General features: G+C 32.6%; 4 protein-coding genes, 2 long non-coding RNA genes and 1 pseudogene across 15 annotated transcripts; 2 read left to right on the top strand and 5 right to left on the bottom strand.

Moving 5' to 3' along the window:
• Positions 1-16,581: 16,581 nt before the first annotated feature.
• On the bottom strand, positions 16,582-21,117 carry LOC130799563 (uncharacterized). 2 transcript variants are annotated; one of them, XM_057662695.1, is made up of 5 exons: positions 20,902-21,116; positions 19,662-19,818; positions 19,371-19,572; positions 18,015-18,130; positions 16,582-16,883 (listed from the first exon to the last, which is right to left on the bottom strand). In XM_057662695.1, the coding sequence occupies exons 1-5, from the start codon at positions 20,919-20,921 to the stop codon at positions 16,878-16,880; spliced, it is 501 nt and encodes a 166-aa protein (XP_057518678.1). In that variant the 5' UTR covers positions 20,922-21,116; the 3' UTR covers positions 16,582-16,877. The 2 variants fall into 2 exon arrangements, with proteins under 2 accessions (XP_057518678.1, XP_057518677.1); XM_057662694.1 differs by lacking the exon at positions 16,582-16,883 and having other exon boundaries at positions 17,802-18,130; positions 20,902-21,117.
• Positions 21,118-29,019: 7,902 nt separating this feature from the next.
• Positions 29,020-61,780, bottom strand: LOC130799564 (uncharacterized). 7 transcript variants are annotated; one of them, XR_009039305.1, is made up of 4 exons: positions 44,066-44,145; positions 39,529-39,635; positions 30,051-30,091; positions 29,020-29,871 (listed from the first exon to the last, which is right to left on the bottom strand). XR_009039305.1 is itself a non-coding variant. In XM_057662696.1 (3 exons), the coding sequence occupies exons 2-3, from the start codon at positions 44,129-44,131 to the stop codon at positions 42,304-42,306; spliced, it is 1,173 nt and encodes a 390-aa protein (XP_057518679.1). In that variant the 5' UTR covers positions 44,132-44,142; positions 61,662-61,780; the 3' UTR covers positions 39,647-42,303. The 7 variants fall into 7 exon arrangements, 1 of the variants encoding a protein (XP_057518679.1); XR_009039301.1 differs by having other exon boundaries at positions 29,025-29,871; positions 30,051-30,129; XR_009039303.1 differs by lacking the exon at positions 30,051-30,091 and having other exon boundaries at positions 29,027-29,871.
• Positions 46,384-46,477, bottom strand: LOC130800567 (small nucleolar RNA R71; annotated as a pseudogene).
• A 19,243-nt stretch (positions 61,781-81,023) lies between the features above and the next one.
• On the bottom strand, positions 81,024-82,997 carry LOC130799565 (uncharacterized). Its single transcript, XM_057662697.1, has 3 exons — positions 82,747-82,997; positions 82,472-82,654; positions 81,024-82,384 (listed from the first exon to the last, which is right to left on the bottom strand). Exons 2-3 carry the CDS (start codon positions 82,617-82,619, stop codon positions 82,110-82,112), a joined length of 423 nt encoding a protein of 140 aa, XP_057518680.1. The 5' UTR covers positions 82,620-82,654; positions 82,747-82,997; the 3' UTR covers positions 81,024-82,109.
• A 2,794-nt stretch (positions 82,998-85,791) lies between these two features.
• On the bottom strand, positions 85,792-90,333 carry LOC130799566 (uncharacterized). Of its 2 annotated transcripts, XM_057662699.1 has the most exons (5): positions 90,118-90,333; positions 88,878-89,034; positions 88,587-88,788; positions 87,233-87,348; positions 85,792-86,093 (listed from the first exon to the last, which is right to left on the bottom strand). In XM_057662699.1, exons 1-5 carry the CDS (start codon positions 90,135-90,137, stop codon positions 86,088-86,090), a joined length of 501 nt encoding a protein of 166 aa, XP_057518682.1. In that variant the 5' UTR covers positions 90,138-90,333; the 3' UTR covers positions 85,792-86,087. The 2 variants fall into 2 exon arrangements, with proteins under 2 accessions (XP_057518682.1, XP_057518681.1); XM_057662698.1 differs by lacking the exon at positions 85,792-86,093 and having other exon boundaries at positions 87,020-87,348.
• A 2,104-nt stretch (positions 90,334-92,437) lies between these two features.
• Positions 92,438-95,855, top strand: LOC130799568 (uncharacterized). The gene is made up of 3 exons (XR_009039306.1): positions 92,438-92,585; positions 92,700-92,796; positions 93,029-95,855. It is a non-coding gene; the product is annotated as an uncharacterized LOC130799568 (long non-coding RNA).
• Positions 95,856-99,839: 3,984 nt separating this feature from the next.
• On the top strand, positions 99,840-101,951 carry LOC130799569 (uncharacterized). 2 transcript variants are annotated; one of them, XR_009039308.1, is made up of 4 exons: positions 99,840-100,090; positions 100,586-100,707; positions 100,925-101,491; positions 101,590-101,951. It is a non-coding gene; the product is annotated as an uncharacterized LOC130799569 (long non-coding RNA). The 2 variants fall into 2 exon arrangements; XR_009039307.1 differs by having other exon boundaries at positions 99,844-100,090; positions 100,925-101,951.
• Positions 101,952-112,752: the final 10,801 nt, after the last annotated feature.

Consider the following 112,752-nt stretch of genomic DNA (forward strand, 5'->3'; position numbering starts at 1 on the left):
GCTCCATGTTTTCAGTTTGCTCTGTTCTGTTCATTACCTCACCGTCATTCACCTTTCCTCACCTTCCCTCTATGAATCCTCCATACTTAGCTCTATGAGAATAGGTAGTTGAGTATGTTTTAGGAAGCTTTTGTTGCTCAAGAGAGAACATAAGTATTTACGATACGTTCTTCTCCATAACAAAACATCCATGACCTTAGGTTGAAATTTAGTAAACACTACTTTGGTGAAAAAGCCTAGCCTATGCCTCTTTAGCTTATTGATCACATTATCCTCGCTTTAGTGCATTACATCCTTATTTACTTTTATTCTTAGTTTTCATTAAGTGTTTTTAATTGCTTACTAATAATACGTATATCATGATATGATATGATGACTTTATAAATATATAAACATGCAATTTTTTAACATTGAAATATTATTATTTAGACAATTAGAAACCTCAGTTATACGGTCTAATTTTAATAAACTTAATAGTTGTATAAAAACAAATGTTGAAAATCATTTGATATACTGAAATTACTAATAAATTCCATGGAATTATGGTTTGTTTTTTGGTTTATGACTCAATGCAGTAACGTTTAGGTTTAACTTGAGTTACCGATTGTATGTCAATCAAAAAATTGATCACAATTCGACATCAATTTTTCTTTTTTAGTTATCATCCAATCCAAATGCATACAAGTTGTGATCATGTAAGGATCGGTCAACTAATAAAAAATCGAGACATTTTTAAAATGGATAACTTTTGGTTTTGGTTAGTATTTTCACATCGATCACATTTGAATAGCTATAGTTAGTGAAGCCACGGTCCGGGTTGGGCCAATTCTGTTTTGGTTCCATCTGGAACTTGATTAGAACGTTTTCGGTTCCGGTTCCGGGCTATTCCAAATGGTTTCTTAGCGGTTCATGAGGCGGTTCCAACTCCCGGGTCAGGCGGGCCGGACCATCAATTCTATTTTTATTTTTCCTTTAAATATAATAGAAAAATACTATAATAATGCGGACGCACCTTTGTTGATTACTTGATTATTAGCGAAATTCATTGCTTGTCATCGTTATTAAAATATTTACTAAAAAGAAGGACAAAAAAATAAATTAATAAGAAAAGATAAAGATGATTAATAAAAAAAAGGGAGAAAATGGACTTGAACCTAGTATCCCAAAGGAATACTAAGCTGCCTACGTATCCCGAAGCAATCAAAGCCCACGTAGTTCTTTGTCATACCTTTTATTTGTAGTTGTTAAATCTTGATTGATCGTTGTCCGATATTCATGATTCTTTTCGTCTTCGTCATCATCATCTTGTTGGTTAGATGCTTCCGCTGATTCTCCTCCCGACGATGATGCAGATGTATCCATCATCGTCCATGGATCATCATCGCCTTGATAATCATCGTTTTTGAGTTCTTGTGTTCGAACCTCTACTTGATCCCAATTTTTCTTGCAAACACATATTTAAATAGTATGTGGAGAAAGACGAGATCTCTTTTCATCTAGAACTCTTATACCTGCACTAAAAGCAGACTCCAACACAATAGTAGAAGCAGGAATTGCAAGGATATCCTTTGCGGTTCTTGATAATATGGGGAATTTTATTGATTTTTATTTCCACCAAATATTATGACTACCTTGTTCAATTTCAAAGTGATTTTAAGATAATTATCTAGTTCTAAATATGAAACGGTGGATGTGGAAGAAGATGGTCCTACAAAACTATCATCTTGGCTTATTATGTTAACTATTATGAGATTATAATAAGTGGGACGTGCCGAGACGCTAGCACGCCTAAACATATCGTGACTTGGGTTATATTTACTAGAATAGTGATCATAAAGATCTGCTAAAAGCTTTTTACGATTTCCAACATAATTATATACATCACTAGGCGGGCGCTCTAATGATTGGTAGTAAAATCCGTACACTCAATACACAGTTGTGTTATAACCTGACGATAAACAATAGCCTTTTTTTTAATAAATCATGGGTTAAGCCCCAACGTGTAGGAGTATCTAATGACCAATATACTCCTTTTTAGTGATAATGGTCACATAATTTTTTATATCTTCTCTTTACCTGTCCTAATCTAAACCATTTCACTATGTCTCTAATGGGATCTAATAAATCACTTAGTTTTTTAATACCTGCTTGGCAAGATAAGTTAAAAATATGAGCACAACAACGTACGTGTAATAATCTACCACCAAGGATAAAACTAAAAGCAAGTTTGTTACACAAAAGTTCAATGCATTTAATATTGGCGGTTGCATTATTGGTAGAACAACAAAATATCTTACTTAACAAGTTCCATTCTTTACATATCTCTATTAATCTATATTTTATGTTATCACCAGTATGTCTTTTGGGCATTAATTCAAAAGCAATTATTCTTTTTTGAATAAACCAATTATGATCTATCCAGTGTGTTGTCACACACATATAAGGTTCCAAATGTGGCGGAGTAGACCAAATATCGGTTGTTATGCTAACCCTACCATTAAAAGATTTAAACATTTCTACTAATTCATAACGCTTTGATTCATATAATTTTATTGTGCGTTGTTTAAGAGTGTTCCTAGGGATTACTTATATTGTGGTTGCAAACTTTTTCTAGTGTAATATTTGCATGTCTTACTTTCACAATGGTTAAATGGCAACTCATCACAAATTACATATTTAGAATATTCATCAATCATTTCATTACGATTATATTTAAAAGGCATGCCTCCGCCGGGAATGTCCACGGTCCACTGTCGGCTTTCACTTGTGGTCACGCTGCCGCTTGCTACATGAATTTCTTTTGTGATTCCATGCTTCTTTGCCAAATGTTTGTTGAAAGATCCCGTACTACCACCTAACACATATTCACAAAACACAATAAATGAATTTTTAATACATTCTTGATTTACAAAGTATAACTATCATGCATAAAAACTTAAAAAGTATCTAACTTTGTTGAAATCGTATGAAACTAAGAGTTTTACCCCTTGACTTTCAAAAATTTGACAAGTGCGCACAAAAAAACATCCGGATTGTCGGTTGATTGCTTTGTAAAATACGACCACACATGTGAAAAAGTTCTACCACTAAGAGTTGCGTTGCCGGAAAAGGTTGTCTTACTGGTTCATCTTCATCTAAATTTCAACATAAAGACATACTCAAATATCACAATATATAAATAAATAATAATTTAAAATTTAATCAATTTTAAGAATAAAATTATAAAACTCACCGATACTTTGGAAATTGACTAGTTTACCACGAGCTTGTTTTTGTTGTTGTTGTTGTTGTTGTTGTTGTTGTTGTTGTACTTCTAGTGATCTCGTTGATGATTGTCGAGATCTAAGTATCCCAATAGGGGTTGTTAGTTCCTCCTCTTCTTCTTCTTTTTTAACTACTACTAAGTACAAATAAATTTAAATAGATCATGTGAAAACCAAGTAAAGTGGTGAAAACTAAAAATAGGTATACATGAAATGTTAAATGATGTACATATTTCAGTGGCATTATTGTAAACAATTGAACATTTTCTAAAAGGTGTACATATTCAGATGACATTTCTGTAAATAATATGAACATTTTTCCTTCAAAAAAATATGTACGCCCTATAAGATAGTATGTACACATATTGCCACAATATGTACATCTCAGTCTGATTTTTAGTTTTCACCACTTTAGTGGTTTTCATCTGATCCTGCCCCTATATATATATATATATATATTAATATATATATATATATATATATATATATATATATATATATATATATATATATATGTATATATATATATATATATGTATATATATATATATATGTATATATATATATATATATGTATATATATATATATATATATGTATATATATATATATGTATATATATATATATATATGTATATACATATATATATATATGTATATATATATGTATATATATATATGTGTATATATATATATATATATGTATATATATATATATATATGTATATATATATATATATGTATATATATATATATATATATATATATATATATATATATATATATATATATATATATATATATATATATATGTATATATATGTATATATATATATATATATATATATATATATATATATATATATATATATATATATATATATATATATATATATAAATCTTTTTTATCCGATTTTTTTTTTCAAAAATTAAACCGGTTTAGTCTTATGATAGCTTTTGTAATTTCCTTTTTCATTTTTTCATCTTCTGCATTTTCTCTCTTTGGGTTTCTCTCATTGACATTCTTGTGAATTTTCATCTTAAATTTGTTTCTCCTATAAGGGGAGGGGTTGTTATTAGGAAAGTATTAGGTTGGTTTTTTTTGTTTTACTTTAAAATTTGACTTTTTATATTTTTATTGTATTTTTTCTTTATTTTTAAAAGTATTAACCTATAATAGCAAGTTAACATTCGAGCAACAACATTTTTTATCAAGTGACTCAAAAGTTGAGATTATTAAAGAATGAAAATTAATCAAAAGTTAGGAATATCGGGGAAAATAAGTAAAATATTAAATTATTTAGGGTAATTTTTTCTTCCATAAAAAGTTAAAAATAAAAAAAGTAATATAATAAGTCTATTCAATAATATTATTATTGAAGAGAATAAGTGTAAACCATAATTACACGTACTTGTTTTTGCTTATATTTCATTTTATTAAAAATAATAGTACATTTCTTCACTCTCCTAACCTTTGCTCTCATGAAACTCTAAAAGACTAAAAACCTAGAAACTTATCTTCCCTTTGTCTTCACAACCCATCCGGACCACCATGTCACCATTGATCGCTTGTTGCACCGTTCTGCATAACTTGAGGTTCTAAGTTATAACAATGGTTGCCTATTTCCTTTGCATGTGATGTGCATGTCTGTCTCTCACATAAATCCTCACTCTAAACCTTAGAAGCGACAAGTTCGAGCGCCATCCCCTTCTCTACCTATTTCTTCTATCCCTTCGTTCAAATCATTCAAGTGTTCTTTTGCTATTCCTTATACAAATAAATTTTTCGACAAAAATACTTGCTTAATTGGTCACTATTTTCCTTCTAAATCTTCTCCTATAACCTCTGTGCCAAAGTTTCTGGGTCTTGCTTTTTCAGATCCAAAGTTTTTGGGTCTTGCTTCTTCAGATGAAGTTTCTCAGACTGAAGAATTTTAGACCCCTGAGATCTAGGTACAACCTTCTCCATTCGTTTAATTTCTGTTGTATATTATTTTTTTAGTATTGTTCTAAGATTGTTGGAAATTATATACTTTTATGATTGAAAATATCATGTAGAAATTCATATGGGTTCATGAATGTGATGAATTTTGAATCTTTTCGCCAGATTATGCCCAATATTAAATTGAATTTATGTACTTATTCCTTTCAACTTTCTTTTGTTTTCTAAATTTTTATTTCTCTTTCTAGACTCTTTTTCTCATTTTTACTTCTACGCTATTATGTGCACACCATTCACTTCACTATTTTTGCTCAAAAGTGCGCCATACATACATAGCTCTAATCTCAATTCTCCTTCTTCTAGTGTCCCCATTATTTCTTTAATTATATGGATTTTTTGGGCCATAACAGCAGGTACTTAGGGGATTTTATTTTTAATGCTCTTTAATAAAAATTGTTAAGAATTCATTATTATGTATTTATGATAAATGTTAGGGTTTAAAGGAAACCCTTATTTTCAGTTACTCGATTGAACGAAGATATGAAAATCTTTTTTTTTATGTCAGAATATTTTAAAATCCAGCAGTAAACAATTGATATTATGGCAGATTTTTTATATATGTATATTGTAATCAATTGAGAATACTAATTGCCATTTATATTGCATTATGATGTACTAGAATTAATTTTTTTTATGTAATCTTTTACTACATCAAAAATTATTAACAAATGTGTTATCATGTAATATATGTAATTTTAGGAATAATGTATTTTTATATTTTATATTTTATTTATATGCAATTTTTCTTAATTGATTAGTATATTATTTTGAATTGTCACTTCATTAATTGTTAATATATTATATTGTTCTGAATTTTGAATTGTCATCATATTATATTACTTTAAAGTGTCACATCATATCATATGATATCTTGACACTTACTATTAATTTTCAGAAATAAATTTTATCATTCTAGTAGAGTTTAGGCGGGAAATTACTTAATTTATAGAGTGACACGTGATATAGTCTGCTTCTTTTTTAGTAGATTTTATTAACCTACTTAAAGGTTTTAGAATGATTGAACACACTCTAAGGGGTTTTTTTGTTTGATCGCTCACAAACAAGAAGAGAATAAACTCACTTTTTTCATAAATCACAAATCTATATTTTATTAGTAGAATAATGGGATATTTATACTTGAACATGCTCAAGCGTAAATAAATCATATTTGGGCATCAATTTCATAGTAGAAAATGGGACAGTAGTTAAGTAGTGCATGGAAATGAAGATAAAATTCCCTAGTAGCTAGATTATAGGTTGTCGGATTTCTCATCAGATTCAGAGATGAGATGATAAATCATATTTGGGCTCATCTTACAACCAAGCTCGATCTTCATACCTGACAATAATATAGTCATACATAAATACTAAACAAAAATTCCCGACTTTTAAAACCTAGTAAAGCGAAATGCAGATAAAATGTCAAGTTAAATTGATATTGAAAGCTACACCCGACACCACGACACCACTATCATTTACAGAGTGGTTGGAATTTCCCAAAAAAACTACATTCAAAAAAAGAAAAATATTAAAAAAGCATTCAATAAAAAATAGTTGAAAAAGACATCTCACAAGAAAACATCATTAAAAACTTCAATAATACAATATTTGAGAGATTTCAGTAGTGTGTAAGAGTTAATCTAATTTCATGTTTTCACATTCTAAGTTTTGTTTGATTTGAGATTGAATATGGTTGGAATTAGGAAATGAAAAATGCATTGAATTTGTCTGATGTGACCGGAAAGTACTGATTTTACTCTAAAAGATACTCCTTACTTTTTTGCTATCTTCCTTTTGATTCGGCCTTTATTCTTAATTCCTTATATCTGTAAAAAATGGCTTAAGAGATTCATTCTATTTGTTTAGAAGAAAATAAACACCACAAATGCAATAGCTCCCTTTTCTTCCGGCTATGACTTTCCTTTCACCTTTCACTTAACATTGCTCTTTTTCGATGTCTTTTCGGTTATTGATTTGTTGCAATGGATTGCTTAATCTTTGACTTCTGGTTGTTGATGATGCTATTACTTGATATAATGTAGACATTGAATAAGCTTGCTCATTTATACATTATATCAACTAAAATTTTGTGTTTCTATTTACTTGATATATTGCAGACACTGAACTATTAATCCTCCCAAACACCTTGATATATTTGCTCATTTATTCGAATCCTTGTTTAGACTAATTGTAGAATCACAATTAGTTTTTTTCGTTTTTATATGTATGTCCTCATTTGATGCACTGGAACTGATTTATGAAATGCTTTAGTGAATCAACTTGTTCAGTTATACTCTCTAATAAGTAATAACAAAAAAGTCGCAGCAAAAATATACTAGATTGGAGAACTAAATTTTCAATATGTGTGCTGCAAAACTTACGTGTCTGCATGCATCTATGCAGTTTTACACATTTGTGTTAGTGGATGCAAATGTGGTGTGCATTGTAGTTATATATGGGTCGATACACGGCTGATTTGGGGCTTTGAAGGTGATATTGTGGTCTACATTAAAGGGAAAATTTAAAATAATTAAGCAATTTTAACAAAAAAATAAAAAATAAGCTTCGGGTAAACTTAATTCCAAAAATAAGCGATTTCATGTCTGAGCCTAAGGTCAAGTATGTTCGCAGTTACTAACAGCGAACAAAAAAATTGGTCAAAAAAAGTCAAAATTATTTGTTCGCAGTTAATAACTGCGAACAAAAGAGAGATAATGTCAGAACATTAAAATAGACAAAAAATGTGAAAATTGGTTGTAATTAAGAACAAACATGATTTTCAATTTTTTTGTCCTGTCTAATATGACATTGTCTCTCGTTTGTTCACAGTTTTTAACTGCAAACAAACAATTTTGATTTTTTTTGACCAATTTTTTTTCGTTGTTAGTAACTGCGAACATACCTAACTTTAGGCTCGGACATGGGGATGCTAATTTTTACCAAGTTTACTCAAAGCTCATTTTTGACTGAAAATTCAAGATTTAGTTTCGGATAATCATTTGTTTTTTTGGATGAAAAGTCAAATATATATGTGTATTTCGAATCATTTTGTTAGTTTTTGGATGAATTGATTTTTGCAAAACCAAAATGATATCTTTTTTTATTAAAATGCAATGTACTCTCTTAATACTTTCAACCTTATGACATTTTTGGAAAGATGAGTGATCAGGAATTTACGTCCTTCAATAGTTATACCGCAAGTGCATGACGTAGCTTAATACGGCGGCAAGTACGGGTCGAATCCACTGGGAGTGGCTGTTAAGTCAATAGTTTCTCGATCGATTAGCATGTTCAAAAGCGTATAAATCGATGTTTGGTGGTAGAAATAATTAAAGCAAGCAATTAAAAATACTTAATGAAAATGAAGCATAAAAGTAAATAAGAATGCAATGAACTAAATCAAGGATAGAATGATTAATAAGCTAAGGAGGCGTAGGCTAGACTTTCTCACCAAAATAGTGTTTACAAAACTTTAACCTAAGGTTATGGATGTCTTGTTATGGAGAAGAACGTATCGTAAATACTAATGTTCTCTCTCGGGCAACAAAAGCTTCCTAAAACATACTCAACTACTTATTCTCATGGAAATAAGTATAATTTATGACATGAAGTACACCTTCAACATTTCCAATTAAAGCATCTACCTATTCTCATGGAGATGACTTAATTTTTAAGCATAGATTATCGTTAAAACTCGACTCTCGCCCTCAATTCAACGACATTACACATGATAGAAAAATCCATCTTAAACCATAAACAACACAACCAAGCCAAAGGTAAAGAAAGCAATTAAACTACCTACATGGTGATAATGCCTAGCCTAAGCCAAAATAAACTACTCACTCATACTCATACTGAGATTGTAAATTGCAAAGAAGTTAAGAACCATAGATGAATGAATTAAACTAGAGTACTTCTACAAAGATGAATGCAATATAAGTTGAAGAACTACAAGCATGAATATATGAAGCTAAAGGCAATTAATCCAAGATAACTAGGTGACATGAATTGAAAACAATAATAAGCAAAAGATAGAAATTGCTCTTTTAGGTTCAATCTAAAGATGAACAAGATGATTGTTGATGATTCAAAGTATGTGCTTGATTTGTGCTCGATTTGATGAGTTTTACCTGAAATGTAACAAAACACCAAAACACCAAAACACCAAACCAAGCGTAAAATCCTAAATAAAACAAGCATAGTTGTATCAAATTCCAACATAATCTAACTAAACAATCGGAATAAAATATGAATAAAATATAGCTAACAAATGAGTTTTTGACAATAATTCTTTGCAAGAGGTTTTTTGGAGAAAGTCTTATATGGAAGAGGTCCACGCCATTTTAGTATGTACCAACCGTAAAAAATACAAAAATAGATTCTCATGAATTTTAGATTGTTGCACACTAAAATAGTGTGAACCAAACGGCAGACCCAAGAATTATGTTTTTGGGTTGAGCTTAATGTCATCCAACTTATTTATAAACTAATCAAGTTAATCTTGTAGGCATAAAGATATGCTTAACTTGAATCATAGAAGGAAAAAACAAATCCTAAGTAATATAAAAGTATTTAAGATGAATACTTAGTTGAAAACACTAGCATTTACAAAGTGGTTTAAATTTCCAAAAGAAACAGCAGTCAAAGACAGCATAATATTAAAAAAGTATTCAATAAAAATTAGTTGAAAACAAGACATTTCGGAAGAAAACATCATTGAAAACTTCAACAATGCTTCACATTAGAAGACGAAAAAAGAAAATGACTATTAGGAAATTTGGTATGAGAAATGAAAACGTAATGACATAAAAAAAGAGAGATAAGCATCTCTTTTCCCAAAACCTAGATGTGAAATTCCATCCAGAACTCACCTCTCAACTGCCACATACCACTAACAAGAATTGAACAAACAAATTTCCACTCTTTTCTTCTTTAACTTCTCTTCCACACTAAGGGTACATGGTGTCTACATTAAGGGTGGTAACTGGGCGATTTTCAATGCTCCCTCCACTACTAGTAGGGTGATGAAAAAGCTTTGCTCCCTTAAAGACACTTTGAAAGACTACATTTTTTCAAGATTCCTACTCCATTAAGCTAGTGTATTTGGAAGCCTTCAAGACCTTTCACAAAGTTCGTTGGAGATTCGTGGAGTGGAATAGAATGTCTATCCCACGACACTAATTGTGTTTGGCTTATGGCTTTAGGAAAGCTTAAAACCAAGGATAAACTCCTTGCGATGGGTGTATTCAATGATGATCTTTGTCCTTTGTGTGCAACAACTAAGGAAACGGTTCGTCACCTTTTTTTCGATTGCCCCTTTAGTAGGAAATGCCTTGATGGTCTAAAGGCATGGGTGGGTTTTCGTTTCAAACACATTGCCGCAATGGACTTCCGCAAACGGAAACTTAAGAAAAAAACAACAGCAGGCCATGTGCTCTATCTAGGCATGGCCACGGTCCGGGTTGGTCCGGTTCCGTTCCGGTTCCATCCGGTTCCGATTCCACCCGGTTCCGGTTCCATTTGGAACCTGTCGCGAACGGTTCCGATTTCGGTTCCGGTTCTGGTTCCGAGCGGTTCCAAACGGTTCCTTGGCGGTTCATGAGGCGGTTCCGGCGGTTCCAACTCACGGGACGGGCGGGTCGGACCATCGGTTCCATTTTTATTTTTTCTTTAAATATTTATATAATAAAAAAATATTATAATATTGCGGACGTACCTTTGATGATTACTTGATTATTAGCGAAATTCATTGCATGTCAAGTTGTCATCGTTATTGAAATATTTACTAAAAAGAATGAAAAAAATAAATTAATAACAAACGAATCAATGATAATGTCGATAAAGATGATTAATAAAAAAAAAGGGAGAAAATGGACTTGAACCTAGTACCCAAAGGAATACTAAGCTGCCTACGTATCCCGAAGGAATCAAAGCCCACGTAGTTCTTTGTCATACCTTTTATTTATAGTTGTTGAATGTTGATTTATCGTTGTCGGATTGATCCTATTCGTCTTCGTCATCATCATGTGGTTGGTTAGATGCTTCCGCTGACTCTCCTCCTGACGATGATGCAGATGTATTTATCATCATCCATGGATCATCATCGTCGTCTTGATCATCATCATTCCTTAGTCCTTGTGTTCGAATCTCCGCTTGATCCCAATCTTTCTTGCAAACACATATTTGAATACTCTGTGGAGCAAGACGAGATCTCTTTTCGTCCAAAACTCTTCTACCTGTACTAAAAGCAGACTACGACGCAGTTGTTGACGCGGGAATTGCAAGGTCATCCTTTGCAATTGTCGATAAAATGGGAAATTTTACAGATTTTTCTTTCCACCACTCTAAAATATTATAGCTACCTTGGTCTATTTCAAAGTGGTGTTTAAGATAACTATCTAGTTCTAAATATGAGGTCGAGGAAGAAGATGATCCTACAAAACTATCATCTTGACTCATTATATTAGCTATTACCGAATTATAGTAAGAGGGACGTGCCGAAACGCTAGCACGCCTAGACGTATCGTGTTTTGGGTTATATACACTAGCGTAATAATCATAGAGTTCTGCTAAATATTTTTTACATGTTCCTACATAATTATGTACATCAGTAGGCGGGCGATCTAACGATTGGTAGTAAAATCCTATTACTTTAGTAAGGACCTCAGTTTTAAAACATGGGTCCAAAATGGTTGCGATTCCATAAATATAAGGAAATTCGGTAAAATATGCCTTCCATTTTTCCATCATATCTGCAAGAATCGGCTTCAAATATGGGTTAGTATCATCATGCGTATATTTAAGGAGATGATAAAAAATAGTAATACACTCACTTATTACTAAGTGAACGTTCGGTTCATAAACATATGAAAAAATCTTAGTCGCGTGGTCATACGCTTCTAATATGTTATGTACACCTATAGCTAATTCCCAAGTGTCATCAGCTATGTAACTATCTGTACACTCACTATATAGTTGTGTTATAACTGGACGATAAGCAATCGCCTTTCTTAATAAATCGTTGGTTGAGCCCCAACGTGTAGGAGTATCTAATGACCAATACACTTTTTTAAGTTGATATTGGTCACATAATTGTTTATATCGTCTCTTTATCTTTTCAATCCTAAGCCACTTCACTATATCCCTAATTGGTTCTAATAAATTGCTTAATTGTTTTATGTCAGCTTGGCAAGATAAGTTAACTATATGCGCACAACAATGTATGTGTAATAAGCTACCCCCAAGGATAAAACTAAATGCAGGTTCGTTATACAAAAGTTCTAGACATTTAATGTTCGCGGTTGCAATATCAGTTGAACAACAAAATATCTTATCTAATAAGTTCCATTCTCTACATATCTCTACTAATCTATATTTTATGTTTTCACCGGTATGTCTTTCTGGCATTGTCTCAAAAGCAATTATTCTTTTTTGAATAATCCAATTTTGATCTATCCAATGTGCTGTTACACACATATAAGATTCTAAATGTGGGGGACCAGACCAAATTTCAGTTGTTATGCTAACCCTACCATTAAAAGATTTAAACATTTCAACTAATTCATAGCGCATTGATTCATATAATTTAATTGTGCGTCTTTTAAGAGTGCTCCTAGGGATTGCTCTATATTGTGGTTGCAAAGTTTTTTTAGCGTAACGCTCGTGTGCCCTACTTTCACCGTGGTTAAAAGGCAATTCATCACAAATTACATACCTAGAAAATTCATCAATCATATCATTACGATTATATCTAAAAGGCATACCTGTGCTGGGAATGTCCCACTGTGTCTGTCGGCTTTCAGTTCCACTTGTGGTCCCGCTGCCGCTTGCTGCATGAGTTTCTTTTGTGATTCCATGCTTCTTTGCCAAATGTTTGTTAAAAGATCCCGTACCACCACCTAACACGTATTCACAAAACACAATAAATAAATTTTTATAAAATATGAATATATAATGTATGTATAAAAAACTTAAAAAGTATTTACCTCTGGCGAAATTGTATGAAACTAAGGGCTTTACTCTTTGACTTTCACAAATTTGACAAGTGCATAAGAAAATATCTGGATTCTCGGTTGGTTCTTTTGTGAAATACGACCACACATGTGAAACAGCTCTACCACTAGGAGGTGGCATTGCCGGAAAAGGTTGTCTTACTGGTTCATCTTCATCTAAATAAATAATTTAAAATTATAAAACTATAATTAAATAAATAAATAATTTTAAATTTAATTAATTTGAAGAATAAAATTATAAAACTAACCGATAGTTTGGAAATTGACTCGTTTACCACGAGCTTGTCTTTGTTGTTGTTGTTCTCCTTGTTCTTCATGTGATCTTGTTGATGACTGTCGAGATATATGTATCCCAATAGGGGTCGTTGGTTCCTCTTCTTGTTCTTCTTCTTCATCAATTTGTATTTCTCTTTCCACTTCTTCTGCATAATTATGTAATTCTGGGTCGTACCCTTCTGGATAATTTGGTTCATAATTATAATTACTAATGGAAGGTGTTGTTGATACCGACGGAGTAGAAGTGGCCTTTCTTTTGGAGGAGCTAGCACCTCCCAATGATTTTGCCACTTTAGTAACTTTTTTTGAGGCTTTTTTCAAAGATGAAGACATGATTGATAATATTGAAATAATAATAGAATTAAGAAATAAATAAATAATTAATAGACTAATTATGTAATTAACTAAATTAAGAAATAATTAAAAGACTAATTATGTAATTAAGAGAATAATTGCGTAATTAAAGAATTAAGTAGAGAGAGTAAGTAGAGAGAGTAGGAGAAGAGATGAGTTGTGAATGAAAATGATTGAAAGTGATGAGTATTTATAGGGGAAAATGCAACGGCTCTCTAACGGCTAGTTTTGGCGGTTCCGGTTCCATGGAACCGTTGAGCCGGTTCAACCGGACCGGTCCCGGTTCCGGTTCCATGGAACCGTTGGACCGGTTCAACCGGACCGGTTCCGGTTCCAAACCGCGGTTTTTTAGGTCCGGTTCATGAAGTATTTTTCCGGCGGTTTCATGGTTCCGGCTCACGGTTCCGCGGTTCGGGGCGGTTCGGAACCTGCCGCAAACGGTTCCGGTTCCAAGCGGTTCGGGACCGGTTCGGTTCCGGGTAACCCGCCCCGTGGCCATGCCTAGCTCTATCTATGCTTGCTCAGTCTATGCTATTTGGAGGAGTAGAAACACTGCTGTTTGGGAACATATGGTGCCTCATCCAAGTCACATTGTTATTCAGATTCAAAAAGAGGTTGGTCTTCGTTTTCAATCCATTGACTATCACTGTGCTGATTCTGAGGTTTGATTTGGGTTGTTTCTTGCACTGATGAAGGAGGCAGAGATATTCTGTTCATTGTGATTATGTGGTTCCTGATTTGCTGGTCCGATGCATTGCTGATTCTGTGCAGCACCACAAGCATTGTTTTCTGAGGTTGTTTTGGGCTGTTCTTGCAATGTTGAAGGAGGCAGAGACATTTTGCTCATTCTGCTTCATGGTGCTTGCTTGAGTTTGGTGCAGCTGCTGCTGTTTTTTTTTTTTTTTTTTTTTTGTTTCATTTTGATACTTTTTTATGCAAATGAAGAGTGGGACGAGGAAACCCTTCATAGAAGGTGGGCCTCGTTTCCACACTAATGTAAATAAGAAAGGCTGAATTTTCCCTGCCTTGATGTATTTTGGTTTTTTCTGGTGAATGAAAAAGTTTTTTATTTGCCAATAAGAAAGTTTTTTCAGATATGTTTTTACTCTACATCCATTATCACTTTTTTCAAGTATGCTTTCTTTTTCTAGTCTTAGGGTAGTGGAATTGGGCTTTTCGATCTCGGTATCAATTTATGTGTTGTTTCATGAAGCTTAGAGTTTGATCTTTTTATTTGCTTTCGTACTTTTGATTTGTTTGTTGTTTTGGGTTTGGGTTAGTCCTAAATTTTGTGTTTCATAATTTATTTTCCTAGGTTTTGATTCAAGATCTTTAAATTTGGGTTGATTTTGAACTGTCAAATTTGTCTTCTGGGCAAAATTGTTATTTTTTTTACAATTTTCATCAATTGTGGACTGATAAATGGACTTCATTAGCTGCTTGTTGACACAAATAAAAAAAGTTTTAGTGCAGGTTCGACACAGGTTTTGGAATTTGGATTTCAGTCTTTTTTTATTATTGATCTTTTAATTTCTATATTTAATCTTCTTTTAATTTCGATTTTATTGTATTTTCAGATGCCATTACTGGGTTTTGCACTAGGAAGTACATCGATGGTGAAGAATTTAGAGGACTATATATGAGAGCAATGCTTAATTCGATAATCAACCCTAGGTCAAGCCTTTAAACGTTGATGTTCTTTTTCCTTTCATTTAGATGCTTAATTTAATGAAATGGGGGTTTCTAATTTCAAACCCTAGAATTTATTGGCATTTACTTGATTTTTTCTTACCTTTTTTTTTTTTGATAATTACTGCTATTATTATGATGGGTTGTTTTCCATTTTATCAATGATTCAATTTAGTGCTAATAGCCACAATTGATTTCTTACCTTCTACTTAGTTGCTAATTTTGGATGAATCTTGGTGCCATTTCAAAACAGCGGCAAATTCTTATGAAACGTTTTGATTGATTTGTGTTTTACTTTTTGCTTGATTTGTGTTTTTAGCATCAATTATGATGTGGGTGTTATTAAAGATTGAAACTTTTTGAATAATACAGGCAAAATTATGTTTTTAGCATGAGTTTTTTATTTGTCTACTTCACTTTCATTTTATGCAGGAACTTGTATAAAAAAAAAAAAGCAATTTCATCAACCCAAGGCCTTATTCATATTGTTTAACAAAGTACTTGTGTGAGGTATTTTGGGGCTATGAAGGTGATGTTTTGGCCTGCATAAAGGATTTTCAGGAACTGAATTAGAAATCCATTTTGTTTTTGTTTTATTTTTGAACGAAAATTTAGGATATAAATTAGGATTTTCGTCTACTTTTGACTGAAAAATCAAGAATTAGTTTTGGATTATCGTTTGGTTTTTGGATGAAAAGTCAAATATATATATGTATTTGGAATCATTTTGTTAGTTTTTGGATGAAATGGTTTTCGCAAAACCATAATGATATCTTTATTTTTGATTAAAATGAAATATACTCTCTTAATACTTTCAACCTTATGACATTTTTTTGGATAGATTTGAGTTTTTAATGATAATTCTTTGCAATAGGTTTTTGTGGAGAAGGTCTTATATGAAATTAATCCACACTATTTTAATATGTAACAAACATAAAAAATACAAAAATAGATTTTTGTTAATTTTAGATTGGTACACACTGTAATAGGGTAAATCAAATCCATACGAGAATTAAGTTTTTAGGTCGAGCTTAATGTCATCCAACTTATTTATAAACTAATCAAGTTAATCTTGTTAGGCCAAAACACTCCCGACTACTTGAAGTAATCAAGTCACACATCCACTAGCATATTTGTAAAACAGATTATTACAAGCCTAGATAACAATAGAGATGTGATAGTCATCACAGACTAGTAGATTGTTGGTAGGAAGGTCTCTTATCAGATTCAGAGATGGGATGATAAACTATATTTGGGCACATCTTACAGCCAAACTCGGTCTTCATACCTGACAATAGAATAGTCATACGTAAATACTTAACAAAAATTCCCAACATTTTAAAACCTAATAAAGCGAAATGCAGATAAAATGTCAAGTTAAATTGACATTAAGAGGTCACCCAATATCTAGCATTTACAAAGTGGTTTGAATTTCCAAAAGAAACAACAGTCAAAAAAAGCATAATATTAAAAAGTATTCAATATAAATTAGTTGAAAACAAGACATCTTGGAAGAAAACATCATTAAAAACTTCAACAATGCTTCCAAATTGAAGACGAAAAAAGAAAATGAATAATAGGGAGTTTGGTAAAGGAATGAAAACGTAATGGCATTAAAAAAAAGAGGGATAAGCATCGCAATTTTTCCAAAAATGTGAAATTCCGTCCAAAATCACTTCTCAACTATCACATAACACTAACAAGAATTGAACAAACAAATTTCCACTCTTTTCTTTTGTAAATTCTCTCCCACAAATTCATCTTTAAATTTCTGTTATATAACTTAATTCTTTGAATTTCAATTTTTTACAAGTTAATTCTTTGGTCAAATTTGACCCTTTCTAAACCAGACAGAGAAGAAAGAAGTTGAATTTGATCTTCAATTAGTAAAAATAGAAAAAGGATGTATATAAATATATATATATATATATATATATATATATATATATATATATATATATATATATATATATACCAACAATGGCAATGATAATGTATTTTCGTCTACCTTTGACTGAAAAATCAAGATTTAGTTTTGGATTATCGTTTGGTTTTTGGATGAAAAGTCAAATATATATATATATATATATATATATATATATATATATGTATTTTGAATCATTTTGTTAGTTTTTGGATGAAACGGTTTTCGCAAAACCATAATGATATCTTTTTTTTTTAATTAAAATGTAATGTACTCTCTTAATACTTTCAACCTTATGACATTTTTTGTATAGATTTGAGTTTTTAATGATAATTCTTTGCAATAGGTTTTTGTGGAGAAAGTCTTATATGAAATTAATCCACACTATTTTAGTATGTAACAAACACAAAAAATACACAAATAGATTTTTGTTAATTTTAGATTGGTGCACACTATAATAGGGTATCCATACGAGAATTAAGTTTTTGGGTCGACCTTATCTTGTAGGCACAGACTAGTAGATTGTTGGTAGGAGGGTCCCTTATCAGATTCAGAGATGGGATGATAAACTATATTTGGGCACATCTTACAGCCAAGCTCGGTCTTCATACCTGACAATAGAATAGTCATACGTAAATACTTAACAAAAATTCCCAACATTTAAAACCTAATAAAGCGAAATGCAGATAAAATGTCTAAGTTAAATTGACATTAAGAGGTCACCCAATATCTAGCATTTACAAAGTGGTTTGAATTTCCAAAAGAAACAACAGTCAAAGAAAGCATAATATTAAAAAAGTATTCAATAAAAATTAGTTGAAAACAAGACATCTCAAAAGAAAACATCATTAAAAACTTCAACAATGCTTCCAAATTGAAGACGAAAAAAGAAAATGAATATTAGGGAGTTTGGTATGAGGAATGAAAACGTAATGGCATTAAAAAAAAGGGATAAGCATAGCATTTTTTCCCAAAACCTAGATGTGAAATTCCGTCCAAAACTCACCTCTCAACTGCCACATACCACTAACAAGAATTGAACAAACAAATTTCCACTCTTTTCTTTTGTAAATTCTCTCCCACAAATTCATCTTTAAATTTCCGTTATATAACTTAATTCTTTGAATTTCAATTTTTTACAACTTAATTCGTTGATCAAATTTGACCCTTTCTAAACCAGACAGAGAAGAAAGACGTTGAATTTGATCTTCAATTAGTAAAAATAGAATAAGGATATATATATATATATATATATATATATATATATATATATATATATATATATATATATATATACCAACAATGGCAATGATAATGTGCGTTGTGTTTGCAATCTTTGTTGATTGGAGAATTGAAATATTGTTTTGCTAGTACGTTTGTTGTTGGGTTGTATCATGTATGAGAGAGAAACTGATCAGAAAGTTATATTTGAGTAAATATTGTGGGTAAAAGAAACTCGTTTCCCCTCGTAACTGAGGGTAGTTGTGACTCTACAAAAAGGGAATCGGTTGATTAAAATATAAAAAACTACTAAATAAATTTAATCAAGAAACGCAACAATTAAAGTAATTGCAATTATTATCAGAGCTATTTAATATAAGACGTTAAAAAAAAGCTGATTAAATTTCAACTGGAAATATAAAAACAAATGAATAGAATTCTACTCGTGGCAAGGAAGCATGAGCAGTCCATGATAAACAATTTTAATGAGGAATAGTGATAACATATGCTACTTTCCCTATAGAAAATCAATTTGGCATCAATTTTAATTGTAGAAAAATGGGACAATAGTTAAGTAGTAGTGCATGAAAATGAAGCTAAAATTCAATAAAGTGGTTTATGAGTTCTGACCATGCAATATAGAATACTTAGATGCATTTATTTGGCCATTGATATCTCCGCGAATCTCGGCATAGAATAACTTGGTGGAATAATCACCAGCAACAAAGGGATATTTGTGGGGCTTGGCAGTAAAGTTGCAGTGAACAAAAAGATCAAATTCAAGTGTTGATTTAACAAGAGCAACACAATCAACAAGCTCATAGTCAGTGGACTGCAAATCATCAAATCAATAATATCAATATGAACTATTAAGATTAGTAAATGAAATCAATATGAATGAATGAATGAAATAATACTTACATTTTCAGAATTAAATTGATCCAAAATCTTGTTAGCAAAAGGGGTAAGGAAGTTTGCACGGTATTTTGGATTCAAACAGATATTACAACCTATGGGCGATGCAGGATCATAGGAAGAATAACTCATCAGAGACGGGTTCAACTTATACCCACCGTAGCTGCAATTCAACCGAATTCCCAATCGTTAATTCAAATACACTAAATTAAAACAAAACAAAGCAAAACAAAACAAAAATTAGGCTTAGTAACAGAATAATACAATAATATATAATTATTAATTAATTGACAAAAGTTAGGATTATGAAAATATTGCGATTAGGTTACCAATATTGGATTAAGAAAATGTATGTATGTCAAAAACGACGGTGGGTTGAATGAGAAAAATTATTTATTATTCAAGAAAATACTAACAATCAAATTGTAAGGTTGAGAATGTAAAGTGAGTAATCAAGAATGAATTTTGCATAATTACCTTGCCATGAGTCTGAGTCAGATTTTTTTTTGTAAATAACCCTAATTCTTCAACTAAAACCAATAACCTCTATTATATCATATTATATTATGCTTGACACAATTTTTTTTCTTGTAAAATTCTATGAGTCAGAGTCATTTACACCAATTCTTCAACTAAAACTGATAACCTCTATTGTATTATACTTGACACAATTTTTTTCTTGTAAAATTCTAAGAGTGAGAGATTCATGAGTCAGTCATTTTTGTAGATAACCCCAATCCTTCAACTAAAACCGATAATTTCTATTATATTATGCTTGACACAATTTTTTTTCTTGCAAAATTGTAAGAGAGTGAGAGATTGAAAGAGAGAAGGAGATAAAGTTTTTTTTTCAAAAGTGAGAGGCACAGGAGGATTAAATCCTGACTTTTATTTATCTGATGGCCACCCTTTATTTTCATATGGTACAAAAACCCACAATAATAACAAAAGCCCGTGAATGAATTAAATTTAACCATCGTTGAATCCATAGCAAAAACATAATTAAAAAAAAAAAAAAAAAAAACCTAGAAATGAAATCTAAAAAAACGAAAATCTAACATCCAAAATCCATCCTCAAACACGAAACAGAAAAAGAAAATCAAGCATAAAAGTAAATTTAGACGAAATTGAAACGAAAATAAACACTAAAATCAACATGAAAATAAAGGAAATCTAAGGAAAATCCAACAAACCAAGATACATAAACACTAAAAAACAAAAAGATAAAACTAAAAGTAAATTCAACCTGCTATCTTCGTATTCCATGGCGGTGGGAATAACACAGATGATGAACCTTTTGGAATATTTTGTAGATGAAGGCACCAGATTTGAAAGAGAATGAGAGAGAGCAGAGGCGTGTTTCTGTTGTTGAGTTAGGGTTTACTTTACATGAGATTTGAGGATTAGAGGCAATGAATGAAAAACATAAGAATGACAAAATGGGGCGTGTAGGCGTGCAGTAGGAATTTGGGGGTTATTTTTGTTTTCCGAGGCTTTTTATTTTATTTATTTTTTTATTGTGGTTTGGGCTTTAGTTAAATTCGGTGTTTTTTGAAAATTTGAAATTAATAAGTAAATTATCAAAAAAAGATTTTTCAACTTATTTCTAAATATAAGCGTCTAATTCCCAAACCAGTGGTATGGGTTCTGTTCACACTTATTAACTGCGAACAAAGGGATTGATGCAAATTTTTTGACCAAATTTCCTGTTCGCTTAGTTGATTTTTTTTGACCAGTTTGCCTTTGTTCGCAGTTATCAACTGCAAACAGAACCAAACCTGAACTTCGGGCTGACGGCGCTTACATTTAGAAATAAGTTGAAAAATAGCTTAATGTATTGCTGTTTTTTGATACTTTTACATATCAAATTTCAAATTTTCTGTGTTTGGTGTTTTAGTTCATCAAAATCCAAAACTAACTCCAAATTGAACACTGAAATCTATTACAGCTGGCCTTGGACGAGACAGCCTAATAATGAGACCGTTAATTTGGGTCGGCCCAATTCGCGTTTGTAAAAATCTCACATGCTTTCTCTCATTGTTCTCATTTTCTGGACATTTTTCAATTTTGATCTTAAAAATATAAAATATCAATTTTGATCTTAAAGTTATCAATTTTCAAAATTGATACTTATAAGATCAAAATTGATAAATGCTCAAAAAATGAAAATGTTGTTAGACCCAAATTGACGGTCTCATAATAAAACTGTCTCGTCCAAGTTTTTGTGAATATATTATCTATTATTTATCTATCTACACAAATTCTTACTTGAGACCGTCTCTACAAGAGACGTCTCAAGTTTGGGCAGCCCATTTTTTATTTTAAAAAAATAATAATTAAACTTTCTAAACACGCGTGTATAGTTGGGTATATAATGATCCGTGTTTGAGGTTATAACATTATATAATTGGGTATATAATAGTTTGTGTTTGGGGTTATAGTATTATATATTTGGGTATATAATGATCTGTATTTGGGGTTATAACATCATATAGTTGGGTATATAATGGTTTGTGTTTGAAATCATAACATTATATATTTGGGTATATAATGGTCTGTGTTTGGGGTTATAGTATTATGCATATGGGGTCTTAGTATTATGTATTTAGGTTTATAATGGTTTGTGTTTGGAGTTATAGTATTATATATTTGGGTATATAATGATCTGTGTTTGGGGGTTATAACATTATATATTTGGGTATATAATGGTTTATGTTTGGATTTATAACCTCATTATATGGATATATAATGGTCTGTGTTTGGGGTTATAGTATTATATATTTGGGGGTCTTAAAATTAAGTAGTTGGGTATATAATAGTCTATTTTTGGGATATAGTATTTTTATAACACCAAATATATTATGTTATAACTCGAAATACATGTTTTTATAACCCCATATATATTATGTTATAGCCTCAAATATATATTGTTACAACTCTAAATATATTATGTTATAACCACAAATATATGTTGTTATAACCTCAAATATATGTTTTTATAACCCCATAAATATTACGTTATAACCTTAGATATATATATATATATATATATATATATATATATATATATATATATATATATATATATATATATATATATATATATATATATATATATATATATATATATATATATATATATATATATATATATATATATATATATATATATATATATATATATATATATATATATATATATATATATATATACATATATATATATATATATAACTCTAAATATATTATGTTATAACCCCAAATAAATTATGTTATAACCCCAAATATATGTTGTTATAACACCAAATATATTATGCTATAACCCCAAATAAATGTTATAATCCCAAATATATTATGTGACTTTTCACATTCCATACACACGCACGCTTTTGTTTTTTGATTTCAGCAACAATTTTTTTTTTTTTATAAAAATTAACATAAATTAGATTTGGGCTGAGCTCTTGAAAACTGTCTTTCCTAAAGATAGTCTCTCGAGAGACCAATTCATCTATCTATCCATAACGTATAAAATGTGAACAACACTTTGACACTATTCACATTTACAAAATGAATAGTACTTTTGCCATGTCAGCTGCCATCTCAGCCTTTTAGTCGCCGCAGTTATTAGGTTTTGTCTGATTTAACTCTTTTTCCTTCTGCTTCATGAATTCCTTGGTTTTGTCATTCTTCTCGATATTTCCTCTGCAATTTTCACTCTTCATCCACCCTTGCTCCTCCTACACTTATCTGCTTTTCTTATTGCTTCTTGGTGATGGCTTTTCCTCTTCGTCAATTCATTCTGTGTTTCTCTTTCTTCTCGCCATTTCTACCCTAATTAGTCAATTCTTTCATTTTACCCTTTGCATTCCTTTCTTTTTTGCAGATCAATACAAGACGAATGTTTGAAGCGGAAAAATCGTCCTTCAAAGAGCAACTTCAAGCGATTTTTAGGAGCGATGAAGTGAAGATGGTTCAATTTTGTAAGAGATCTAGATGTTCTAAGATGTATTTTTGTTTTAGGGTTTTGTGTTTTCAGCAAGCTTCATCTTCTCCATTGCTTTTGATCTTATTCCCATATACGAATTTCTAAATTTTAGGTTTAATTTGGCTAATTTTTACATATCAAATTCGCTTTCGAATTTTGTACTTTTTTGACATATTTATGTCTCTCAACCCTGACTTTCTAATTCCATTCATTTCAACTTCAAAAAGTGCAGGCAGTTGAAGATGGAGATGAGCATTTTCAAGTTCGGTTGATTGATTTAGTTTATTAATCTTTCAAAGTTTTGATCTTTTCTAAATTTTGAAGCTGAAATTTTGTTTTTTGGGGATGGAAATTTTGAGTAGAATTTGTGGTTCATTTTTACAGGTTTCCCGTCTTAAATTTAAGGTTCAGGGTCTATTTTGTTGAATTTTCTTGCTATTTCATGTTGGGTTTTCGGTTTTATTTGTTTTAGTTTTGTGGTATTTTCTATTTGATTTTGGTATTGTTCTGTGTTCATTTGTTTTAATTGAATTTACAGAGTTTTCTTTCCAACTCTACTGATTATTATGGTAAATTTATGTCCTAATAAGTCTTCTAATGGCTTTGATGCTAACTATAGACTAATTATACATCTATGTGTTTTCAATCTCGATCTGCCATCAAATTATGAGAAGCTTTACATCTTTATTGTCGGCTAATCCACGAGTAATATAATTACTCTTCAAATTACATAAATTGATATGGGTTTAGTTCATCTTTCTTAAATTTGAAGAGTAATATTGGTTCATCTTTCTTAAATTTGGAGTAATTTATGTCATGAAGGAAAACTATGTCATTCTAATTTATTTTTAACTTTGGTTTTTGAAACAAAAGATTTAGTTCATCTTTCTTAAATTTGAAGAGTAATATGGGTTTATCTTTCTTAATTTTGGAGTAATTTGTGCCATGAAGGAAAACTATGTCATTCAATTATGGTTGATTTAGGTTGAGAGCTTTGGTTCATTTCTTTTATATTAATACATTGTTTTGATATGTTTTTTAGTGTTTCTTCAAAACTAACTCAATGATTTAGGTTAATTTTTGTGTATTATTGAATTTTCTTAGGGGTTTGATGTAAAAAACAAGTCAATTTTTTGTTTTTATCTTACATACACATTGCTTTTGGATAACCGGAGGAAACTTTTGGAACGATTAAAGAATAGTTAATAGCCATTGCACCAACATTGTAGAAGTTGTGTAAACAAAAGGAGCAGAGGTTGAAAGACTTCTCTGATAGGGCGATGATTTTTAGAATTTAAATTTATCTTTTTAAATTTTGTTTAATTTATTGGTATTTATTTTGTCTTTTTGTGATGATTTACAAATTACGGTGATTGATTAGGAATTTTTGCAATTATAAGACTAACATTTCAGAAGTTACATGATTATAGGCAATCAGTTGTTTGCAATATCCAACAATATTAGCGGACAATGATAACTTTATAAAACAAATATACTTCATTTGTATGAAATATCACCAAATGAGATTAGAACGTCAAGTATCGTTCCTCTATTATTGGTCCACAAGCACCAATTGGATCACCACGTATGCTAGTACGAAATAAGAAATACTAACACTCTTATTTCTTTTAAGGTGGAGAAAGGTAGAGAGAAATGGCACACAAGCTTATGAAAATGATGAGCAAAGTGCATCTATTTATACACAAATGCAACACCTCTTCACATACCCATTTGATGGTTACATATAACATTTACATGTAATAATCAAAATGAATTAATTTTGTGTTTTAATTCCCAATTAAAACATATCATCAATTCATACTAATAACTCCTACATTAAAAAGTCCAAAGAGCATCTTATGCAATTGGTACTGTTTTATCCAATCGGTAACTTATATGGGTGACCTCATAGGACCCGATTATAATAGCAGTATACTAATCTAATTAATATACAGATCAAAGTTGGTTTCTAGCAAAACACTGGGACCACCTAATATAATCAAATGTATTAATCTCCATATTATATTCTATTTATATTTTAGTAGTTACACTTGATTATTAGGACACTTAATTCCTTCAAAGGTACTCGACTATTTGATTCTTTTTCAATTTTTGTCATTTCCTTTTGATGTTGGTATTTGTTGATTTTTATGCTTATCAGATTATCTATTTAGGTTATTTAATTGGCAATGTAATTGAATGTAGGGAAAGAAAAATTTGAAAAGAGGATACGAACTATACATAATGGTATAATGCCCTTAATAGCTCTCCACAGTGCCCTTAACTCATAGTTCTTATTATTTAATCATGGTTTGGCTAAGGTAAGCCATATTTTAGCTTGTGATGGGTGTTTTGAAAAGTTTAGTTGTGTTAATAGTGTTTGAATTTGTATAGTACAAAAGAGAAAGAAGAAAAATGAGGCTAACCTTTGAATAGAGGAATAATCGATAACGAGTTCTTCTTAAAATAGAAGTTTATTAACCTTTTCTTCTTAAGTAGATTGAAATTAAACATAAAATTTTAGTAGAACTTTTTTTGGGCAAATTTTAATAGTTCTTTGATCAGGTGTTAATAGTTCTTATATGCCTTAGTCTCCTTCTATCACTACTACTTTATTTCCTTAATTACTACTTCCTCCGGATTCTAATAGTTGCTACAGTTCCTATAGCAACAACTGTTCATCAACTGATCTTATTTGATATGTATTTCTCCATGTATAATGTAAAACATAGTCATGTGGGATCTTGTTTGATTCGTCTTAATGCATATTTTCATAATATTAACTTTTTAGAATTTTTTATCATATTAAATTGAAGATATCAAAGATTAAAATCGTCCATCGAATAGCGTAAAAAACAGAAGTGTGACAACTATTAAAAACCAGATGAAGTATTTTATTAGCTGTATCTTCATCTCTATTCACCTTCATTTTTTCCTATTTGATGCATAACTCTATCTAAGCATGGCCTCAACATGAATGTTACTCAATTTTTAAATTTGGCCATTCTTTCCACCTTCGTGATAGATGACTTTTGAATGAAATTGCAAAGCTAAGTGACTAACCTATATTGGTTATTTATCAATTAAAAATGCATTTGGTCACTATTGAATGAATGATTATATTATAAGTTATTTGTTTCAATTAAAACAAATTTTGCTTCCTTTTTTGGGGTTATGATTGAATTAGGGTTGTTTCATGAGATGCTTAGATCAACAAAGAAGGGAACCTCACGGTCAACTTGGAAGTTAGTTGTTGGATTTCTGTTGGTGTTGGTGTTGCCTTTTCTTTTTCACTGTTAAAAGTGTTTTCTGAAGAAAGAAAATGTGCTCAATTATGCTGAAATGAATAATTACGTCAACTTTATTTCTGCAACATATAACCATTTTTAATTGGGTAGAGTTGTAATTATCTTTAATCTTCCTTTAATCATATATTTGATGATATAATTTCACTTTTGTCTCTTTTATTATTTCATTTCCAAAGTTACCGTATCTTGGATTCAGTCAGTTTACAATAAATATAGTATCAGAGCGGTACGATTCCGACTATTCCGATGAATTTCATTACAAACATAAAGATGCTTGAGGTTGAAGGTAGAGACATGCAATCAGTGCTTGACTTGTTCAAAGGTACATGGAAGATAGTTTGTTGTTCCATAGAGTGAAAGTTGATAGCAAGAACCATATTTCATGCATCTACTGGCATTATTCTATCATGCTTGAAGATTTTAAGTTATTTGGTGATTTTGTTTATAACTGACACAACACATAGAACCAACAAGTACAATTGACAAATGCTACAAGACATGGAACCAACAAGTCTATCTTTCGGGATAAACAATCATTGACATACGATAATGTTTGGTTGTGAGTTCATAACAAACGAAAAGTAAGACACCTTTGTAATTGTATGACATCTTGATACCTATAAAAAATCAATGTGTGGCAAGTAACCAAATAATAGTAGTATCCTTTTATTTTAATAAATGCATACTACTATTATTACAAAATACTATCTTAACAAATCAAGTTATGAAATTGACTAATATTTTAATAGTAGTATGCTTTTATTTTTATTCTTTTTGATTTTTGTGTTGGATACAATAATCAATTAATCATTTTACATTACTAGTTGTTCCTGGGCGTGCTTTTAGATTAAAAAAATTGTACTATTAATAGTTTAATGAAAGTTATTATGTAAAAAAAGTTATAATAGATAATTTTATGAAAAAGGTATTGCACTAAATTGAATACAATTAGTTGACAATGTTCAATCTCATATAATACTACCAATAATAACCTTTTTTATTGTAATATATATTAAAATTCATTTTATTTAGCATACAATAGTGTAATAATTGAAAATTTGTTAAGCTATATAATTATCGTTTCATATAAATGCTAAAACTGAACGTAAGTATAATTATTTCATATATACATGCACAATTTGGTTGATTCATATCTGGACCCTTTTTGTCTAAGTAAAAAAAGTATAACTATATTGGTTTTAACTATTTGACTTATTTTAACTGTTTGACTTATCGGTTCTATCCACTATAATGAATAGGGTATAGATATATGACCCCTTCGTAGAAGTAAATGAGGACTGAGTGGCTGCTACTTCACTGGTGGCGAACGGTCTTCTAGTTTCTTTGTTTCATGCTATGCTCGAAACAACTTTGTAAGAGGTAGTTTTTGTTTGTTCAACTTCAGATGAAACAAGGTTTAAGCTTCCTGTGACATTTTCTCTCCCCCCTGCTTCGAGGAAGAAAAAGGCTAGCTGTTTTGTATTCACAAAGGGTGTTCAGATGCATTTTATGGAGCTGCCAGACAACATTAAAGGCTCGTTTGTGAAAAGAGCAAGGCATTAATAGGATGATGTAGAGTGCCCTAGAGGTAGGAAGTATTTCTTTTGCTTTAATTAATTTGCGTACTTGCTTTTGTGGGAAAGGTTTAAATTCTTTTATGATATGTCTATTTAGTCAGATATTCTTATTTGTTAGCTTTTTAATTGATACACTTTCCATTTTTGGTGATTTTATTTATTTAATACAGTTTTATAAATTTAATCAAAGTAATTAACCGTAATTAATACAATCCTATACTAATGACGTTTTAAAATTTAGTCAAAGTAATTAACCGTAATTAAATTGAATTTATAATAGGAAGATTCTTATTTGTTAGCTTTTTAATAGTGTAGGTAAGTTAAACCCAAAATCATCTGATATATTAATCATCTGGTAAGTTAAATCCAATATATTATATGTTAATAAAATAATTAATTATATTTCATTATAGAATGTTAAAAAAAACTTTGGTGTATCACAAAGTTCGAAATTACATTTTCATTTTTGAGTAAAGCCTCTTATATATTTTTTTTCCGATGATTGAAAAGTTCTTGATTTTTCTATCACTTTGATTTTGACTTTATAAATAGATGATTTGTTTATTAGTTCATAAAAGCTAGATATTTTTGCATTATGCTAATAAATTTTTGTATCAAAATAAACAAGTCTTTTATTACAAATTCATCGGTACTTAAAGCTAAAACTGATTTACCATAGGTATTAGTTGTAAACAAAGGATTCACAAGCAAAAATAAATAAGTTGCACCGGTAACCAAAATAAATGAAGCTAGTCCAAGTAAATAACAGTGATTCGAAATATTGGCAAATCACCCTTATGTGGAAGAATTTGATACGGTGGTGCTTTTAGAATTTAAATTTATCCTTTTTAAACTTTATTTAATATATTGGCATTTATTTTGTGTTTTTATATTAATTTACAAATTACAGTGATTGATTAGGAATTTTTGTAATTATAAGACTAACATTTTAGAAGTTACATGATTATATATAAAAGGAATTAAATTATTAATTAGCAGGAGGATACAAGTTAAGATCTAGCAGCTCTAACTCTAATCATCTTCCATTAACAACTTAGGTCTTAATGCTCTATAACATCATGATCACCATCGATGTTATGAACAACATCAGTATTAAGATGGATGTTGGTGATCCTTAACGCATGTACATTTGAATGAGGGAGTCATTTGAATCAGGTACTCCCTCATCCAGGCTATAACTACCCGTCTTGTAACTTAACATAAGTCGATTACTACTGGAGGAAAAATAGCTGAATTTGCCTCCTGAAATTTGATTCTGTGCTATCGCAAAACAAATATATACCTCCTTTTCATATGCCAGTATTGAAAAATCAACAAATTTGTACCTACACCAAAAAAACTATTAAAAGTAAAAAATGCATCATAAAGAATTGCTCCAATTTTATGTTTAACCACAATATTCTATATCAAAATGGTGACAACCATCCTTAAAAATGGTGGAACCTTAATTCAAGAAACAACTATGAAAAAATCTGCAATAGATGAAGTAATAGAAACTTGCAACCTCCTGTATGGATCCAAACTGTATCACGTCTCACAACTCAACTGAAACAAGAAAAATTGTTTGCACAGCTATCATGGCTCTGGCAATAAAATATTTGACACTGTTAATGTCGAGACCTCAATTGAAATATAATATACACATGAATAGCACATTAGAAAGTAGCATTATTAACAATTGGATTATCTCCAATTACCACAAATTGAGGTTAGATTTTACTGATATCATTCATATTATTTCGGAGTAACAAAATTTGTAATACAAAAATACATGAGATAGTGCGTACCTGCAAGCCTCCTTAAGCATAGACATAAAAAAAAGAGAATATACATGAATTTTAGAATAGTTACAACAGAGATAGTCCTCAAATTGCTCAAACTCTAGATATCAAGGGTGCACTCAAAAGAAGTATACAGAGGGATACAGAAAAGAATCCTATTATACTAAAAAATTTAAGTTAAATGAAATCATGAATTAAATTTCAACCTGATCCAAGATCAAATACGTTATCTCATGAGCCGATTGCTTTAGTTCTTGAAGTACTTGGTTTTAATCCTTTTAAATCTGAATTTGTTACATGTCTAACTTGGGTTGAAGATTAAGTGAAGCTACATATATATTGGTTGGACGTCACTTTGATAGGTCCAAGTTTAGTTATGTTTTTTAAAGTCTTTTTACCACTTAAATCTGATTAATTAGCTACTGCATGCTTAGGGAACAACTTAAATCAGCCTAATGCATGCTTTGGAGGCTATTTAATGTTATTTTGTGAGTTCCAATGCTTGTTCCCCATGCTTGGACGTCCCACCTTAATTTCTCTTGCTTTTTAGCTTCCTTTTGCTGTTGTAACTCTATTTAAAGAGAGCTATTCATGAATGAAAGTTCAGACTTATTTTATGAATCAACCTTTGTGTTTTCTTCTTGCCTATCTTTGTGTTTGTCCAAGGTTAACAAGAGTTCTTTAATACTTTGAGTGTGTTCTTGAGTATTAAACTAGGGGAGATTGAGTTTGTCTTGTCTCTAGCCTAAATACTATTGTATTGAGTTTGTTCTTGTGCTTTGGTTGTCCTATTTTCATTCAAATATACATTCTGTCCAAATTACTTCTTCTTTCTTTTCTTTTGTCCTTCTCCTTCCTTAATCATTTAGGAAGTCTTGAATTAGCATTTACATCATTTGGTATCAGAGCTTTGGTATTTTAAAGAGTGTTTCAAAGTGTTAATTCATTCAAAATAAACACAAAATATCAGACTTGCTGTTGTGTTGCTTTCGGTTTTTCGTTTTTTTTTTTAAAAAAAAAAAAAAAAAAAAAAAAAAAAAAAAAAACTATGGCTGAAGAAAACCTCGCTGAGCTATTGAGATCAATCAATTTGAGGTTAGAAAGAATGGAGAAAAAAAATGAAGAGCGTGAGATTGAAAAACAAAAGCAAGATACAAGAATGGATGCTATGGCTGATATGCTTTTAAAAGCTACAAGAAAAATTGGTGAGATTGAAAATGAGGATTCTAGTAGTGGAAATAATTATAAATCTTTTGATGAAGATAGGGGGCTTAGAATTGATCTTCCAGAATTTGATGGAGGTCATGATAGCGAATCATTTCTTGATTGGCTAAGGCAAATTGAAACCGTGTTTGAATATAAGGAGTATGATGATAAAAAGAAGTTTAAGCTTGCTGTTCTTAAACTCACTAAACTTGCTGCCTTATGGTACGAAAATGTTAAAGCAAATAGAAGAAGAGAAGGAAAAAATAAAATGGACTCTTGGGAAAAATTTAAAAAAAAGATGAGGGATAAATGGGTGAGTAAGGAGTATGAGCAGGAGCAATACTTGAAACTTACACATCTTTCACAAGAAAATGAGATGAGTGTGGAAGAATACATTAGAGAGTTTGAAAAACTATGTTTGATTTGTGATTTGCAAGAGAAGGAAGCCTTTAAAATTGCTCGTTTCATTAAAGGGCTGTCCAAAAATATTTGTAGAAAAGTGGAAGTTACTCATTATGCTTCTTTTAGTGATGTTTGCAAATTGGCTTTGAAATATGAAGCACAATCCAAGGAAGAGAAAGAGAAGGAAAAGCCTAAGTTTCCTTACAAAGGTACTTCGAAGTTTACTCCTTCCAACTCAAAAGGGAGTACTTTTCAAAGTAAGGCTTTCCCATCTAGTTTTATAAGCGAAAAATCAAAAGAAAAGGCTATTGTGTCGCCTAGTGAACTTGCAACAAGGAGGAAATGTTTTAAATGTCATGGAAGAGGACATATTGCTAGTGAATGTCCTAGCAAGGCTGTTTTAACATCTACTCAGTGTGCTATTATGGATGAAGAGGAAAAAATGTATAATTTTGTGGCAAATGAAGTGGAAGATTTGGAGGATGATTATGAGGAGGAAATACAACCAGAAGATGAGTACAATATGATGGTGGTTCGAAAAGTGCTATTTAGTGAGCCACAAGCTGATTTGAAGCAACGCCACAATTTGTTTCATACTAGATGCAAAATTGGAGAGAAGACTTGCAATGTTATAGTTGATAGTGGTGCACAAACTGATGTAGTATCATCTGAAGTTGTGAGTAAGCTGAAGTTAGCTACTAGAGATCATGAAGAACCTTACAAGTTGAATTGGTTGAATGATAGCACTGGAATAAGGGTGAGGAAGCAAGCTTTGGTTTCTTATTCTATTGGAGGCTTTGAAGATGAAAGATGGTGCGATGTAATTCCCATGGATGCTTGTCACTTGTTGCTTGGAAGACCATGGCAATTTGATCACAATTCGGAGCATAGAGGAAAAAGTAATGAGTATATTGTAACAAAAAAAGATGGTAGAAAAGTCAAATTAATTCCCTTACCCCCTAAAGTTGCTAAGAAAGAAAAAGACAAAAGCAACTATCTTGTAACATGTAATGAGTTTGAAAAAATAGTGGATGAATATGGTGGTGGTTATGCTTTGGTTCTAAGGACCAAAGATCAGATTAGTACTTCTTGTGATAACTCATCTTCCTTAAATGAGTTATTAGAAGAGTACAAAGATGTATTTCCAAATGACTTGCCCAAGGGCCTCCCACCAATAAGAGGCATTGAGCACGCCATTGACTTGATTCCTGGAGCACCTTTGCCAAATAAAGCTGCTTATAGATGTAACCCCGAGGAAAGTAAAGAGCTTGAGAGGCAAGTGAGTGAGTTGATTGAAAGGGGCTACGTGAGAGAAAGTCTTAGTCCTTGTGCTGTCCCTGCCCTTTTAGTGCCTAAGAAAGATGGCACTTGGAGAATGTGTGTAGATAGTAGATCCATAAATAACATAACCATCAAATACCGTTTTCCTATGCCTAGGTTGCAAGATATGCTTGATGAATTAAGTGGAGCCTTAGTCTTTTCAAAAATAGATTTAAGGAGTGGTTATCATCAAATGAGAATAAGGGAAGGGGATGAATGGAAAACTGCTTTTAAAACAAAACAAGGGTTATATGAGTGGTTAGTGATGCCATTTGGGCTTTGCAATGCTCCAAGTTCTTTCATGAGGTTAATGAATGAGGTTCTCCGTCCTTTTCTTAATAATTTTGTTGTTGTTTACTTGGATGATATTCTAGTGTATAGTAAAAACAATGAAGACCATATGGTGCATTTGAAGAGGTTGTTTGAAAAATTGAGGGAAGTAAAGTTGTATGGAAAGCTTGAGAAGTGTTTTTTCATGACCCCTAGTGTGTCATTTTTGGGATACATTGTGACTAGAGAAGGAGTGCAAGTAGATCCAGAAAAGGTTAAGGCAGTTAAGTCTTGGTTGGCTCCAACCAATGTGCATGAGGTAAGGAGTTTTCATGGACTTGCTTCTTTCTATAGGCGGTTCATTAGAAACTTCTCTTCTATTATGGCTCCCATTACCGAGTTAACAAAAAAGGGTGAATTTGAATGGACTGAAAATGCTCAAAGGGCTTTTGATAAAGTCAAATACATGCTTTGCAATGCACCTATACTTGTTCTCCCTGATTTTAACAACGTGTTTGAAGTAGAGTGTGATGCAAGTGGGGTTGGAATAGGGGCTGTCCTTATTCAAGAAAAGAAGCCAGTAAGTTTCTTTAGTGAGAAGTTAAGTGAGGCTAAATTGAATTACTCTACTTATGATCGTGAATTTTATGCCATCGTTAGAGCTCTTGATCATTGGTCTCATTACCTTAGACCAAAACCCTTTGTTCTTCATTCTGATCATGAGGCTTTAAAATTCATAAATGGGCAACAAAAACTTAATAAAAGACATGCAAAGTGGGTAGAATTTCTTCAATCATTTACCTTTAGCTCCAAATATAAAGATGGAAAAAGTAATATTGTAGCTGATGCTTTATCTCGAAGAGCATACTTGCTTTCTATGGTGGATGCTAAGGTTTTGGGTTTTGAACAACTCAAGGAGTATTACAAAGATGATCCTGATTTTGCTAATGAATTTCCAAAGCCATCGAAAGATTACGTTGATCAAGATGGTTATCTTTTTAAAGGTAACAAGTTGTGTGTTCCTAAAGGTGGCATTCGTGAATTGTTGGTAAGAGAAGTTCATAGTGGTGGATTGGCTGGTCATTTTGGCATTCAAAAGACTCTTGATATTCTTGGTGAGCATTTCTATTGGCCAAGGATGATCAGGGATGTTACTTTAGTTGTGGAGAGATGTGCTACATGTCAAAAGTCAAAAGGGCATTTCACAAAGGGGCTTTATACTCCATTACCTGTTCCAGATTCTCCTTGGGAAAGTGTTAGCATGGATTTCATTGTTGGGCTACCGCGGACTCAAAGGGGTAGAGATAGCATTATGGTGGTGGTAGATAGATTTTCCAAAATGGCTCATTTTGTAGCTTGTAATAAAACAGATGATGCAGTAAAAGTGGCTGAATTGTACTTCAAGGAAATTGTCAAACTACATGGCATTCCTCGAAGTATAGTTTCGGATAGAGACTCCAAGTTTTTAAGTCACTTTTGGAGGACCCTATGGAAGTTGGTTGGTACCAAGTTACTATTTAGCACCTCTCATCATCCCCAAACTGATGGGCAAACAGAGGTGACAAATAGAACTTTGGGTGCTTTGTTACGTGGTCTTGTGAGCAAAACGCAGGAAGATTGGGACATGAAACTAGCCCATGCGGAGTTTGCTTACAATAGGGCTCATTCTTTAACTACTTCTCGTTCTCCTTTTGAAGTAGTGTATGGAGTGAATCCATTTGTGCCTGTTGATTTGATTCCCTTGCTGAAAACTAATATGGTAGAAAAAGATGCAAAAAAGAGGGTGGAAACCTTTCAAAAAACCTGTGAGCAAGTAAAGAAAAGAATTGAGGAGATGAATAAAAAATACCAAGAGAGAGCAAACAAAAAAAGGAAACAACCCATATTTAACCCTGGGGATTTGGTTTGGCTTCATTTGAGAAAAGAGAGATTTCCGAAGCTTCGCAAAAACAAGCTCATGCCTCGTTCTGATGGTCCGTTTAAAGTACTTGAGAGGGTAAATGATAATGCATACAAGATTGAACTTCCTGATGAGTTGATGGGTGTTAGTGCTACTTTTAATGTGGGCGATTTGTCACCGTACTTGGATGATTCAAGTTTGAGGACAAACTCTTCAAAAGAAGGAGAGAATGATCCAAGATCAAATACATTATCTCATGAGCCGATTGCTTTAGTTCTTGAAGTACTTGGTTTTAATCCTTTTAAATCTGAATTTGTTACATGTCTAACTTGGGTTGAAGATTAAGTGAAGCTACATATATATTGGTTGGACGTCACTTTGATAGGTCCAAGTTTAGTTATGTTTTTTAAAGTCTTTTTACCACTTAAATCTGATTAATTAGCTACTGCATGCTTAGGGAACAACTTAAATCAGCCTAATGCATGCTTTGGAGGCTATTTAATGTTGTTTTGTGAGTTCCAATGCTTGTTCCCCATGCTTGGACGTCCCACCTTAATTTCTCTTGCTTTTTAGCTTCCTTTTGCTGTTGTAACTCTATTTAAAGAGAGCTATTCATGAATGAAAGTTCAGACTTATTTTATGAATCAACCTTTGTGTTTTCTTCTTGCCTATCTTTGTGTTTGTCCAAGGTTAACAAGAGTTCTTTAATACTTTGAGTGTGTTCTTGAGTATTAAACTAGGGGAGATTGAGTTTGTCTTGTCTCTAGCCTAAATACTATTGTATTGAGTTTGTTCTTGTGCTTTGGTTGTCCTATTTTCATTCAAATATACATTCTGTCCAAATTACTTCTTCTTTCTTTTCTTTTGTCCTTCTCCTTCCTTAATCATTTAGGAAGTCTTGAATTAGCATTTACATCACAACCATGAGTGTTGAATCGAATTTGTTTCACATTATGCGGGTAGTTTGACGATCGTCTCAGCCAACACTTTAATAGCGGTAAGCTAAAAGAACCTTACAATATGGTGAAGATCCGATGATGCGTGCAATATTTTTCGAACTCGAAGCCATATATATGTCGTTCCCAATATGAGTATGCCTTTCAAGGAAATGGAAATCACATGAAGCAAGTTGCGAGATTTAATAACGAATACTCAACTAACACTACAAGAAAAATCATTTTTAGCAACAAGTTTTAGCAACGACAATTTTTTTTCTCGTTGCGAAAAATAAAAGTTGTTGCAAAATCCATTATTGCTATAAATAAAAATTAACTTTCCACCTCTTGAACTATTTTCGTGGGTTAGAACACATCTCTAGCAACAACTATTTTTGTAGCTAAAATTAAAATAGTCATTTGCAATAGCATATTTCGTTGCAAAAACTTATTGAATATATTGATATAACAATGTCGTTGCCAAAAACCTCATAGTATTATTTTTAAAAGAAATTGATTTTTATTGTGCATAGTATCTCACCCAAAACAGCGCATAGTATCTCCCTCTCACCCAAACCACGACATTAGTATCTGCCTCACACCCAAACAGCGCCCGTATCCCTCACCCAAAACTTTCTGCATAGCCAACCGCCGCACAGCCCCAACGTAGAGTGCCCGACGACCATGGTGGTTGTAAGAGTGATCTCTTTGCTTCACACAATAGCCAAATCAGGCACATAATCGAGATGGGTAGCTCTCAACCTCTTTAGTTCTCATTTGTTCAATTGAATGGACTTAAATTTTGGTTCTTTCATTTTAAATATAATTGATGATTTTTTTTAAGAAAATTTTATGTGGTTAGATTTATTATTTGGATGTTTCTTTGGTTATAATTTTCTGGGTTTTGCCCTTAAACTCAATCAATCGCCATTCACTCTTTAATGTTGACGGAAATCACACTATGAAATTACTCAATTGTTGATGTTTAGGACCCAACATTTGCATCCTGCTTTAATTAAGAGTAGCAACCTAACTGTAGGATCTGAAAATAATTTCACGCATAATTGTTTTTGCTTGCTAGACTCATGTTTAGGTGAAGTATGGTTATGACTTATGACAAGTTAATTTCCTTCCTGATCTGGTTACCAATGTTCTGGATTCTGCTGTTCATCTTTGTGATTTCAGTTCAGCCATCCAAAACTCCGAGAAGCTATGTCTGACTTAATTTTATAATTTTTATTTCAGGACGTTGCTCTTACAGACTTCCTCCAACACATCCCATAAGGTTGGCTCTTTCTCTCAACTTCTCAGTGTTCAACTTCTCAACTTCTCAATTCTGCTGATAAAGCTTGTAGCATGGCTAAACAGGTAAATATGTCTGTTTCATTCTAAAGTTTTTATGGTTGAAGTATTTTTCATTTTTGGAGTAGATAATAACCCCGCATGAACTTGTTTTCGTTTCACCCCCCACTTATCTTAATGTGGATGATACTATTGAGTGTAGCTCTTATATATTGATGCTAGAAGGATTGTGCTTTCCATTGTAGATTTGTACCTCTAAATAACGTTTATGGACTTCTTGCAGTTTGCATTGGATTCTATGTAGGAGCTTCCCAAAGTTTTTGATTTTATTATTTGATCACAAAAGATGGACTTGTTATCATTGATGCTCTTTATAATTGTCTACTACTCTTGTAGTCCTATATTAAGTGTTGAAGTAGGTAAATATTTTGCAGAGTTGAATTAGTGATACCGAGAGTAGAAAGTTTCCCTTAGGGGCCTTCGTGGATTAAGTGTAAAACGGAGGAAATAGTGAGAGAAAATTTATGGAAATTTTATAGACTTCGATTGATAGTGAAAGAGGAGGATAAAGTATAGTAATCTTTTATCCTTCTAGAAAATCTTGGCTTGCACATTTTTCATCCCACCAATGCCAATCATTACTACTATCTTCACCACCTCCATCCTCATACCCACCCCCAAGGTGTAGAAAATAAGAAACAAAGTAACCCACAAAAAGTACCCCAAGGTGTAGAGAAGAACAGGGATTTGATGCACTTGGACGCAAATCTACAGCCTATTTCGGCTGGAAAGAAGATGTGGAGTATTTTGGACTGTTCTGTCGTCAAGCTCAGAATCGATCTTAAGGGGTATAGTTTAATTTGTTCATGTGGCATTCATGTGTGTTAAAACTTTTGTGATTTCTTCGAGTTTGCTATCTGCTATTTATCTTCACATTCTTGTACAGCTGGTATATTGTACAGCTGGTATGTGTTTCGGACTTTGATTGTGATGAATTGGTGTTCTGCTGTCATCCGCTTGCTGTTGCTGCCTTCTGCTCTGCTGCTGCTTCCATCTGATGCTGCTGCTACCGTAGCTGCTGCTGCTGTTGATGGTGCTGTCATTGCTACTGCTGCCGTTGATGTTACTGCTGCTGCCGTTGCTGCAGTGTGCCATCTGAAGCTGCTGCGTGCGTGTACTAATGTTCTAAGGCTTGGTTGATTCCTCTAGTTAGACATGGGTGGTGTGTACTAATGTTCTAAGAAGCTGTTTGATATTTTTTTAGACGTGCATATATATGTATTTCTCTTGTTATTAATATATAATTTTTATATTGTTGGTTCTATATAAATTATATAACGATAATATTTTACAATGATTTTAGTTTGTTGCCAAAGGAATTGGTTTTTCTTGTGGTGTAACTGATTACTTAAATGCTCATCTAACATAATAGCTCATCAAATTATCAGACCGCTATTCTTCGCAAGACATTTACATGTACTGACTACCTGGAGAAAAAGAGAGTATGTAGAGAAGTTTAAAAGTAGGAAATTTTTTCCAAGGAAGTTCGTGAAGGCAATGCGAACATTCTACATGCAAAAATAGAAATGTTTATTATTGTCAAAAATAGCAGCTTCAAATTATTAAAGAAGAAAGGACATTAAGGTTAGTTACAGTTTCAGTTAGACACAAGGCACAGCTTGTGGGACACAGCCATAGCAACAGAACAAATAGTAAACAAAAGGAGTGAACTATACTTCACATGTAAACAGACAACTGACATGCTTATGTACCAGACTCAAAGGTCAACAAAAGACTTTCTGTACAAAAGTGACGGGGCAAGAGTGTAGGTGACGAAGAAAACCACAAAAGAAAAAAAATAAATACCTAAAGACGGCCAATGACTTTTTCTGGAGCCTTAACTTTCTTGTCTTTTGAGTCTGTATTCTTGGCTTCTTGCTTTATGGAGGAAATTTCATAATCATCATGTTGAACTACAAAACAGCCAAATTAAGCTAAATGACCAACTTTGAAGAATGTTCATTTCAAGTTGGAAAACCCATGAAAACCAATTATAAACCAATTACATAAAAAATTAACACAAATTACAAACCAATTTTCTTCAACCTTAATTTAGAAGAATTTTCATTTTCAACAAATCAGAAAGAACATCAGAACACGAAGACGAGCAATTCGAAGAATTCCCAGCTTGAACAGGGATAAATTGCTGACCTTGAAAATTTGTGGGTATAGAATTGAAAGGTCTAGCAATAAAAAGATCTCCATCCCATTTCATTTATGAACTTTCCATCAGTTGCGCTACAACATCAGTCCCAAAACCAAGGAGGAAAAAAAAGACAACCAACAAACAAATAAAAAGAATCCAGCAAATAAGAGTTAATCACCAGGCATATATGACAGTCTAGTCAAAGACATACACAGACCACACAAAACTCAGTCTGGTCTTAAGTAGACCACCTTATATGAATGCATGGGTCATTTACTTCAATCTTTGGTTTACCTTAAACTTACCTTCAATACATATGGGAATATGAACACTAAAACTTTCAGCTTCAAATGCTCAATACAAGATAAGCATCTCCATTACCAAATATTTACAGGACAAATACCACAGGATTTTCTCGCTAATATTCAACCCAGAGAACTGACCTCTTTTCTTTAGCTCGTTTTTCTACAAAAATCTTGCTACATATTTCTTTTCTCGGAGTTCCAATTAAATTTTTATATACATCTTTTTGGAAAACTTTACCTTAGAAGTTCGCCTCCATTCACCCACTCTTATTCACTTCCCTCCCTTAAACATTGTTCCAAAAGAAAATGGAGCAAGTCATTTGAGACAGCAGGAGTGATAAGTAATAGAGAGATCAATTATTAGAAAGGAATCCATATACAAAAGAACTTTCACGAAAAAAAAGAATCATGCATTCTAGCCACTATGAAGCAATTTATCTACAAAATGAAGATATACCAAATGTCAATTGTAGCTTAGAAGCTAAAACTGAACTTTAGCTATATACAAATAACCTCAAAACAGAAATTTGAAAACTCTTTTCTGATCCTTTAATGAAGCTTTCAATAAATTGATTGAGTGCTTGATTTATACCCTTCAATTTCATATGGTTCTTAATTTGTTTGATGATGCTTTGAATTCCGGCATTTGGGTGCAAAAATGTGTTTATTGTAAGGCAATACAGGCATCTGTAAAAGGTTGGTGAATTGGGGAGAGGTTTGCAGTTGTTGAAACTAATGGAGGAGAGAAAACTTGGGTTTAATGTGTTTATAATGTTTTGATTAGTGGTTTGTGTTAGGAAAAAATAACTACTACTGAGTAATGACTCAATCAATAAATTATACACTAAAACAACCATAAAGAGAGATTAAACAACAAAGATATTATCAACAACAAAGATATTATAAACTGGGTATGTTTGATTTCTTCAAATTAGCCACCAATTTTCAATTTCTCACAGAATTTTCAACAGCAAAAATATTAAATTTTGTTTCTGATTCAAAGCCTACAAAACAATACTTTCAAAGATTGAAGAAATTGAGTAGCACTTCAAAACTTGACTCAAAGTTGAGTTTTCTTCAGGTCTTTACATATGTTAATCTTTACATATATATCTGATGCGAGTATGGGGTTGAAAACTCAAAGAACCTGATAAATCCTTCCAAGAACAATGCCAAGATTGATCTTGAACAAACGCCACACGATAAGCCTTCTGTTCTGAATGAACAGAAGGTGGCCAGAACAATTCTGATGAATGGTTCTGTGCCTTGGATAGAAACAAATTGGCCTTATATCAACCAATTGGCCTCTTCCTCACACTAATATTAAGATTCACTCTCTTAACCCTCGTGGAACAAACCGAATGTCTCTTTGTTTCACTCACAAAGAACTCACCCAGGCAAAGGAAATTGCAAGGCAATTTACTTGAAGGAATTTGTCATTAACAATCTGTGTATTTTTCATACAAATGAGAGGATCCCTTTATATAGGAATTCCAAGGAAAAAAAAATAACGGCTATAACAAGGATTAACTAACACATTTTAAAGAGCACGTGATAGGCACGTTTGTTTTAAAACAGAAACAGAAATCAGAAATTATGCTAAGTATGCTTCCAGCTCTTCCAGTTCTGATCTGTCTGACAGGGGACCTTCAGATCCCTTTTTTGGTGTCTTACTGTGATCGTTAGGAGGCACTTAAGGTCTTGTTGGATAGGTCTGTGTATAGAGATTCCATTTCTACCCTCCATGTCCTCCAAGATGCGTGGGTTAGCTCTGGACAACCCTTGCAAGGTAGGCTGGTCGGCAGATTTGTTGGATTGTCTGTTCTGCTATTTGTTGGCTTTGAACCAAGCTTCTGTTATGTCTGATGGTTGCTGGGAGACCTTCTGTTGTTCCCTCCTGGACTTGCCATGTCTTGATACTCATGCTTGGTCCAGCTTGGAGGTAGGCTTCCTTAGTTTTCGTGCTAAGCTCAGTAAGTTCAGTTTCAGCAAGTGTGTTGTTGATCCAATTATGCTCTTCATGGTTTGTCTTGGATTGTAGGTTGTTTATAATTGGATCATGGTCCAACCCTTACATAGCATTAAGACCTGATCCAAGCATACATGGATCAATATCTGCCAACGCTAAGTTCAACCATATAAGAAAACCCATCGAGTGAAAGCTGTACGTTTGTTGATAAATTCCTCGAAGCTTTCAGTAAAGCTTAAGAACTTTTTACAATGCTTAAGTGTGTCAATAACGTCCAAATAAGATACCATCCCAGCATCCTCCACATTAAAGTACTTCTTAGCAAACCCACGCAAGCTATGGCGATGAGTACCAATTTCTTCCATAAATTTTCCACATTCCTTCAAACTTGTTTTTACATCTTCCCATGCACCATTTTTCTCATGCGTCTCAATTGCTTTACGCAGTTCTATAACTTTATTCATGTATTTATCCGTCTCATCCATGAGTTTTGCAACCTTATCCACATCCCTTTTAAGGTATTGAAGTAGATCATATGATTGCATCAGAGCTGGAGGGTGTACTGGAGGAAGGGATGCTCCGTATATCAGCTCAACAATGAGATTTGAACGAATTAAAGAAATTCCTTTTTTACATAAACTCTTTTCAGGATCACCATCTGAGTTTTGGTAATATACATACAATACATCGTCTACTTCTATGTAATCTAAAAGCACAACAGCATGATAAGCTTTGCCCCAAACTTTTTTCCCCTTATCATCAAAACAAAAAAGAATATCATCAATGTGATCCCCCAAACCATGGTATATCCCATCTCCATTAATCTTATAATCCTTTCTAACTTGAAACACTCCAACCACAGGGCATGTATTCAAAAACATCTTTATAGTATCCTCCCACTTCATTCCTTTAGAGGCTAAGGGGTCAGCAAACATGCATTCTTGAATACAATGGTTCAACTCATTCCAAAGGGGAGCACCATCAATTGTTGCTGATTTTATAAGGTCAGCAGGTTTCCAACGAGTTTTTCCAGGAAATTTTGCTTTAAGGTCACTTCTCCACTTAACATGGTCAAAAAGACAAACACCTATGTGATTGACTAATTCGGTTGGTTTAGGTGTAAGTGAATATAACAGCCTTAGTTGATAATCTAAAGCCTTAACAGCTGCAGCAAAACTACACTGACAATATTCTTGTTGAATTGGAGGCAGAATTATTTGTATGCCTCTCGATGTTTCATGTCTTATTAGATGACATGTAAGTTTGACCTACAAACAAATATAGAAATATTTGATTCTTAAGCTATAGGTTGTGCATCAATTACATGAGATCAATAACATATTCTTAATTCAAATCTAAAAATAAAGCTGAAATAAGAAAAAACATGACAAAAGTGATACAAATTTCAAATAATGATATGTTAAAACATTGACACCAAAGTGAATCAATCAACTCCGTTTATTACCTAGTAGAATACACTATTCTAAAATAGGAATCTTCAAAACGAAAAACCAAAAGAGAGAAGAGAAGTTCATGCATATTTAATAAATGAAACATCATTATTTTTTGTTCATTTTAAAATTAAACAAAATTTTCAATTTTCACAATAATCAACTCCCTTTGATTTTTCATTCTGTTTTTTTTTTTACTCAAATATCAGCGGCATGGCTCAAGTGCGTCGAGTAGAATGGCGCGAGTGGATTGAGCGACCCTTCTAAAGCTTCTGACTATTTTTCACACACATTCTGAAATAGTTGTCTTATATATTTTGTCTTGGCCAGACAACCTTTAAAGACATATGCCTTTGTTCATCATGCTTATAAATACTCTAACATCTAATTATTCACTTTAATAAATTGATGGTGTTCATCAAATCGATAGGAAGGAATAGGTTTAAGCTGAGAAAAATACAAAATTACATACCCTCAATTTGGCATCTAAATCAGCGTAAAATTCATTATCAGCTTTCATTTTTGGCACTTCTTCCATATTCGTAATCACTGCAAAATACAAAGCAAAGTTATATTAATGGACACACCACAAAATACAATCAAAATAAGAACAATTCCACACTAATGGCTCAACTTAACTTGTTCTTTGGAGGGAAAGGGATGTCTTGATGAGGGTAAAGGGGGTTTTGAATGAATTTAGGGACTTCGACCTATAATCGCCAACTCAGGCAACAAAAAAATTTGTTCTCTATTATCAGATCATGCTACTTACTCCCTCTTGCTACATTTCTTCTAAACATGTTTGCTAAGCAATATTTCTATTCTTGATTTCTCTAATTATATATAGTAAAAAATTCTAAAAAGTTGTTATTAATAAAATTTTCCTTGAAAGGAATCAAACGAGATCCCACTTGATAATGTTTTAAATTATAGATTAAGAATAAAATATAAAAAGGAAGAGTTGTGAATATTGTCGATCTCTCTTACTTCCTCGGTCCCTTGATATAACCTACACTTTCCTTTAAGTTTGTACTTAAATATAAGCTACCTTTCCTTCAATAGAAGGGAATCTCACTTTCCACACATATATTCAACCACTTATTTCACTTTTTCATTCTTTCTCATAATTTTAACCATTAATTCTACCATTATAAAACAAAAACATTCACTATTCTTAATAAACATCAATTTTCTCTTTGTAACTTATAATCGAGGACAGAGGAAGTATGTAGCAAGATAATAAATGAACAAAGAGAATATAACTTAGTACTGTTAGTGACACCGTAGTAGATCTGTACCTACCTTATACCCCTTTTATACCAAAATGCGAACATTGCTAATAACACCCACATACTACTAGTTACACCCTTAATTAAAGTGCTAATAACACTACTAATCTACGAATCCCTATTATTACATACTTTTTCGACTTTTTCCACGTGGTAGAAAAACGTTTTTTTTATCTACTTGGTAATATTGAGCTTCTACTTTTCTAGGTGTTGGATAACAGGTTAAGATGTTTTTGGTTAAATTAAGCACTAATCATAGTTTGACCTTCATTAATCTTGAACTAACTATGATAATCTAAACTAACTTAATAAACATTAATTTTTAAATTTATATATCAGAAAATCTTTGAATAATTTAAAAATCTAAAAGATCAATTAATGACGTTTTTATCCAACGTAACGATATTTTTTTCAACTAACCTTATGGGGCATGTATTTTGAAAATGCAGCCGAAATGAGTACTTATTTGACTATTCAATTTTAATTTGGTTTAGTTAGGTTTGATCAAAGTCAAGTTAAGATTAGTGTAAGTCAAACTATGAGTATCGCTTAATTGAACGAAAAACTTCACTTTTTGTGTACCATATGGAAAAGTAAAAAGATCAAGGAAATCATGTGGATTATATAAAAAAAAAATTGTATAACCAGTGGAAAGGCCAAAAGTTTTACCTAAAATTATTTGAAAATTAAAAATAACCTAACTATTGTCCATTTGCTCAAAATAAACCAAAACTATTGGCAAACTCCAAACTATTTTCAAAATAAGACTAATACTTGAATAATTATTGTAAATATAGCATTATTAATAGTTAGGGTTTATTTTTAACAAGTTCAATTTACTCATTTGCATTTGAGTTCTTGTTCTTCTTGCTTCCTTTTTGCTGGATTTATGCTTCTTTCGTTGTTTTTGGATGTGCTAGCGATCTCATTCGTCCACTAACTTTCGATTTGATCCAGAGATCGAAGCCACTGCCCGTAGATTGAACGCCGAAAGAAGGCGAAGGGTAACTAGAGCATCGAGGGTGGACATCACTACTCCAACACCCTCAGTTTCATCTTCCGCACAAACATCACCTGGACCATCTCCACCATCATCTCCAAGAATGGCCGATACCTTATCATTTGGCAAATTAGGTCGACCTTCTCCCACTCACTCAACTGCTTCATGTATTGTGATTTGTGAAGCCACGCATTACTGCTGAAAATTTTGAGCTTAGCACTCATTTGATCCAGTTGATTGAGCACAACCAATTTTTGGGTCAACCTTTAGACAATCCACATGACCATTTGTCGGATTTCTTGGAGTAGTGTGACATAATCACAATCAATAATGTCACACAAGAGGCTATTCGAATGAGGGTTTTCCCATTCAGCTTGACGGGCAAAGCCAAGACATGGTTTAAGGCCGAGCTCGCCAACAAATATGCTACTTGGGATGCTCTTGCCACAGGTTTCCTTACCTAGTTCTTCCCTCCAAGGGAGACTTCTCAATTGCGCACGGAGATTCAAACTTTCAAGCAAAGTCCATTTGAGAACTATTATGAAGCGTGGGAGCGCTTCAAAGATCTCTTGCACCAATGTCCTCATCATGAAATTCCCAAATGGCTTCTCATTCAATCAGTCTACCATTAATGCGGTATGTGGTGGAGATATGAGTCACAAGACAGAAGACCAACTCTTGGCTCCCTTTGATACTATCGCACAAAACTCATCTTCTTGGTCTTCCGAAAGAGATTCTACTTCAAGGGTCAGCGATAAATCCGATGGAGAGGTTATAAAGGCCATATCTGAAAGAGATTCTACTTCAAGGGTCTCCGATAAATCCGATGGAGAGGTTATAAAGGCCATATCCGCACTCATAAAAGTTGAGTATAGATTTTCAAAAGGGTTCTTCATCTTTTTCTTCCTAAGTCTAAAGTGTGTCACTTGTGGCTCAAACACTCACTACAACTACACACGCTTCGGAAGAAGTCAATACTCTTTACGGTAACAACTACAACCAAAATAAGAGCCTTATCTGTCATATTCGAGCACCAATGTGCAAAATTCACAGCAAAAAATTGCCCCAAGATTACCATTCAATCCTCTGGGGTTCAACCTAGGCCCCAATATCAAGCTCCTTATCGTCCCCCTATGCAACAAGCTTCATCACAAAAGGAGGAATGGAGAGTAGCTTTTGAAGCTATGACGTCGGCACAAAATAAGTTCATTGCTTCACAAAATCAATTCATGAATACTTAAAACCAATTCAATGCCAACATGAAGAAGGATATAGGCAAGTTTGAAGCTTCCCTAGGCCAATTTCAAAAGGAGAGCAAGATGATGGATTCTCAAATTACCCAAATGGGGCAACATATTTCTAGTTCTCAACGCCCTTCCACCCAATTCCCTACACAAACCGTGCAAAATGATAAGGGACCAAACCAAATGAATGCAATCACCACAAGAAGCGGTAAAGTACTTAAACCTCCACCACCTCATGCAAAGATTGTGGACAAAAGCAAGGGCAAGGAAAAGGTTGTTGAGGTTGAGATTGAAGGTCCCATTGAAGATATCGATGCATCCCCCACAAATGTTCCCACTTATGTCCCGCCGACTCCATTCCCTCAAAGACTAGCAAAGGCGAGAATTGAGAAGAGGTACAGGAAAATCCTTCAAATGGTCAAAGATGTACAATTTTAGATTCCCTACCTTGAAGCAGTTTCAGAGATCCCTTCTTTTGCAAGGTTCTTGAAGGATCTTATGACCAATAGAAGGAAGACCGAGGGGATAGTTAATCTTACACAACAATGCAGCGCGGTGATCCTATTCAACTCCCACCTAAACTCAGTGATCCGGGTAGCTTTTCTATTCCTATTACCATTGGGAATCTCACTATTGATGAAGCTTTACGTGACTTAGGGGCTAGTTTTAGTCTTATGCCCTTGAGTGTTTTCAAGAAGTTAAAGAATGTCGGTTCCCTCACCCAAACCTCCATGACACTTCAACTTGCCGATAGGAGTGTTTGACGGCCTAAAGGTATTCTTATTGATGTGCCCACGTTTGTCCGCAACATTGTCTTCCCTTGTGATTTTGTTGTAATGGATATCCTTGAAGACACCCACACTCTTATCATCCTTGGTAGGCCATGCCTTCATACTGACGACCGTGATATATGTGAAGTAAGAGAAGTTGTCATTAGAGGTTGGTGACGACAAGGTAGAGTTTGAACTACCTAAAGCTCTAAGCTACCCTAGCTCAATGGATCAATGTTTCTCTATTGAAGCAATCGAAGAAGAAGCTCCTAAATCCTCTTGGGAAGAGGAGCTTGATGAGTTAGAGTTGCTCTTGGGAGTTGATGAAGGTTGGGGTCTAGATGATAATGTTGATGAAGAGGAGATGCTTGAGCCTCCTATGGAAGATGTGTTGGGGAATGCTCAATTCTGTAATGATGAAGTGTATGCAATGGAGAAGGTTAAAAGGGAGAGATCTACGCCTCCCAAGGTAGAACTAAAATCTTTACCTTCTAATTTGAAATATGCTTTTCTTGGTGATAATTCCTCATACCCTATTATTGTTAATAGTGCACTTGATGATGATCAATTGACATGTTTGTGTGGCCTTCTGTTTAAGCACCGTAAAGCCATTGGATACACTATTGATGAAATTAAGGGTATAAGCCCCTATAATTGCACTCACCGCATTAATTTGGAGGATGAGGCCCGCCCAATGTCACACGATTCGTGATTCAATTTGATTCGATGTACGGATTCAAATTCGTGAATTCGCTAGTTGGCATATTTGTTGTTCGTTCACTTAGATTGTTTCGTTCAGTTTTTAGGTATTCTTTACGTTAATTGTAAAAAATATAAGTAGTAATCAAATTAAGTTAATTGTATTGTATTGTTTTATAAATAATGTTATGGTTAAAAAATAATGTGACATTAAATAATAGAAAAAGAACAGTTAAAATGGGCCTAGCCCACTAATCAAATAACGTTGAAGGAAAGAAAAGGAAAAAGAAAGAAAAAAAGGTAAAGAATATAAGAAAGACTAGTGATGAGAGTATTTTAAATTGGGCCTAGCCCACTGATCATATGATGGAGGGTTTTTAAAAAATTACAGTCTAAATTAGAAGGACAAGAGTAAAGTGCAAACACTTACAACAGAAAAACCCTAGAGAAGGGCGGCTGAACATGAGCCTTCCTGCCTTCAGCCTTCATGTAAGTTTTCTCTCTCTTTATTTTATGTCCTTCTCTCTTCTTCTTTTCAATTTTTTTCAGTTTTCTTCTCTTTTCTTGGTGTTAAATCTTAAAGTTGGAGAAAGCTTCTATCTTTGCAAACGAGAACGTTGTCGCCAGCGATCTAAATCTCTCATCAAGGCGATTCAATCGGCAAACGAAGCCCGGTTCGGGTCGATTGAACCGAATCGTGATTCATGGGTAAAACCACCGAATCATGTGACACTGGGCCCACCTATTGGTTGAACACCAAAATATGAAAGTGGTAGTGAAAAAAGAGGTGATGAATTATCTACCGAATAGTCGATAATAAGTGGGTTAGCACTGTCCAAGTCGTACCTAAGAAAAGGGGTATGATCATTGTTGAAAATGACAAGGGAGACCTAGTATCCACTAGGACTATTATGGGTTGGCGTATGTGTATTGATTATTGAAAATTGGACACGTCAACTTGTAAAGACCACTTATCCCCTTCCATTCATTGATAAAATGTTGGAAGACTTGCCAATCATTCTTACTTTTGTTATTTGGATTGATATTCTAGATTTTTCCAAATCTCGGTCCATCCCAATGATAGAGAGAAGACCACGTTCACTTGTCCTTGCACTTATGCTCATGGCTGAATGCCATTTGGATTGTGCAACACTCCCAACATGTTCCAACAATGCATGACCACTATATTTTCTGATTTTGTTAAGTCATGCATGTAAGTTTTTATGGACGGCTTCTCGGTCCATGGTAATACCTTTGATAATTATGTAGCTAATCTTGAGAAAGTGTTATATAGATGTGAAGAAGTCGGCCTAGTGCTAAATTGTGAGAAATGTCACTTCATGATCCAATCTGGGGTTGTTTTGGGCTATGTTGTGTCATATCGAGACATCGAAGTGGATAGAGCTAAGGTTGAGGTAATTGAGAAACTTCCATCACCTATCAATGTGAACGGTATAAGAAGTTTTCTCGGGTATGCCGGCTTTTACAGGCGATTTATTCCTGATTTTTCTAAGGTTGCGCGACCTCTAACTGAGCTTCTAGTCAAGGATGCCTCTTTTGTTTTTACTAATGAATGTTTGGAAGTTTTTGAGAAATTAAGCAGGTACTCATAACGCACCTATCATACAACCGCCAGATCAAAGCTTACCATTTGAGCTCATGTGTGATGCAAGCGATTATGCGGTAGGTGCGGTACTTGGACAAAAGAAGATGGGGAAGCTCAACGCGATATACTGCGCTAGTAAAACTTTAGCTCAATTATGCCACAACTAAGAAAGAGTTGATAGCCGTAGTATTCGCCATGGAGAAGTTTCGTTCCTATTTGATCGGGTCGAAGGTCATTGTTCACACCGACCATTCGGCTCTCAAGTACCTCCTTGGCAAGAAGGATGCCAAATCCCGGTTGATTCGATGGATATTGTTGCTCCAAGAGTTTGAATTGGAGATCAAGGATAAGAAAGGGGCCAAGAATGTAATAAACGATCACCTTTCTAGGCTAACATTGGAGTCATCTCACGATGAGCTTTCTATTGATGATTCTTTTCCTGACGATCAATTGTTCTCTATAATCACCTCTTTCGGTGATCCTTGATATGCCGACATTGTCAATTATCTTGCTAGTGGAGGCATACCACACAATCTCAATTACTATGAAAAGATGTTCTTTCATGATACCAAATCTTACTTTTGGGATGATTTTCTTCTTTTTCATGTGTTCGGATGGTATGATTTGAAGGTGTATTACCCAGGAGAAAATGGAGTTCGTTCTTGTCCATTATCATAGCCTACCTTGTGGTGGTCATGCAACTTCTTATAAAACCACAACGAAGGTACTTGAGTGCGGTTTCTTTTTGCCAAGTGCAGAGAAATTAATCTCATTTTAATCACGAATTTGACGTCTAATTCTTTTTTAATTAGTGACGGTAGTAATTTGAAAATTTTCTACGATGATTAGAAACTTGGTAATTCGTAACGTAGTTATGATCTTAACATGTAACGTAAACTTTGGAAGTAAAACTTAAAGTTGAGCAACTACCCATAATATTTCGGGATAATTATAGTACTTACCAGTAAACTTTATTTACCCATGTTGGGAATAAATTAAATATTTCATACACATGTACAAGTGATTTTTAAACATGAAATACAAGTTACATAACTTGTTACATGCACAACAATTTTTACCCACACTTTAAACTATCTTAGATAAACCTTCCTACACCATAATAGATCAAATGAATGACAAAATCCACCTCCAAACAGCCCTAACAATCAGCCATCTTTTGCTGTCCCAAACCCCTTTTTAGCCTTTTGTTCACTTACATACACAAACTGGAAACTCTACCCAAGAACCCCTTTTGTTCTACCCAAAGCTGGTGCATCATTTACAAGCATGCAAGAGGCAAATATTTGAAGCAAAACACTCTATTTTCTGACCATTTCATTCAGCCATAAGCCCCAACATATTGCACTCAAATTCATTCAAGAACAAACACTAGAATCCGTCAAAGTTTCAACTACTAAAACACCATCTTTTCTCATCAAATCTTCTTCAAAAACCCATCTAAACTTTTAAAAATTTATGTTTAGAAACTCAAATCATTCATTAAAATAATCTTCAATTTAAGAGCTTTCCATACACACCAAACTTGAAGAAATCCACCAAGAATAGAGTAGGTTATGTTCATTCCTTTATTTCACTAGTTTTGTTAAAACTTGTTCATGTAAAATTCTTTTTACATGAAATCTTTCTATAAACTAAGATTAATATAAAATGGGTATTTCATCATAATAACTAAGAAAATTAATCTACTAAGAAGTCCTAAAATTTCGGCCAAAAAAAGGAAATTTGAAACATTTTTCTTCCATCAACTTACAATCTCCTATCTTTGTTTCCTAGCCAAAAACTTTCAAGTTGTGGGACTTGTTCAATAAGTGTTGCTCAAGACTAATCCATGTCGAAAGTGACAAAATATCAAAGGGTAAAAAAATTTAACAATTTTTAGTTAGAAATGAAAATTCATTAACTTACATAGAAAGAACTGAAAATAATGCTATTTTTGGGTTCTTTGAAAATGTTTGTAGCAAAGGAGTTGAATCTTAGTTCTTAAGAAGTTGGACCGAAGGTTAAGGAGCACTTTTGGAGCTAAGAATCGAGGTATAGTTATATGGGATGATTTTTAAGTATATATCAAAAACAAATTGGGAACTTTTATAAAATAATTGTTTTGAAAATTCCCAAGTTTTGTTCTTAAGGATATGAAAATTGTTGTATATTTATTTGTGTTGGTAAATATATGTTTTATGATGAGCTATTATGTGTGCTATAATTGTGGGCTTCATACTTATGATTTTTATGAATTATTTTAGTGTACAAGTGCTTAAAATTAAATTTTAAAAATATTTTAATTATGAAAATTATGATGAACAAAATTATGTGGTTTTGAGAAATAGTTTTTAAATATTTTCTAAGCATATTCAAGTACTAAAAGGTTGGGGAAATTTTATTTAGATTTTTCCTTGCGTTTATTGACTGTTGGAGTTTTACCGTTATTTAAATGCTTAAATTATTTATAAAATGTAAAATGGTGTTAAATATATTCTTATTAATTAAAATAATTATGAAAAAAGTCATTTTAATTACCCAACAAGTTTCGGCCAATAGGTATTATTTAAGAATTTTTGATGAATTTTTGTTTAATCGGTTTATTATTTATCGGTAAATGGTATAATGGAAAAATATAAAAAAAATACTAAATGACATCATTGAAACAATCGCATTATTAATGAGATTCGCTAGTCCTTTTTAGCGCCTAATTTTTTTTTTTATATTTGTTCGTTACTAATTATTATTTAATTAGTGATGGTAGTAATTTGAAAAATTTTTACGATGATTAGAAACTTGTTAACTCATAACGTAGTAATGAATCGTAACAAGTAACATAAACTTTGGAGGTAAAACTTAAAGTTGAGCAACTACCCATAACATTTCGGAATAATTATAATACTTACTCGAAAACTTTATTTACCATGTTGGGGATAAATTAAATATTTTATACATATATACAAGTGTAAATTAAATATTTTATACATATATACAAGTGATTTTTAGACATGAAATACAAGTTACATAAGTTGTTACATGTAGAACAATTTTTATCCAAACTTTAAACTATCTTAGATAAATCTTTCTTACACCATAATAGACCAAATTGAGACAAAAATCACCTCCAAAACAGCCCCAACAGCAGCCCCATTGCTGCACCCGTACCCCTCTTTTTAGTCTTTGTACACTTACATACTCAAGTAAATTGTTCTATTCAAAACCCCTTTTGTTCTTCAAAGGTTGTGCATCATTATAAGCATGCAAGAGGCAAATATTAGAAGAAAAACACTTCATTTTCAAAACATTTTATTCAGCCATAATCCACAACAAATTGCTCCCAAATTCATCCAAGAACAAACACTACAATCCTTCAAAGTTTCAACTACTAAAACATCTTCTTTTCTCATCAAATCTTCTTGAAAAAACCCATCTAAAACTTCTGAAAATTTATGTTTATAAACTCAAATCTTCCATAAAAATAATCTTCATCTCAAGAGCTTTCCATAGACACCAAACTTGAAGAAATCCACCTAGTATAGAGTAAGTTATGTTCATTTCTTTATTCCACTAGTTTTTGTTAAAACTTGTTCATGTAAAATATTTTTTTTACATGAATCTTTCTATAAACTAAGATCATTATAAAATGGGTATTTTATCTCCAAAACTAAGAAAATCATCACTTATAAATCTATAAAAATCGGCCATAAAAAAAAGTAAGTCCACAAACATATAATTTTGTTACTTAAAAGGATTTAAGTAAAATTATGGGACTTGACTAAGTATGTTACTCAACATAATAAGTATACTCCAAATATGTTCAAATCATCACAAGTATTAGTTTAACAACCCTAACTAAGAAAACTTAAGTGCATGTTAGAAATCCAAAATTATTATTGATTTTTGTATGAATGCAATATGTTTAGGTGAAGAGTTGGAGTTGAGACTTGAAGGGCAAGAACCTAAAGTTGAAACCACTTCTAATAACCTATCGGAGCTTACATGGGAGTTTACGGAATATTTATGTAGGCTTGGAGTCAAGTTATGTCACATGGGGTGATTTTTAAAGGATTTAAGAACAAGTTGGGGAAGTTTGTGTATGAACTTGTTTTTAAAAAATAAAATTCCCAAAGAGAAGTTTTTAAATCTTGAAAAATGATATCAAAATGATAATTTTGAGTATGGAATGATTTATCACATGTATTATTATTGTGGGCATTATACATGTCGATTTTATGAATTGTTGTATGTTTAAAGGCATGTTTAACAATACTTTGTGAAAGTAATTGTGATGGAAATGATTATATGGACTTGGAAAATATTTGAAATGCATTTTAAAAGTAATTTCTAGTAGCTATATGTTAAAAGTTTGGGAAGTTTTTGTTGACATTTAAGGACCTTAATAATTTTTACTCGGTTATTAATAATCGGTTACCTAGAAAACTATAAAATATAAAATAAATACTAAATAACGTCTTTTGGACATGAAAATTTTATGAGACACTTATATAAATAGTAGATACATGTTAGAAAATTTATATAGATTTTCGTGACCATATATGAACTTGAATAAATTCTATTCGTTTTATCGGTAAAATAACGACATTAATTATTAAAAATACCCCACACGGTTTTTAATGGTTATTTAAAATTTTATACCCCTTAAAATACTTTCTAGAACATTATCGAATTTTTATATTATTTAATTCGGACTCAAATAATTTTAAACCTATTTTATTTGATTTATCGATAATATGTCTATACAAAATAATAAGATGCCATACATGACTTATATAAGTTCAAATGACCTAATAAACATGTTATATGACTTCCAGAACTTTGGTATAATTTTATGAAATAAATTATTAATTATTTACTAATTTATCAAGTTAATAGAAATTATTTATTTATTAAAAGGTGTAATATCGATAATCTAATTTGAGTAAAGATACACCTATATCAAAAAGTTATAATTGTATCATTAACCTATTGCCTCATAGTGTAAAATAAGTTTAACTTAGATGATTTATAATTTTACGGATTTAAGACATCATTTAAATAACGATAAATACTTAAATTGTCGAAAATAATCGTAAAATCGTTATAAATTGGTATAACTAATTATAATCTGATGGGACAACCTTCATTCATTATAAATAAGGTTTTATAAAGACTAAATTAATTTGGGCCTTGTTGGAGAATTACTATGTATTTTGTAAATCAATTATTGATTTTATTACCGACAAAATTACCGAGTATTTGAGAAAAGAGTGTTTTATGAATTTTCTATCATAATGATTTTATAAACTTGTGAACTATATTTTGGTTGTTTTGAATGAATTTCAAAACTCTTGTAAGTTATATTTACTTTACTTAAGAAAGATTGAAACGAAATATTTTAGTGGTTTCCTTGAAAAACCATATTGAATTTTAACTACTTTTTATTTCGATGCATTTTCATACATGTTAGTGATGCTCCAATATAATACAAAGGTTATGTTTGATGATATGATTATGCTAAAGCATGTTTTACCCAGGTGGGAAAGATTATGATTTGGTTTTGCTATGTTGCAAATAAAATATATTTATCATACGGAAAAAGTTGATATTTTTTTTTTGACTTTCAAAGGCTATTGAAATTCCAAGAAATATATTGTATACAAAAATGTTTTAGCCTAAATGGAAGGTACATATGCCACAACAAATGTAGTGTGCATGATTAAACGGCTCACCAATGCTAAGCGCGTATTGTACACCATACCATTGTGTTACACTTGCCGGACATGTCACGGACGGTAAACCGACCACCAAACGAGTCAGATGATGACTCATAGAGTACCCATGCAAACTTATGATATGAAATTGAAATTAATTTGGATCCATTAAGATCTTATGATTTATGATGAAAAATGAAAACTTGGAATTACTATAAAACCATTGAACTAAGTTTGAATGATAATATGATTTATCAAATGAAAAAGCATTTTTCAAAATGAATTCACTCAAATCAAAAAGTTTTAATAACTTGTTTAACGAACACTAGTGTGTTTATACTCAGCCTTTTTGCTGAAAATATACTTTGTATGTTTTCCAATGGTTTTGTTTTTAGAGTAAACCCCAATGGCACCTCGACGGAGAATTAATATGCGAGCGGAAGATGAACTCGAGTTGGAGTATGACTCCCTTTTGTTTAGATCTCTTTATTGTATTTGAGAGACTAAAGTTTAGTAGTTTAGGTTTGGGATATTTCAAAGATGTAATTTGAACTTTGGAATTATTTCGATTTAGTTGTAATTTTCCTTTATTTTGGACAGTTAAGACTTCCGTTATATTGCTTTAGTTTGGTTCAAGTATTTTACTTGGATATTGGTTTAACCTTTAAGTAACCTTTCAATTGTGTTGGCAAAAGTAAGCTTCCGCTTGATTAATACTAAATTCCAGTTAGTGTTTGCCTTCATAATTCGGGACGGTTACAATCATTTTGACTTGTAATTTTAATGAGACACTAATATGGACAGTAGGTAGATATTAGAACCCTTAGATTAATTCTCTTGGACATTAATGGACTTTAATGAATTTTATCGTTTTATTGGTAAAAATGGCTATATTAATTATTTAAAATATGATAAACGTAATTAATTGTTGGAGTATTATTTTATTTTCTTTTTATAAATTGTTGTTTTGATTACCGATAAATTGCAAATTTTTTGAAAAATCGTTAATTCTATGAAATCTTTTATTTAATAAATATATGATATATGAAAAATATTTTGGTTGTTTTGAATCAAATTCATAACTATTTGAAATTTTATTATTTTACTTGAAATGAGTTGAATCAAGTCTTTAAAAACATTTTAGTAAATCCCTTGAAATTGTATTGTTTGTAAGTAAGTTGTAAAAGATGTTTTTTTTTCCATTCTTTGTAGTGATGCCCTAATATAATACAAGTATTTATACATGATGTGTTTGATGATTTCACAAGCAAGTATGTTTAATCCCATGTGAAAAAGTTATGAATTATGTTTTACCAAAACATGTTGACCGCATGGAAAAATATTTACAATTATAAGTCATGATACTACAATGAAAAGCATGTTTATACCAAGTGGTGAAAATGTTGAATATCAAGTAAAGTAATATGAATGATGTATATATATGAACAAATGAAAGTGCTGGGTACATTCGTCACAACAATGGTTGTGTATGTGGTTAGGCATAACAAAGGTTATGCCTGATTTTAACACAATACCATTCTATTAGAATCTAGTCTGTCGCGCGCGAATGGTGGATCGCCTACCAAAAGAGTCATAGAATGAACTCAATGTTAGTACCATTCAGCTAAATAATATATACTGCTAATAAGAAACCATATTGTTTTGGAAGTTACTGAGCAGCTTTTGAACCATTGATTTGAGTAAAAACAAAAAAATTGATTTTATGATTTCAAGATTTAATTATCTCAAACAAAAGTTTTATGACATGACGGACACTAGTGTTGAATACTCGGCCTTTTTGCTGAAACTATGCTTTTGTGTGTTTTTCAATGATTTTGTTTTAGAGTAATCCCCATGCCACCTCTGATGCAATTATGAAGAGCTCACAATTCAATATCAAATACGTACATAATTGTATCAAAGCACTAATAAAGCCCATTGAACCTCCATGTACTAAACATGCTGATCATAGCTTGAAGGAAGGAGATCAACTTCAAGATGGACTAAACATGAACATGAAAGCATGGCAAGAGCAAGAGGAAACACAAGGAAGCCTTCCAGCAAACATCAGACAGAACAAAAGGCTGTTCCCAGGTCAGCAAGCAACAGAACAGCAAAGACATCGACCTGCCTGGCAGCCCACCTTGCGAGCATTGGAACGTCTAGCCTGGTGTGTGTATGAGCATGGGATTTCAAAGAATGGCATCTTTAGACATGAAAGAAGAAGCCAAGACTCAGAGTTAGCACAGAGAGCCCTCACAAAACCCACAAGATCAGCTCCAAGGTCACGTGTTCGCCAGCTGTTTGATAGTGGCTGATTTCAGAACACTTAGGCTATTTTTTTGTTCTGTTTTATTTTCTTGTTTGCACGTGTTTTAATAAATAGGCACGGGGTAGTTAAGTTTGTTAGGCTCCCCAACTAGCCGTTAAGAAAAGCTCTATATAAAGGGCATGCTCATTGTAATAAAATTCAGTTTTGGTTAATGAAAATCTTATTCAAGTAATTGGTGCAATTACAATCCTGAGTATCATCTTTGTGAGTGAAGCAAGGAAGTATTCAGTCATTTCCACGAAGGTTGAGAGAGTGAATCTCGACTCTAGTGTGAGGAGGAGGCCAGGGATCGAGTGAAGATTCATTGTCTCCATCCACGACATAGAACCATTCATCCGAATTGTTCTCGTCACCCTTCTGTTTTCATACAAAACAGAAGGTTTTATCTGTTCTTTGTGTGTCACGAGGGGTCGTGGCATCAATCTTGAAGGCTTTAAGGGGGTTCTTGGATCATCGCACTCCATACTCGCATCAACCTCGAAGAAGTGTTAGAGGAGAAGTCAGGATTGGACTTGTGTAGGAGTACGACTTCATTATCTTCATTATGTTCTTAAGTTAGCTTTTATGAATTTGAGAGATATTATTAGACATCTTAGAAAGATTTGAATTATTTAAAGTTGTAAGTTTGAACTTATGAACTTCAATTCAATTTGGTTGTAATTTTCCTTTATTTTGAGACATTTAAGACTTCTGTTATATTGATTTGGTTTTGGTTCAAGTATTTTACTTTGATATTGGTTTAACCTTTAAGTAACCCCTTTAATTGTGCTGGCAAAAGTGAGCTTCCGCTTGATTAATACTAAATTACAGTTAGCCTTTGCCTTCATATTTCGTGGATGTTACATGTACATGGTGATACACGTGAGTTTATCAAAGCGTGCGATAGATGCCAACGGGTTGGGAAATTTTCCAAAAGAAATAGGATTCCCCTCAACTTTATTCTTGAGGTTGAAATATTTGATTGTTGGGGGATTGACTTCCAAGGCCCGTTTCCTTCTTCTTATGGCAGCAAGTATATCTTGGTGGCTTGTGATTATGTGTTCAAATGGGTGGAGGCTATTACAACTTCAATAAATGATGCTAGAGTGGCGTGCAAACTCTTCAAGAATACCATCTTTTCCCGTTTTGTTGTGCCCCGGATCCCTATTAATGATAGTTTTACTCATTTCATCGAGAACAAGTTCGAGGCCTTGCTTAAGAAGTATGGGGTTCATCACCGTTTTATATTGCCCTATCACCCACAAACAAGTGGGCAAGTGGAGATAACTAATAGAGTGATTAAGTCTATTCTTGAGAAGATCATGACTCGCGTAAGGAAAGCTCGAGCACACAAGCTCAATGATGCTCTTTGGGCTTATCGGACGAATTACAAAACACCTATAGGGACCACTCCATATCGCCTTGTGTTTGGTAAAGCATGCCACCTACCGGTGAAAATAGAGCGTTATGGGCTATCAAGGCTTTGAATTTTGATCTAACAGTGCTGGTGAGAACCGTCTCTCAGACATCAATGAACTTGAGGAGATTAGATTGAATGCTTATGAGAGCTCAATGATATACAAAGAGAAGACTAAAGTGTGGCATGACAAGTGTATTTCTAAATGCGAGTTTGAGGTTGGTGACCCGCTTCTTGTGTTCAATGCTTGTTTGAAACTATTTCCTAGGATATTGCGATCAAGATGGACAGGACTTTACACCGTAACTAGGGTCTTTCCTTATCGGTCACTTGAAATTAATGGTGAAAGAGGTACTTTCAAGGTAAATGGTCACCGAGCTAAGCATTATGTGGTTGGTTCAAAGATTGAAGGCAAGAAGACATTGTTCCTTGCCCCATTGGAGGCTTCTTGAGTGTTAGCAACTTCATCGAGCTACCAACGTTAAAAATAACGTTTTCGAGAGGCAACCCGCATATGTACATTCTTTGAGTCTTGAAATTTGGGTATACTTCTAAAGTACCTATGGCCTAAGGAGGAACTTTAGAAGCAAGTTGAGAGTTGTGGGTATAATTTTGTGAAAGTTTGAAATTTGGGTGCATCAATTTTTACCTAATGTCGACCGAGATTACCGCGGCTTTGCCCGAAGTCAAACAATCTCAAGCGAGACTTATCCTGTGTGGGAAATTTTTGTTGCATAGAAAAGTGGATAGTCTCGCTCTAGACCATACCCACTTCGACCGAGAGTGACAGATCTCGCCCGAGATCAACCCCAACTTCACCAAGATCTTTTGCAGAACAACAAATTTCGAATGAAGCTACCCTAATCTCGGCCGAGACTGAGCCAACTTCGGCCAAAGCCAACCCAGTCTCGGTCGAGACTGACCCTTATACAGAAAGATCCGCCCTTTTTCACAAAACTTCACACCCTTTCTCATTCTTACCCAAATCCGATTTCTCTTCTCTCTCTCTAAACATCTTACTACCACTCTCACAATCAATAAAACCACCACAAACCACCACTCTAACCACCCTCAAAGTCAACTCTCACAACTACATCTCTTTCTCTTTCCATTCTCACTCTCTCACTCAAATCTTTCATCTTCCCACTTTCTCTACTATCCCCAACTTCTACCATGGCTAGAGACAAAAGGTCTAGATCTACAAGGGAGCGCACTAAGGGTAAAGATGGTGGGTCAAAAAGCAACGCTGCTAGTAGTTCCAGAAGGGCTGCAATAGAGGAGGATGTGAGGCCCGAGTAACCGGGCCAAGAGATTGGTACGATGCTCAGTTCCACAAAGTCATCTTCAAATCTCAAGAGCAATTCGACAAGTTTCAAGCATTCAAACAAAGAGGTATTCAACAAACCCGATTTGTTTGTACTAATATTTTGGAAAGAATGAATCTCCTTGAGTCCTTTACTGCTTTGATGGATACATGTGGGTTGGGGGGATGGATGGATATTTGGCACATGTCCTTTGAGTCTTGGACATCTGAGTTCTTGTGTTCCGTACAACCCGACACAGAAATGGGTAATAATGTTATGCAGTTATGCTATTTAGACACAATAATGTTGACCATATCTTGACTTATGCTCAATTCTGTGCTGCATTTCACATTAACACTGAAATAATGATAGAAATAACCCTAAACAATACAACAGAATACATATAACATTAAAAGAAAAAAAACGTCGAGGATAAAATAACATTAAAAGAATACAACTGAAATTACATTAAGAAATCAGACAGAGAAAAGAAGACATTTAAAAGAATACAATAAGAGAGAAAAGAATAACATTCAAGAATAGAAAATGTAAGGGAGAAAGAGGCGGTTGAATAAATTGACACAGAAGAACAAATAGCGAGCAACAATCAAGAAGTTTCGACAGAGAAAAATGGCGAGCAGCAAGCAAGAATAATGGCCGTCGAAAAATCAACAGAAGAAAAAATCGAGAGAGAAGAAGATAGGAGAAGCAACATACCTGGATGTGCACTGTGCAGCAATGGCAACTGGAGCAGCAGCAAGAATCAAGAGAGAGAGTTTAGGTTTTTTAAATTTGAAGGGCAGTAATATGCACGAGTTTTTTACACGTTCTAAAATTTATTATTTGATAAAATGGCTCGAGCTTCATGAGGCGCCCCTTTTTCACCGTCTTTGTATATGTGTTGCGCTTGGAGTGAATGAGGCGTTTTTGCAACTGGAGTAGCAGTAAGAATTGAGAGAGAATCGAGAGAGAGTTTAGGTTTTTTCCTTCCTTCAATTCTGACTTCTAGGGCAAAAAATTAAATTTTTTTCTTCTACATCATTAAATTTGAAGGGCATATTCAGTAATATGCATGAGTTTTTTACACCTTCTAAAGTTTATTATTTGATAAAAGGGCTCGAGCTTCATGAGGCGCTCTAGGCGCGCCTTTTCCACCGCTTTGTATATGCGTTGCGTCTGGAGTGAATGAGGCGTTTTGGCTAGCGCCTTGGTGCACCCTGCGCCCGAGGGGCACTTTTTAAAACAAAGAGTGTACCTAAGCGGCAATCTATTTCTTGTGGATGTTCTGCATCCCGTTTTGCGCTTATTTTTGACGTTTTGTCGGAATTGCTTGTTTGCGGGACCTGGTGGTCATTTACTGCAGTTGACAGATATTTACATACTATTGTTTTATACAAAGATGTTCAATATATAAATGAAACACTAAAAAATTCATCAATTAGCAATATGTTCCGCAATAATTCATAAAATGTTCAAAGAAAAATCACTTACATTAGACTTGAAAATATCGGACAAAATGGTTGAAATAGAATCCAAACACCATTGTTTTATACAAAGATGTTCAATATGTTTCCATAAAGGAGATTTCAAAAGAAAGCAACACGCTAACAAGTAACGACATACAATTTTACAGCAGCTCCAAATAAAGCATCAGAAAGAAAATTTTAATCACTTCATATTATGCTTTGTCCTCTATATGGTGTAGGTCTAAGGCACCAAATGCAATCAAGTCCTAAAATACAATCAAACAGAAGTATTCAAAACACGGAGACAATTTTTAAGAAAACAAAATGCACCACAATGTAACAAACTATACTACAAAGAAAAGAAGAAAGATCTAGATGATATTCATATAAACACTCTGAAGTCTAACCTAAATCATTGGATTTTCACCATAACTAAATAGTTTCATTGAACCTCAAGGCTCAAATGAGCAAGAACGGCAAGAGTATATGAATTATAGAAAAACATTAAAAATATTAAAAATGCAATCTTACAAACTGTATTAAAGAAAAACTTTTAAATAAAATCACTTACAACATCGGTCGAGACTCTATGGGCTTCGGTCGAAGTCGCCCACTCTCGGCCGAGAATGCCCTAATTTCAGTTGAGACTGGTGGTTTTCTTATTGATCCATTTGCAATAGGATCACAAACAACACAAGCAGAAGCATACACTGATGAGGAACCTACTGATGGACCAGCCCCTGAGATGCCTTCTGACGTACCTGCTGATGAGCATGTGCAGCAAAACAAGAGCACAACCAACCTTGCAACAACCCTCCAATCAACCACCATTCACGGCCCAAGCACAGCAGGATCCAGGACACTTTTAATAGTAGGTGTACAATCAGTAGGTTAAGGCTAGTTCAGTCAGCAAACAAAAATAAGCCTTTTAATTCTATTTTGTTGTGCATATGTTAGCACGTGCATTCTTGATTTTGTTAAGCAAGTTAGTTAGGCTAATATAGCCGTTAAGATCCTTGTGAGGCCTATATAAAGGATCCTCACTTCATTTGTATATTTCTTTTGATTTTGATTTCGATAAACACAAAAGTGATTGCATTGACAATTGTTCAAAGGAGGAATACAGGAAGTATTTCTTGACCTGTGTGTGTTCCTTGTGAGTGAAGCAAGGAGTGTATTCAAATTTCCACAAAGATTGAGAGAGTGAATCTTAATCCAAGTGTGAGGAAGAGGCCAATTGGTTGAGTGTAGACCAATATGTTTCTGTCCAAGTCACAGAACCAATCCTTTGGATTTGTTCTGGTCAACCTTCTGTTCCTGAAGATCAGAAGGGTGTATCTGGGTTTGGAGTATTCAACAAGACCATCAGACGCATTCTTGAACACCTAGGTGGAATCTTGGAAAGCTTAAAGGCATTCACGCATCAACTTGGTATCAGAGCAAGGCTGCAGAAGAGGGACACGAAGAATAAAACACGAAACCCACAGCAATACAGGTGACATTTTCATCATTCTGGTGAAGTTTACAAAAATCAAGTATATTGCAATTTTGTTTGGAATTGGCAATAACAAGGACGAATTCAGTTTCCAATTCTTTTAAATATTTGTTTTGTTGTTCCAATTACAAATCATAATCAATTATGAATTGCATTTAATCGTGGAATTTGATTTTCTGATCTCTGATAAGTGTGCATTTCAATCATATATCAACATTTTCAATTCTTGATTAATTTTTGCACAAATTTGTGGAATGTTGTGGAGAATATCATTGCTATTTTGATTTTACATGAACTTAGCGAGCAACATCTCCATCTCAGCGTCAGTTTCTGTTTTTGTTGCAGTTTTGCTTGGGCTTTAAGCCCTTTGGTCTTAGGGTTATATAAGGGTCTTAAAACATCATTAGAACAAGTGTGGAGAGCCTAATACATAGAAACAACTAGGGTTTAGCCATGAGAGTTCTTTCTTCCTTGTATTAGGTTGCTTGTGTGAAATTGATATTAAAGGTTCAATATTTTCTTTGAGAGAGTATTCTCAAAGGTTGTGAGGCTTGTCATTGATGTATTGTTGAGTATATTAATGAAAGTAATCTTTGTTTGAGGGGGAGGTATCCATAGATACCTCATAAATCTTGTGTTTGTTGTCTATTGTTGTTGTGCTCTGTTTTTGGGTAGTTCTTTGTGCATTTATTGTTGATTGTTCTTCACCAAACATCAAAACTCATTCACAACAATTACTCTTTATCCTTGCAAATTAGTTGAACTAAATTCATATCAATTGTTGTCTCCCTGTGTCGACCAATAAGTACTACAATTATCCTTACGCTTTCGGTATAAAATAAAACAGACAACACCCATAGTGACAGAGTTACTTAAATGCCCTTAGTTTAGTAAGGTTACCACACTAGAACAAAAAAGATGGGCCCACCAACACAATTCACCAACAGTGAAATCAACCACCACTGTAAGTTCATAGCCAACTCCGAGAGTCCACCGTCAAGGATGACTACACCACTAGATCACCATCCCTAACACCATATAAATTTCTGCCTATACAACTCCCAAACTCCAAATCCCCAACCACCATAATCAAACCGCAGCCAACACCAAACAACCTAAAACTACCTACCATCAAAATCGAACCACCAAAAACACCAAACAAACCTAAAACTACCAATAAACACCATGAACATAAATGAAAACCATTACAACAACGAACTATCAAAAATTTTAAAAATGATTTAGCCCACCCAATCAAGAGACCATCTAAAAATCCCCACTCAAATAAGAAGTCAAAAAACCCAGCACAAGTAAAAAAGTACGACTATCCGCATCCAATAATGGATTCACATAAAAACACTAGATCTGGAATAAGGATGAGAAACAATTAAAAAGCCTTATAAAATTGAGAAGAAAAAAAGGTTTTTTGAAGGAGAGAGAAAAATACTTGAAATGATGTATGAAGATTGAGAGATTGAAGGTGATGGAATGAAAGAGCCATGGAAGTGGGGTGAGTTGTGTTGTTTGTTTCCTATGAATGTTCAGATGGAGGAAGATAGTTAATGATGATGATTTGATAATAGTCTGCCTGTCAATATTACTAAGGAGGTGGTTCAACACCAAATGTAGATGAAGTAATAATAGCTGATGTACTAGTCCAAATGACACTAATCTCAATTATCCATCCTATCTCTGTTAACTTGTTAAGTGGTAGCAAAGGAGGAGCAATTGATGCAACAAACCATATATATCAACTATCAACCAGTACAGTTTACAGCCATTGCAGATATACATTTGGTATGACATTATGAACAACAAGCTAAAAGGTCAAGTATGCATGCAATGAAGGTACTACTCTGTCACTTATAATTTGTCTCGTTTAACTAAATGTGAGTTTTTTTTCGTCAAATGAGGCCAATAATAAGAGAGAGGAGTAGTGCTTAAGAAGGAACTATTACTTGATATCCATGCCGCATTGGAGGATGGTTACTAGGATGAAGGTACGGTGCTCCTGTTTGCCCTGTATACATTAAAAATAAGGTTAACATCTGAAACTCATTTGCATCAGATCAATCATGCAAGATTTTCTTATGAACTAACACTTCAAGATCAATAAGATCTAATTGAGTACAAAAAAATATAGTTGATCGGAAGTTCCAAATAAAATAGAAAGTAAACACTGAGCATGAAGTAAACACTAAGCATGAACTAACACAGAGCAGGAAGTAAACACTAAGCATGATCTCAGCACTACTTAAATTAGTTGTAAATTAAGAATGACATTCAGCTGCTGGTAAAAGATGAACACATAGTATAAATAGCAAGTAGCAAATGAGATATTGGAATCTCGAATCCTAAAATGCCCCTTTTGTACCATAAACACATGTCACCAACTCCCCTTTAGCCCAGAGTATCAATCATCAAACGTGATAAAAGGTTAAAGGTTATCTAAACTCAAATTCCTCAGAGAGCATGTCCAGTGACTATCTTAGGCATCGCCTAGCACAAGCTCCAATATAACAAAATCCGAACCTAGTTGACACGTTGGAAAGACCTTAAGCAGCCTCATTTATTAATGAACATAGCTCGGCATAGTTTTTTTGTAGAACACAAAGTCAAATAAACCAACTCCAATTGACTCGACCTTGCAACCTAAGGGACTAAGACTAAGCTGAACAAGCTCATATAGAGAGTAGATTTAAAGCTAGCCACTGATTATCCTCAAATAGAAATAAGTACAATGTTTGGGTATCTGAAGCTTTATCAACTCTAATGAGCTCCGTGTTCAAAGACGAGCTTTTTCCTCGAGTTCACATAGAGTTCAATTTTTCATAAACCTCTTACTTTGCTAATTATCCATAAAAATCTCACACCAAAGACAACAATGCCAAGGCTAAAGCTTTATTCACTTTCGAGGCTCCATGTTCTAATACAAGTTTTTTCCTCAAATTTTCATAAAAATTTTACTTTGCCAATCATCCACACAAATTTCACACCAACAACAATCTCGAAACGTTATTCCCAAAAGAAAAAGGCCGGCTACATGAACCAATAATTTATTCTTAATGATCATCCACATGATTTATCGCCACCATTCATTTCTATGAATCTTATCTAATCCTGTTTTCCTTGTCTACCTTAATAATAAAAAATAATTAATAAACAAAAAGTAAGATCTTATTTGCATCAAATCAAGTATGCATGGGTTATTTTATGAAATAACACTTAAATCTACAAAAATCATCATGTTCAGATCTATTCAAAAATATACATATAAAAAAATAAAATAAAATAAAAAAGGTCTCTGATAGGAGTATACATATATCTACAAACAGCATCATGTTCAGATCTGTTCAAAAATGGCCCGAGACCTTTGATATCAAGCAGATCCATCTCCACAGATTCTCTTTTCATGTTCAGATCTAGCAAAGCCACCAGGAATTATAGATTTATTAAGATAAACTGCAAAAGTGGGAGTGAGAATAATAACATGATGATACAGAAATGGCAGAAAGTCAGAGAGCTAAGTACAACTTCAAGCGGCTTTCAATTTCTGTCCCAACATGTGAATAGAGTTTTAACTTAATATGATATGATATGATACTAGATAATTCTCTGCCGTGCAATTTTTTTTTCGTTTTATTATTTTTTATTATTTTGAAAAAATAAAAAAAATAAATTATAAATTATTGGTTATTGATTTTTAATGAATCATTAATAGTTTATAATAGCTAATATTTAATTTATTTTTTATTTTTAAAATACTTTTTTATAAGTTACGTATGATGTTAAAAAATGTTATTTTAATATTATTTTAATCTTTACTTAGTAACCAATAGCATAACAAACTATGTTAAAAATAAATTTTAATTTTAATAAATTATTTTAAACACATATTACAATATTAATTTAAATGAAATATTTTAGATGATGATAACTTTTATATATTAAAAAATAATTTAAATAATAACAAAAATATTAAATTAAAAATAGCTTGTCTTGTATGAGACAAGACTATCTCAGTGTTGAAACCAACCCATGTAATTAGCTCAATTATTTTATTGATCACTATAAGATTGTAAGTGACAAATTATTATTTTTTGTTTTTAAAATAAAAGTTAGCAAATTATTATTACAAAGAATAAATTTTTTTTGTTTTCCAAATTGAATGCTAGCAAATTATTATTGTGTATTGGGCAACGAAAAGTCACATGCATCCCACTCAAACAATTTAATAAAAGCTAATAAAATGATAAGTCATATAATTCCCACTTAGACACTTTATTAGCAAATAATGACATTATCTTTGATAAATGGAGGAAGTTGACAAATCATCACTTTTTGTGTTTGCTTATGTCATCCGTATTTTGTTATAGTATAATGTATATATAGATAGATGATATAATAACACAAAATCCTAATCAATAAAAGTAATTTGCAAATTTTCACAAAAAAAAAACTTAATAATAAAATAAATAAAGTAATAAAAAAAATAAATAAAATTAAAATTTCAAAAATTTTGCCTATAAAATTGTGCCACATTTCCAAATAAATTTGATTTGATTAAACTTACTCCTATTCATATTGTAATATGCATCCCGTATTTATTTTTTTTTTCTAAGAATAAAATTGATTGTCTAATAAGGTAGTTAAAAAATGTTATTACACAAAATTTGTGATAAATTGACAAAATCATAATTGTTATCAAGTAACACTATAGTAAAATTCAATATTTTCTTATAATCTATTAATCTATCTATTATATACTCCCTCCAATTCACCATTAATGTTCTATTTGCTTTTTGGATACTAATCATCTCTTATTGTTAATTTGTATTTATTATTAATCTATAAGTTAAAACATAGTCAAGTGGGATCTTGTTTGATTCGTCTCAATGCAAGAATTATTTATATCAACTTTTCATAACTTTTAATTATGTACAATTAGAGATACTAAGGATTGAATAAGTGCATTAGATATAGCGCATAAAGTACATGGGACATTAATAGTGAATTGGAGCGAGTATCAACTACTCTCTTCGTCTCATTGAATTTGCAGCATTTTCTATTTTGGTTAGTCTCCCTTAATTTACAATATTTCTATTTTTGGACAATGACCCACTATTTTTTTTAATCTCATCCATACATTTTAACTCTCTTTTAATTTTATCCACACAATCCATTCTCTCTCTCTTCATTTATTATCATTTTCTTAAAAATTACTCTATTTCTCTTTGATGAAAATCTAATGAGATAAATGAGTAAAAAGTTACAAGCAACTTGTCTACCCTATTCATTTTCCCATATAATAAACAATGGTTTTTTAGCTTATGCCACGTGTAGGTGGGGAAAATCAGATTGCTCCATGTTTTCAGTTTGCTCTGTTCTGTTCATTACCTCACCGTCATTCACCTTTCCTCACCTTCCCTCTATGAATCCTCCATACTTAGCTCTATGAGAATAGGTAGTTGAGTATGTTTTAGGAAGCTTTTGTTGCTCAAGAGAGAACATAAGTATTTACGATACGTTCTTCTCCATAACAAAACATCCATGACCTTAGGTTGAAATTTAGTAAACACTACTTTGGTGAAAAAGCCTAGCCTATGCCTCTTTAGCTTATTGATCACATTATCCTCGCTTTAGTGCATTACATCCTTATTTACTTTTATTCTTAGTTTTCATTAAGTGTTTTTAATTGCTTACTAATAATACGTATATCATGATATGATATGATGACTTTATAAATATATAAACATGCAATTTTTTAACATTGAAATATTATTATTTAGACAATTAGAAACCTCAGTTATACGGTCTAATTTTAATAAACTTAATAGTTGTATAAAAACAAATGTTGAAAATCATTTGATATACTGAAATTACTAATAAATTCCATGGAATTATGGTTTGTTTTTTGGTTTATGACTCAATGCAGTAACGTTTAGGTTTAACTTGAGTTATCATTGATCACAATTCGACATCAATTTTTCTTTTTTAGTTATCATCCAGTCCAAATGCATACAAGTTGTGATCATGTAAGGATCGGTCAACTAATAAAAAATCGAGACATTTTTAAAATGGATAAATAACTTTTGGGTTTGGTTAGTATTTTCACATCGATCACATTTGAATAGCTATAGTTAGTGAAGCCACGGTCCGGGTTGGGCCAATTCTGTTTCGGTTCCATCTGGAACTTGATTAGAACGTTTTCGGTTCCGGTTCCGGGCTATTCCAAATGGTTTCTTAGCGGTTCATGAGGCGGTTCCAACTCCCGGGTCAGGCGGGCCGGACCATCAATTCTATTTTTATTTTTCCTTTAAATATAATAGAAAAATACTATAATAATGCGGACGCACCTTTGTTGATTACTTGATTATTAGCGAAATTCATTGCTTGTCATCGTTATTAAAATATTTACTAAAAAGAAGGACAAAAAAATAAATTAATAAGAAAAGATAAAGATGATTAATAAAAAAAAGGGAGAAAATGGACTTGAACCTAGTATCCCAAAGGAATACTAAGCTGCCTACGTATCCCGAAGCAATCAAAGCCCACGTAGTTCTTTGTCATACCTTTTATTTGTAGTTGTTAAATCTTGATTGATCGTTGTCCGATATTCATGATTCTTTTCGTCTTCGTCATCATCATCTTGTTGGTTAGATGCTTCCGCTGATTCTCCTCCCGACGATGATGCAGATGTATCCATTATCGTCCATGGATCATCATCGCCTTGATAATCATCGTTTTTGAGTTCTTGTGTTCGAACCTCTACTTGATCCCAATTTTTCTTGCAAACACATATTTAAATAGTATGTGGAGAAAGACGAGATCTCTTTTCATCTAGAACTCTTATACCTGCACTAAAAGCAGACTCCAACACAATAGTAGAAGCAGGAATTGCAAGGATATCCTTTGCGGTTCTTGATAATATGGGGAATTTTATTGATTTTTATTTCCACCAAATATTATGACTACCTTGTTCAATTTCAAAGTGATTTTAAGATAATTATCTAGTTCTAAATATGAAACGGTGGATGTGGAAGAAGATGGTCCTACAAAACTATCATCTTGGCTTATTATGTTAACTATTATGAGATTATAATAAGTGGGACGTGCCGAGACGCTAGCACGCCTAAACATATCGTGACTTGGGTTATATTTACTAGAATAGTGATCATAAAGATCTGCTAAAAGCTTTTTACGATTTCCAACATAATTATATACATCACTAGGCGGGCGCTCTAATGATTGGTAGTAAAATCCGTACACTCAATACACAGTTGTGTTATAACCTGACGATAAACAATAGCCTTTTTTTTAATAAATCATGGGTTAAGCCCCAACGTGTAGGAGTATCTAATGACCAATATACTCCTTTTTAGTGATAATGGTCACATAATTTTTTATATCTTCTCTTTACCTGTCCTAATCTAAACCATTTCACTATGTCTCTAATGGGATCTAATAAATCACTTAGTTTTTTAATACCTGCTTGGCAAGATAAGTTAAAAATATGAGCACAACAACGTACGTGTAATAATCTACCACCAAGGATAAAACTAAAAGCAAGTTTGTTACACAAAAGTTCAATGCATTTAATATTGGCGGTTGCATTATTGGTAGAACAACAAAATATCTTACTTAACAAGTTCCATTCTTTACATATCTCTATTAATCTATATTTTATGTTATCACCAGTATGTCTTTTGGGCATTAATTCAAAAGCAATTATTCTTTTTTGAATAAACCAATTATGATCTATCCAGTGTGTTGTTACACACATATAAGGTTCCAAATGTGGCGGAGTAGACCAAATATCGGTTGTTATGCTAACCCTGCCATTAAAAGATTTAAACATTTCTACTAATTCATAACGCTTTGATTCATATAATTTTATTGTGCGTTGTTTAAGAGTGTTCCTAGGGATTACTTATATTGTGGTTGCAAACTTTTTCTAGTGTAATATTTGCATGTCTTACTTTCACAATGGTTAAATGGCAACTCATCACAAATTACATATTTAGAATATTCATCAATCATTTCATTACGATTATATTTAAAAGGCATGCCTCCGCCAGGAATGTCCACGGTCCACTGTCGGCTTTCACTTGTGGTCACGCTGCCGCTTGCTACATGAATTTCTTTTGTGATTCCATGCTTCTTTGCCAAATGTTTGTTGAAAGATCCCGTACTACCACCTAACACATATTCACAAAACACAATAAATGAATTTTTAATACATTCTTGATTTACAAAGTATAACTATCATGCATAAAAACTTAAAAAGTATCTAACTTTGTTGAAATCGTATGAAACTAAGAGTTTTACCCCTTGACTTTCAAAAATTTGACAAGTGCGCACAAAAAAACATCCGGATTGTCGGTTGATTGCTTTGTAAAATACGACCACACATGTGAAAAAGTTCTACCACTAAGAGTTGCGTTGCCGGAAAAGGTTGTCTTACTGGTTCATCTTCATCTAAATTTCAACATAAAGACATACTCAAATATCACAATATATAAATAAATAATAATTTAAAATTTAATCAATTTTAAGAATAAAATTATAAAACTCACCGATACTTTGGAAATTGACTAGTTTACCACGAGCTTGTTTTTGTTGTTGTTGTTGTTGTTGTTGTTGTTGTACTTCTAGTGATCTCGTTGATGATTGTCGAGATCTAAGTATCCCAATAGGGGTTGTTAGTTCCTCCTCTTCTTCTTCTTTTTTAACTACTACTAAGTACAAATAAATTTAAATAGATCATGTGAAAACCAAGTAAAGTGGTGAAAACTAAAAATAGGTATACATGAAATGTTAAATGATGTACATATTTCAGTGGCATTATTGTAAACAATTGAACATTTTCTAAAAGGTGTACATATTCAGATGACATTTCTGTAAATAATATGAACATTTTTCCTTCAAAAAAATATGTACGCCCTATAAGATAGTATGTACACATATTGCCACAATATGTACATCTCAGTCTGATTTTTAGTTTTCACCACTTTAGTGGTTTTCATCTGATCCTGCCCCTATATATATATATATATATATATATATATATATATATATATATATATATATATATATATATGTATATATATATATATATATATATATATATATATATATATATATATATATATATATATATATATATATGTATATATATATATATATGTATATATATATATATATGTATATATATATATATATATGTATATATATATATATATATGTATATATATATATATATATATATATATGTATATATATATATATGTATATATATATATATATATGTATATATATATATATATATATATATATATATATGTATATATATATATATATATATATATATATATATATATATATATATATATATATATATGTATATCTATATATATATATATATATATATATATATATATATATATATATATATATATATATATATATGTATATAAATCTTTTTTATCCGATTTTTTTTTTCAAAAATTAAACCGGTTTAGTCTTATGATAGCTTTTGTAATTTCCTTTTTCATTTTTTCATCTTCTGCATTTTCTCTCTTTGGGTTTCTCTCATTGACATTCTTGTGAATTTTCATCTTAAATTTGTTTCTCCTATAAGGGGAGGGGTTGTTATTAGGAAAGTATTAGGTTGGTTTTTTTTGTTTTACTTTAAAATTTGACTTTTTATATTTTTATTGTATTTTTTCTTTATTTTTAAAAGTATTAACCTATAATAGCAAGTTAACATTCGAGCAACAACATTTTTTATCAAGTGACTCAAAAGTTGAGATTATTAAAGAATGAAAATTAATCAAAAGTTAGGAATATCGGGGAAAATAAGTAAAATATTAAATTATTTAGGGTAATTTTTTCTTCCATAAAAAGTTAAAAATAAAAAAAGTAATATAATAAGTCTATTCAATAATATTATTATTGAAGAGAATAAGTGTAAACCATAATTACACGTACTTGTTTTTGCTTATATTTCATTTTATTAAAAATAATAGTACATTTCTTCACTCTCCTAACCTTTGCTCTCATGAAACTCTAAAAGACTAAAAACCTAGAAACTTATCTTCCCTTTGTCTTCACAACCCATCCGGACCACCATGTCACCATTGATCGCTTGTTGCACCGTTCTGCATAACTTGAGGTTCTAAGTTATAACAATGGTTGCCTATTTCCTTTGCATGTGATGTGCATGTCTGTCTCTCACATAAATCCTCACTCTAAACCTTAGAAGCGACAAGTTCGAGCGCCATCCCCTTCTCTACCTATTTCTTCTATCCCTTCGTTCAAATCATTCAAGTGTTCTTTTGCTATTCCTTATACAAATAAATTTTTCGACAAAAATACTTGCTTAATTGGTCACTATTTTCCTTCTAAATCTTCTCCTATAACCTCTGTGCCAAAGTTTCTGGGTCTTGCTTTTTCAGATCCAAAGTTTTTGGGTCTTGCTTCTTCAGATGAAGTTTCTCAGACTGAAGAATTTTAGACCCCTGAGATCTAGGTACAACCTTCTCCATTCGTTTAATTTCTGTTGTATATTATTTTTTTAGTATTGTTCTAAGATTGTTGGAAATTATATACTTTTATGATTGAAAATATCATGTAGAAATTCATATGGGTTCATGAATGTGATGAATTTTGAATCTTTTCGCCAGATTATGCCCAATATTAAATTGAATTTATGTACTTATTCCTTTCAACTTTCTTTTGTTTTCTAAATTTTTATTTCTCTTTCTAGACTCTTTTTCTCATTTTTACTTCTACGCTATTATGTGCACACCATTCACTTCACTATTTTTGCTCAAAAGTGCGCCATACATACATAGCTCTAATCTCAATTCTCCTTCTTCTAGTGTCCCCATTATTTCTTTAATTATATGGATTTTTTGGGCCATAACAGCAGGTACTTAGGGGATTTTATTTTTAATGCTCTTTAATAAAAATTGTTAAGAATTCATTATTATGTATTTATGATAAATGTTAGGGTTTAAAGGAAACCCTTATTTTCAGTTACTCGATTGAACGAAGATATGAAAATCTTTTTTTTTATGTCAGAATATTTTAAAATCCAGCAGTAAACAATTGATATTATGGCAGATTTTTTATATATGTATATTGTAATCAATTGAGAATACTAATTGCCATTTATATTGCATTATGATGTACTAGAATTAATTTTTTTTATGTAATCTTTTACTACATCAAAAATTATTAACAAATGTGTTATCATGTAATATATGTAATTTTAGGAATAATGTATTTTTATATTTTATATTTTATTTATATGCAATTTTTCTTAATTGATTAGTATATTATTTTGAATTGTCACTTCATTAATTGTTAATATATTATATTGTTCTGAATTTTGAATTGTCATCATATTATATTACTTTAAAGTGTCACATCATATCATATGATATCTTGACACTTACTATTAATTTTCAGAAATAAATTTTATCATTCTAGTAGAGTTTAGGCGGGAAATTACTTAATTTATAGAGTGACACGTGATATAGTCTGCTTCTTTTTTAGTAGATTTTATTAACCTACTTAAAGGTTTTAGAATGATTGAACACACTCTAAGGGGTTTTTTTGTTTGATCGCTCACAAACAAGAAGAGAATAAACTCACTTTTTTCATAAATCACAAATCTATATTTTATTAGTAGAATAATGGGATATTTATACTTGAACATGCTCAAGCGTAAATAAATCATATTTGGGCATCAATTTCATAGTAGAAAATGGGACAGTAGTTAAGTAGTGCATGGAAATGAAGATAAAATTCCCTAGTAGCTAGATTATAGGTTGTCGGATTTCTCATCAGATTCAGAGATGAGATGATAAATCATATTTGGGCTCATCTTACAACCAAGCTCGATCTTCATACCTGACAATAATATAGTCATACATAAATACTAAACAAAAATTCCCGACTTCTAAAACCTAGTAAAGCGAAATGCAGATAAAATGTCAAGTTAAATTGATATTGAAAGCTACACCCGACACCACGACACCACTATCATTTACAGAGTGGTTGGAATTTCCCAAAAAAACTACATTCAAAAAAAGAAAAATATTAAAAAAGCATTCAATAAAAAATAGTTGAAAAAGACATCTCACAAGAAAACATCATTAAAAACTTCAATAATACAATATTTGAGAGATTTCAGTAGTGTGTAAGAGTTAATCTAATTTCATGTTTTCACATTCTAAGTTTTGTTTGATTTGAGATTGAATATGGTTGGAATTAGGAAATGAAAAATGCATTGAATTTGTCTGATGTGACCGGAAAGTACTGATTTTACTCTAAAAGATACTCCTTACTTTTTTGCTATCTTCCTTTTGATTCGGCCTTTATTCTTAATTCCTTATATCTGTAAAAAATGGCTTAAGAGATTCATTCTATTTGTTTAGAAGAAAATAAACACCACAAATGCAATAGCTCCCTTTTCTTCCGGCTATGACTTTCCTTTCACCTTTCACTTAACATTGCTCTTTTTCGATGTCTTTTCGGTTATTGATTTGTTGCAATGGATTGCTTAATCTTTGACTTCTGGTTGTTGATGATGCTATTACTTGATATAATGTAGACATTGAATAAGCTTGCTCATTTATACATTATATCAACTAAAATTTTGTGTTTCTATTTACTTGATATATTGCAGACACTGAACTATTAATCCTCCCAAACACCTTGATATATTTGCTCATTTATTCGAATCCTTGTTTAGACTAATTGTAGAATCACAATTAGTTTTTTTCGTTTTTATATGTATGTCCTCATTTGATGCACTGGAACTGATTTATGAAATGCTTTAGTGAATCAACTTGTTCAGTTATACTCTCTAATAAGTAATAACAAAAAAGTCGCAGCAAAAATATACTAGATTGGAGAACTAAATTTTCAATATGTGTGCTGCAAAACTTACGTGTCTGCATGCATCTATGCAGTTTTACACATTTGTGTTAGTGGATGCAAATGTGGTGTGCATTGTAGTTATATATGGGTCGATACACGGCTGATTTGGGGCTTTGAAGGTGATATTGTGGTCTACATTAAAGGGAAAATTTAAAATAATTAAGCAATTTTAACAAAAAAATAAAAAATAAGCTTCGGGTAAACTTAATTCCAAAAATAAGCGATTTCATGTCTGAGCCTAAGGTCAAGTATGTTCGCAGTTACTAACAGCGAACAAAAAAATTGGTCAAAAAAAGTCAAAATTATTTGTTCGCAGTTAATAACTGCGAACAAAAGAGAGATAATGTCAGAACATTAAAATAGACAAAAAATGTGAAAATTGGTTGTAATTAAGAACAAACATGATTTTCAATTTTTTTGTCCTGTCTAATATGACATTGTCTCTCGTTTGTTCACAGTTTTTAACTGCAAACAAACAATTTTGATTTTTTTTGACCAATTTTTTTTCGTTGTTAGTAACTGCGAACATACCTAACTTTAGGCTCGGACATGGGGATGCTAATTTTTACCAAGTTTACTCAAAGCTCATTTTTGACTGAAAATTCAAGATTTAGTTTCGGATAATCATTTGTTTTTTTGGATGAAAAGTCAAATATATATGTGTATTTCGAATCATTTTGTTAGTTTTTGGATGAATTGATTTTTGCAAAACCAAAATGATATCTTTTTTTATTAAAATGCAATGTACTCTCTTAATACTTTCAACCTTATGACATTTTTGGAAAGATGAGTGATCAGGAATTTACGTCCTTCAATAGTTATACCGCAAGTGCATGACGTAGCTTAATACGGCGGCAAGTACGGGTCGAATCCACTGGGAGTGGCTGTTAAGTCAATAGTTTCTCGATCGATTAGCATGTTCAAAAGCGTATAAATCGATGTTTGGTGGTAGAAATAATTAAAGCAAGCAATTAAAAATACTTAATGAAAATGAAGCATAAAAGTAAATAAGAATGCAATGAACTAAATCAAGGATAGAATGATTAATAAGCTAAGGAGGCGTAGGCTAGACTTTCTCACCAAAATAGTGTTTACAAAACTTTAACCTAAGGTTATGGATGTCTTGTTATGGAGAAGAACGTATCGTAAATACTAATGTTCTCTCTCGGGCAACAAAAGCTTCCTAAAACATACTCAACTACTTATTCTCATGGAAATAAGTATAATTTATGACATGAAGTACACCTTCAACATTTCCAATTAAAGCATCTACCTATTCTCATGGAGATGACTTAATTTTTAAGCATAGATTATCGTTAAAACTCGACTCTCGCCCTCAATTCAACGACATTACACATGATAGAAAAATCCATCTTAAACCATAAACAACACAACCAAGCCAAAGGTAAAGAAAGCAATTAAACTACCTACATGGTGATAATGCCTAGCCTAAGCCAAAATAAACTACTCACTCATACTCATACTGAGATTGTAAATTGCAAAGAAGTTAAGAACCATAGATGAATGAATTAAACTAGAGTACTTCTACAAAGATGAATGCAATATAAGTTGAAGAACTACAAGCATGAATATATGAAGCTAAAGGCAATTAATCCAAGATAACTAGGTGACATGAATTGAAAACAATAATAAGCAAAAGATAGAAATTGCTCTTTTAGGTTCAATCTAAAGATGAACAAGATGATTGTTGATGATTCAAAGTATGTGCTTGATTTGTGCTCGATTTGATGAGTTTTACCTGAAATGTAACAAAACACCAAAACACCAAAACACCAAACCAAGCGTAAAATCCTAAATAAAACAAGCATAGTTGTATCAAATTCCAACATAATCTAACTAAACAATCGGAATAAAATATGAATAAAATATAGCTAACAAATGAGTTTTTGACAATAATTCTTTGCAAGAGGTTTTTTGGAGAAAGTCTTATATGGAAGAGGTCCACGCCATTTTAGTATGTACCAACCGTAAAAAATACAAAAATAGATTCTCATGAATTTTAGATTGTTGCACACTAAAATAGTGTGAACCAAACGGCAGACCCAAGAATTATGTTTTTGGGTTGAGCTTAATGTCATCCAACTTATTTATAAACTAATCAAGTTAATCTTGTAGGCATAAAGATATGCTTAACTTGAATCATAGAAGGAAAAAACAAATCCTAAGTAATATAAAAGTATTTAAGATGAATACTTAGTTGAAAACACTAGCATTTACAAAGTGGTTTAAATTTCCAAAAGAAACAGCAGTCAAAGACAGCATAATATTAAAAAAGTATTCAATAAAAATTAGTTGAAAACAAGACATTTCGGAAGAAAACATCATTGAAAACTTCAACAATGCTTCACATTAGAAGACGAAAAAAGAAAATGACTATTAGGAAATTTGGTATGAGAAATGAAAACGTAATGACATAAAAAAAGAGAGATAAGCATCTCTTTTCCCAAAACCTAGATGTGAAATTCCATCCAGAACTCACCTCTCAACTGCCACATACCACTAACAAGAATTGAACAAACAAATTTCCACTCTTTTCTTCTTTAACTTCTCTTCCACACTAAGGGTACATGGTGTCTACATTAAGGGTGGTAACTGGGCGATTTTCAATGCTCCCTCCACTACTAGTAGGGTGATGAAAAAGCTTTGCTCCCTTAAAGACACTTTGAAAGACTACATTTTTTCAAGATTCCTACTCCATTAAGCTAGTGTATTTGGAAGCCTTCAAGACCTTTCACAAAGTTCGTTGGAGATTCGTGGAGTGGAATAGAATGTCTATCCCACGACACTAATTGTGTTTGGCTTATGGCTTTAGGAAAGCTTAAAACCAAGGATAAACTCCTTGCGATGGGTGTATTCAATGATGATCTTTGTCCTTTGTGTGCAACAACTAAGGAAACGGTTCGTCACCTTTTTTTCGATTGCCCCTTTAGTAGGAAATGCCTTGATGGTCTAAAGGCATGGGTGGGTTTTCGTTTCAAACACATTGCCGCAATGGACTTCCGCAAACGGAAACTTAAGAAAAAAACAACAGCAGGCCATGTGCTCTATCTAGGCATGGCCACGGTCCGGGTTGGTCCGGTTCCGTTCCGGTTCCATCCGGTTCCGATTCCACCCGGTTCCGGTTCCATTTGGAACCTGTCGCGAACGGTTCCGATTTCGGTTCCGGTTCTGGTTCCGAGCGGTTCCAAACGGTTCCTTGGCGGTTCATGAGGCGGTTCCGGCGGTTCCAACTCACGGGACGGGCGGGTCGGACCATCGGTTCCATTTTTATTTTTTTTTTAAATATTTATATAATAAAAAAATATTATAATATTGCGGACGTACCTTTGATGATTACTTGATTATTAGCGAAATTCATTGCATGTCAAGTTGTCATCGTTATTGAAATATTTACTAAAAAGAATGAAAAAAATAAATTAATAACAAACGAATCAATGATAATGTCGATAAAGATGATTAATAAAAAAAAAGGGAGAAAATGGACTTGAACCTAGTACCCAAAGGAATACTAAGCTGCCTACGTATCCCGAAGGAATCAAAGCCCACGTAGTTCTTTGTCATACCTTTTATTTATAGTTGTTGAATGTTGATTTATCGTTGTCGGATTGATCCTATTCGTCTTCGTCATCATCATGTGGTTGGTTAGATGCTTCCGCTGACTCTCCTCCTGACGATGATGCAGATGTATTTATCATCATCCATGGATCATCATCGTCGTCTTGATCATCATCATTCCTTAGTCCTTGTGTTCGAATCTCCGCTTGATCCCAATCTTTCTTGCAAACACATATTTGAATACTCTGTGGAGCAAGACGAGATCTCTTTTCGTCCAAAACTCTTCTACCTGTACTAAAAGCAGACTACGACGCAGTTGTTGACGCGGGAATTGCAAGGTCATCCTTTGCAATTCTCGATAAAATGGGAAATTTTACAGATTTTTCTTTCCACCACTCTAAAATATTATAGCTACCTTGGTCTATTTCAAAGTGGTGTTTAAGATAACTATCTAGTTCTAAATATGAGGTCGAGGAAGAAGATGATCCTACAAAACTATCATCTTGACTCATTATATTAGCTATTACCGAATTATAGTAAGAGGGACGTGCCGAAACGCTAGCACGCCTAGACGTATCGTGTTTTGGGTTATATACACTAGCGTAATAATCATAGAGTTCTGCTAAATATTTTTTACATGTTCCTACATAATTATGTACATCAGTAGGCGGGCGATCTAACGATTGGTAGTAAAATCCTATTACTTTAGTAAGGACCTCAGTTTTAAAACATGGGTCCAAAATGGTTGCGATTCCATAAATATAAGGAAATTCGGTAAAATATGCCTTCCATTTTTCCATCATATCTGCAAGAATCGGCTTCAAATATGGGTTAGTATCATCATGCGTATATTTAAGGAGATGATAAAAAATAGTAATACACTCACTTATTACTAAGTGAACGTTCGGTTCATAAACATATGAAAAAATCTTAGTCGCGTGGTCATACGCTTCTAATATGTTATGTACACCTATAGCTAATTCCCAAGTGTCATCAGCTATGTAACTATCTGTACACTCACTATATAGTTGTGTTATAACTGGACGATAAGCAATCGCCTTTCTTAATAAATCGTTGGTTGAGCCCCAACGTGTAGGAGTATCTAATGACCAATACACTTTTTTAAGTTGATATTGGTCACATAATTGTTTATATCGTCTCTTTATCTTTCCAATCCTAAGCCACTTCACTATATCCCTAATTGGTTCTAATAAATTGCTTAATTGTTTTATGCCAGCTTGGCAAGATAAGTTAACTATATGCGCACAACAATGTATGTGTAATAAGCTACCCCCAAGGATAAAACTAAATGCAGGTTCGTTATACAAAAGTTCTAGACATTTAATGTTCGCGGTTGCAATATCAGTTGAACAACAAAATATCTTATCTAATAAGTTCCATTCTCTACATATCTCTACTAATCTATATTTTATGTTTTCACCGGTATGTCTTTCTGGCATTGTCTCAAAAGCAATTATTCTTTTTTGAATAATCCAATTTTGATCTATCCAATGTGCTGTTACACACATATAAGATTCTAAATGTGGGGGACCAGACCAAATTTCAGTTGTTATGCTAACCCTACCATTAAAAGATTTAAACATTTCAACTAATTCATAGCGCATTGATTCATATAATTTAATTGTGCGTCTTTTAAGAGTGCTCCTAGGGATTGCTCTATATTGTGGTTGCAAAGTTTTTTTTAGCGTAACGCTCGTGTGCCCTACTTTCACCGTGGTTAAAAGGCAATTCATCACAAATTACATACCTAGAAAATTCATCAATCATATCATTACGATTATATCTAAAAGGCATACCTGTGCTGGGAATGTCCCACTGTGTCTGTCGGCTTTCAGTTCCACTTGTGGTCCCGCTGCCGCTTGCTGCATGAGTTTCTTTTGTGATTCCATGCTTCTTTGCCAAATGTTTGTTAAAAGATCCCGTACCACCACCTAACACGTATTCACAAAACACAATAAATAAATTTTTATAAAATATGAATATATAATGTATGTATAAAAAACTTAAAAAGTATTTACCTCTGGCGAAATTGTATGAAACTAAGGGCTTTACTCTTTGACTTTCACAAATTTGACAAGTGCATAAGAAAATATCTGGATTCTCGGTTGGTTCTTTTGTGAAATACGACCACACATGTGAAACAGCTCTACCACTAGGAGGTGGCATTGCCGGAAAAGGTTGTCTTACTGGTTCATCTTCATCTAAATAAATAATTTAAAATTATAAAACTATAATTAAATAAATAAATAATTTTAAATTTAATTAATTTGAAGAATAAAATTATAAAACTAACCGATAGTTTGGAAATTGACTCGTTTACCACGAGCTTGTCTTTGTTGTTGTTGTTCTCCTTGTTCTTCATGTGATCTTGTTGATGACTGTCGAGATATATGTATCCCAATAGGGGTCGTTGGTTCCTCTTCTTGTTCTTCTTCTTCATCAATTTGTATTTCTCTTTCCACTTCTTCTGCATAATTATGTAATTCTGGGTCGTACCCTTCTGGATAATTTGGTTCATAATTATAATTACTAATGGAAGGTGTTGTTGATACCGACGGAGTAGAAGTGGCCTTTCTTTTGGAGGAGCTAGCACCTCCCAATGATTTTGCCACTTTAGTAACTTTTTTTGAGGCTTTTTTCAAAGATGAAGACATGATTGATAATATTGAAATAATAATAGAATTAAGAAATAAATAAATAATTAATAGACTAATTATGTAATTAACTAAATTAAGAAATAATTAAAAGACTAATTATGTAATTAAGAGAATAATTGCGTAATTAAAGAATTAAGTAGAGAGAGTAAGTAGAGAGAGTAGGAGAAGAGATGAGTTGTGAATGAAAATGATTGAAAGTGATGAGTATTTATAGGGGAAAATGCAACGGCTCTCTAACGGCTAGTTTTGGCGGTTCCGGTTCCATGGAACCGTTGAGCCGGTTCAACCGGACCGGTCCCGGTTCCGGTTCCATGGAACCGTTGGACCGGTTCAACCGGACCGGTTCCGGTTCCAAACCGCGGTTTTTTAGGTCCGGTTCATGAAGTATTTTTCCGGCGGTTTCATGGTTCCGGCTCACGGTTCCGCGGTTCGGAACCTGCCGCAAACGGTTCCGGTTCCAAGCGGTTCGGGACCGGTTCGGTTCCGGGTAACCCGCCCCGTGGCCATGCCTAGCTCTATCTATGCTTGCTCAGTCTATGCTATTTGGAGGAGTAGAAACACTGCTGTTTGGGAACATATGGTGCCTCATCCAAGTCACATTGTTATTCAGATTCAAAAAGAGGTTGGTCTTCGTTTTCAATCCATTGACTATCACTGTGTTGATTCTGAGGTTTGATTTGGGTTGTTTCTTGCACTGATGAAGGAGGCAGAGATATTCTGTTCATTGTGATTATGTGGTTCCTGATTTGCTGGTCCGATGCATTGCTGATTCTGTGCAGCACCACAAGCATTGTTTTCTGAGGTTGTTTTGGGCTGTTCTTGCAATGTTGAAGGAGGCAGAGACATTTTGCTCATTCTGCTTCATGGTGCTTGCTTGAGTTTGGTGCAGCTGCTGCTGTTTTTTTTTTTTTTTTTTTTTTTGTTTCATTTTGATACTTTTTTATGCAAATGAAGAGTGGGACGAGGAAACCCTTCATAGAAGGTGGGCCTCGTTTCCACACTGATGTAAATAAGAAAGGCTGAATTTTCCCTGCCTTGATGTATTTTGGTTTTTTCTGGTGAATGAAAAAGTTTTTTATTTGCCAATAAGAAAGTTTTTTCAGATATGTTTTTACTCTACATCCATTATCACTTTTTTCAAGTATGCTTTCTTTTTCTAGTCTTAGGGTAGTGGAATTGGGCTTTTCGATCTCGGTATCAATTTATGTGTTGTTTCATGAAGCTTAGAGTTTGATCTTTTTATTTGTTTTCGTACTTTTGATTTGTTTGTTGTTTTGGGTTTGGGTTAGTCCTAAATTTTGTGTTTCATAATTTATTTTCCTAGGTTTTGATTCAAGATCTTTAAATTTGGGTTGATTTTGAACTGTCAAATTTGTCTTCTAGGCAAAATTGTTATTTTTTTTACAATTTTCATCAATTGTGGACTAATAAATGGACTTCATTAGCTGCTTGTTGACACAAATAAAAAAAGTTTTAGTGCAGGTTCGACACAGGTTTTGGAATTTGGATTTCAGTCTTTTTTTATTATTGATCTTTTAATTTCTATATTTAATCTTCTTTTAATTTCGATTTTATTGTATTTTCAGATGCCATTACTGGGTTTTGCACTAGGAAGTACATCGATGGTGAAGAATTTAGAGGACTATATCTGAGAGCAATGCTTAATTCGATAATCAACCCTAGGTCAAGCCTTTAAACGTTGATGTTCTTTTTCCTTTCATTTAGATGCTTAATTTAATGAAATGGGGGTTTCTAATTTCAAACCCTAGAATTTATTGGCATTTACTTGATTTTTTCTTATCTTTTTTTTTTTGATAATTACTGCTATTATTATGGTGGGTTGTTTTCCATTTTATCAATGATTCAATTTAGTGCTAATAGCCACAATTGATTTCTTACCTTCTACTTAGTTGCTAATTTTGGATGAATCTTGGTGCCATTTCAAAACAGCGGCAAATTCTTATGAAACGTTTTGATTGATTTGTGTTTTACTTTTTGCTTGATTTGTGTTTTTAGCATCAATTATGATGTGGGTGTTATTAAAGATTGAAACTTTTTGAATAATACAGGCAAAATTATGTTTTTAGCATGAGTTTTTTATTTGTCTACTTCACTTTCATTTTATGCAGGAACTTGTATAAAAAAAAAAGCAATTTCATCAACCCAAGGCCTTATTCATATTGTTTAACAAAGTACTTGTGTGAGGTATTTTGGGGCTATGAAGGTGATGTTTTGGCCTGCATAAAGGATTTTCAGGAACTGAATTAGAAATCCATTTTGTTTTTGTTTTATTTTTGAACGAAAATTTAGGATATAAATTAGGATTTTCGTCTACTTTTGACTGAAAAATCAAGAATTAGTTTTGGATTATCGTTTGGTTTTTGGATGAAAAGTCAAATATATATATGTATTTGGAATCATTTTGTTAGTTTTTGGATGAAATTGTTTTCGCAAAACCATAATGATATCTTTATTTTTGATTAAAATGAAATATACTCTCTTAATACTTTCAACCTTATGACATTTTTTTGGATAGATTTGAGTTTTTAATGATAATTCTTTGCAATAGGTTTTTGTGGAGAAGGTCTTATATGAAATTAATCCACACTATTTTAATATGTAACAAACATAAAAAATACAAAAATAGATTTTTGCTAATTTTAGATTGGTACACACTGTAATAGGGTAAATCAAATCCATACGAGAATTAAGTTTTTAGGTCGAGCTTAATGTCATCCAACTTATTTATAAACTAATCAAGTTAATCTTGTTAGGCCAAAACACTCCCGACTACTTGAAGTAATCAAGTCACACATCCACTAGCATATTTGTAAAACAGATTATTACAAGCCTAGATAACAATAGAGATATGATAGTCATCACAGACTAGTAGATTGTTGGTAGGAAGGTCTCTTATCAGATTCAGAGATGGGATGATAAACTATATTTCGGCACATCTTACAGCCAAACTCGGTCTTCATACCTGACAATAGAATAGTCATACGTAAATACTTAACAAAAATTCCCAACATTTTAAAACCTAATAAAGCGAAATGCAGATAAAATGTCAAGTTAAATTGACATTAAGAGGTCACCCAATATCTAGCATTTACAAAGTGGTTTGAATTTCCAAAAGAAACAACAGTCAAAAAAAGCATAATATTAAAAAGTATTCAATATAAATTAGTTGAAAACAAGACATCTTGGAAGAAAACATCATTAAAAACTTCAACAATGCTTCCAAATTGAAGACGAAAAAAGAAAATGAATAATAGGGAGTTTGGTAAAGGAATGAAAACGTAATGGCATTAAAAAAAAGAGGGATAAGCATCGCAATTTTTCCAAAAATGTGAAATTCCGTCCAAAATCACTTCTCAACTATCACATAACACTAACAAGAATTGAACAAACAAATTTCCACTCTTTTCTTTTGTAAATTCTCTCCCACAAATTCATCTTTAAATTTCTGTTATATAACTTAATTCTTTGAATTTCAATTTTTTACAAGTTAATTCTTTGGTCAAATTTGACCCTTTCTAAACCAGACAGAGAAGAAAGAAGTTGAATTTGATCTTCAATTAGTAAAAATAGAAAAAGGATGTATATAAATATATATATATATATATATATATATATATATATATATATATATATATATATATATATATATATATATACCAACAATGGCAATGATAATGTATTTTCGTCTACCTTTGACTGAAAAATCAAGATTTAGTTTTGGATTATCGTTTGGTTTTTGGATGAAAAGTCAAATATATATATATATATATATATATATATATATATATATGTATTTTGAATCATTTTGTTAGTTTTTGGATGAAACGGTTTTCGCAAAACCATAATGATATCTTTTTTTTTTAATTAAAATGTAATGTACTCTCTTAATACTTTCAACCTTATGACATTTTTTGTATAGATTTGAGTTTTTAATGATAATTCTTTGCAATAGGTTTTTGTGGAGAAAGTCTTATATGAAATTAATCCACACTATTTTAGTATGTAACAAACACAAAAAATACACAAATAGATTTTTGTTAATTTTAGATTGGTGCACACTATAATAGGGTATCCATACGAGAATTAAGTTTTTGGGTCGACCTTATCTTGTAGGCACAGACTAGTAGATTGTTGGTAGGAGGGTCCCTTATCAGATTCAGAGATGGGATGATAAACTATATTTGGGCACATCTTACAGCCAAGCTCGGTCTTCATACCTGACAATAGAATAGTCATACGTAAATACTTAACAAAAATTCCCAACATTTAAAACCTAATAAAGCGAAATGCAGATAAAATGTCTAAGTTAAATTGACATTAAGAGGTCACCCAATATCTAGCATTTACAAAGTGGTTTGAATTTCCAAAAGAAACAACAGTCAAAGAAAGCATAATATTAAAAAAGTATTCAATAAAAATTAGTTGAAAACAAGACATCTCAAAAGAAAACATCATTAAAAACTTCAACAATGCTTCCAAATTGAAGACGAAAAAAGAAAATGAATATTAGGGAGTTTGGTATGAGGAATGAAAACGTAATGGCATTAAAAAAAAGGGATAAGCATAGCATTTTTTCCCAAAACCTAGATGTGAAATTCCGTCCAAAACTCACCTCTCAACTGCCACATACCACTAACAAGAATTGAACAAACAAATTTCCACTCTTTTCTTTTGTAAATTCTCTCCCACAAATTCATCTTTAAATTTCCGTTATATAACTTAATTCTTTGAATTTCAATTTTTTACAACTTAATTCGTTGATCAAATTTGACCCTTTCTAAACCAGACAGAGAAGAAAGACGTTGAATTTGATCTTCAATTAGTAAAAATAGAATAAGGATATATATATATATATATATATATATATATATATATATATATATATATATATATATATATACCAACAATGGCAATGATAATGTGCGTTGTGTTTGCAATCTTTGTTGATTGGAGAATTGAAATATTGTTTTGCTAGTACGTTTGTTGTTGGGTTGTATCATGTATGAGAGAGAAACTGATCAGAAAGTTATATTTGAGTAAATATTGTGGGTAAAAGAAACTCGTTTCCCCTCGTAACTGAGGGTAGTTGTGACTCTACAAAAAGGGAATCGGTTGATTAAAATATAAAAAACTACTAAATAAATTTAATCAAGAAACGCAACAATTAAAGTAATTGCAATTATTATCAGAGCTATTTAATATAAGACGTTAAAAAAAAGCTGATTAAATTTCAACTGGAAATATAAAAACAAATGAATAGAATTCTACTCGTGGCAAGGAAGCATGAGCAGTCCATGATAAACAATTTTAATGAGGAATAGTGATAACATATGCTACTTTCCCTATAGAAAATCAATTTGGCATCAATTTTAATTGTAGAAAAATGGGACAATAGTTAAGTAGTAGTGCATGAAAATGAAGCTAAAATTCAATAAAGTGGTTTATGAGTTCTGACCATGCAATATAGAATACTTAGATGCATTTATTTGGCCATTGATATCTCCGCGAATCTCGGCATAGAATAACTTGGTGGAATAATCACCAGCAACAAAGGGATATTTGTGGGGCTTGGCAGTAAAGTTGCAGTGAACAAAAAGATCAAATTCAAGTGTTGATTTAACAAGAGCAACACAATCAACAAGCTCATAGTCAGTGGACTGCAAATCATCAAATCAATAATATCAATATGAACTATTAAGATTAGTAAATGAAATCAATATGAATGAATGAATGAAATAATACTTACATTTTCAGAATTAAATTGATCCAAAATCTTGTTAGCAAAAGGGGTAAGGAAGTTTGCACGGTATTTTGGATTCAAACAGATATTACAACCTATGGGCGATGCAGGATCATAGGAAGAATAACTCATCAGAGACGGGTTCAACTTATACCCACCGTAGCTGCAATTCAACCGAATTCCCAATCGTTAATTCAAATACACTAAATTAAAACAAAACAAAGCAAAACAAAACAAAAATTAGGCTTAGTAACAGAATAATACAATAATATATAATTATTAATTAATTGACAAAAGTTAGGATTATGAAAATATTGCGATTAGGTTACCAATATTGGATTAAGAAAATGTATGTATGTCAAAAACGACGGTGGGTTGAATGAGAAAAATTATTTATTATTCAAGAAAATACTAACAATCAAATTGTAAGGTTGAGAATGTAAAGTGAGTAATCAAGAATGAATTTTGCATAATTACCTTGCCATGAGTCTGAGTCAGATTTTTTTTTGTAAATAACCCTAATTCTTCAACTAAAACCAATAACCTCTATTATATCATATTATATTATGCTTGACACAATTTTTTTTCTTGTAAAATTCTATGAGTCAGAGTCATTTACACCAATTCTTCAACTAAAACTGATAACCTCTATTGTATTATACTTGACACAATTTTTTTCTTGTAAAATTCTAAGAGTGAGAGATTCATGAGTCAGTCATTTTTGTAGATAACCCCAATCCTTCAACTAAAACCGATAATTTCTATTATATTATGCTTGACACAATTTTTTTTCTTGCAAAATTGTAAGAGAGTGAGAGATTGAAAGAGAGAAGGAGATAAAGTTTTTTTTTCAAAAGTGAGAGGCACAGGAGGATTAAATCCTGACTTTTATTTATCTGATGGCCACCCTTTATTTTCATATGGTACAAAAACCCACAATAATAACAAAAGCCCGTGAATGAATTAAATTTAACCATCGTTGAATCCATAGCAAAAACATAATTAAAAAAAAAAAAAAAAAAAACCTAGAAATGAAATCTAAAAAAACGAAAATCTAACATCCAAAATCCATCCTCAAACACGAAACAGAAAAAGAAAATCAAGCATAAAAGTAAATTTAGACGAAATTGAAACGAAAATAAACACTAAAATCAACATGAAAATAAAGGAAATCTAAGGAAAATCCAACAAACCAAGATACATAAACACTAAAAAACAAAAAGATAAAACTAAAAGTAAATTCAACCTGCTATCTTCGTATTCCATGGCGGTGGGAATAACACAGATGATGAACCTTTTGGAATATTTTGTAGATGAAGGCACCAGATTTGAAAGAGAATGAGAGAGAGCAGAGGCGTGTTTCTGTTGTTGAGTTAGGGTTTACTTTACATGAGATTTGAGGATTAGAGGCAATGAATGAAAAACATAAGAATGACAAAATGGGGCGTGTAGGCGTGCAGTAGGAATTTGGGGGTTATTTTTGTTTTCCGAGGCTTTTTATTTTATTTATTTTTTTATTGTGGGTTGGGCTTTAGTTAAATTCGGTGTTTTTTGAAAATTTGAAATTAATAAGTAAATTATCAAAAAAAGATTTTTCAACTTATTTCTAAATATAAGCGTCTAATTCCCAAACCAGTGGTATGGGTTCTGTTCACACTTATTAACTGCGAACAAAGGGTTTGATGCAAATTTTTTGACCAAATTTCCTGTTCGCTTAGTTGATTTTTTTTGACCAGTTTGCCTTTGTTCGCAGTTATCAACTGCAAACAGAACCAAACCTGAACTTCGGGCTGACGGCGCTTACATTTAGAAATAAGTTGAAAAATAGCTTAATGTATTGCTGTTTTTTGATACTTTTACATATCAAATTTCAAATTTTCTGTGTTTGGTGTTTTAGTTCATCAAAATCCAAAACTAACTCCAAATTGAACACTGAAATCTATTACAGCTGGCCTTGGACGAGACAGCCTAATAATGAGACCGTTAATTTGGGTCGGCCCAATTCGCGTTTGTAAAAATCTCACATGCTTTCTCTCATTTTTCTCATTTTCTGGACATTTTTCAATTTTGATCTTAAAAATATAAAATATCAATTTTGATCTTAAAGTTATCAATTTTCAAAATTGATACTTATAAGATCAAAATTGATAAATGCTCAAAAAATGAAAATGTTGTTAGACCCAAATTGACGGTCTCATAATAAAACTGTCTCGTCCAAGTTTTTGTGAATATATTATCTATTATTTATCTATCTACACAAATTCTTACTTGAGACCGTCTCTACAAGAGACGTCTCAAGTTTGGGCAGCCCATTTTTTATTTTAAAAAAATAATAATTAAACTTTCTAAACACGCGTGTATAGTTGGGTATATAATGATCCGTGTTTGAGGTTATAACATTATATAATTGGGTATATAATAGTTTGTGTTTGGGGTTATAGTATTATATATTTGGGTATATAATGATCTGTATTTGGGGTTATAACATCATATAGTTGGGTATATAATGGTTTGTGTTTGAAATCATAACATTATATATTTGGGTATATAATGGTCTGTGTTTGGGGTTATAGTATTATGCATATGGGGTCTTAGTATTATGTATTTAGGTTTATAATGGTTTGTGTTTGGAGTTATAGTATTATATATTTGGGTATATAATGATCTGTGTTTGGGGGTTATAACATTATATATTTGGGTATATAATGGTTTATGTTTGGATTTATAACCTCATTATATGGATATATAATGGTCTGTGTTTGGGGTTATAGTATTATATATTTGGGGGTCTTAAAATTAAGTAGTTGGGTATATAATAGTCTATTTTTGGGATATAGTATTTTTATAACACCAAATATATTATGTTATAACTCGAAATACATGTTTTTATAACCCCATATATATTATGTTATAGCCTCAAATATATATTGTTACAACTCTAAATATATTATGTTATAACCACAAATATATGTTGTTATAACCTCAAATATATGTTTTTATAACCCCATAAATATTACGTTATAACCTTAGATATATATATATATATATATATATATATATATATATATATATATATATATATATATATATATATATATATATATATATATATATATATATATATATATATATATATATATATATATATATATATATATATATATATATATATATATAACTCTAAATATATTATGTTATAACCCCAAATAAATTATGTTATAACCCCAAATATATGTTGTTATAACACCAAATATATTATGCTATAACCCCAAATAAATGTTATAATCCCAAATATATTATGTGACTTTTCACATTCCATACACACGCACGCTTTTGTTTTTTGATTTCAGCAACAATTTTTTTTTTTTTTATAAAAATTAACATAAATTAGATTTGGGCTGAGCTCTTGAAAACTGTCTTTCCTAAAGATAGTCTCTCGAGAGACCAATTCATCTATCTATCCATAACGTATAAAATGTGAACAACACTTTGACACTATTCACATTTACAAAATGAATAGTACTTTTGCCATGTCAGCTGCCATCTCAGCCTTTTAGTCGCCGCAGTTATTAGGTTTTGTCTGATTTAACTCTTTTTCCTTCTGCTTCATGAATTCCTTGGTTTTGTCATTCTTCTCGATATTTCCTCTGCAATTTTCACTCTTCATCCACCCTTGCTCCTCCTGCACTTATCTGCTTTTCTTATTGCTTCTTGGTGATGGCTTTTCCTCTTCGTCAATTCATTCTGTGTTTCTCTTTCTTCTCGCCATTTCTACCCTAATTAGTCAATTCTTTCATTTTACCCTTTGCATTCCTTTCTTTTTTGCAGATCAATACAAGACGAATGTTTGAAGCGGAAAAATCGTCCTTCAAAGAGCAACTTCAAGCGATTTTTAGGAGCGATGAAGTGAAGATGGTTCAATTTTGTAAGAGATCTAGATGTTCTAAGATGTATTTTTGTTTTAGGGTTTTGTGTTTTCAGCAAGCTTCATCTTCTCCATTGCTTTTGATCTTATTCCCATATACGAATTTCTAAATTTTAGGTTTAATTTGGCTAATTTTTACATATCAAATTCGCTTTCGAATTTTGTACTTTTTTGACATATTTATGTCTCTCAACCCTGACTTTCTAATTCCATTCATTTCAACTTCAAAAAGTGCAGGCAGTTGAAGATGGAGATGAGCATTTTCAAGTTCGGTTGATTGATTTAGTTTATTAATCTTTCAAAGTTTTGATCTTTTCTAAATTTTGAAGCTGAAATTTTGTTTTTTGGGGATGGAAATTTTGAGTAGAATTTGTGGTTCATTTTTACAGGTTTCCCGTCTTAAATTTAAGGTTCAGGGTCTATTTTGTTGAATTTTCTTGCTATTTCATGTTGGGTTTTCGGTTTTATTTGTTTTAGTTTTGTGGTATTTTCTATTTGATTTTGGTATTGTTCTGTGTTCATTTGTTTTAATTGAATTTACAGAGTTTTCTTTCCAACTCTACTGATTATTATGGTAAATTTATGTCCTAATAAGTCTTCTAATGGCTTTGATGCTAACTATAGACTAATTATACATCTATGTGTTTTCAATCTCGATCTGCCATCAAATTATGAGAAGCTTTACATCTTTATTGTCGGCTAATCCACGAGTAATATAATTACTCTTCAAATTACATAAATTGATATGGGTTTAGTTCATCTTTCTTAAATTTGAAGAGTAATATTGGTTCATCTTTCTTAAATTTGGAGTAATTTATGTCATGAAGGAAAACTATGTCATTCTAATTTATTTTTAACTTTGGTTTTTGAAACAAAAGATTTAGTTCATCTTTCTTAAATTTGAAGAGTAATATGGGTTTATCTTTCTTAATTTTGGAGTAATTTGTGCCATGAAGGAAATGTCATTCAATTATGGTTGATTTAGGTTGAGAGCTTTGGTTCATTTCTTTTATATTAATACATTGTTTTGATATGTTTTTTAGTGTTTCTTCAAAACTAACTCAATGATTTAGGTTAATTTTTGTGTATTATTGAATTTTCTTAGGGGTTTGATGTAAAAAACAAGTCAATTTTTTGTTTTTATCTTACATACACATTGCTTTTGGATAACCGGAGGAAACTTTTGGAACGATTAAAGAATAGTTAATAGCCATTGCACCAACATTGTAGAAGTTGTGTAAACAAAAGGAGCAGAGGTTGAAAGACTTCTCTGATAGGGCGATGATTTTTAGAATTTAAATTTATCTTTTTAAATTTTGTTTAATTTATTGGTATTTATTTTGTCTTTTTGTGATGATTTACAAATTACGGTGATTGATTAGGAATTTTTGCAATTATAAGACTAACATTTCAGAAGTTACATGATTATAGGCAATCAGTTGTTTGCAATATCCAACAATATTAGCGGACAATGATAACTTTATAAAACAAATATACTTCATTTGTATGAAATATCACCAAATGAGATTAGAACGTCAAGTATCGTTCCTCTATTATTGGTCCACAAGCACCAATTGGATCACCACGTATGCTAGTACGAAATAAGAAATACTAACACTCTTATTTCTTTTAAGGTGGAGAAAGGTAGAGAGAAATGGCACACAAGCTTATGAAAATGATGAGCAAAGTGCATCTATTTATACACAAATGCAACACCTCTTCACATACCCATTTGATGGTTACATATAACATTTACATGTAATAATCAAAATGAATTAATTTTGTGTTTTAATTCCCAATTAAAACATATCATCAATTCATACTAATAACTCCTACATTAAAAAGTCCAAAGAGCATCTTATGCAATTGGTACTGTTTTATCCAATCGGTAACTTATATGGGTGACCTCATAGGACCCGATTATAATAGCAGTATACTAATCTAATTAATATACAGATCAAAGTTGGTTTCTAGCAAAACACTGGGACCACCTAATATAATCAAATGTATTAATCTCCATATTATATTCTATTTATATTTTAGTAGTTACACTTGATTATTAGGACACTTAATTCCTTCAAAGGTACTCGACTATTTGATTCTTTTTCAATTTTTGTCATTTCCTTTTGATGTTGGTATTTGTTGATTTTTATGCTTATCAGATTATCTATTTAGGTTATTTAATTGGCAATGTAATTGAATGTAGGGAAAGAAAAATTTGAAAAGAGGATACGAACTATACATAATGGTATAATGCCCTTAATAGCTCTCCACAGTGCCCTTAACTCATAGTTCTTATTATTTAATCATGGTTTGGCTAAGGTAAGCCATATTTTAGCTTGTGATGGGTGTTTTGAAAAGTTTAGTTGTGTTAATAGTGTTTGAATTTGTATAGTACAAAAGAGAAAGAAGAAAAATGAGGCTAACCTTTGAATAGAGGAATAATCGATAACGAGTTCTTCTTAAAATAGAAGTTTATTAACCTTTTCTTCTTAAGTAGATTGAAATTAAACATAAAATTTTAGTAGAACTTTTTTTGGGCAAATTTTAATAGTTCTTTGATCAGGTGTTAATAGTTCTTATATGCCTTAGTCTCCTTCTATCACTACTACTTTATTTCCTTAATTACTACTTCCTCCGGATTCTAATAGTTGCTACAGTTCCTATAGCAACAACTGTTCATCAACTGATCTTATTTGATATGTATTTCTCCATGTATAATGTAAAACATAGTCATGTGGGATCTTGTTTGATTCGTCTTAATGCATATTTTCATAATATTAACTTTTTAGAATTTTTTATCATATTAAATTGAAGATATCAAAGATTAAAATCGTCCATCGAATAGCGTAAAAAACAGAAGTGTGACAACTATTAAAAACCAGATGAAGTATTTTATTAGCTGTATCTTCATCTCTATTCACCTTCATTTTTTCCTATTTGATGCATAACTCTATCTAAGCATGGCCTCAACATGAATGTTACTCAATTTTTAAATTTGGCCATTCTTTCCACCTTCGTGATAGATGACTTTTGAATGAAATTGCAAAGCTAAGTGACTAACCTATATTGGTTATTTATCAATTAAAAATGCATTTGGTCACTATTGAATGAATGATTATATTATAAGTTATTTGTTTCAATTAAAACAAATTTTGCTTCCTTTTTTGGGGTTATGATTGAATTAGGGTTGTTTCATGAGATGCTTAGATCAACAAAGAAGGGAACCTCACGGTCAACTTGGAAGTTAGTTGTTGGATTTCTGTTGGTGTTGGTGTTGCCTTTTCTTTTTCACTGTTAAAAGTGTTTTCTGAAGAAAGAAAATGTGCTCAATTATGCTGAAATGAATAATTACGTCAACTTTATTTCTGCAACATATAACCATTTTTAATTGGGTAGAGTTGTAATTATCTTTAATCTTCCTTTAATCATATATTTGATGATATAATTTCACTTTTGTCTCTTTTATTATTTCATTTCCAAAGTTACCGTATCTTGGATTCAGTCAGTTTACAATAAATATAGTATCAGAGCGGTACGATTCCGACTATTCCGATGAATTTCATTACAAACATAAAGATGCTTGAGGTTGAAGGTAGAGACATGCAATCAGTGCTTGACTTGTTCAAAGGTACATGGAAGATAGTTTGTTGTTCCATAGAGTGAAAGTTGATAGCAAGAACCATATTTCATGCATCTACTGGCATTATTCTATCATGCTTGAAGATTTTAAGTTATTTGGTGATTTTGTTTATAACTGACACAACACATAGAACCAACAAGTACAATTGACAAATGCTACAAGACATGGAACCAACAAGTCTATCTTTCGGGATAAACAATCATTGACATACGATAATGTTTGGTTGTGAGTTCATAACAAACGAAAAGTAAGACACCTTTGTAATTGTATGACATCTTGATACCTATAAAAAATCAATGTGTGGCAAGTAACCAAATAATAGTAGTATCCTTTTATTTTAATAAATGCATACTACTATTATTACAAAATACTATCTTAACAAATCAAGTTATGAAATTGACTAATATTTTAATAGTAGTATGCTTTTATTTTTATTCTTTTTGATTTTTGTGTTGGATACAATAATCAATTAATCATTTTACATTACTAGTTGTTCCTGGGCGTGCTTTTAGATTAAAAAAATTGTACTATTAATAGTTTAATGAAAGTTATTATGTAAAAAAAGTTATAATAGATAATTTTATGAAAAAGGTATTGCACTAAATTGAATACAATTAGTTAACAATGTTCAATCTCATATAATACTACCAATAATAACCTTTTTTATTGTAATATATATTAAAATTCATTTTATTTAGCATACAATAGTGTAATAATTGAAAATTTGTTAAGCTATATAATTATCGTTTCATATAAATGCTAAAACTGAACGTAAGTATAATTATTTCATATATACATGCACAATTTGGTTGATTCATATCTGGACCCTTTTTGTCTAAGTAAAAAAAGTATAACTATATTGGTTTTAACTATTTGACTTATTTTAACTGTTTGACTTATCGGTTCTATCCACTATAATGAATAGGGTATAGATATATGACCCCTTCGTAGAAGTAAATGAGGACTGAGTGGCTGCTACTTCACTGGTGGCGAACGGTCTTCTAGTTTCTTTGTTTCATGCTATGCTCGAAACAACTTTGTAAGAGGTAGTTTTTGTTTGTTCAACTTCAGATGAAACAAGGTTTAAGCTTCCTGTGACATTTTCTCTCCCCCCTGCTTCGAGGAAGAAAAAGGCTAGCTGTTTTGTATTCACAAAGGGTGTTCAGATGCATTTTATGGAGCTGCCAGACAACATTAAAGGCTCGTTTGTGAAAAGAGCAAGGCATTAATAGGATGATGTAGAGTGCCCTAGAGGTAGGAAGTATTTCTTTTGCTTTAATTAATTTGCGTACTTGCTTTTGTGGGAAAGGTTTAAATTCTTTTATGATATGTCTATTTAGTCAGATATTCTTATTTGTTAGCTTTTTAATTGATACACTTTCCATTTTTGGTGATTTTATTTATTTAATACAGTTTTATAAATTTAATCAAAGTAATTAACCGTAATTAATACAATCCTATACTAATGACGTTTTAAAATTTAGTCAAAGTAATTAACCGTAATTAAATTGAATTTATAATAGGAAGATTCTTATTTGTTAGCTTTTTAATAGTGTAGGTAAGTTAAACCCAAAATCATCTGATATATTAATCATCTGGTAAGTTAAATCCAATATATTATATGTTAATAAAATAATTAATTATATTTCATTATAGAATGTTAAAAAAAACTTTGGTGTATCACAAAGTTCGAAATTACATTTTCATTTTTGAGTAAAGCCTCTTATATATTTTTTTTCCGATGATTGAAAAGTTCTTGATTTTTCTATCACTTTGATTTTGACTTTATAAATAGATGATTTGTTTATTAGTTCATAAAAGCTAGATATTTTTGCATTATGCTAATAAATTTTTGTATCAAAATAAACAAGTCTTTTATTACAAATTCATCGGTACTTAAAGCTAAAACTGATTTACCATAGGTATTAGTTGTAAACAAAGGATTCACAAGCAAAAATAAATAAGTTGCACCGGTAACCAAAATAAATGAAGCTAGTCCAAGTAAATAACAGTGATTCGAAATATTGGCAAATCACCCTTATGTGGAAGAATTTGATACGGTGGTGCTTTTAGAATTTAAATTTATCCTTTTTAAACTTTATTTAATATATTGGCATTTATTTTGTGTTTTTATATTAATTTACAAATTACAGTGATTGATTAGGAATTTTTGTAATTATAAGACTAACATTTTAGAAGTTACATGATTATATATAAAAGGAATTAAATTATTAATTAGCAGGAGGATACAAGTTAAGATCTAGCAGCTCTAACTCTAATCATCTTCCATTAACAACTTAGGTCTTAATGCTCTATAACATCATGATCACCATCGATGTTATGAACAACATCAGTATTAAGATGGATGTTGGTGATCCTTAACGCATGTACATTTGAATGAGGGAGTCATTTGAATCAGGTACTCCCTCATCCAGGCTATAACTACCCGTCTTGTAACTTAACATAAGTCGATTACTACTGGAGGAAAAATAGCTGAATTTGCCTCCTGAAATTTGATTCTGTGCTATCGCAAAACAAATATATACCTCCTTTTCATATGCCAGTATTGAAAAATCAACAAATTTGTACCTACACCAAAAAAACTATTAAAAGTAAAAAATGCATCATAAAGAATTGCTCCAATTTTATGTTTAACCACAATATTCTATATCAAAATGGTGACAACCATCCTTAAAAATGGTGGAACCTTAATTCAAGAAACAACTATGAAAAAATCTGCAATAGATGAAGTAATAGAAACTTGCAACCTCCTGTATGGATCCAAACTGTATCACGTCTCACAACTCAACTGAAACAAGAAAAATTGTTTGCACAGCTATCATGGCTCTGGCAATAAAATATTTAACACTGTTAATGTCGAGACCTCAATTGAAATATAATATACACATGAATAGCACATTAGAAAGTAGCATTATTAACAATTGGATTATCTCCAATTACCACAAATTGAGGTTAGATTTTACTGATATCATTCATATTATTTCGGAGTAACAAAATTTGTAATACAAAAATACATGAGATAGTGCGTACCTGCAAGCCTCCTTAAGCATAGACATAAAAAAAAGAGAATATACATGAATTTTAGAATAGTTACAACAGAGATAGTCCTCAAACTGCTCAAACTCTAGATATCAAGGGTGCACTCAAAAGAAGTATACAGAGGGATACAGAAAAGAATCCTATTATACTAAAAAATTTAAGTTAAATGAAATCATGAATTAAATTTCAACCATGAGTGTTGAATCGAATTTGTTTCACATTATGCGGGTAGTTTGACGATCGTCTCAGCCAACACTTTAATAGCGGTTTGCAATATCATATTTCGTTGCAAAAACTTATTGAATATATTGATATAACAATGTCGTTGCCAAAAACCTCATAGTATTATTTATAAAAGAAATTGATTTTTATTGTGCATAACCAAAAACTGCGCATAGTATCTCCCTCTCACCCAAACCACGACATTAGTATCTCCCTCACACCCAAACAGTGCCCGTATCCCTCACCCAAAACTTTCTGCATAGCCAACCGCCGCACAGCCCCAACGTAGAGTGCCCAACGACCATGGTGGTTGTAAGAGTGTCCTCTTTGCTTCACACAATAGCCAAATCAGGCACATAACCGAGATGGGTAGCTCTCAACCTCCTTAGTTCTCATTTGTTCAATTGAATGGACTTAAATTTTGGTTCTTTCATTTTAAATATAATTGATGATTTTTTTTAAGAAAATTTTATGTGGTTAGATTTATTATTTGGATGTTTCTTTGGTTATAATTTTCTGGGTTTTGCCCTTAAACTCAATCAATCGCCATTCACTCTCTAATGTTGACGGAAATCACACTATGAAATTACTCAATTGTTGATGTTTAGGACCCAACATTTGCATCCTGCTTTAATTAAGAGTAGCAACCTAACTGTAGGATCTGAAAATAATTTCACGCATTATTGTTTTTGCTTGCTAGACTCATGGTTAGGTGAAGTATGGTTATGACTTATGACAAGTTAATTTCCTTCCTGATCTGGTTACCAATGTTCTGGATTCTGCTGTTCATCTTTGTGATTTCAGTTCAGCCATCCAAAACTCCGAGAAGCTATGTCTGACTTAATTTTATAATTTTTATTTCAGGACGTTGCTCTTACAGACTTCCTCCAACACATCCCATAAGGTTGGCTCTTTCTCTCAACTTCTCAGTGTTCTACTTTGAGATCTTCAATTCTGTTGATAAAGCTTGTAGCATGGCTAAACAGGTAAATATGTCTGTTTCATTCTAAAGTTTTTATGGTTGAAGTATTTTTCATTTTTGGTAATGATAATAACCCCACATGAACTTGTTTTCGTTTCACCCCCCACTTATCTTAATGTGGATGATACTATTGAGTGTAGCTCTTATATATTGATGCTAGAAGGATTGTGCTTTCCATTGTAGATTTGTACCTCTAAATAACGTTTATGGACTTTTTGCAGTTTGCATTGGATTCTATGTAGGAGCTTGCCAAAGTTTTTGATTTTATTATTTGATCACAAAAGATGGACTTGTTATCATTGATGCTCTTTATATTTGTCTACTACTCTTGTAGTCCTATATTAAGTGGTGAAGTAGGTAAATATTTTGCAGAGTTGAATTAGTGATACTGAGTGTAGAAAGTTTCCCTTTGAGGCCTTCGTGGATTAAGTGTAAAACGGAGGAAATAGTGAGTGAGAAAATTTATGGAAATTTTATAGACTTTGATTGATAGTGAAAGAGGAGGATAAAGTATAGTAATCTTTTATCCTTCTAGAAAATCTTGGCTTGCTCATTTTTCATCCCACCAATGCCAATCATTACTACTATCTTCACCACCTCCATCCTCATACCCACCCCCAAGGTGTAGAAAATAAGAAACAAAGTAACCCACAAAAAGTACCCCAAGGTGTAGAGAAGAACAGGGATTTGATGCACTTGGACGCAAATCTACAGCCTATTTCGGCTAGAAAGAAGATGTGGAGTATTTTGGACTGTTCTGTCGTCGAGCTCAGAATCGATCTTAAGGGGTATAGTTTAATTTGTTCATGTGGCATTCATGTGTGCTAAAACTTTTGTGATTTCTTCGAGTTTGCTATCTGCTATTTATCTTCACATTCTTGTACAGCTGGTATATTGTACAGCTGGTATGTGTTTCGGACTTTGATTGTGATGAATTGGTGTTCTGCTGTCATCCGCTTGCTGTTGCTGCCTTCTGCTCTGCTGCTGCTTCCATCTGATGCAGCTGCTACCGTAGCTGCTGCTGCTGTTGATGGTGCTGTCATTGCTACTGCTGCCGTTGATGTTACTGCTGTGTGCCATCTGAAGCTGCTGCGTGCGTGTACTAATGTTCTAAGGCTTGGTTGATTCCTCTAGTTAGACATGGGTGGAGTGTACTAATGTTCTAAGAAGCTGTTTGATATTTTTTTAGACGTGCATATATATGTATTTCTCTTGTTATTAATATATAATTTTTATATTGTTGGTTCTATATAAATTATATAACGATAATATTTTACAATGATTTTAGTTTGTTGCCAAAGGAATTGGTTTTTCTTGTGGTGTAACTGATTACTTAAATGCTCATCTAACATAATAGCTCATCAAATTATCAGACCGCTATTCTTTGCAAGACATTTACATGTACTGACTACCTGGAGAAAAAGAGAGTATGTAGAGAAGTTTAAAAGTAGGAAATTTTTTCCAAATTTAGTTCGTGAAGGCAATGTGAACATTCTACATGCAAAAATAGAAATGTTTATTCATGTCAAAAATAGCAGCTTCAAATTATTAAAGAAGAAAGGACATTAAGGATAGTTACAGTTTCAGTTAGACACAAGGCACAGCTTGTGGGACACAGCCATAGCAACAGAACAAATAGTAAACAAAAGCAGTGAACTATACTCCACATGTAAACAGACAACTGACATGCCTATGTGCCAGACTCAAAGGTCAACAAAAGACTTTTTTTCCACAACTTCAATGACTACACAAGAAAACTGAAGAAAAACTAGACTCAAAAATACCCAACGTGAAAAAAAGAAACAATGAAAAAGACTCAAAAATGAAGGAGACACAAGGAAAATACAGAAGACAAATACAAATGAGACTCTCCTGTACTTTGCAAAACAAACATGCAATGGGTCACTCAAGAAACCTATAAATCGTATGAAAAAGTGCACAAATGATGTGGTTTGATGAATATAGGATAGTGATTGATAATGTGGTAGAAAATGAAGGCCAAAGAAAGGAATCTTGATAGCTTTTCGAAGACAACTTACCAAGGTACCAGGATTTGATCAGTTTTGAGCAGGCTCTAAAGAAAAATTCATATCTCCTTAACCACAACACCAAATTCAATGATTCAAAAGCCAAACGTTTCCCAACTCAATCAGGAATACCGTGTAAAAACAGTTTTGAAAAACAATCACAATACGATCCCCGAAACGCTACTGTTTTCGACCCCAAATGCAATCAGTTTCAGACAGCTTCTATTTCTTCTTGTCCCTTATCTGCAACCTTGCTCTGATACCAAGTTGATGCGAGTATGGGGTTGAAAACTCAAAGAACCTGATAAATCCTTCCAAGAACAATGCCAAGATTGATCTTGAACAAACGCCACACGATAAGCCTTCTGTTCTGAATGAACAGAAGGTGGCCAGAACAATTCTGATGAATGGTTCTGTGCCTTGGATAGAAACAAATTGGCCTTATATCAACCAATTGGCCTTTTCCTCACACTAATATTAAGATTCACTCTTTTAACCCTCGTGGAACAAACCGAATGTCTCTTTGTTTCACTCACAAAGAACTCACCCAGGCAAAGGAAATTGCAAGGCAATTTACTTGAAGGAATTTGTCATTAACAATCTGTGTATTTTTCATACAAATGAGAGGATCCCTTTATATAGGAATTCCAAGGAAAAAAAAAATAACAGCTATAACAAGGATTAACTAACACATTTTAAAGAGCACGTGATAGGCACGTTTGTTTTAAAACAGAAACAGAAATCAGAAATTATGCTAAGTATGCTTCCAGCTCTTCCAGGTCTGATCTGTCTGACAGGGGACCTTCAGCTCCCTTTTTTGGTGTCTTACTGTTATCGTTAGGAGGCACTTAAGGTCTTGTTGGAAAGGTCTGTGTATAGAGATTCCATTTCTACCCTCCATGTCCTCCAAGATGCGTGGGTTAGCTCTGGACAACCCTTGCAAGGTAGGCTGGTCGGCAGATTTGTTGGATTGTCTGTTCTGCTATTTGTTGGCTTTGAACCAAGCTTCTGTTATGTCTGATGGTTGCTGGGAGACCTTCTGTTGTTCCCTCCTGGACTTGCCATGTCTTGATACTCATGCTTGGTCCAGCTTGGAGGTAGGCTTCCTTAGTTTTCGTGCTAAGCTCAGTAAGTTCAGTTTCAGCAAGTGTGTTGTTGATCCAATTATGCTCTTCATGGTTTGTCTTGGATTGTAGGTTGTTTATAATTGGATCATGGTCCAACCCTTACATAGCATTAAGACCTGATCCAAGCATACATGGATCATTCCCTCCTTCTTGGAAAAAGAATTGTTCTCAATTCTTGACCTTCTCCTTGAATGCTTGGACAAAGTTGTTCATGCGTGCAGCCTACTGATGCTACTTGATCTGACTTGCAAAATGCTGCTGCTGCTGGCTGTCAGAATATAAGCTCACTGATCTAAATCATCACACACTTATTTTCAATGTACACCACAACTTATCCTCATGTGCACAAGCTCTCCTTCTACACAAGTCCTGCTTCTATTGCCCAGAACACATCAGTTTCAGTTGGTCAGATACCTACTGCCCAGAACACATCAATTTCTATTGTTGCTACTATTGATCAGATGAACTGCTACTGCTGATATTCTGACTAGAATCTCCTTCTACACACACGCACATGCTGCTGATCACCGATGCTTTTAAACTGTATCTGCTGAGCTACAATTTCTGATGCACCTGCTGCTCCTGCTCACATTTGCACATGTGGCTGTTACCCCTACACTGATAATATCGTGCACACTGATCTGATTCATCTGTTGCTGGCACACGAATCTGTATTCTGATCTACATACAAACACTCCACAAACCAAGTCCCCCATAATCATCACACATTTAAGGATGAATGATCTTGCCTTTACTTGCATAATCAACCACACCTAGGGATGGCAACTGGTCGGATCCGGGTCGGGTCCAGGTGGACCCGGATCCGGATCTGTTTTCAAGAGCAGGATTCAGATCCGGACCCGGATCCGCGGGTCCAATTTTACAAGACCCAGATCCGGATCCGTGGGTACTGCGGATCCAGTATCGGATCCGGGTCCAAAAACGGGTCCTAATTTTTTTTTTTTCAAAATTTTTCTCAATTGAAAATTTTTAAACATCATTCAAAATTAAAATTTTTCAAAATAATTTTTTCCAAAATATTAATATAGTTCATTATGCAACATAGGAACATTTTTCTCAATTGAAAAAAAAAAATATTAAGTCCATAGTTCCTACAAAAATCAAAACTTAAAGAAACCCCAAAATACACCAAGTAATTTCCTTTTCTTAAATTATACTTAAATTACACATTCTAACAAATTATAATTCCTTTTCAGAATATTTGATTCTCGCCTACTGTAACATATTGCAATGGAGAAAGCATCATCATCAATTTCTCATAACACCCTCCTTTCAAATTTACTTGATTTTTCTTTGTTATATAGTATTGTATATGACTTTCAACAAAGCATATCATGTTTTTTTCATCATAAATCTTCATCTTTTTGTGATTTTGAACCCAAATTAGATGATAAGAACAAGAGTTATGATGTGGGTAAGAAGGATTTGGAACATTTGGTGAGCAAAAATGGTAAAAATGAGGGTGATTATTACTTGTTTGGGCATGATATAAATTTGGTTATGGAAAGACATGGATATCGACCTGCACCTGCTGCTGCTGGCTGCGACGAGTCCTGCGACCTGCTGTATGGGAGTCGGCTGTATGGGAGGCGGCGGCACTGGAGACGGCCTTGAAAGAAGCTGGAAGCTGGAACGTGGTCTCGTGGAAACTGGAAGCTGGAGAGTGGAGAAGGCTGCTAGGGTTACTGGAAGTGGAAAGGAAAACTAAAATTTCAAAATTTAAAGTTGTAAACCAAATTGAAAACAGGGGTAGTAGGTTATTGGGCCTTTAAGGGTTAATGAGTAGTGACTGACTTATTACTGACACTGTAGTGATATGAAAAAAAAAATAATTTTTTTTTTTAAAAAAAGAAACGGGTCCTTTAGATCCGCGGGTCCGGATCTGGGTATTTTTCCCAGATCCGGACCCGGACCCGTGAAATTTAACAGGACTCGGATCCGACCCGGATCCGACGGGTCTATATTTTAAAGACCCAGATCCGTGAAAACGGATACGGATCCACGTCGGGTCCAGTACCCATTGCCATCCCTAACCACACCCATACATTAAACAAGCTTACCAAGAAGATTACCTTGCTTCTATTGCCAAGACTACATTCAACTTGTTGTATTCTCCCCTTCTTAGAAAAAATTCGACCAAGAATTTTTGTAGGGTTAAACTCAACAAATTTGCTAACATGAACAAACTCAACAAAATCAGTAGTCCTTACAAAATCATGCTTCTTTGTTGGTTCTAGTAGTGAATCATCTTCAAAACTTGCATGAACATTGGCCACATGTAATACCTCCTGCCTAGTACAACGCAAATCATCACAAGATGTCTCTACAACCTTTTCAAGATCATTGAGAATCTCTACACAAGATGCCTCAGCATCTCCTTTACGATCATTAATCACCTCTACACAAGATGCTACAACAATTTCTTCACTATTCTCCACAATGGATGGTTCTTGATTGCTATCAAAAGAAGAAAACAATGGTGTTCTTTTTGTATCAACATGCTTTGAAATGATCTCAAATTTAATCCTAACCGGATCAACATCAGTGTTATACTCATGAACAATCACCACTTTAGAATCCCCATATTGCTCTTGCAATCTTTGTTGAAATCTCGGCTTTTCTTGTTGAAGATGAAGCTTCCTCTTCAAGCTTTGCTTTTGACTCCTAACATTCACCAATTGTTTATGCAAATTATCAACTCGCACCCAATGCCTAAATCTTTCATAAATCTTTTTTAACTCTTCAAGACTGGCTTCCTCATCCTCCAATGATGCTAGTTGAAGTTTTTCAATGGCACAATCTAGTTTATCCAATGGTTTATGTATGTTCATGTTCACTATTGATGACTCGGTATTCTAAGACTCAATAATCTCTCAAAAACAAAGTGTGAGAGTAAGAAAAAGGGTGAAAAAGAGAAAAAAGGAACAGAAATGAAGTTTGGAAAATTTTTGTGCACAAAACAGAAACATAAAAAACAGAACCCACACAGCCCAAATTCAGAAATCTGTATGAAATGTTTGCTACTGAAAACCCGACCAAACCAACTCCAAGTATGACGAAATTTGGTGACAACACACCTCAAGATGTCTACAAACACCCCAAATTGAAAATACTCAAATACGTGGTCTAGTTTGTTCACAATTCAAAAATTCCTCCAAACATCCAATCTGAACTGTTTTTGTGACCTTTGGTCTAATTACTTGCGCATCTTTTTTTCCACAACTTCAATGACTACACAAGAAAACTGAAGAAAAACTAGACTCAAAAATACCCAACGTGAAAAAAAGAAACAATGAAAAAGACTCAAAAATGAAGGAGACACAAGGAAAATACAAAAGACAAATACAAATGAGGCTCTCCTGTACTTTGCAAAACAAACATGCAATGGGTCACTCAAGAAACCTATAAATCGTATGAAAAAGTGCACAAATGATGTGGTTTGATGAATATAGGATAGTGATTGATAATGTGGTAGAAAATGAAGGCCAAAGAAAGGAATCTTGATAGCTTTTCGAAGACAACTTACCAAGGTACCAGGATTTGATCAGTTTTGGGCAGGCTCTAAAGAAAAATTCATATCTCCTTAACCACAACACCAAATTCAATGATTCAAAAGCCAAACGTTTCCCAACTCAATCAGGAATACCGTGTAAAAACAGTTTTGGAAAACAATCACAATACGATCCCCGAAACGCTACTGTTTTCGACCCCAAATGCAGTCAGTTTCAGACAGCTTCTATTTCTTCGTGTCCCTTATCTGCTACCTTGCTCTGATACCAAGTTGATGCCAGTATGGGGTTGAAAACTCAAAGAACCTGATAAATCCTTCCAAGAACAACGCCAAGATTGATCTTGAACAAATGCCACACGATAAGCCTTCTGTTCTGAATGAACAGAAGGTGGCCAGAACAATTCTGATGAATGGTTCTGTGCCTTGGATAGAAACAAATTGGCTTTATATCAACCAATTGGCCTCTTCCTCACACTAATATTAAGATTCACTCTCTTAACCCTCGTGGAACAAACCGAATGTCTCTTTGTTTCACTCACAAAGAACTCACCCAGGCAAAGGAAATTGCAAGGCAATTTACTTGAAGGAATTTGTCATTAACAATCTGTGTATTTTTCATACAAATGAGAGGATCCCTTTATATAGGAATTCCAAGGAAAAAAAATAACGGCTATAACAAGGATTAACTAACACATTTTAAAGAGCACGTGATAGGCACGTTTGTTTTAAAACAGAAACAGAAATCAGAAATTATGCTAAGTATGCTTCCAGCTCTTCCAGGTCTGATCTGTCTGACAGGGGACCTTCAGCTCCCTTTTTTGGTGTCTTACTGTGATCATTAGGAGGCACTTAAGGTCTTGTTAGAAAGGTCTATGTATAGAGATTCCATTTCTACCCTCCATGTCCTCCAAGGTGCGTGGGTTAGCTCTGGAAAACCCTTGCAAGGTAGGCTGGTCGGAGAACACTAGAAGGTTCCGGAGAACTCTTGAAGGAGCCTTGTAAATATCTAATGTCTAGAATTCTCTAGGCAACTCTTGTACATACTTTAGAGTACCTTAACACTTGTAATTGTGTAGAATTCTCTAGAAAGATGTAATCTAGATCCCTCCATTTGAGGAGGTTAGAATGTTCAAGAAGTAGGACAAGTAGTAAGGGGTGTTGCCTATAAATACCCCAAGGCATTTAGTTGTACCCAACAACTTGAGAGTTCACTTGTAAAGCTTTCCTTGTGCAATACATAAACCTCACTTACATTTCCCAATTCTTTCCTACTTACTTCACATCTTCTCAAAGTCTTAGCCAAATCCACACAAACACACCAACTACATCGTTTAGCAATACACCTTTGGGGTTGCTTGACTTGTCTTACGACGGGAGTGTAAGCAAGTGGCACACGTGAGAACTAGGGAAAGAGTGGACACGTGACATTCAGCTCCCTTTTTTGGTGTCTTACTGTGATCGTTAGGAGGCACTTAAGGTCTTGATGGAAAGGTCTGTGTATAGAGATTCCATTTCTACCCTCCATGTCCTCCAAGGTGCGTGGGTTAGCTCTAGACAACCCTTGCAAGGTAGGCTGGTCGGAAGATTTGTTGGATTGTCTGTTCTGCTATTTGTTGGCTTTGAACCAAGCTTCTGTTCTGTCTGATGGTTGCTGGGAGACCTTCTGTTGTTCCCTCCTGGTCTTGCCATGTCTTGATACTCATGCTTGGTCCAGCTTGGAGGTAGGCTTCCTTAGTTTTCGTGCTAAGCTCAGTAAGTTCAGTTTCAGCAAGTGTGTTTTTGATCCAATTATGCTCTTCATGGTTTGTCTTGGATTGTAGTTTGTTTATAATTGGATCATGGTCCAACCCTTACATAGCATTAAGACCTGATCCAAGCATACATGGATCAATATCTGCCAACGCTAAGTTCAGCCATATAAGAAAACCCATCAAGTGAAAGCTGTACGTTTGTTGATAAATTCCTGGAAGCTTTTAGTAAAGCTTAAGAACTTTTTACAATGTTTAAGTGTGTCAATAACGTCCAAAAAAGATACCATCCCAGCATCCTCCACATTACAATACTTCTTAGCAAACCCATACAAGCTATGGCGATGAGTACCAATTTCTTCCAGAAATTTTCCACATTCCTTCAAACTTGTTTTTACATCCTCCAATGCACCATTTTTCTCATGCGTCTCAATTGCTTTACGCAGTTCTATACATTTATCCATGTATTTATCCGTCTCTTCCATGAGTTTTGCAACCTTATCCACATCCATTTTAAGGTATTGAAGTAGATCATATGATTGCATCACAGCCGGAGGGTGTACTGGAGGAAGGGATGCTCCATATATCAGCTCAACAATGAGATTCGAACGAACTAAAGAAATTCCTTTTTTACACAAACTCTTGTCAGGATCACCATCTGAATTTTGGTAATATACATACAATACATCGTCTACTTCTATGTAATCTAAAAGCACAACAGCATGATAAGCTTTGGACAGAACTTTTTCCCCTTGTCATCAAAACAAAAAAGAATATCATCAATGTGATCCCCCAAACCATGGTATATCCCATCTCCATTAATCTTATAATCATTTCTAACTTCAAACACTCCAACCACAGGGCATGTATTCAAAAACATCTTTATAGTATCCTCCCACTTCATTCCTTTAGTGGCTAAGGGGTCAGCAAACATGCATTCTTGAATACAATGGTTCAACCCATTCCAAAGGGGAGCACCATCAATGAGGTCTGATTTTATAAGGTCATGAGGTCTCCAACGAGTTTTTTGAGGAAATTTTGCTTTAAGGTCACTTCTCAACTTAACATGGTCAAAAAGACAAACACCTATGTGATTGACTAATTCGGTTGGTTTAGGTGTAAGTGAATATAACAGCCTTAGTTGATAATCTAAAGTCTTAACAGCTGTAGAAAAACTACACTGACAATATTCTTGTTGAATTGGAGGCTGAATTATTTGTATGCCTCTCGATGTTTCATGTCTTATTTGATGACATGCAAGTTTGACCTACAAACTAATATAGAAATATTTGATTCTTAAGCTATAGGATATGCATCAATTACATGAGATCAATAACATATTCTTAATTCAAATCTAAAAATAAAGCTGAAATAAAAGAAAAAACATGACAAAAGTGATACAAATTTCAAATAATGATATGTTAAAACATTGACACCAAAGTGAATCAATCAACTCCGTTTATTACCTAGTAGAATACACTATTCTAAAATAGGAATCTTCAAAACGAAAAACCAAAAGAGAGAAGGGAAGTTAAAGCATATTTAATAAATGAAACATCATTATTTTTTGTTCATTTTAAAATTAAACAAAATTTTCAATTTTCACAATAATCAACTCCCTTTGATTTTTCATTCTGTTTTTTTTTACTCAAATATCAGCGGCATGGCTCAAGTGCGTCGAGTAGAATAGCGCGAGTGGATTGAGCGACCCTTCTAAAGCTTCTGACTATTTTTCACACACACTCTGAAATAGTTGTCTTATATATTTTGTCTTGGCCAGACAACCTTTAAAGACATATGCCTTTGTTCATCATGCTTATAAATACTCTAACATCTAATTATTCACTTTAATAAATTGATGGTGTTCATCAAATCGATAGGAAGGAATAGGTTAAAGCTGAGAAAAATACAAAATTACATACCCTCAATTTGGCATCTAAATCAGCATAAAATTCATTATCAGCTTTCATTTTTGGCACTTCTTCCATATTCGTAATCACTGCAAAATACAAAGCAAAGTTATATTAATGGACACAACCGCAAAATACAATCAAAATAAGAACAATTGCACACTAATGGCTCAACTTAACTTGTTCTTTGGAGGGAAAGGGATGACTTGATGAGGGTAAAGGAGGTTTTAAATGAATTTAGGGACTTCGACCTATAATTGCCAACTCAGCCAACAAAAAAATTTGTTCTCTATTATCAGATCATGCTACTTACTCCCTCTTGCTACATTTCTTCTAAACATGTTTGCTAAGCAATATTTCTATTCTTGATTTCTCTAATTATATATAGTAAAAAATTCTAAAAAGTTGATATTAATAAAATTTTCCTTGAAACGAATCAAACGAGATCCCACTTGATAATGTCTTAACTTATAGATTAAGAATAAAATATAAAAAGGAAGAGTTGTGAATGTTATCGATCTCTATTACTTCCTCGGTCCCTTGATATAACCTACACTTTCCTTTAAGTTTGTACTTAAATATAAGCTACCTTTCCTTCAATAGAAGGGAATCTCTTTTTCCACACATATATTCAACCACTTATTTCACCTTTTCATTCTTTCTCATAATTTTAACCATTAATTCTACCATTATAAAACAAAAACATTCACTATTCTTAATAAACATCAATTTTCTCTTTGTAACTTATAATCGAGGACAGAAGAAGTATGTAGCAAGATAATAAATGGACAAAGGGAATATAACTTAGTACTATTAGTGACACCGTAGTAGATCCGTACCTACCTTATACCCCTTTTATACCAAAATGCGAACATTGCTAATAACACCCACATACTACTAGTTACACCCTTAATTAAAGTGCTAATAACACTACTAATCTACGAATCCCTATTATTACATACTTTTTCGACTTTTTCCACGTGGTAGAAAAACGTTTTTTTCATCTACTTGGTAATATTGAGCTTCTACTTTTCTAGGTGTTGGATGACAGGTTAAGATGTTTTTGGTTAAATTAAGCACTAATCATAGTTTGACCTTCATTAATCTTGATCTAACTATGATAATCTAAACTAACTTAATAAACATTAATTTTTAAATTTATATATCAGAAAATCTTTGAATAATTTAAAAATCTAAAAGATCAATTAATGACGTTTTTATCCAACGTAACGATATTTTTTTCAACTAACCTTATCGGGCATGTATTTTGAAAATGCAGCCGAAATGAGTACTTATTTGACTATTCAATTTTAATTTGGTTTAGTTAGGTTTGATCAAAGTCAAGTTAAGATTAGTGTAAGTCAAACTATGAGTATCACTTAATTGAACGAAAAACTTCACTTTTTGTGTACCATATGGAAAAGTAAGAAGATCAAGGAAATCATGTGGATTATATAAAAAAAAAATTGTATAACTAGTGGAAAGGCCAAAAGTTTTACCTAAAATTATTTGAAAATTAAAAATAACCTAACTATTGTCCATTTGCTCAAAATAAACCAAAACTATTGGCAAACTCCAAACTATTTTCAAAATAAGACTAATACTTGAATAATTATTGTAAATATAGCATTATTAATAGTTAGGGTTTATTTTTAACAAGTTCAATTTACTCATTTGCATTTGAGTTCTTGTTCTTCTTGCTTCC

The sequence above is a fragment of the Amaranthus tricolor genome, chromosome 14 (assembly GCF_026212465.1).
Source record: "Amaranthus tricolor cultivar Red isolate AtriRed21 chromosome 14, ASM2621246v1, whole genome shotgun sequence".
In the NCBI taxonomy this organism is placed as follows: domain Eukaryota; kingdom Viridiplantae; phylum Streptophyta; class Magnoliopsida; order Caryophyllales; family Amaranthaceae; genus Amaranthus; species Amaranthus tricolor.

Excerpts from the sequence above, each read along its gene's own strand:
- LOC130799563 (XM_057662694.1), bottom strand. The coding sequence starts at position 20,921 with ATGGAATACGAAGATAGCAG. Across the intron at positions 19,819-20,901 it reads ATGGAATACGAAGATAGCAG|CTACGGTGGGTATAAGTTGA; the intron begins GTTGAATTTACT and ends GTTGAATTGCAG. Across the intron at positions 18,131-19,370 it reads TAAGTATTCTATATTGCATG|GTATGAAGACCGAGCTTGGC; the intron begins GTCAGAACTCAT and ends TTCTATTGTCAG.
- LOC130799564 (XM_057662696.1), bottom strand. The coding sequence starts at position 44,131 with ATGGAAGAAGTGCCAAAAATGAAAGCTGATAATGAATTTTACGCTGAT. Across the intron at positions 43,411-44,065 it reads ATTTAGATGCCAAATTGAGG|GTCAAACTTACATGTCATCT; the intron begins GTATGTAATTTT and ends ATTTGTTTGTAG.
- LOC130799565 (XM_057662697.1), bottom strand. The coding sequence starts at position 82,619 with ATGCCACCTCCTAGTGGTAGAGCTGTTTCACATGTGTGGTCGTATTTC. Across the intron at positions 82,385-82,471 it reads TTCATACAATTTCGCCAGAG|GTGGTGGTACGGGATCTTTT; the intron begins GTAAATACTTTT and ends AATACGTGTTAG.
- LOC130799566 (XM_057662698.1), bottom strand. The coding sequence starts at position 90,137 with ATGGAATACGAAGATAGCAG. Across the intron at positions 88,789-88,877 it reads ATCAATTTAATTCTGAAAAT|TCCACTGACTATGAGCTTGT; the intron begins GTAAGTATTATT and ends GATGATTTGCAG. Across the intron at positions 87,349-88,586 it reads TAAGTATTCTATATTGCATG|GTATGAAGACCGAGCTTGGC; the intron begins GTCAGAACTCAT and ends TTCTATTGTCAG.